The sequence below is a fragment of the Phascolarctos cinereus genome, unplaced genomic scaffold, assembly GCF_003287225.1.
Source record: "Phascolarctos cinereus isolate Bilbo 61053 unplaced genomic scaffold, phaCin_HiC Scaffold_5;HRSCAF=322, whole genome shotgun sequence".
NCBI classification, from domain to species: domain Eukaryota; kingdom Metazoa; phylum Chordata; class Mammalia; order Diprotodontia; family Phascolarctidae; genus Phascolarctos; species Phascolarctos cinereus.
The window spans coordinates 251,569,840-251,687,066 of record NW_027555958.1 but is presented as its reverse complement, the minus strand read 5'-3'; the positions used below and the strand labels follow the sequence as shown (position 1 = coordinate 251,687,066).

The 117,227-nt window shown below is 41.8% G+C and overlaps 3 protein-coding genes and 1 long non-coding RNA gene across 5 annotated transcripts; 2 read left to right on the top strand and 2 right to left on the bottom strand.

The window, feature by feature from the left end:
- Positions 1 to 16,627: 16,627 nt before the first annotated feature.
- Positions 16,628 to 20,725, top strand: VGF (VGF nerve growth factor inducible). The gene is given in 4 exon segments (XM_020966461.2): positions 16,628 to 17,582; positions 18,137 to 19,486; positions 19,489 to 19,695; positions 19,698 to 20,725. Coding segments are annotated over 4 exon segments (2,160 nt in total). The 5' UTR covers positions 16,628 to 17,308; the 3' UTR covers positions 20,027 to 20,725.
- A 684-nt stretch (positions 20,726 to 21,409) lies between these two features.
- Positions 21,410 to 28,086, bottom strand: AP1S1 (adaptor related protein complex 1 subunit sigma 1). The gene is made up of 5 exons (XM_020966464.1): positions 27,984 to 28,086; positions 25,576 to 25,754; positions 24,755 to 24,863; positions 23,700 to 23,837; positions 21,410 to 22,207 (listed from the first exon to the last, which is right to left on the bottom strand). Exons 1-5 carry the CDS (start codon positions 27,984 to 27,986, stop codon positions 22,160 to 22,162), a joined length of 477 nt encoding a protein of 158 aa, XP_020822123.1. The 5' UTR covers positions 27,987 to 28,086; the 3' UTR covers positions 21,410 to 22,159.
- Positions 27,555 to 108,351, top strand: LOC144457647 (uncharacterized). 2 transcript variants are annotated; one of them, XR_013487114.1, is made up of 4 exons: positions 27,555 to 27,680; positions 93,616 to 93,746; positions 104,941 to 105,026; positions 108,144 to 108,351. It is a non-coding gene; the product is annotated as an uncharacterized LOC144457647 (long non-coding RNA). The 2 variants fall into 2 exon arrangements; XR_013487113.1 differs by lacking the exon at positions 27,555 to 27,680 and adding an exon at positions 28,131 to 28,332.
- On the bottom strand, positions 72,928 to 84,409 carry SERPINE1 (serpin family E member 1). Its single transcript, XM_020966462.2, has 9 exons — positions 84,229 to 84,409; positions 83,204 to 83,469; positions 82,413 to 82,646; positions 77,752 to 77,946; positions 77,036 to 77,234; positions 74,886 to 74,986; positions 74,660 to 74,746; positions 73,646 to 73,729; positions 72,928 to 73,283 (listed from the first exon to the last, which is right to left on the bottom strand). The coding sequence occupies exons 2-9, from the start codon at positions 83,466 to 83,468 to the stop codon at positions 73,246 to 73,248; spliced, it is 1,203 nt and encodes a 400-aa protein (XP_020822121.1). The 5' UTR covers position 83,469; positions 84,229 to 84,409; the 3' UTR covers positions 72,928 to 73,245.
- Positions 108,352 to 117,227: the final 8,876 nt, after the last annotated feature.

Sequence of the window (117,227 nt, the reverse complement as noted above, 5' to 3'; positions counted from 1 at the left end):
TTCCTGTTTACCTCTTCATGTTTCACTTGAGTCTTGTATTTGAAAGTCAGATTTTCTCTTCAGCTGTGGTCTTTTCATCAAGAATGCTTGAAAATCTTCTATGAATGAATGTCCATTTTTTCCCCTGAAGGATTATACTCAGCTTTGCTGGGTAGGTGATTCTTGGTTGTAATCCTATCTCCTTTGCCTTCTGGAATATCATATTCCAAGCCCCCCGGTCCCTTAATGTAGGAGCTGCTAAATCTTGTGTTATCCTGATTGCATTTCCACAATACTTGAATTGTTTCTTTCTGGCTGCTTGCAATATTTCCCTCTTTGACCTGGGAACTTTGGAATTTGCCTACAATATTCCTAGGAGTTTTCCTTTGGGCATCTCTTTCAGGAGATGATAGGTGGATTTTTTCCATTTCTGTTTTACCCTCTGGTTCTAGAATATCAGGGCAGTTTTCCTTGATAATTTCTTGAAAGATGATGACTAGGCTCTTTTTTTGATCATGGATTTCAGATAGTCCAATAATTTTTAAATTCTCTCTCCTGGATCTATTTTCCAGGTCAGTTGCTTTTCCAATGAGATATTTCACATTGTCTTCTATTTTTTCATTCTTTTGGTTTTGTTTTATAGTATCTTGATTTTTCATAAAGTCACCGCTCCATTCTCATAAAGTCAATTGCTCCATTCTTATTTTTAAGGAAGTATTTTCTTCATTGAGCTTTTGGACTTCCTTTTCCATTTGGCCAATTCTGCTTTTTAAGGCATTCTTCTCCTCATTGGCTTTTTGGACCTCTTTTGCCATTTGGGTTAGGCTATATTTTAAGGTGTTATTTTCTTCAGTATTTTTTTTGGGTCCCCTTTAGCAAGCTGTTGACTTGTTTTTCATGATTTTCTTGCATCACTATTATTTCTCTTCCCAGTTTTTCCTCTACTTCTCTTACTTACTTCTCAAAATCCTTTTTGAGCTCTTCCATGGCTGGGACTGATTCATATTTTTCTTGGAGGCTTTGGATGTAGGAGCTTTGACTTTGTTTTCTTCTGGTTGTATGTTTTGATCTTCTTTGTCACCAAAGAAAGATTCTGTGTCTGACTTTTTTGGTACTGTTTGCTCATGATCCCAGCCAATTACTTGAGTTATAAACTCTTTGTTATGGCAGGGGTCTGCTTCCAGTGTGGAGATTGTATTGTCCCAAGCTTCAGCGGTTTTGTGCAGCTGTTTTTCAGACATACTTCTAGGGACTTGTAAATTTTCAGTTCTTCCAAGGTGGTATGATCAACGGGCGAGGTGTTTATTCTTTTCCTGGCCTGTGCTCTGGTCTGTGAGTGGCCACAAGGACTCTTTTTTGCCTTGGAACTGTGAGGAGGATTTGCTCTTCATGCCACTACAAGCTCCACCATGCTAGCACTCCTCCTCTCCCCAGGACCACTACCCAGAACTATGACTCAGATCCAAGCATGGGCAAAGCAAGAGAATCCTGCCTTAGCACCAGCAAAGAGACCCCTGCAATCTCTGATCAGCCCCTCGATTCCCCCTCAGTCTGTGGGCGAGAAGCTCTAGAAGCAACTGATGCCCAGGGGCTGTGCTAGGACTGTGACTGGGACCAAGCTTCTTTCTCACTGTTTTCCAATAGACTTTTCCTACTGACCTTCTAAGTTGTCTTTGGTGTTTGTGGGTTGAGAAGTCTGGAAATTGCCATAGCTGCCTGTGATTCAGTCTCCTGAGTCCTGCTCCAGGTTTGTTGAGGCCCTGTCTTTGTTTGTGTGGCCCATGCTAAACTGCACTCCTCTCCCAGCCTGGCACAATGTACCTTTCCCAGCTCAGTTCTTGTTATTACTAAATAGAAACAATTGAGGGAGCAGAGCCAAGATGGCAGAGTAAAAGCAGTGACTTGCTTGAGCTCTCCCCCAAACCCCTCCAAATATCTGTAAAAATGACTCTAAACAAATTCTAGAGCAGCAGAGCCCACAAAAAGACAGGATGAAACAAATTTCCAGCCTAAGACAACCTGGATGGTTGATTGCCCCAATCCCAATTGTATTTTTTTAAGGAATTGTTTTCTACAGTCAATTTTTGTCCTTTCTTTTCCAAGCTCTCTCTTGCATACCTCTCATTTCTTTTCCCAATTTTTCTTCTACTTCTCTTATTTGACTTTTAAAATCCTTCTTGAGCTCTTCCAAGAAGGCTTTTTGTACTCAAGACCAGTTCATATTCTCCTTTGAGGTTTCGGATGTGGGTATATTGACAATGTTGTCCCCTTCTGAATTTGTGTTTTGATCTTCCCTGTCCCCATAGAAACAATCTGTGATCATTGTCCATGTCTGCTTTTTGCTCATGGTGTTTACCTATTTCCTGGCTTTTTTTTCCTTTTCTTTTTTTCCTTCTCCAGCTCATTTTATTTTTTATTTTATTTTTTAATTTTATTAATTTATTTTGATTTATCAACAATGACTTCCATATGCTTTTGAGTTTAAAATTTTTCTGCCTCTTCCTCCCCACCACTGTCCCCAAGATGGTGCACAATCTGATATAGGCTATACATTTACATTCCTATTAAATATATTTTCACATTGGTGGAGTTGTAAGTAAAAATTAAAACCAATAGGAGGAACCATCAGAAAGAGGAAACAAAACTCAACAGAAGAGAAAAAAAGATAGTGATTCAACTTTCACAGTTATGATTACTATCTGTGTCTTTTTCTCCATCCTTTCCCCCCGTTTATGCTTTTCTTTCTCCTCTCTTCCTTCCCCCTCACCAGTACTTTGCTTTTGACCACCACCTCCTTCAGTCTCTCCTCCCTTCTATTATCCCCCTCCCCCTCTTCCCCTTCGCCCCACTGCTTCTTCCCTTCCTTCCATCCCCCCTCCCTTTTCTTTCCCCTTTTCCCTCCTACTGTCCATAGGGCAAGTTAGATTTCCATACCTAACTGATTATGTTATTCCCTTCTTGAGTCAAATCTGATGAGAGCAAGGTTCAAACAATGCTCACCCCCCCTCCCTTCTTTCCCTCTGCTTCAGTAGGATTTTCTGTCTTTTCCTGTAATGTAATTTACCCTTGTCTGCCTCCTCCTTTCTCAGTACATTTTCTAAGATCAGACTAATCCACTTACTTGGATCCATTTAACCCACTTGATTAGATTTTTTTTTATCATTACATCAAAGTCAACTAATATACCCCCTTTATGTATACTCCTTTAACATGGTGTAATAACAATACAGTTCTCAAGAGTTGCAAGTGTCATCTTCCCTTGTAGGGATGTAAACAGTCTGCCCTTATTAACAACATTTTTTATCTTTCTGTCCCATTTACCTTTTTATGTCTTTCTTGAATCTTGTACTTGAAGATCAAATTTTTTGTTGAGCTCTGGTCTTTTTATAAGGAAGGTTTGGAAGTCCCCTATTTCATTGAATATCCATCTCCTCCCTTGCAAAATCATCCTCATTTTTGCAGGGTAGTTGATCCTTGGCTGCAATCCAAGCTCCTTTGCCTTAAGGAATATCATGTTCCACACCCTGCAGTCTTTTAATGTAGAAGCTGCAAGGTCCTGTGTAATCCTGACTGTGGTTCCATGATATTTAAATTGTTTCTTTCTGGCTGCTTGCAGCACCTTCTCTTTCATCTGGTAATTTTGGAATTTTGCTATTATATTCCTTGGTGTTGTCAATTTGGGATCTCTTTCAGGTGGTGAGTGGTGTATTCTTTCTATGGTTATTTTACCTTCTGGTTCTAGGACTTCAGGGCAGTTTTCCTTTATGATTTCCTGAAAGATACTGTCCAGGCTCTTTTTTTCATCATGATTTTCAGGTAGTCCAATGATTTTTAAATTGTCTCTCCTGGATCAATTTTCCAGGTTGGTTGTTTTACCGATGAGGTATTTTATGTTTTCATCTATTTTTTCATTTTTTTGTTTCTGTTTGACTGATTCTTGCTCTCTCATAGAGTCATTGATTTCCATTTGTCCAATTCTAGTTGTTGTTTTTTTTTTGGTGAGGCAATTGGGGTTAAGTGACTTGCCCATGGTCACATAGCTAGCAAGTGTCATGTGTCTGAAACTGGATTTGAACTCATGTCCTCCTGACTTCAAGGCCAGAGCTCTATCCACTGTACCACCTAGCTGCCCCCAATTCTAGTTTTTAACAGATTGTTTTCTTCTGTTAATTTTTGTACTTCCTTCTTCAGTTGGCCAATTGTATTTTTTAGGGACTTGTTTTCTTCAGTGTACTTTTTTTCCAATTGGCCAATCGTATTTTTTAAGGACTCTTCTACCTCTCTCATTAGACTTTTAAAATCCTTCTTGAGCTGTTCTAAGAAGGCTTTTTGGGCTTCAGACCAGTTCATATTCCATTTTGTTGCAGATGTGGGTTTGTTGACAATGTTGTCCTCTTCAGAATTTGTCTTGATCTCTACTCTTCTCATAATATGGATCTATGGTATGTTTCTTTTTACTCATGGTTTCTTTATTCCCTGGCCTTTAAAGAGATTGAGCTGTCCTGCTGGGGAACAGAGGGCACTGATCTAAGCTTCTTGTGTTGGGAGCCTAGGTCTTGGTCACTGGCTTTGTGTGCTGGGGCCTCTTATGTTGGCAATTGGAGGCTGTAGGGTTTTGGCAGCTTACCTGGTGTTGGGTTGGAATCAGCAAGGCTGATTCTAGGTTGCCTGCTTTTCCTTTCCTTTAGCTTTCTTCAATTCCTTTTAGATGGGTGCTGCAGGGTGTTTATCTGCCTGGGGCCCCTTGCAATGCTGCCTCCCTCGTTTCTGCTAACACACTGGGAGATTCCTTTGAACATCTGGTGGTTTTCTGAGCTGGTTTCCACCGGTTACCCCAACCCTCACTGAGGCACTCGGAAGTCCAGGTATTGGTGTTTGCCTGCTCTACCACCTGGGCTTCAGGATCTCCTCCTGGTTGACAGTTGGAGGCTGTAGGGTTCTGACAGCTTTCCTGGTGTTGGGTTGGAATCAGCAAGGCTGAGACTTCAGGAAGACTCTAGGTTGCTTTCTTCAGCTCCTTTCAGATGAATGCTGCAGGGTGCTTATCTGCCTGGGGCCCTTTGTAGTGCTGCTTCCCTTATTTTTGCTGAGGCACCAGGAGACCAGTTTGCTGGGCTGCTGCACTGCTGTTCCCTGTCTTTCTTCTACTTCAGCTGTTCCAGGGTTTAGTTTTTTTTTTCTAGGGTGATATTTTCTGGGTTTTCAGAGGTTGACAGGGGAGGGTGAGAGTGACTACCTTTTTACTCAGCCATCTTGGCTCCCAGAAGCGAAAGTCTATTTCCTGGCTTTTAAAGTTAAGTTCTCCTGCTGGAGCACAGTTGGCACTGTCCCAAGCTTCTTGTGTTGGGGGCCAGGGACCTAGTCACTAGCTTTGTGTGCTGGGGCCTCAGATGCTGGCAGCTGGAGGCTGTTGGGGGTCTGGCAGGTTAGCTGGTGCTGAGCTGGGGTCCTAGTGGTGGTGTCTGGCGCGTGCTAAGTCCACGTGGGTTTTTTTTTTTCATTTCCCTGGGGCTACACTGAAGCTCTCAGGGTGTATATGGAGTTTGTCCCCTGGAGGATGCCTGCTCACCCAGGCTGCTCTGAAACACAGGAAGGTATGGCTGCTGGAAGATGTCTGCCTGCCTGGAGTTGTGCTGAAGCACAGGGAGGTTTGGCTGCTGGAGGATGCCTGACCACCAGCACATGTGGTGGTTTTCCAAGCTGCAGTCTACTGGTTCCCCTGCCTACGCCAAGGCCCTTGTGGGTCCTGGTGTTGGAGCTTGTCTGCTCCACCACCACGGGGCTCAAGATTTCTCACTGGTTTGCTGAGGTGGGGCTTACTAGAATGACTCCCGTCCTGTACTGTTCCCCTTCAACCCAGAGCAAGAGGGACCTTTCCTGTTAATCTCCCAAGCCTCCTGGGCTAAAAGACTGCTGCACCCCATCTTTCTGCTGGCCAAGTTGTTGTAGGATTTTTCCTTGGGTGATATTTTCTGGGTTTTTAGAGGTCAATAAGGGAGAATGAGAGTGACTTACTGCTTACTCTGCCATCTTGGCTCCCAGAAATATAATCCTAATGTTGGTACTTCTTTGGGGACTCTGTCTCTTCCTCCCCTTTTCTGACCCATCTGGTGAATAGTCAACAAACATTAAGTACCTACTAGGTGCCAGGCACTGTACTAAGCACTCAAGATACAAATGAAAAAAAAAAAAGACAGTTCCTGTCCTCAAGGAGCCTACCATCAATAGGAGAAAAGACAAAGCACAAAAGAAAGCTAAAAATCTACCAGAGGTTCCAAAAGTGGGTGAACTGCTCCCTGGAGGGGCACTGAACTAATTGTGGGGAAGGGGGTGGTAGTAGCCTCTGATGCAATTGAATAAAAATAAGGGGCAATGGAAGCATAAAGAAAGAAGAGAAGAGAATTTTGGAAAACCTTTCCTAGATGTTTCATCTGTTGTGTAACACAGTTAAAGTCAGAGTGATTGCATTATTTTCCAAATAAACACACAAAATGCAAGTTACAAGCTATCAGTGGTCAAGTCCACCAACTGGTCTTAATAAGTAAGCGTTGGCAGGCAAGCACATTGTACACTGTTGGGAAGTCCAGAATGCATTGGCAGGAACATATACGATACTATACGGTTACATGGAGCAATATTGCATCATCAAAATTTCAATGCAGAAAAAACCCCATAAATTTACAATAAATTATTAATTTTAAGATGTGTCATTTAAAAATATGTATATTTTTATATATTTTTGAAATGACACAATTTTTTTTAAAAACTGCTAAAGCATTAAAGTAGATTCCCAGGGGGCACTGAATAATTTTTTTGGAAAAGGTGGCAGTAGGCCAAATGAGGGAACCTCTGGTCTAAACTGTCTGTAAAGGGAGTTCTTGGAAGGAGTTCATTGCTTCACTCTTCAGCCCTCCAGTCAGAGAGGAGAAGCCACTTAAGGTGCTGAGGCAATTTGTTCAATGGTGATTCTTCATGATCCCATGTGGAGTTTTCTTGGCAAAGATACTGGAGTGGTTTGCTATTTCCTTCTCCAGCTCATTGAACAGATGAGGAAACTGAGGCAAACAGGGTTAAGTGACTTGCTCAGGGTAACACAGGTAGTAAGTGTCTGAGACCCAGATCTGAAGTTAGGAAGAAGAGTCTTCCTGACTCCAGGCCTGGCACTCTGCTCACTGTGTCCACCATCTAGCTGCTCCAGAGACTGAATAGTCATTTCCCAGAAACTATACAGTGCCTGCCACATAGTAGGTACTTAATAAATCCTTCCTTCCTTCCTTCCATCTTCCTCTTTTTTTCTTCCTGTTGATCTGACTTCTGCTTCTGAATGATTTGGGAGAATGGGGCTAGACAAGATTGTTGGAATTGGGATGATACAGGGAAGGAAGAGTAGGGTAGAGGAAATGGAGATCCAGAGCCTAGGAGAAAGGGCCAGAGTTGTCTGAGGCCCCTCACCATCTCCAAGCTTCCTTGGAGGTAGAGGGATGAATTTTTTTTTAGGCAATTGGGGTTAAGTGACTTGCCCAGGGTCACACAGCTAGTAAGTGTCAAGTGTTTGGTCTGAGGCCGCATTTGAACTCAGGTCCTCCTGACTTCAGAGTCAGTGCTTTATCCACTGTGCCACCTAGCTGCCCAAAACATTTTTTTTGTTGTTGTTATTGTTTTGTGAGGGACCAATTTCTTCTCCTGTTCCCTTTCACCCCATTCAAGTCCCTGATCTCTTGAGAGCTAGACAGGTAGCCCTACTGAGACTTGACCCATGTTTCCTTAAAGTCAGCAGGGGTCTCAGGCACCTTGCAGCCCTCTAGGGTCAGAGCAGCTTACCTAGAAGTTGAGATCTCTTATTTAGCTTGAAGCAGAACTTGAAATGTGTCGCAGCCAAATGAATAGACACTTAGGATCTACTCTGAAGTCAGAGACATTGTGAGAAGTTTCATCTGAATTCTAACCCAACTTCCACTTCTCTACTCTGACCCTTCTTGGAGGATGGTGGTATGAGGTGAGGCAAGCCCTTCCTAGTAATCTAGGTCAGTAGTTCTTAAACTTTTGGTCTCAAGACCTCTTTGTACTCTTAAATATTATTGAACTCCCCCACCTCAGCTAAAAGATGTGGGTTATATCTATTGATATTTACAGTGTTATAAATGAAAATGTCTTAGTGTTATTATGAAAATACTTTGACTTCCTGGATCCTCTGAAAGTCTTGGGTACTCCTAGGAGCGGTGGACCACACTTTGAGAACTGCTGACCTAGATCATTGAAGGGGAAGTGGAAATATCACTGATGATGGCCAGAGTTGGTGTCCTCTGGCCCCCTCTTGCAGCCATTTCACTCCCTAGGGAGCACTGTACCACTGGGTAGGTATCCCACCATCTGGATCCCCTTTCCAGGGAAATAACACTGGGGCAGGAGAGAGGTAGAGGAAGGGCTAGTCCTGGGAAACTCCTCTTCAACTGTGGACATCTCTGATTCAGTCTTTCTAGCTGTCTCTAGTCCTTGCTCAGAACTCTCTTTCTCTACTCCTCCTCCTCTTCCTCCCCCTCCATCTAATTTCTCTACATTTCTCTGTCTCAGACATAGCTCTAGTCTCTCCCTTCTAAGAATGGGGACAGTCACAGTGATTTCTACTTCTAGTTCTCAGGAGAGGAGTAGTGGCCCTTAACTATGGAGTCATGAGATATTGGCACCTGTGGCTTGCTTGGTCTTCTCCTAGTCTGTAGACCAGATTGTGGATCTGAGAAATCTACAATCTGCTTGCTTCTGGGATCTATTCCCCACGTAATCTGGGGACAGAGTTGCTGATCTTGGAGTATATATGTTGTGTGTGTGTGTGTGGTGTGTGGTGATGATGATGATGATGATGATGGAGGAGGAATGAATGAAGTTGGTGTTGGGGGGAATGGTTTGGGAGATGAGATCACTAAAGTCTTAACATTAGTCTAAAATTAGACATTGGTTAGGAAATAAATAAAGGTGAGTGGGGCAGAGGCAGGGTAGAGCTTGTCAGAAAGCTCTAAGTGGAAAGTGGAGGAGTCTCTTTTTTCAGGGTATCCTGTAGGGCAGAGAAGAAGTAGATGTGGGGAGAGAGAAGGAGGCTTTAAGGAAGGATTTAGAGCTCAGTGCCACAGTGAGTGGGAGGAGACATCCACAGTGTTCTTCGTCTTACCTCTCCATGAAGTTAGAAACTCAGGGAGGTGGAGGCAGCTTTGAAAGGCCAGTGCCAGAGATGGAACAAGAGGCAGGGTCAGAAGTGGAACAGTGCCCAGGGGAGGAATAGCAGAGGTGGAGTCTTACTCTAGGTTAAGGTCCAGGCCTGAGACAGGAGCAGAGCTTTTGGACTTTGTCGTGGCCACCTAGCAAGAATCCCTACCATTAAAATATACCATCACTAGGAGCATCTTCAGTTGCCTCCATCACCTTCCCAGTTGCTAGTTCCTCAAGTGCAAAAGAAGTATGATAATTACCTAAATCAGGGCAAAGGAGAAGAGGAGCAGGGTGAACTCATGAGGGTGGGATCTAGTGGATCTACTAGATGGTGAATGATACCAAGGTGGGGGATTGGGGAATGAGGCCAAAAGGAATCTGTAGTGAGTTTCAATAGGGTAGGGTCAAGAAGCTGAAGGTGGAGCCAGAAGGAACCACTAATGGTGTGAACTGTGGGATGGGATTAAAAATATTTGAGGCTAATGAAGAGAGTGGAGAAGGGTAGAGAGAAAGAGAGCTCCAAGCTATAACTTAACCTGTTAGAGGGTATGCCCTGAGAACAGTAAATTGCAACTAGACTCAGAGAGTGCTAGGTGAGAGAAAAGATCGAAGGGCATGGAGGTGGCGGCCAGACTGGGCTAATGGCAGGACCAATCAGAGATGGAATTTTGTTATCTAATCAAACAAGTGCTGGCAGAATGTTGGGTATGGGGCATTGGAAACCAGGCCTGGACAATCTGGGCTGTGGGAAAAGGGCAAGGGCAGATCAGGCCTAGGTCTTGAGGGATGGAAGATAGGAAGGGATGTAGACACAGGACAGACTAATTGGGAGAACACAAGAGAGGAGCAGTGATTGAAGTTGTGTGTGTTTGTTCATGTATGTGTCTATGTGTGTGTGAGATAATCAAGCTCCAGAGGGATGCCTCATCATGGAGGATGAAGATGCCTGGTTCCTGTGGGGGGATCCAGGGGGCTTTTCTCTTGAACATCTCTTCCCAAAAGGGACCATGGAAGTCTTGGGGTCAGGTAGGGGTGGTAGATGATTCTCTAAATGTCAGGGTGAGGGAAAAGAGAGGGACTTACCCAACTTCTTATCTCTGCTCATGGTACTCTCCCTCCAGATGAGTTGTTTCATGAAATCAATACTGGTGAGATTGTCCTAGTATAGGGGTATCATGTGCCAAAATTGTAAGCAAGGTTGGCTGTTGCCACACTTGTTTGCAGCTAGTCAAGTAGCAGCACCCGTGGGTCAAGGTGGCACTGCTCAATGACATGACTAAGTAGGTCCTGAGAAGCTGAAGAAATAACTTACTAGGCAGGTGAGGGGATCTCAAAGAGAGGCCCTGTTCCAGTGTTTCGTATCTCCTGGATCTCAGCTCCTTAGTAAGCCTTCCCTTGCTTTCTGGCTTCAAGAATGCCCAGCCAATCCTTTTTCTTCTTAGTGGCCATCCCCTTTAGGGGTGCAGTCATACAATTCAATAAACGTTTTGTGTTAAGGGAATTATGTGCCCCAAGAAAGACACTGTGCTCTGAATCCATCTGGCCACTTTCTGAGAAAGCCAGATTTCTTTTCTTTCCACTCAACCCTCAATTTAATATGCTGTCTCTGCTCTTTGGGATTCAGGTCAGGTATCCTGACCATCAGCAACCTGGCACTCCCACACTTGTCACTTATTCTTCCTTCTCCCCAGGGTCCAGGTGGCCAACTTTCGGAATGTATTTTAGGCAATCTTCTTCCCTTGTAGGAATAATAGAATTATAGTAGAGCAGAAAGATTTCCCAAACATTATTTAGTCCAACTCCCTTACTTTTTTTTTTTTGGTGAGGCAGTTGGGGTTAAGTGACTTGCCCAGAGTCACACAGCTAGTGAGTGTTACGTGTCTGAGGCTGCACTTGAACTCAGGTCCTCCTGATTCCAGGGCCAGTGCTCAGGGAGGGGTTGTCTTAAAAGGTCATTAGAGTAAAATTGTTGCTGATAGGGAGTTGACTAGAGCAATTGACTTAACACCTTGGAAAAAGAGTAACCAGTCAATAAAATTTTATTAAACGCCTACCATGTGTCAGGCACAGTGCTAAGCACTGGGGATATAAAAAAAATGATAGTCCTTGCCCTCATGGAACTCATTATCAAGAGGGAGATAACATGCAAACAGCGATGTACAAACAAGCTATATACAGGCTAAATAGGAAATAATCAATGGAGGAAGGCACTAGAATTAAAGAGGATTGGGGAAAGGCTTCTTCTAAGAGGTGGGATTTTAGCTGAGATTTGAAAGAAGCAGGAGAACTGGGAAAAATAAACTGTGTAAGAGTGAAGTATAAGAGCCAAACATAGGTTTGAAGAGAGCAATATAGAAAGGGGCTGTTGGGACATGGGAAGGCATGCAAAAAGTTATCCTTAACCTAACTTTGAAGTTTTTCCTGTGACTGCTCAGATCCCAGCAGGTTTTGCTGTTTCATTTGGCCCACAAAGACAAGTTTCCCTTTAACTTTCCTACCCAGCTTATGTGCTCCTTTCCCTCTCTCCAAATGTTTACAATAAGACGAACCAACTCTTCAACCTTTGTGTTAATTTCCATTTGTTATACAGACATAGAATGTCAAAACTAGAAGGTACTTTAGAAGGCTCAGAGAGAAAAGTGAAGAGTCTCAAAATTAAATACCTAGCTAGAAGCAAAACTGAGACCAGAAGCTGATGCTCTGCGTTCCCAGGGCTGCCACAGAATTTTGCTCTCATCTGGATATGAAATGGCAAACTTCTTTCTAAGTAAGTTTAGCTTTTTGGGTGGAGAGGGGCGAAAGGAGCAAACAGTTTGACTTTTTTGTCCAGTCCTTCCTAGTTGGTGTTAGACTAGGCTTCTGGTTTCTAGGCTCTAGGCTTCTTTCAAATTCTTGGTGCTATGTTTCTGATAAATGGAAAAGGAGGGATTTCCCCTGCAGCACTCTCCTCCTCCCCCCTTCAGTCTCAGGTGGCCAAGATTTGAAGGTACAGTTCTAAACTGTGGCATTACTGAAAGTGAGTGGGGGAGTTAAGCCTGGCTCCTTTTTCCTACTTCTAAAGACTCCTTTTGGTCTGGCTACTCATCTGGGACCCAATCTTGGATCCCTATTTTCTTTCCTTTTTTTTTTTTTAAAGGCATTGGGGTTAAGTGACTTGCCCAAGGTCACACAGCTAGTAAGTGTCAAGTGTTTGGTCTGAAGCCAGATTTGAAATCAGGTCCTCCTGACTTCAAGGCCAGTACTCTATCCACTGAGCCTCCCTATTTTCTTTTAAAGAACTAGATGTCTTACTTCCCCTGCCTGCCTCTCAACACTAAAAGTCAAAACTCAGTGGCATAGACTGCAGTACCTAAAGGGAGCACACGAGGGCGTCCAAAACACGTGAAGAAGGATTAGACTGAAGCAAGAGAGAAGGTGGTGTCTTTATGAATGTGTCTATATGTTTATGTCTTTGTGCCCCCTTGTATGAGTGTGTGCATGCATACAGGACCATGTGCATCTCTGTGGGTGTATGTGAGACCGTATGAAGGAACACGGTATTTAATAAATGTTTTTATTTGAATAAATGTTTTCTTGGAATGTTGTGTATGTGTGTGAGTGTGTGTGTGTGTCCAGGATGGTCCTTCTGTGTCCCTGAGCCTGTGTTCGGGAAATATGAAACCATACTATATTGACTCCTCCTTCCCAATGCCATCCACTCCATGTTTTTAGTGTCCCCCTCCCCAAAGCCCCCCCCCCATACTAGGTGAAGGAACTCTGGTCACAAGGGTTAAATTGGCTCTGTCTTAGCCACACTAGCCACACCCTCAGCATGGCCCTGTGAGAGTGCATGAGACTATGCATGTGGAACTCAGAGTCTTGGAAACTGTCAGATTCCGAGTGAAACTGTACGTATATATGGGTGTGCCTGTGCGACTTTGGGTATTTGTGTTTGTGTGTTATATGTGTATGTGTGTGTACTTACACATATGTGAGTGTGTGGAAAACTGCGTATATATGTGTTCTAGTGCTGTGTGTGTGTGTGTGTGTGTGTGTGTGAGAGAGAGAGAGAGAGAGAGAGAGAGGAAGGAAAGAAGGGAGGGGGAGGAGGGGAGATGGAGGGGATTAGAAAACTAGGAAGGCACAAATTCTTGGGTTTCTACCCCCACAGTTTGCTCCTACCTTTCAGTAAGGGTTTTTATGTGTGTTTTCTAGAGGGCTCTCTGTCCCTCTGAGTGTCTCTTTGCATCTCTCTGTCTCTGTGTCTCTCTCAGTATCTCTGTCTTTTTCACTCCCATTCTTGGTGACTCATCTCTGCGGCGGTCTCGCCCTCCCTAGTCTCTCCAGGTCTCCCCTCCCCCTCCAGTGGTGGGGGGGAGACTGAAGGAGCTAGGACCCCAGAGATGGGGACTTGGGAGACAGGTCACCACATCCAGAAGCTTACCCAAAGCCTCTGTTGTCTTAGGATTCCCCCAACCTCTCCCCAAGTCTTCTCAAGACCCCCCACCCAGCCTGAGGCTGGGGCTTCAGATGGGGCAATGGTGGGATTTTCAGGGTGCCCTCCAGCATCCTTCTTCTTTCCTTTCTGAAGTCCAGACCCCTGTCTCTTTCCCCTCAGCAGCCCCCCCTCCGCCCCCCACCCTTTGCTGACGCACTGAGAGGCTGCAGAGGTGAGTCACCGGATGGGGGAGGGGGAGAGGGAAAGGAAGGGGATATGGAGTCACTGGACCAAAACCCCCCTCCTCCTAAACCAAGGGCACAGCTTAGGAATTCATTGGTTTTTTTCTCCCCCAAGCTTTTGCCATATCCTGCCCATTCTACCCCTAGACCCCCACCCTCTCCTTCTACCTTCCTGTAAAGAGAATGAGATTCAGAGAGGAAGTAAAACACACACACACACACACACAAGATATATACTGTTACACAGAGAAAGACTACATCTATACCCTCAGAATGTATCTCTTTTGGTTCATGTCTCTCTATCAGTCTCTTTTTCTCTTTATTTTTGCAGCTTTCTTTCCTTATTTCTTGTTCCCTGCCCCACCTCCCACATCCCCAGGGCTTGCCCCTTCTCACTTTCATCCTAATCTATTTCTCCTCCAATGATTGTTAAAGGCAGCAGGGTGTGAAGGGCACCAGGTGGGATAGAAGGCTTTGTTGGGGGTGGTGGGGGTGAGGGGGAGCTGAACTGAAAAGGGGACAGGGAGAGACAGAGATAGATGCAGAGACATGAAGGATGTATTTCCTTAAGCCTCCTCCCTACCCACCTCCATTCCAGTTACCTATCAAAGAGGAAAAAACAATAAGTAGACCATTTTGCTCCTATTCCTCCTCTTCCCCGAAACCTTACCACTTAGGGACCTCATTTTCCATCATGAAAACAGTATTCTTGGCTAATCTAGGCTAGCTCCCCACCACTTTGGACTGGGTAATGGGAAAGAGGAAGAGAGAGGGAGGAAGGGCAAATTAGATGTGGGGTAAGAAGAAGGGGATCATGGGAAGTAGGAGTAGGGTAGGAGCATAAAAACTTACAGACCAAAGACACAGAGATACCCACAATATAGTTCTACACAGAAGCAGAAAACCAGGAAAGCAGACATTCATTCATTCATTCATTCATTCATTCATTCACTCATCACTCATTCAGCTCATTCATATGTTCATTCAATACACATTGATTTAGTATCTACTGTGGATGACACTGTTAGGCATGCAGACAAAGGGCACAAATACATACATGTAGCAAACCAAATGGTTATTCATATACAGTATATGAATTGCCATTGACAGACATACCAAAACCCAGATGCCCAGAAATGGGCAAACATAGAATCAGAGACACACACAGATATCTGGAAACATAGATACACATCTGAATGTAGAGACACAGAAATGGAAGCATAATACCAATACACACAGCTTTGAAGAGATGCTCTCACAACAGAACTCCACACACCTAGAATCACGGCAACATCTAGCCAGCCTTCTAACGCTGGGAACAGAAACACACTGGGTTTTTTCTCTCTCTTTGTCAGCCCTTTATATGTGTCTTTCTGCTTCTTTTCATTCTCTATTTTTATAGAAGTCTATCTGTCTCTCTATGTTCTTCCTACTAACCCCACCCATTTACCATCCCCCTCCATAAAGGTCTTTGCCATATCTGATTCATTCTCCTTAGGAAGGTAATGTGATTCTTTCCCCACCCTCACTCCACCAACCCAATTACCAGGTCAGTAAGAGGAGGAGAATAGGGGTAGGTAAGGAGGTCCTGGACAGAGGAAAGTGGGTTGAAGGAAGAAGTTGAGAAGTGGGTAGAGGGTCATCTTTTCTGTTCCTTCTCCAAGCTCTCTCTCTTGTCCCTTCACACATTTCCACTCTTCATATCATAATATCTTTCCCATTCACTTGTCTTTAGCTTCAGTCTCAGTCTCTCTCTCTCTCTCTCTCTCTCTCTCTCTCTCTCTCTCTCTCTCTCTCTCTCTCTCTCTCTCTCTCTTCTTTCCCTCCCCCTCCCTCCCCCTCCCTCCCCCTGCTAAGCTGATGGGCATTTCTTTCTGGGAAAATAAAGCTGATGGAGCTGAGAAGCCACTGGTGGCTTTGGAGGGAAAGCACGTGAGTATGTGTGTGAAGGAGTGGGGGTGGGGGTGGTAGGGGGGGCAGAAGAATCGGGGGGAGGAAGTGAAATAATATGAAAAAGAGGAAAGAAGATGAGAATGGAAGGAGAAAAATACTATGAAAGTGTATTTGAGAGCGTTCGAGAGACAGGCACAGAAACAGAGAGCGATCACAGAGACACGCTTTGTGTATACATGTATCCCTGTGTCTCTGCATCTCATAGCGTGTCTAAGTCTAGTCACTCTCCTCTTGCTGTCCAAGCCCCCATCTCTCTTTACCCTCGAAGCAACGCCCTCTACCCTACCTCAGCATCATTCCTGTAGACGCAGCACACCTCCCTCCGTCTCCCCCTTCCCCTATACCCTGCTTCCGTTCCCCCCACCCCCCACCCCCCACCCCCTCCGCCCACGGCCGGTCTCCCTTCACCGGACCTGGCTTGCTGATGGATTCTCTTTGCGCAATGTGTGCGTCATCGCCCCCCTCCCCTCCCCAGCCGGAACCTCCAGCCGCCCTGAGCCCCCCAAGCTCAAACCCCTGGCGCAGGACAAGGACTGAGGGTAAAGGGAGGAAGCAATGGGGAAGGGACGATCTTTGTCATTTAGGGGTTCACTCTGAAGTCAAACCGCTTTCAAGAATCTGGAAAAGCAAGAATTGAATTCCCTAGTCTATCTTCACAACCCCCTCCCCTTTTGGATTCGCCCTCCAAACGTCCTTCCCTTCCTGCAAAGAAGGAATGGGGGGGGGTGTTGGATGGAAGAGAAGCATAGAGGAGGGGGCATTAGGACGATGGGGGCAGCAGCGCGATGGGCCATTGGGGGCGGGGGTTGTGAATGGGAGAGGCAAAAGGACTAACTTTCCCTAGCCATAGGCAAGAACAAATAGAACCACAAGGTCCACTCTCTCAAATGTACCCACTCAGTCCCCTTCCTCTTTCTTTTAACACACACGCACATACACGGGTCTCTCCCACCCTACCCCACCAGTCACCAACCACACACCCAGGCACACGCACCTAGTTACCCATTCACACTCAGACACGAATCCACAAACACGCACAGAAATCTGCCTGTCTTTCTTTCATTCATAATGTGTTGCACAAGCAAGTGGGAGCTTTGGGTAAGCATCCTTCCTGCCCTGATTTTTGTGTCCTACCGCTTTCCCCTTCTTCCCTCAAGCCCCACTCCAGTTTAATCCACAGATTGACCGCTTGCGGCAGCTATGGGTTACGTTCACCCTCTGGGCTTATATTTAACTCTCTGCCCCTCCCCATTTTCCTTCCTTCCTCCCTTCCTTCCTTCCTTCTTTCCTTTCTCTCCTTCTCTTCGCATTCTCCTTCATTCATTCACTGTCCTCCTCCCCCAACCCCGTGTTAGCTTCATTTATTCATTCATTCATTTCTCCGGCGTTCGGCTTTAGCGTGCCAGTTAGACCTCACTCTTCAAGTGCGCAGGCTCAGAATAGGGAGGAGGAGAAGAATCTTCCAATCACCGGCCGCAATTAGGGCCCCTCCACCACTCACCCCGCTTCCCCATGAATGAACATTGACGTCAATCGGGCGGAGAAGACCCCCCCACGTGATCTACTGGCTCCCCTTTATAAAGAGGCGGGGCGGGCGCTGTCCAGCGTGCTGAAGCTCGGGGAGAGAGCTAGCGAGAGAAACGGAGAGTCGACCACGCGAAGAGAGACCAGCCGGAAACTGACAGAGGCGACTGAACGCAGGACAGGGACCGAAACTCGGAGCATCCGCTCTCTCCTACCTCGAAACCCTGACCCTCATCCCCCCCTCCCCATTCCTCGAACTCCAGCTGGTAAATACTATTCTGTCAGTCTGTCCACCCCCCCCCCGAGAATTTGGCTGTGTACGGGAGGGATGTCTCCCCTGGTTTGGGGGGAAGGGATAACGGCCAAGGGAACCTTAAAAAGATAGAAGGGGGGATGATATCCCCCTTTTTCCCAGATAAAGCCTCCCACGCTCGATCTGGAGAGTCCCGTGGGGAGCAGATATTTTTTCTCAGCCTCGAAGCAACGTGGGCGGTGACAGGAAGATAGCTCCGAGAAGGAGCGGGGGCGAGGTGGAGGTGGGGGAACACAGACGTGAGTGCTGCCAGGCGTTCCCCTCCCAGTTTTAGGACTCCATAGATTAGCACAGTCCCATTTTCCCTTAGGGTCCCTGTCTTGACACTTCTGGATTTGAGAGAAGTCGGGAAAATTGGGGTAGGTAGCGCGTCAAGGGTGGCTCCCAGAGGAACGTCAGATTTTGAGATCGTGAAGGGAATTTAAGGAGCAGAGAAGACACCCTGAAATCCTGACAGCCCCTCTTGTTTCATTCGCCTTTTCCCCACTTTATTTTTCTTTTCTATAGCCCCTGGAAACCATCAGTCTCTCAGTCCCAGCCATGAGGTTCTCACAGCTGCCCGCTGCCCCCTCTTCTGCCTCTTGCTACAGATGAACGGTCTTCAAGCAGCGCCCCCGGGGCGCCCAGATCAGTCGCCGTCGCCTCCCATATCTGAACACGAAAACTTGGCAGCTGGAGGGGGTACGCTAGGGGAAAGAGAAAGCCTAGATCCAGAGGTAAGGGAGGAGAGAAGCCCAGAACGCGAGCCTGAGGAAGATGAAGATCTATTCCAGGGGGTAGATCCACGGGCGCTGGCTGCGGTCCTGTTACAGGCGCTAGATCATCCTGCCTCGCCCCCGGCTCCAGGGGTCTTGCAGCAGCAGCAGCAGCAGCAGCAGCAACCGCCGCCGCAGCAGCAGCAGAAAGGAGAGGCTTTGCTAACAGAAACTGTGCGTAGCCAGACCCACAGCCGCCCGGCCCCAGAGATAGGGGCACCCCCGACGCTTTCCCGTATCCCAGAGGAGCGCAGCTCGGAGGGTTCTGATCCTTCCGAGGAACTAGAGGCACTTGAATCCCTGCTCCAGGAATTACGCGCTTTCAGTCCAGCGAATGCTAAGAGAGAACCAGAGGCTGCTGCGGCTGAGGCGGAAACGCATACCCATACGCTGACCCGGGTCAACTTGGAGAGTCCCGGGCCTGAGCGCGTATGGAGGGCCTCCTGGGGAGAGTTCCAGGCGCGTGTCCCTCCCCCACCCCCATTTCCTCGGCGGTTCCAGGAGCAATTGCCTGAGGGCGTGCCCCTTCCTGAGGTGCACAAGGGTGAGAGCGAGCCTGCTCTAAAAACACACCAGGGCGAGAGCATCGCACCTCTCTACAAGGCGCGCCAGATCGAGAGTGCACCTTTCTCCAAAACGCACCGCCCAGAAAGCGCAGCCATGAGTAGGCTTGCAGCTGGAGGGCGCCTCCTGCAGCGGGGGCTGGCCCAGGTAGAGGCAGGTAGGCGGCAGGCTGAGGCTACGAGGCAGGCGGCAGCCCAAGAGGAAAGATTGGCTGATCTCGCCTCTGACTTGCTGCTCCAATACCTGCTACAAGGCGGCGGCGGCCTGGAGCGAGGTGTAGGGGATCGGGGACTTCAGGGGGAAGGGGAGGAGGACAGAGAAAGAGAGAGGGAGGAGGAGGAAGAGGGAGTGATCCGAGGTGGGGAGGAGGAGGGCGAGCAAGGGGATGAGGAAGACGCTGAGGCAGAGGCTGAGGAGGTTGAGAGGGGGCGGCAGAATGCATTGCTATTCGCAGAAGAGGAGGATGGGGAAGCTGGGGCTGAGGACAAGCGCTCCCAAGAGGAGACACCAGGTCAAAAGCGAAAGGGACAGGTGGAAGGAGAAGGGAAGAAGATGAGGAAGAGATGGACCCGCAGACTATCGACAGCCTAATTGAGCTGTCCACTAAACTGCACCTGCCAGCCGACGACGTAGTCAGCATCATTGAGGAGGTGGAGGAGAAGCGTAAGCGGAAGAAGAACGCCCCTCCTGAGCCCCTACCTCCCCCTCGGGCCCCCCCTGCGCCTACTCACTTTCGCTCCCCAAAGCCTCCCCCCCACCATCTTTCCCTGCCCAAGATGAGCTGCAGGATTGGAATGAGGTGCTCCCACCCTGGGATAGGGATGAAGTGTTCCCCCCAGAGCCCAATTACCCCTTTTCTAACTACATCCAGCCCCGGACACTCCTCCCACCTCTCTCTTCCCCGACCCGCCGCCACCACTACCACGCACAGCCCTCAGAGGGGTCGCAGTACCACTTCGGCCTTAGCCCACAAGGGCGGCGGGGCGAGGAGGAAGAAGAGAGGCAGCAGCAGGAGGAGGAGGAGCTGGAGAATTATATTGAGCACGTGCTGCTCAGACGCCCCAGCCTGTTCCCGTGACTCCACTTTCCCATTCGTGACGGTCCCTTCTCTCTTCCCCTGTGTAAACTTCCTTAAGCCTCTTTCTGTGTTGCTCTTTAGTGTGCTGCATGCGGTCCCCGACCTTCTTTGCCGGGTGGGTTTAGTCCCACCCCTCTTGTCTCAGCCAGCCTGGCCCCACCCACTACTCTAAGTCCCGCCCCCTTCCCTTTAACCATCTTCTGTGAGAAACCGGTACCCCAGACTCGTGGTACGGTATCCGATCGGTGGGGGTGGAAGTTGAGGAGAAAATCCAATATGTCTTAAGCGGAAAGGAAGGAGCACGACTGCTGAAACTCGAGAGGACAGAAAACTCCCGTGTCCTACTAACTCCACCCACAAGTGATGCAGCGAAGGAGCAGCTGAAACCGGACTGTACAGATTTGCTCCACACTCGTCTCCCCAACGGTGCCCCGTTCCCTTGCCCTAAGCCACCCTACCCTCTTCCGATTTCCCCATCGATGAACAATAATAATAAAAAGCAAAACAAACGAACGAACAAAAACCATACCAGTTGTGTAGAAGCCGCCTGTGAATCGAAGCCCTCCCCAACCCCAGGGTTTTCCTAGGACCCTGATCACTCTCCCCAAACTGAGACAACTCAACCCCTTTCCCTTCTGTTGTAAATACCCCTCACGGGGAAAATAGTTTTGCTAAGAAATAAAAGTGACTATTTTATTAGGACTTTTTCTCTTTTATTTACCCCTCCTCCCACTTCCCCTCAAGAGAATATGGGAATATGAGCCACCTAGCTTCCTACTCTCCTCTCATTGAGCACTTCTTTCCTCTATTTCCTACCGTAGGCAAAATGCATGATATGTATGATGAGGCAGAGGAAGCAATCCCATCAAGGGTCAATCGAATTATACTTTGGGGCCTTACCCCAACCTTAATCTTCCCTGGGTGTAGTTAAGAGTTAATTTTCCTTTTCTACTCCCACCAGGGCAGAGGCCACATAGATGGGAGGGGAATTCTCTGTGTGATGGGGAAGGGGGCAAAAAAAGTATTTGCTTAAGGCTTTGGTACCTACAACCCTCCAAATCTGAGCTAAAGTGGCAAGTGTGAACTCTTTAACTTTCTTCCCACAAGACGAGACTCTTGGGATAAGGAAACTGTTTCCAGAGGTCTTCCCCCTCCCCAAAAGGAAGCTGGTGGAGGGGACAGGAAAATGGATAAGGAGAGGGGTGCTAAACCTCGACTAGAGATCTGGGTTCCAACGCCATTCAATTTCTGCATGACCTTAGGCAAGTTCTTAGTTATAAGATGTAGATATTGATACCTACACTATTCCCTTACGAAGAAAGTCTTTTTGTGAACCTTAGAAGTGTTACAGCATTGTGAGCTACTAATATCATAAGCAGAAAATCCAGAAATGATAGTCCTTTTATTTCAGGAAGAAAGGAAACAGAGACAAATAAACACCCTTCTTCCCTCCCTCCCCCTAAATTAGAGCATCTGGGGTTCCACTGAGTTCCCAACAGGCCCAAGCCTTCCTGTATCCGTTCTCTCAAAGTCGTAACATTTTAAAAATTAGCTGTGTTCTTCCCTATGATTCAAACCCACCCTGAGAGGGGGGCAGGGGTGAGAGATATAAGGAAAGAGACACCCCTCCTTAATAAACTAGAGATACCTTTCCCTAGGAAAGGATGAAGGCCTGGCTGATTGGCGTAGGGAGGGGGAGGAAATGGAGGTCTGTTATTTTTCTTTGGGGAGGTGGAGGGCTGAAAACAATTTCCATTTAACCTGACATATTTATATATTTACAGTGTATGGGAGAATGAAGTAAGTTTTGGGTGAAGTCAGTGCTCAGGATGGGGAAAGAGAGAGAGAAACATACATCATCACCCCTCTCTTTTTGGTCATAGTCTTTCTCTACCCATCCAATTTCTCAAACACAAACTGGAAAAAGTGAAGGAACATGAAGTGATGGGAGTCAGAGAAAGAAGGAATGTTTGAAGGATTCCAGTCCACAGCTCTCTCCAAGAGAAACTGAGAGAACAGGGAAAGGGTATTCCACAGGGAAAAGGGATCTGAACGTGTGTGGACTTTGAAGCAACCAGCCATGTCTGCCAAGGCATGGCAACCCTGCAATGTATCTCCCATTGGGGTGGGAAGCTATGCCAAACCCATCTCCTCCAGGACACTTCGAGGTGACTCATCTTCCTAAAGCAGTCAGACACCAGGTGAGAAAGACATGGAGTGACAAAGAGAAGGGGGATAGAAATGGGAGTGGGGGGAAGATGCACCAAAAGAAGGACAAAGGAGGAGGAAAACAGTGAAAGGCAGAGAAAGATTGGGCAGAAAGACAAATAAGAGGAAAGGGGGGAGGGGGAGGGAGAAAGGAAGAGAGGGGGAGGGGGGAGAGGGAGAGAGAAGGGGGGAGAGGGAGAGAGAAGGGGGAGAGGGAGAGAGAAGGGGGGAGAGGGAGAGAGAAGGGGGGAGAGGGGGAGAGAGGGAGGGAGGGAGAGAGAGAGTAATGTGAGGCCAAAGCTGGGACAGCTGAGAGCTCCCCATAAGGAAGCTCCCCTGTCCCCATTAACACTCCCCCCCCACAGCACAAACTCAAGAGTGTACCAGTCAGCCCATCATCTAAAAAACCCAAAGCCACGAGCATAAAAAACTAAGCACAAGCCTGGATGCCACAGATATTAGGGAAGTAGAGTTATACTAGCACTGGAATCAGGATCAGTGCTCAAATCTTGCCTCTTGTGCTTTCTACCTGGATGACCTTGGGCCCACTGCTTAACCTCCCTGTGACCCAGTTTCTCCATCCTTAAAATGTGGGAATTATACTAGATGGCCTTTCAGATCCCCTGGCTTCAGGTTTATGATACTATAAAATTTAGGGGCTAAGTGGCAGGACAACCAAATTTCAGAAGGGAGTGGTGGTTAGATGAGATAGTTAAAGGCTAGTAGGGTGTGGGTAAAGCAGAAGGCTACACTCCCAGGTCCCTGAAGGGGAGGAGCTACACTGGAGGTAAGGGGAGTTCAAAGGGGAGTGTAATGGAGACTGGGTAGGGGGCAGCTGAGCAGAAAAACTGGACACTCACTGTGTGAGGCAGTTTAGTTCTTGCCTTTCCTTCCACCAAAGAGCTAACACCACCCCCCCTCCCATTTCCCCTATCCCCTCCCTCCGAGTCAGCTTTGCTCATCACTGCGGATTCTGGTGACTCATCTTACTGCACCAGAAGGCTGTGGCACAGAGGGGGCTGGTGGCCTCAGTAAATAGAAAAGCCAATAATTAATCTCCTTTGACCCCAGCCTACAAACTCTCATTATTGTTCACAAATTTAACATCCTGGGGGGGCCAGAAGCTGCACTGAGGGCATATGGGAAAGATAAAAGGAGAGAACCAGGGTCACACTCCCTCTTCCCTTTATATTACTTTTGAGGAGTTAGATACCTTAGTCCTAAAGGAGAGAAGGGGCAAAAATTGGAAATATAAGAATCTGGGATCTCTGTATCCTCCTAGGACCTTGCTTTTTGTCTTCAGGGCCTAAGATTGATCTGGGTAGCTATTTGAGGTATGGGACAAATGTCATAAGGTGGCTTTTCTTTTCTCCAACTCCTGGAGAACCCCTACACAAAGTGGCAGGTGGGTGCAGAAAAGGCAATCTACCCCACTATTTTCCTCCTCACTGACTCCACTCCATACCTCCTGTAATAGGTCTGCTTGTTCTATGGCCTTTAGCACACTTTTCTTAGATGTATCCTGGACATCACCACCCATCAGAAATTCATCCAAGATGAAGTAGGCCTTCTCAAAGTTGAAGATGATGTCGAGTTCACATACCTGAAACATAGGAACATAGATTTAGGGCCAGAAGGGGCTTTTAGAGGTAATCTCATCCAATCTCTTCTGGATAACTGTGACCCAGAGAATTTAAGTCATTTGCCCATGGTTAGGAAAGTGGTAGGCAGAGCTGAGATTCAATCTAAGGTCTTCTGACTCCAAATTCAGCAGTTTTCCCATAACACCAGCCTAGGATGGGGAACAGGAATGAGCCATCAGAGGACAGATCCTCCCAATCCTGCCTCTCTCCCCTAACTCCCTTCTTTATATTCTTAGTTTATGACTCTTCTATCCTATACTCCTCATCACACTTCTCCTTCATTCAGCTAACTTCCCCCTATCCCACAACAAATCCTGTGCCTTCTCTTTACTGAACTTTTGCCACATTCCTCATCACCAATCTCTTCATGTCCCTGTCCAAGTTCTGAGTTTCTGCCCTTAACCTTTGTCTGACATTCATAGGATCCAGAACTTGAATGGATATTTCAGATCTTGTCTCATTTTCTCATTTAACAGATGATGAAACTGAATCACAGAAAGGCAAGATGACTTGCCTAAGGTCACAGAGACATGATGTGGCAGAGACAGCATTCAAACGCAGGTCTTTAACCCCCCAAATCAGCTCTTTTTCCACAAATGCCATACTCTTCTAAACCATTTCCTGAAATCTGAGATCTGAGCTGTCTTTCCTAATTCTGAAGTCTGATACCCATATCTTGGGGATTAAAGTAAATTTCTACTTTTTTTTCCACTCCCACCATTAGAAGGCATGGCTAATAGGCTTAAATCTTTATAAAAAGGGATTACTGTTCTCATTGCCCTTAATTCATCTCCCTATGCTTTGGGGGGGAAGCCTAAAAGGTTCCCTGGTTTTGGCAGAGGGAGAAGGTAGGTGGTAAAACTGGGGAGAAACTTACGCTGCCAAAATATTTGTCCAGGAGCTCCACATATCGGTGGATCAGTTCCAGTGTGATGAGCTCATTATCCTGGCCCTCAATGGCGCAGCAGAAGTAGAGGCTGGCATATCTGGGGAAAGGGGCACATTGTACAACTGGGGGAATAGGATGGTGGGGTCAGGGGTTTTAACCCTCCAGTTCCAGGCACTTGTTTTAGTATTTGGTTCCAGGCAACTGATCCCCAAGATTCCAGTTCCCTTCCCACTCTACCCCCTCCCTCCAAACCCCACCCACTACTTCCTGAGGCAGCTTGTAGGCCCAAGGTAAGGTTAGAAGAGTGGTTCTGCCACACAAACCTCCCCAGGTCTCTTTCCTTGCCCCTTTGATCTTAGGAACAGACACATGGAAAAATATAAACTTTCCTTTTTGTCCTCTGACCTACTGTGTCTCACTCGGCAAAAACCTGAATCATTTACCTACTTGGAGGAGGAACTAGAACATGTGCAATGGAGGGTTAGAGGCAATATACATAGGGCTTCTAAATAAGATTGGAAGAGGGGGAAGAACCTGCTGCTCAGGGACAGGATATTGTGGCAAAAGGCAGGTTTTAGAGCTATGGGGAAGAAAAGTTTGTTAATGAGGGTGTGGTCATGAAAGGAGATTGGAGTCAGAGATTGATTCCTCCCTTATTCTCAGACCCCACCTCTTCCCCATGTCTAATTTTAGGAGCTGAAGCAGGCCCTCCTCTCTCAGACATACTGTTCAACATCTCCAAATGCCCATTCAGCAGAACCCAGGCAAATGTGAATTGAGAATAGGGGCTTTCAAGAATTGGTTATCACCTCTTATAGACAACTTTGAGGTCTCTCCACTCCAGGAAGCTGCACATCTTGGGCTTTCTGGCCAGGACGACCTGCATAAGCTCTCGAACCATCTTTTTCCTCTCCTTGTCTGACATAGCCAGGTACCATTTCTGCAGCCGCAGCTTCCCCTGCCGGCTGAACAGCAGCATGAACCGCATCTAGGGGTAGGGTGGAGGGGGTAGTAGTGTTTGCAGATATGGATATCTGATACACAGCACTGACACCATGTATACTAGCCTTCAAATCTGCTACTCCTAACCCATGAAATCCTGTTTCTTCCCCTCTTTCGCCTTTCCAACTCCCCCCACTCCCACTATACAGATTTCTAGTACTTAACCCTCTTTCTGGAAGTAATATTAGGGTAAATGAGTGGAAATTTCAGGGAGGTAGATTTTGGCTTAAGATCATGAAAAAAAATCCTAACAAAAAGTTTTCCAACAGTGGAATGGTCTGCTTCAGCAGATGGTTCCCTAATGGAAGTCATCACCATAAGTCAGATAACCACTTGAAATCATAGGATTTCAGACAGAAAGAGATTACATATCAGAAAGGGATCTTTGAGATCATCTGGTCCAGGGGTTCTTAACCTTTTTTTGTGTCATGGACTCCTCTTGTGATCTGCGGAAAGCCTAGGGATCCCTTCTCAGAACAATATTTTTAAATTCAAAAAAATAAAATACATAGGATTGAAAAGGAAACCAATTATATGGAAATAGTCTTCAAAACATATATTTTTTAAAACAAGTTCATGGACCTCAGGTTAAGTACCTCTAAGTTGATTCAACCCATCAATTCACAGAAGAAGGAAACTGAGGCACAAGGTAAAAAAGGGTAGCAAGTAGCAGAATAGAAACTTGAACCCAGATCTTCTGACTCCAATTCAAGGCTTCTAGAGTTCACAATACCAAAAGTCCTTGAAGAAGGGGTTTGTTTCAGGTGAGGGTTGAATTAGATGAACTCTGAGGTTCCTTACAACTTCGGGATTCTTAGACCCTAAACATCCTACTCCTAGATTCAGGTTCTTCCCTCTCCTCCCACAAAGCTTTCATTCCCCTCAGGTATTTAACCCTCATATTTTCTTACCCTTTTCTATCCAACCCCCTTTCCCTTTGAGAACCCACATATACATCTCTATAATTTCCCTTTTCTAATACCATCCCCTTGGTTGCCACCCTCCTGACCCCCTAGTCATTCAAGATACAGGAATCAAGTTGTCTAGAAACTTGAACAGAATTACTTCTTCATTGGGAAACAAAGGGCAATGTTAAGACATATTTAATTTTCTGGGTTGGATCTTGACTGAAATTTGGGGAGGATGAGGGAGGGAAAGTGGAGAAAAAGAAGAGGACATTGTCTTTCCTACTCTAAGGAGCCCAGTACTACCAAAGATACCACCTGTATGATTGGTCAGTTGTTTCTTTCAAAGGGTTCCTCGGTGTGGGCTATGGAGTATGCTATTATGGTGGCACAAGAAGGAAATGGGTGGGGGTGAAAGGTACAGCAGGAAGAGAATGGTGGAGAGTGTGTTATGTATGTGGGCAAACTACACAACAGACTTAGGGGAAAAGAAGCAGGTGGGGAATGGCTCTTGGGGTTTAAAGAAAGAAGCAGGGTGCCCGGTTGGGAAGAAAGAGTATAGGAGTTTGGTGCTGGTGGGGAAGTGGGAAGGTGAATGGGGCACTGAAGTGGGGGTGGTTGAACAGCAGAGGAGGACAGCAGGGCCTGAAAATTACGGGGGGGTGGGGAGGTAGTGAAAAAGGGGAGCCTATGTACACGTGGGAGAGCTGAGAGTACAAAAGGGAAGGGTCTGACTTGGAGAAAGGGAAAGGGCAGGGTGGGACGTGGAGAGTTGGACGCCTGGGTTTCCGAGAGCGTAGTGCCTACTGAGACCTAGAAACTTCCTCCCGAAGAAGCCGCCCCCTTCAGCCTCCAGCGGGCCGGTGGGCGGGGGGCAAAGGCATCTCCCCCGGGACTGATCTTTATCCTCTGCCCTGTGCCAGTCCCCATGGACAGGCGCCCGCAGCTCAGGCCGGTTCCCTTCTGTGCCTCCTATTGGAACCCCCACGCCCACGCCTGGCCCGACGGTAAGGCGCTCCGGGCCCCCCCGCTTGCTGATCCGGGGGCTCCCGCGGCTCGAGACGCCCCCTCCCTGCAGTCCCTACGGACAGGGGCTGGGGAGGAGGAGGGAGTTCCACCAGGGGCGGCGGCGCTTCTTCCTCGATTTCCTCTCCTCCCCGCTTTCCCCTGGCAGGCCCGCCCGACCTGGGGGAGGGCACCTCTGGGGTGGAAGAGGCGTGTGCCGCCCTTACGGGCTTTGGCCCCCAAGATGTCCCAGCGGTTGTAGCCCACGCCCCTCACTTCCCCTCCCCCAGCTTCGCGCTCCCTACCATCCTGCAGCCTCTGGCACAGCGCGTCCCTCTTCGGCCACCGTACGGGCCGGCTCCGCTTCCTCTCTTTCCCTTTTCTTACCCCCCCTCTCCCGCCCCCTGCCCTCCCCCTCCCCCTCAGCCACAGGACCCCAGCCCCACCCCTTTTCCGCCAGGTGGAGCCTGGCTTCCACCCTAGCGTATTGCGTAGGCGCGGGCGCCGAGGGTGCGGAGGCGGGGCGGTGCCTAAGGTGGAGGGGAAAGAGGAGGAGCGGAAACCATGACAACTCCCTTCTGGGCCTTGCTGTTCCCGGCCCCGCGTTGCCCCTAGCAACCGAGAGACTTTGGCCGGCACTTACACAGAGATTGGGTAATGGGGGCTGCGGGGCCTCAGGCTTTCTAGAGTTGGGAGGGGGGAAATGGCGGGAAAACGGGTTCGGCTTAGAGACAGTTGGGGGGCGGGGTGGAGGCTGTGAGGGAGGGGAATGGACAGAAATAGAAGGTGATTGAGGAGAAGAGTTGAGAGACTGTGTGTGTCAGCAAAGCACATTAGCAGATACTGACTGAGCACTTACTACGTGCAAGGTCCCGAGCAGTAATTGTCGGGGGATGGAAGAAGAGGGGCTTCACTGGGGAACCAGGCGAGGGGCTGCTGCCCTCCTCTGGGAAGACCAAGATCCCCATCAGTTATTCTACATTATTAGATGTCCCATAACTGTTTCTGGGGTCCCTTTAGTACATTTCCACTTCTGGAGAGCTTAAGATCCTTGAGGGCAGGGATTGCTTTGTTTTTGTCTTTTTCATTGCTTAGCCAAATCCATGGCATACAAGTGCCTAATCAATACTTAAATGAATACCATGATTTTATCTGTATAATACTATACATATATAGATACTGCATCCACCTAGATTATAGCTTCCTCCATATCTTGGTAGAGTTTCATGAAGTGCTTTGGTCAGAGAAATTCATCAACAAGTGGTCAGCCTTCTGGCCATGTTTTATTTGCCTAGGCTAGTGCTCAGGTGACAGAGTCAGTTACCAGCTTGTAGGAGCCTTTCCACCCCGTTGGGCATGTTGGAGTTTGTGCACCAATGGCATGGCCTTCAGTAATTCCATATTCATGCCATGATGAAGGATTTTACTGGAGGATTTTGTACTAAGTGTGTAAATACTGATGTAGATCCAAGGCTGTCCATTTGTTATCCCCTGGTCTTTACATGACAGGCTCACTACCTTTACTGATCATACATTTCTTTTCTTTTTAATTTTTAGGCGATTGGGGTTAAGTGATTTGCCCAGGGTCACACAGCTAGTGTCAAGTGTGTGGTCTGAGGCTGGATTTGAACTCAGGTCCTCCTGACTTCAAGGCTGGTGCTCTATGCACTGCACCCTCTGGCTACTCCCATACGTTTATTTTCTGGACAGCATCCTTTATACTACTTCTGGTGCTTTTCTTTGTTTGTAATATGTTGCAGCCTAATTATGGCCACCATATTTTTCCATTGCATTTTTGACCAATTACAATTTTGAAACTTTGGGGATTAGGATGTGTTGTAGTTCATAGTCATATAACAACATGTTTGAAAATTGGTGATAAAAAGATGAATTTTTGTGTCAAGGAGTAGCTTACATAAACATAATGCATAATTATTGAAAAGCAATTCAGTTTATTCTCTTCCTTTTTTTTTTTTTAAATTCTGGGACCAGGTCATTGTGCAGTCCTTGTCCAAGGTACTCATAGACCACCTGGGTGGGTTACCTATTTAGCTACTTGTCATAATCTGGACCTTCTGATTTACCTGTGCTAAGTAATTGGAAATTATAGTATTATTGCCGGTTTGTACTATATGCATTTGTGATTTCATCAATGTGAATACTGCTAGAGACTGTAAATCATTCTTACTTTCTTATACAGTAGGGATTTAAAAAATTTATAATATTGTATTTTATATTTATATTATATAATATAACATTTTTAGATAAAATAAAACAATACAATATAATATTATTTATATTGGCCTGACTGGCCATTTTGGTGGTTCAGGTTCCATATTGTAGTGAAATGAGACACTTGTAGATGTTCTGACATTGAACAAAACAGAAGCTTGCTTAATAGTAGCATGGAAAGGATGTTTATCAATTGGGTCATTGTAAGGTGACTGGTAAGAAGGGTATAGCAAACCTGAGGAGTTTGGAGTGAATACAAATGAGGAGAAATGTTTGTTTCCAGTAACATCCCTGAGGAGGAGTCACTTGGGAGGAGGGAGGTGAGGAGAACATCTTGGCTTTGGCCTTGGCTAGGTTTCCTTCTGCGCAGTCTTGGTCCAGCAGTCGTGATATACCCGGGCCATAAAAAAAGACAATTTTTGGATTGTCTAAGAACTGTGTTAAATAGAACTCTTTATATGAAGTCATGAAGATCTGTGTCATATGAAGTCTGTGGAAACTGTTTAGTGTAAGGACAATGTCTGAGCCTCCCTAGGTACACAGAGAACTTTCCAGAACTGGGAATGTGGAGAACTGTGTCAAATACACCCTGGCTGATATCATGGGAAAAGGAAATATTTAAATGGGCATAGAGTATAATGGAGATAATAAAGTATCATGCAAATTTGGGGCAGAGTTTTAGTGAGTGGTATGCAATGTGGATGGTTGGAATGGTTTTTTGATACTTAGCCAACTAGCTCAGGAGGTAGAGATAGAGGGTCATTCCCACAGGTCAGCATGCTGAGTGGTAGCCTAAATCAGTGGTGTGATGTGTTTTCCCATCAAAGGCTGAGAGCCCTTTGGAACCTGGGTTTTCATAGAGTTTTCAGATAAAGGGGTTGGTCATGGTATCTTGGTCACTGACATATCACTAGTGAGGCAATGGGGTCAGGGAGGATGGATCAGTAATAAAAGGTAGGGGGTTTCTAAAAATTAACCAGGACAAGGAAGGTGGAATTATAACTATACTGCATCAGCAAGCTTGCTGGAGAGTATCAGCAGTCAGTTTTAACTACAACTAGGTACAATTTAAACCATAAGCGTACCAGAACTGTGTAACAGGAGACAATACTGAGATAATGGAACCATAGTTTCCTCTGACTATTCATAAGAGAACTCTCTCTCATTTACTATATTATGTCTTAGAGGAGCTATTCCTCAAGGTACTTTGTTTCCAGGCTCATATTTTTTTTTCTTTTTTCAGGAATCTTCAGTATTGCCCTTCATGATTTCTACACCTTTGTCTTTAAAAATATTGAAAATACTTTATCTTGAACCTAGAGCTGTACTTTTCTCCTGTTATACACATTGGTTTGCTACCACTGCATCCATTTCCTTTTTAAGCTCCTGATATGTGCATTTTGTCTTATCATTCTGTGTGTAAGGTATGCTGCCCAAGGAAGATATGTGTATTCACAGAGAATGTCTGAAAATAAAGACAGACAGCTCAAGGAGAGGCAATCTCTGAAATCTTACCTACTCTTCTCTAAGGGAAAATGTGATTCTTGCCTTTTAGGAAATGGGAGAAAGGGCATGAGACTGGCCTCTTTGTTCTCCTCTGAGAGACAGTGGTAGCAGCCTAGAATTATATCTATCCACTCTATTAAATTTTGCTAATCTAGGGGCACAGTTTTTAGGTTTAAAAGTCACTACCTTCCCTAGCCACTGGGCACCCTAAGCTTATGCCCAGCAGTTTGCTCTTTTCTGACTCATTTATTCTGAACCATTTATTAAAGTAAATAGCAAGCATAAATTGGAGAAGTTATACAGATTAGAATATACCAGAAAAGGAGTAAATGAGCTCTTTAGATGGGAGCAAGATAAGATCTGTGCTAAATCAAGAGAGGGGCCCCAATTTTGACCTAAAGAGAAATTCCTCCAAGTCCAGAGAGGCAAGCTGGAAATCCAGGACATGGTGAGGGGCCAGCTTTGCTTCTAAGTCTGCCTTCCAAATTTTGTCTCTCTCGCTTTCCATGTTTCTTGAGTTGGTCCCCAGTAGAGGCTGGAACCTCATTGTATCTGTTCTTGAAGCCAGAATGAAGAACATTTGCCCTGTCCAGGGTTGTCTCACCAACTCTGTCCTCACCTGTGCATGCAGTCTTGTGTCAGTGGTCTTTCCACCAATTCAGTTATAGCTGAACAATAGCACCAAAAACACCCTTGACTTAGGAACAGGGGTTACCTTTGAAACTGAACAGAGTGGTTCCTGTTGTGAAGTAGTGTGAAACAAAAGTTGAGTGTGCAGAATGGGGCCAAATTATGGAGACCTAAGTAAAAAAAAGGTCTTTGGCCTTTATATATTTGGTTTTTGTTTTTAGCTTTTCAAGTTAAACAAGTTTTATTTTTTATTAGTCTCCCCTCCCATTCTCATATTCGTTAAGCAAATTTAAAAACCTAAAACAAACCCTCAATGTATATCTACATAGTTCAGTAAAACAAATTCTACACTAGCTATGTCTGAAAATGTATATTTCTGCATTTTAGGTTTATTACCTTTCTGTTAGATGATAAGTGGTATGTTTCACAGTCATTCTTTTGAACTCAGTTTTTCATTCTGTTGATCAGTGTTCTAAAGTCTTTCAAAGTTTTTTTTTCTAAAATGCTATCATTTTATAAATTGTTTGAGTTTTGCTTACTTCAGTCTTAATTAATTCATAAAAGTTTTCCCAAGACATATATGAACAAAGTGAAGTGAGAATGAGGAGCACATTGTAACCAAGAGTAGCAGCAATATTAATATGTACAGTATTGGAAAGATTACTGTAAAATACTGTGAAAGACTTAGTAACTGATCAATAGAATTATCTACCACAATTCCAAAAAACTCTTGATCAAAAATGCTATTCACTTCCACAGAACTGCCAGACTCAGAGTAGAGATTTTTTTTTTTGGCGAGGCAATTGGGGTTAAGTGACTTACCCAGAGTCACACAGCTAGTAAGTGTTATGTGTCTGAGGCCAGATTTGAACTCAAGTCCTCCTGATTTCAGGGCTGGTGCTCTCTATTCACTTCACCACCTAGCTGCCCCCAGAATACAGATTGAATCATTTTTTCCTTTATTTTTCTTGTGGTTTTATTTTGAGTATTTCTAATATAGAAATGTTTTGCATGACTTCATACATATAATAGGTATTGCATTTCTTTTCTCTTCAATGGGTGAAGGAAGGAGAGAATTTGGAATTGAAAGTAAAAATCAAAGTTAAAAAAATGGAAAGTCCTCCCAGTTTCCTCTGAAAGTCTGTTTCACCCAGGGCAGCTAGATGGCACAGTGGATAGATTACCAGCCCTGGATTCGGGAAGACCTGAATTCAAGTTTGGCCTCAGACATTTGACAATTACTAGCTGTGTGACCCTGGGCAAGTCACTTCACTCCATTGCCTCGCAAGAAAAGAAAAAAAATTCTATTTTATCTTTTTTAAGGTACAATAATATTCTATTACAGTCATATACCACAATTTGTTTACATTCTCCAACAGGAGGAAAGCCTCTTATATTTATGATTTTTGATTACCATGAAACAATATGCTATAAATATTTTTATACATATAGCTCTTTTTCCTCTTTTATTTTTTTGGCATATAGGTCTAGTAGTGATATAGTTTGAGTCACAGTTTGGTAACTTTCTGAACAGAGTTTCAAACTGCTTTCCAGAATGGCTGGACCAATTCACAGCTCCACTGATAATGCTTGTTGTATTGTTTTCCCACAGCGTCTTCACTATCAGTCATTTTCTTTTGTCATCTTTGCCAGTCTGATGGATATGAGATAAAACCTCAAAGGTGGTTCAATTTGCATTTCTCTCATTATTAATTAGAGATTCTTTTTCTTAAGATTGTTTATAGTTTGGATTTCTTCCTTCAGAAAATACATGTTCATAACCTTTGACCATTTATCTATAGGGGGATGCCAAAGTGTATAAATTTGAATCAGTTCCTTATCTATGTAGGAAATGAGACCTTTATCAGGGAAACTTATTGCAAAGATTTTTCACCTCCCCCATTACCTATCTTCCTTATGTTTTTTACTACTTATGTAGTAAAAGTTTGTGCAAAATCTTTTTAAATTTTATATAATCAAATCCAAAATTGTCCATTTTATCTTGTGTGATCCTAGCTGTTGGTTAGTCATGAACTCTTCTCCTTATTTGTAGATCTGAAAGATAATTTCTTCTTTGCACTTCTAATTTACTTACGATGTTACCTTTTATATCTAAGTCACGTGTCCATTTAGAGCTTATCTTGTGTCGTGTGAAGTAACCTAATTTCTTCTAGTCACTCAGTCTATAAACATTTATTAAATGCCTCCTATGTGCCAGGCATTGTGCTGAACCCTGGTTATACAAAGGAAGGCAAAATACAGTCCCTGCTCTCAAGGAATTCACATTCTGATGGAGGCAATAATGTGCAAACAACTCTGTAGAAACAAGTCATATTTAGAATAAGCTAGAAATAATCAACAGAGGGAAGGCACTAAAATTAAGGGAGTTTGGAGCAGGCTTCCTGTGGAAGGTAGGGTTTTAGCTGGGACTTCAGGGAAAGTAGGAGGCAGAGATGAGGAGGGAAAGCAATCCAGGCATGGGAGACCACCAGTGAAGAAGGCGTGTCTTGTTCAAGGATCAAAGAGTATGTGGGTGTAAGAGTTAAGAGGATTAGAAAGGTGGTGGTAGGTGGAAGCTACACATGGTGCTATAAATAGGGTACTGGGTGTGTAATCAGGAAGATGCGAGTTAAATTCAGTGTTAGACACTTACTAACTGTTTGACACTCCACAATTATAGAGGGAGAAATGAAGGGGGTCCAGGAGAGAGCCTTGTGGGAATACCCATCATCAGCAGGCATCACCTGGATGAAGATTCAGCAAAGAAGACTGAGAAAGTCAGATAGGACAATCAGGAGAGTGCGGTGTCCTGAAAACCTGGAGAGGAGTATCCAGGAGAAGAGGGTGATCAATACGCAAAGACTGCAAAATGTCAAGAAGCATGAGGATGGAGAAAAGGTCATTAGATTTGGCAACTAAAATATCATTGGTAACTTTGGAGAGAGCAGTTTTGGTGGAATGATGAGGTTGGAAGCTGAATTAAGGGGCTAAGAAGTGAATCAGAGAAAAGAAAGTAGAGGCACCTATTGTAGATGGCCTTTTCAAGGAGGCCACAAAGGACAGAAGATATATAGGTTAACTGTTATCAGGGATGGAAGAATCAATTGATGGTATTTTGACAATGGGAAGACTGGACACTCTTTTAAAAGATATTTTCGACATCGTTTTCTTTTTAAATTTTGAGTTCCAGATTGTCTCTCCTTCTTACCCTTCCACCACCCACTGAGAAGGCAGACAGTATGTCAGTTACAGATGTGAAATCATGCAAAACATTCTTCCATATTAGCCATATTGCAAAAGAAAAGCAACATAAAATAAAGCAGAAAATATATAGTTCAGTTTGCACTCAGAGTTCATCAGTTCTCTTCTGTGGAGGTGGATAGCATTTTTTTCATCATGAGTCCTTTGGAATTGTCTTGGATCATTGTATTGATCAGAGTAGCCACATCTTTCACAGTTGATCATTGTGACAACATTATCGTTACTGTGCACGAGGCTCTCCAAGTTCTTCTCACTTCACTCTGCATCATTTCATATAGGTCTTGCTATGTTTTTTGTCTGAAACCACCTCCCCCATAATTTCTCATAGCACAACCATATGCCACAACTTGTTCAGCTAGTCTTCAATTAATAAACATCCCCTAATTTCCAATTCTTTGCCACCACAAACAGAGCTGCAATATATATATATATATATTTTTTTTTTACGTAGAGGTCCTTTTTCTTTTTCTTTGACCTTTTTGGGGTATAGACCTAGTAGAGGTATTGCTGGATCAAAGGGTATGCACAGTTTTATAGCCCCCTGAATGGCTAGACCAGTTCACCATTACCAATTCATTTTAAAAATGTTTTTTTTTAAAACAGCACCATAATTTTCTTATATCCTTCTTTCCTCTCCCAGGAAGCCATCTCATATAACAAAGAACATTTTTTTTAAAGACAAAAGAAGAGAAGACAAAAAAGCAACATAGCATATCAATACAGAGAAAAAGCATGAAAATATGTGTAATGTATGACACTTGTAGACCTCCTGCCTTTGCAAAAGGATGGGATGGACATGTCTTCTCATAACTCTTCTTTTGAGTAACTTTATAATTTTGGAACATCGCTTTTGATTTTTTTCATGATTCTTTCTGTTTGCATTGTTGTAGTCATTGCATAGATTGTGTTCTTGGCTCTCCTTACTTCTCTCTATATCAGTTCATGTAGATTTTTCCAAGCTTCTCTGTATTCACATTGTTAATTTCTTATAGAACAGTAATATTCCGTAATTTATTTAGCCTTTCCCCAATCAGTGGATATCTTTATGGGGTCTTTCTTATCAGTGGCCTCCTTGGAGTATAAGCTTACTAATGAAAACTCTCAAAGGATGGACATTTTAGTTAATGTAATTTATATAATTCCAAATTTCTTTCCAAAATGGTTGCATTAGCTATGCCAACAATGTATTAGTGTGCCTGTCTTCCTACAACCCTTTAAACATTGACTATTCTCTTCTTTTGTTATTGTTGCCAATTTACAGAGTTCAATTCAGATTTTTGAAAGACGTATACCAAAGAGGAGAAAAAGACTAGGTAATGGAGGATGAAGCAAAAGCATGACGTAGTTATGCAAGAAATATTACCTTGAAATCTTGTGGCGATGGACACGTGAGAGTACTATAACATTTTGAACATCTCTCTCTCTAGGTTAGAAATGCTTGGATATATTAGATTAATATTAAATTGTTTCTGTCAGATTTATGCCTCAAACTCAGAATTACAATATTAATGTTTTTTCTTTTGCCCATCCTATTTTTTTAGAGTTATAAAAATGTTTATAAATGAAATCACCTTGGTTCAGGAGAACTGTCAGATGAGGAAAGCCAGAAATTTAAAATTTCCTTCTTTATCTGTAGCTAATTATAATCTCCTCAAAACACCCTTGAGTAAATGGAATATACATAGGCCAATAATACATTAGATTAGCTACTACTTTATCTTAACATTGGTTTTAAAAAAGTTATTGATGTTTTTTTTTTTCTGTGACCTACAGCACATTACAATGTAACAATGAGAAAAAGATGTGGCTTTATAACAATGTATTAAATCAGTTACATTATGTGACATCATTATGTCAACTGAATAGTAGTGAAAAAAGGTATGGCATACAAGTAAGACAATTTAACCTTGAATTTAAACAAGATTTGAAAATAAAAAGGAAATGAACAACAGAAATTGCATTGATATTGATTATAATAATTTTGGCAGTAGACAGTGTAATGGATAGAAAATTAGACTTGAAATCAGGAAAACTCATCTTCATGAGTTCAAATCCAGTCTTAGACTACTAACTATGTAACCCTGGGCAAGTCACTTGACCCTGTTTGCCTCAGTTTCCTCATCTGTAAAATGAGGTGGAGAAGGAAACGTCAAACCACTCCAGTATCTCTGCCAAGAAATCCCCAAATGGGGTCACAAAGAGTTGGACATGACTGAAACAATTCAACAATAACAACAAAATAATAATAATTTAATCCAGAAGTTACACCAATGTAAATTAATTAACTGCTACAGGAAAACAAGAGTGTGGAAAGTGTCTTAATTAATGAACTTTTGACTTCCTTGCCAAATGGAGCGAAATGGCTGTCAAAGGCAACCCTGTCACTTGGGTGCTTTGGGGCTAACAAAACAAACCTCTTTTTGTCTACTGAAAAAAAAAATTTCTGACTCAGTGGACTCTTAGTCATTGTCTTCTCATCCTAGCCACGGATAGTGTTAGGACTACTGTATTGATATCTTTTATTTTTACATCTATTTCATTTATGAATAGATCCTTCACCCCCTCCTTCCTAGACAGTCATACCTTGTAATTTGAAAAAAAGAAAAGAGGGGATTGCTAGGTGGTGCAGTGGATAGAGCAACAGCCCTGGAGTTAGGAGGACCTTAGTTCAAATCCAGACTCAGGCACTTGACACTTACTAGCTGTGTGCCCCTGGGCAAGTCACTTAACTCCGATTGCCTAGCTGGACAAGAGCAGTTCAGCAGCCACCCCATAAACTGAATTTAATAACATATACAATATTCCATACCCGTAATTCCCCCACCTCACCAATGAAGGGAGGAAGTTGAATTTTGTCATCTCTTTAGAGATAAGCTTGAGTGTTATAGTCACTCAGCATTGACTTTTGTTTCTTGTTTTTGTCATTTACATCATTGTCATTATATTTATTGTTTTTCTAGTTCTACTTACTTCACTCTGTATCAGTTTATATAAGGCTTACCTGAATTCTTTCTATTTATTTCTTACTGAATAGTTATATTCTATTGTATTCATATTTGCTTAGCTATTCAATACCTACTTTGTTTCAAATTCTTCCTCTCAGCTAATTCTGTAGTTAGTTATTGAAAGGAAGGGTAGTCCCAATTCAGATCCTTGGAAGCATTTTTGTTCTAGGTTCTAGAACAACCTAGATTCTAGGTTGTTCAAAACTAACCTCTATCTGCAGCTGACCAGAGAGGTTGATAGCCCTGGATCTTATGCTGGTTCTCATGGACTAAGTGTTTTGGGAGCTGTAATGACCAAGGCCTTGCAATGTAGTATGATATGAGTGTATACCGAGATGTGATACCTGGGCTGCTGAAGTTGTCAGGCTGCCCACATCAGTTCATGTGCTGCTTTCCTCAAATCCACAGCTTTGTTACAATTAACCAGTGATGGAATGTAATAGACAATGTGTCCACCAGGTGGCAATCTATTCCAACTGGTACAGACCACCGAGTGGTCCCTGCAGAGCCCTCTTTGGCACATGTGGCCTCCCACGCTCAGGGCTTTGTGGCTCTAGGTGGCAGTGCTGAGTAGTTAAAAAAAAAAAGGGCTGGCTAAATTCAGATAATAATTTATGTTAGAGGATAAAAAATGAAAATATTTCTCAGAAATGTATTTTTAAAATAGAGAAAAGCTATGACTCACCTCACCACTTCATCTATGACCCTACTTTGCATCTAGAATTTCTTCTTCTAGTTTAAACAGTTCTTGTCTTTTAGAGTACACAAGTAGTTATTTCTCTGTGAATAGTTTATTTAACATACCAACAACCAAAAAAAGGTTTTAAACTCTGTACGTGGTTGATGACTACATCCCTAAATACTCTCTTGCACTCACAAATAATGGAAAGGGAATAAGGGAGGCAGTGTTACTGTTTAGGGCCCAGCTCTAGGTGCTAGACTATAACAATAAAGGCAAAGGAAAAATAGGAAATGAATGAATGAATGAAGAATTATTAAGCACTTACTATGTGCAATACACTGTCCTGAGTGCTGGGGATACAAATGGAAGAATAAAGACAGTCCCAGTTCTCAAAGAGCTCACATTTGAATGGGGAAAAGAACACATGCAGAAGGTTTCAGCTGCAAGTCACACAGAAAAATCTTGTGGTCCTTAGAGTACAGCAGCAAAGCTGATATTAATACTTTTCTTTGATGTCATTTCCATTGATAAAATCACAACAGCTTCTGACATCGAAGCATTTGACAGGCTCAGAGACTTGGGTAGCAAGAACTTTCTTTTTTTGGGTCTTCCAGTACCTGTAGGAACAGTTTCCAGGGCATGTTCCCCAGGATGATGGCTGAAGGCATTGGGCTGGAAGCATTGTTATTCCCTAGGTTTTGGGGTTCACCATCTTGGGCTAGCCTTCTCTGGGTGTGAGGGGTCAAAGTGGTGGTGGTGAAGGAAATGCTGCAAGAAGCATCAGTCTATAAATGAGGTAATACTTGTAAAGTGCCTTGCACATAGTAAGCCTTTAACAAATGCTTTTTCCTTTCCCCCCAAATCTGTTAGCCCTAGCTGTGGGTTTGGTTTCTCCTCTGCTTTATGGCCCACGACCGTCCGATCTGCCTTTGAGCTGGGACTGCCCCTGGCATTGGTTCTTGCTCCTGTTCCTAGGCTGTTCTCCATTCTCTGGACATGTTGGCCTCAGGCAGTTTCTATTGCCAGCATATAGTGCAGTGATAATAGCTTCTGTGGCTGTGTTGGGGGAATCAGTTCATGTCCGGTGGCTGCCTGTTTCCTTACTCCAGGTTGGTCTTCTGCTGAGGAAGATGGTTTTCAGGGGCAAGGGCAAAAGACAAAAAGGGGTGAAAGCAAACCTTTGCATAAATACACAAAACACTTGCTAAACCCCTTCATCCTTTTGTGAAGCTTTATCTTGTCCCATTGCCCCAGGCCATGGACAGTTAATAATTTAAATGACATAAGAAGGATGGGGTATAATGATTCATTATAATATTTAGCTCATTTTAAATATAAACCACAGCAACAGCTACAACTACAAAGTCTGCTTTGTTTCTTTCTCTTTGGTTTTAGGGAATTCATTCATTCATTTATTTATCTATCTATCTATCTATCTATCTATCTATCTATCTATCTATCTAGATATCTATTTATTTATTTATTTATTTATTTATTTGCTTATTTTTAGGCAGATGGGGTTAAGTGATTTGCCCAGGGTCACATAGCTAGTAAGTGTCAAGTGTTTGGTCTGAGGCCGGATTTGAACTCAGATCCTCCTGACTTCAGGGCCAGTGCTCTATCCACTGTGCCACCTAGCCGCCCTCAGGAATTTATTTTAGATGAAAAGTCCTGGGTTCAGTTCATAATCACTTTGTGCTCCCAGTTAGGAAACTTCCTGACACCTAGGCAGAGGCTGGGCTTTCTCCCTTTCTTTACATAATATTTGTCTCTAGTTAAACGCTGGCCTTTTTGTGGTTGAGGCAAGATTTAGTTTACTGGAAACATTCGGGTAATGAAAAAGCAGGTTACCATATAGTGTCTATGATTGGGAGGAAAGTTGGGAAAAGAGCAGACCTTTTCTTGGAATTTCCCTCAGCCTGCTTTCTCTACTCCAAGCTTCATGCAGAGAAAATGACTGTCCTTGATATCTTCCATCTCTCCTACAGCTCAGTCTTCCCTCTGGAATGCAAATGCTCAGAATCTTTTCCCTCTGATTCTGAGATAGCTTGCTCCTTTTATACAAATCACTTATGGCATGACCTAGCCTCTCACACAATGGCTTTGCTTGATTCAAGAAGGTGTGAAGGCCTTGTTGACACTCAGTTCTGATTTTTTGATTCATTCAAAAAGTGTAACTAGTCAAGGTACCATAGCCAAATTGGGGGGCATACCCTTTCATAGGACTTATAAACTCAGTATCTAAGACATGTTGATCCTTATTGTACCACTAGCTCTTTCTGCATTCTATGACCAGGGGTTGGGGGAATCTCTGTTTACAGTATCACATTATCTACCTCCATGCCATATTTCTTAATTAAATGAATTTCTTAACACAGAAAGGCAATATCCTAAAAGATAGAGATTGATTTATTATGATATCTGATTGCAGGCCAGAGTCAAGGAGAGCCTTTATCAAAAAATGTGGCATGAAAACTGGGTTCTGAACCATGGTTCCTCATGGGGGGACATTGATTGCTCTGAACAGTTTGAGTAATAGCAATTATACACTGGACAAATAGAAGCAATTAACTGAGTTTAGTTAGACTTGAAGCGTCCTTTGTTTGTGATGCTAAAATTGAATGAGGGTCTACCAGCTTGTACTCTTTTTCCAGGTTACTGGTTTTGGATTATATCTCCTCTAAGGTATGTTAAATTGTAATCTGCATAAGAATCTCCCAACCTTAATCTGTTGCTGTCTTCCTAGTTTTGGGTTGGGAAGTACCCCTAGGTCCTAAAATGAGAGCTCTCTGCAGTGATTGACTTAGACTTTATAATGACTGAGAGTTTGGAGGTCTAATGAATTCTTACTTTAATCATAGGATCATAGATTTAGAGGTAGAAGGGATCCTGGAAGCCATAAAGTCCATCCTACTCATTTTACAGATGAAGATACTTAGGACAAGAGAGATTAAATGACTTGATCAAGGTCACACAGCTAGTAAATTAGGCTGGATCTGAACTCAGATCTTAACTCAGAGTCCACTTTTCTCTCTATGGTGCCTCTCCTGCTTTTTGAGAGTATAGTATATGTATGTGCATGAAGTGAGGGTGCGGTAGGGCAAGAGAGGAAGAATGGCCTTTTCCATATGTGGATCCTTATCCATTTTCAGTTTATTGCAGCCATCTTTAAATCTACCCACTTCTCTCTTAATCTAGAAATTGGTGGGGCAGATAGGTGGCGCAGTGGATAGAACTCTGGCCTTGGAGTCAGGAGGAGTTCAAATTTGGCCTCAGACACTTGACACTTATTAACTGTGTGACCCTGGGCAAGTCACTTAACCCCAATTGCCTCACCAAAAAAAGCAGAAAAAAAAAGAAATTTAGAAATTGGTACAGCATTCTTAAACACTTTTCATATAGTACTTACAAGGTTCATAGCTCAAGAGAAATGTAATATAAATCAAACAATTTCATTTAGAGAATTCTTTATTTCTTTGAGCCTATAGCTACAGGAGAAGAAAAGAGTAAATGTAAAAGGGGGAAAAACAAAAAATATATAGTGGGTAATAAAAATACATGGTAGTACTGTAGCCTTCTCTGGCCTAGAGAGAGAGCATAGGATGAAGGGGGAGCAAAGGGAAGCCGACTGTGGCTAGATCTGATTAATTTCCATTCTGATGCTCCTCTTTCCTTATTGTTGTTCTTGTGCCAGCTAGTATCTCCCTGAGGGGTTCAATATTAGGGGTAGTAGTGGTGGTAATACTTGTTTTTCTCCCCCATATTCAATGTTTCCTTCATGGAGTCTATGATTCTTGGGAATATTGTCCCTCAAAGAGAAGCATGTGAACTCCCGAAGATGCCATGCCCACTGAGTCAGAATGCCAGTGCTTTAGCCCATAACACAGTCCTGAGTATTTTCTTTCTTAGCCCCTTGCTCTGGTTTACTTTATTGACCTTATGGACAATTTACAGCTGGAATACACCTATAGTGAAACCTTGGAATGGAAGATTGTATCATCAGCTTACCTATGATATCAGTACAAGTGTTTTTAGAACCGCTTGGCTCTAAAACATTTTCTAAAGGTGAGGTGGTATAATGCAGTTCCTTATTACGGAGAGAGACCAAGGTCAAGAGAGTTAAGTGATCGTATTTTACTTTTTTTTCGTCATGATATTCAGGTAGACCAATAATTTTTAAATTGTCTCTCCTGGATCTGTTTTCCAGGTCAGTTGTTTTACCAATGAAGTATTTTACATTTTCATCCATTTTTTCATTCTTTTGTTTCTATCTGACTGATTCTCACTCTCATAGAGTCATTAGCTTCCATTTGCCCAATTCTAATTTTTAACAAATTATTTCCTTCTATTAGATTTTGTACCTCCTTTTCCATTTGGCCCTTTTTATTTTTTAAGGAATTTTTCTCCTCAGTTTTTGTGTCTCCTTTTCTGTTTGGCCAATTCTGCTTTTTAAGGAGTTGTTTTCTTCAGTTAATTTTTGTCCTTCCTTTTCCAAGCTATTGACTCTCTCTTGCATACCTCTCATTTCTTTTCCCAGTTTTTCTTCTGCCTCTGTTAAAATCCTTCTTGAGCTCTTCTGAGAAGGCTTTTTGGGCTTCAGACCAGTTCATGTTCTCTTTTGAGGTTCTAGGTGGGGGTTTGTTGACAATGTCCTCTTCAGAATTTCTGCCTTGATCTTCACTGTTCCCATAATAAAAATCTATGGCACATTTCTTTTTGCTCATGGTGTTTGCTTATTTCCTGGCCTTTAAAAAGATTGAGCTGTCCTGCTGGAGAGTAGGGGGCACTGATCCAAGTTTCTTGTGCTGGCAGCCTGGGGCCTGGTCACTGGTTTTGTGTGCTGTGGCCTCCGATGGTGGCAGTTGGAGGCTGTAGGGTTCTGGCACCTTACCTAGTGTTGGGCTGGAATCAGCAACACCGGAACTCTAGGGGTAGGATTGGGTAGTCTAGTCCCTGGAGGTGCCTGCTTACCGGCACCTTTCCTTTCGCTTCCTTTGGCTCCTTGCAGATGCATGTTTCGCTCCTGCAAGATGTTTCTCCACACTTGGGAGTCTGGATGTTGGTGCTTGCCTGCTTTACCACCTGGGGTTCAGGATCTCTCCCTGGTATGCTGAGGTAGGGCTTTCTGGGCTTTTGCTGGGACATATCCCGTTCTGTACTGCTCCAGCTCCCCTAGGGCAAGAGGAGCCTTTTCTATTAATCCCTCAAACTTCCTGGGCTACACGACTACTGCACCCTGTTTTTCTGCTGGTTCAGCTGTTCCAGGGGTTTTCCTGGGGTGATATTTTCTGGGCTTTCAGAGGTTAATAAGGGAAGGTGAGAGCTACTTACTTCTTACTCTGCCATCTTGGCTTCTGGAAGTGGAACCCATATTTTCCTAAGGTAAGGGAGTTCCCAGTCAATGTGATGAAATTATAGACTTGGTTTGGAGCCATGTGAGAGTTACCTCATCTTCAAGGTAAGCAGTTTCATGGGTCCCCAGCTGAGAGGCAGGCAACTCCTGTGACTGTAGCTGCCTCCAAGGGGGATTGGCTGTTTGGAGGTGACACAGTAGAAAAAGTGCTAGCCTTAGAGTCAGGAATAGCTGAGTTCAAATCCTGCCTCAAATCCTTACTAGCTGTTTGATCCTGGGTAAGTCACCTAACTTCTCCCAGCCTTGCATCTATAAAATGGGCATAATAATAGTTCCTGTCTCACAGGATTGTTGTGAAAATAAAATGGAAAGGCCTATAAAGGCCTTGAGTCCAAGCTTTTCACTTTACAGATTGGGAAACTAAGGCTGAAAGAGATTAGGTGACTTGTTCAGGATCACCCAGCTAATGTCCAATAACATGTATAACACTTTGTAAATGCTGAACTACTATATAAATATTATTACTATTTCTGAATACACCCTTCTCCTTTCCCTACCCACTGAGCCTTCCCCTGTAAAACAATTATGAGAAACCATTTAGCAAAACCAACACATTGCATGTGCACACACACACACACACACACACACACACACACACACACGATAGCATATTTTGCCAACTCTCTTTCTCGCCATAAAATATCACACACCCATAGCCCCTTGCCTCTCCAGTGAGGGGAGGTAGGTACATTTCCTTAACTCTTTTCCAGGGCAGAGCTTAGTCATTATAATTACCTAAGTATTCAGTTTTATTTCATTGATCTTTTAATTTATATTATTGTATCCATCAAAGTCTTCCTGAAGTTCTATGAAGCAGTAATATTCCTTCATATTAATGCCCACAATTTGTTTAGCCACCAATGGGTGGGAGCTTTTTTTTTCCCCCTAGTTTTTTGCCACTACAAAAAGTGCTGCATTGAATATTTTGATGCACATGGGATTTAGCTTTCTGTCTTTGTCTTTCTTGGGTGTATATCTAGCAGTGGTAGCTTTGAGTGAAGGTGTATTTCTTTTTTAATACTACAACCAATCTCCCTTTAACGTTTCCTGTTTCCATTTAGTTTGAGGTGAAACCCAAGAGCTGTTTTAATTTTCATTTTTCTTTTAATTAATAATTTAGAGCAGTCTTTCATATGATTGTTAATAGTTTGTAATTCTTTTGAGAACTGTTTGTTTGTATCCTTCTACCACTTTCATCTAGTGTGGAATTGCTCTTCATAGAACCTAGTATAATTCTTGGCTTAAAGGTTCATTTGCATAAGATTTTTCTTATTGGTGGAGAGTGATTTTTTCAGTGCTCAAGTTGGTGAGAGCTAGAGAAAAAAAAAGGAATCTTGGTTTTCTGGTTTCCAGCTTTAAAGAGAAAAGTCATGCAATTCCAGATTCATGTACCTAAAGAGAGAAGGATTCGAGGAAGAAGCCAGCAAATAAAAGAGCTGGCACTTCAATCATGTCCCTATTCCCAGCTTGCTACCCTAGAAACTATGCGAGATTTCCCCTTGGTTGAGAGCTCTCTCCTGGTTGAGCTGAGTTATCTCATTCCCTTTGTGTGTTGTCTGGTACATATTCTCCTGTGTATACTTTATCAGATTTCTGTTTTGCTATCCATTTGGATAAATGATTTTATTTACTACATGTGTTCATTGTGGAACTGGCATTTGGTAGGAAAGGAGTCAAGCCTTAGATATATAGCTTAGGGTTCTCCTTTCTTGTTAAGGGTGAACAATCATGAGTGTAGCTTGAACTAAAGGTTACTTCCTCTAGACTAACAATATTTAAGGAAACAGACATATTATAATTCTAGCCTGGTAACCCCTCTCTCTGAGGAGAGCAGAGTGGTAGCCTCTGGCCTCAACCTTCTGATTCCCCTCCTGGCAAGAATCAAGGTCTCCCTTGGAGGGGAGGGAGGAAGACTCTAGAGACATCTAGACAGATTCATGTGGGCACATCTAACCTGCATGGGCAAAGCAGAAGAGTCACACACACACACACACACACACACACACACACACACACACACACACACACATCCCTTTACATTGGCTGTCTTTACAAATTAGCCCAAGGTGTTTTTGGCCGTAGGCCTAGAGCAAGGAGACTGTTAACCAAGTACCATCATTCATTTAGTCTCCCAGGCTAAGAATCATCTTTGACCCCTCTTTCATATCCAGACAGTCACCAAACTCCAACAAGTTCAAGTAGAAACTTCCCAAATGTCTCTGGTATTTCTCCCTTCCTGTCAGTCCTTGTTGCCACCATCACCCTTGTCCAGGTTCTTCTCACTTTATTCTTAGATTATTTTAATAGTTTTGAAATTGTTCTGCTTATTTCTATTTGTGTCCCTCCTCTAGTCCATTCACACATTCTAACAGATTAGTTTTCCTAAAACATTGCTTTAGTATTGACTCTTTCTTGCTTCAGAACCATCTATTATTATTCCCCGTTACCATCAATATTAAGTATAGTATTTGGAGTCAAAGGATCTGTTTTCAGATCCCAAATCTGTGCCCATCTGTGAAATCTTGGTTAAGTCACTTAACCTTTTGGGCCTTTAGCTTTCATATCTGTAAAATGATTACAATAGATCAGTGCTTCTTAAACAGTAGATTGGGATCCCATATGGGGTTGTGAAAAATCTGGCAACAATAAAAGGTTTTTGAACACACAATGGCCAAAAATTAATTAAAAATCAAACGTGTAAGGAATCCTATGTGTTTTTGGCAGTTCTTGCCCATGTTGCATTGAACAACTTCACTGCAGCCTTGGTTCTGAACACAAGCATACACACTTTGTGCTATGCATGTCCTCAGGCCGTGCAACGCCAATGTACACTGCTGAAACAGGAAAAGGGGTTGCAAGTGGAAAAAGTTTAAGAAGTTTTGCATTAGATAATCTGTAAGGAACTGTCTAACTCTATGCCCTATGATCGCACTATGATTGACTTAGGTCCTCTATAACCTGATTCAAACAGCCTATCTAAATTTTTTTCCTTTTTTTTATTAATTTGTTTTGACTTATCAACAATTATTTCCATAAGCTTTTGAGTTTTACATTTTTCTCCTCCTCCCTCCTCACCTCCTTCCCCAATACAGCATGCAATCTAATACAGGCTGTACATATACATTCCTATTAAACATATTTTCACATTAGTCATGTTGGAAGGAAAAATTAGAACCAATAGAAGAAACTACAAGAAAGAGGAAATAAAACAAAACAGAAGAAAAAAAGAGCAAATAGTATGCTTCGATCTGCATTCAAACTCCATAGTTCTTTCTTTGGATCTGGGTAGCATTTTCCATTATGAGACTTTTGGAGCTGTCCTAGATCCTTGCGTTGCTGAGAAGGGCTAAGTCTATCAAAGTTAGTCATTGCACAACGTGGTTGTTACTGTATACAGTGCTCTTCTGGTTCTGCTCACTTCATTCAGCATCAGTCCATACAAGTCTTTCCAGGCTTTTCTGAAGTCTGCTTACTCATCATTTCTTATAGCACAATAGTATTCCATTACATTCATATACCGCAACTTGTTCAGCCATTCCCCAATTGATAGGCATCCCCTCAGTTTCCAATTCTTGGCCATCAGAAAAAGAGCTACTATAAATATTTTTGTACATGTGGGTCCTTTTCCCATTTTTATGATCTCTTTGGGTTACAGTCCTAGAAGTGCTATTTCTGGGTCAAAGAGTATGCACATTTTTATAGCCCTTTGAGCATCTATCTAAATTTATTGCTTACTTTTTCCTTCTTTTCTGGGCCAGGCCTTACTCATGCCAGTCCATTGATTCAGGATTGGGATTAGAATGAAATGAGATACATGTAGAGCACCTGACATTTGTTGTTGCTGTTCAGTTGATTTTTTCAATTATGTCCTCATGACCCCATTTGGGGTTTTCTTGGCAAAGATACTGGAGTATTTTGCCATTTTTTCTCCAGCTCATTTTCCAGATGAGGCAACTGATACAAATAGGGTTAAGTGACTTGCCCAGAGTCACACAGCTAATAAGTGTCTGAGGTCAGTTTTTGACTTCAGGTCCCATGCTCTATTCACTACACCATCTACCTGACTGTATCTGACATTTGACAAGAGGGAAATTTACTTAACAATGGTATGGGAGAAATGTTAAACAAAAATACAGTATTAGTTTAGGTAGGCACAGCCACCCAGAAACACATCTAATCGAAAGGGTGTATTGGCTTCACATGACAGTGTAACTTCTGTCTGGTATGAGGGGCTTCATGGACCAAGCTTTTTATGCCTTGAGTAATTGGAAAGTCACTTCAGCAGCTTTAGCTCTGGTCCATTGGACCAATCAAATCTCTGAGATGGGCTTTTAGGAAAAACATGGCAGGAACCCCAGTAGAAGTTTCTTGACAAGTATCCTCATTACCCTCCAAATACATGATGCTCATTCTTATTCTTGTGCTTTCTCTCATGCTGTTCCTTGTTGCTGCAAAATCTAGCTGCATATCTCCTACCCTTTTGAAGTATTTATATTTATTATCTTTAGCATCCATTTTGGCACTTACTAAAAAATTGACTTGTATGTTAATTTATTTCATAAGTAAACATATTATCTCCTCAGTGAGATTGAGTTTTTTTGAAGGCAGGAGCTATCTTATACTTTTTGGGTATCCTTTCCTTTTTGTCCTAAAGTGCTTTACTTAGTACTAGGCACATAGTATGTGATCAAATCAAGTCGGCAAGCATTTATTAAGTGCCAGGCACTGTGCTAAGTGCTGGGGGTGCAACTTGTTAAATTAAATAAAGTTGGAATTTTATAAGCTACTACCCATACCTGCTTTGCTCTAGCGAAGGTTTTTCCATTGGAGTCAAAGTGACATCTGGTGGCCAGATAACAAAAATAGTCAGCTCAGTTACGCAACTTAGAAGGCTTATTCAAGCTTATGGGGCAAAGGTGAAAACTAGAACATGTTGATAATTGGCACAAATGTGTCTCCTTAGAATTGGTCACACACACAGATATAATCTCTTTATTGTATGGGAGAATTATTTTCAAGGATATAGTGAAATTGGTTTTTGGGTCTGCTTTTGTCAAATGACCAAAAAAAGTTGTTAATTTTTTGACAGATGGCTTTACAATAGAAATGGTCTCCTAGATAGATTCCAACTTGTTTGGACTTTCCTTAGTGCTTGAGGTCTTTCAAAAAGTTTCACATAGATGACACCATCTCCATTGGGTAAATGTTTCTTTGACTATGGTTCCAAAGAAATTAGGTAACTAGGCCAAGTAAAAGTTAGTCTTGGATATTGGTGATAACTGAAGGTAGATTCTGGTATGTGTATTTGTATTTTTCTCTCTTCTCTTTTTCATTTGTGAGCCAAAAAAAGATCCTAAGCATCTTTTGTAAGTACACTTGTTTCAAAGGAAATAAATGCCATTAAGATCTGAAGAGAAATTAGACATAATAAAGTAGTGATATCAGTATTTTACGCCCTTGAAAGTACCTAGAAGTTCCTTTAAGAATCTCTACAAAAATTCTCATCTACCTCCTCTAATTAAGCCTGTTTTTTTTAATCTAAGCACCAGCATTAAATTAAAAAAAAACAATTCTCCATTCTCTTTCATATTAAATTTTTATGGTTGTATTTGTTCAATTATTAGTAAGCCATTCCCCAATTGATACATGGTCAGGATATGAACAGGCAGTTTTCAGATGAAGAAATTAAAACTATCTATAGTCATATAAAAAAATTCTCTAAATCTTTATTGATGAGAGAAATGCAAATTAAAACAATTCTGAGGTACCACCTCACGCTTATGAGATTAGCTAATATGACCGAGAAGGAAAATCATAGATGTTGGGGAAGATGTGGGAAAATTGGAACACTAATGCATTGTTGGTGGAGTTGTGATTCATCCATTCTGGAGAGCAATTTGGAACTATGCCCAAAAGGCTATAAAACTGTGCATACTCTTTGATCCAGCAATATTACTATCAGGTCTATATCCCAAATAGATCATAAAAAAAGAGAAAAGGATCCACATGTACAAAAATATTTATAGTAGCCCTTTTTGTGGTGGCCAAGAATTGGAAATTGAGGGGATGACCATCAATTGGAGAATGGCTAAACAAGTTGTGGTATATGAATGTAATGGAATACTATAATGCTATAAGAAATGATGAGCAGGCAGATTTCAGAAAAAACCTGGAAGGACTTACATGAACTGATGCTGAGTGAAGTGAGCAGAACCAAGAGAACAGGTACAAAATAACAACATTGTGCCATGATCAACTATGATAGATTTAGCTCTTCTCAGCAACAGAGTGATCCAAAACATCCCTAAAAAGACTCATGATGGAAAATGCTATCCACATCTAGAGAAAGAATTATGGAGTCTGAATGCAGATGGAAGCATACTATTTTCACTTTTTTTGTTTGTTTTTTCTTTGTTGTGGTGTTTCCCTTTTGTTCTGATTCTTCTTTTACAACACGACTATGTGGAAGTATGATTAATATGATGGTACGTGTGTAACTTGTATCATATTGTTGTCTTGGAGAGGGAGGGGGTAGGGAGAGACGGAAAAACATTTGGAACTCAAAATCTTATAAAAGTGAATGTTGAAAACTATCTTCACATGTAATTGGAAAACAAATAAAATACTATTAAGTGGAAAAAACCCCCAGGAAAATAAAAAAAAAACCAATAAAAAAAAACCAAACCAAACCTTCCCCCCAAATCATGGGAGACGAATACGATTTATCAGATTTTTTTCACTGTATTAAATGTGTTGTTTAAAGCCTTGTTTTTTCAAAGATTCCTTATCACAAACAAAAATTAAAAATTATTAGTAAGGCAATAATATGTTTTCTTTTAGGACTAGGGAATAGGTAGCAGACATGTGATTTCATTGATAGTGATGTGGTGAGGGGCTGGGTCTAAGCTGTGTTCCATAGGAGACTTCCAAACTTCCTGTACAAATGCAAGTTGGCACCTTCCCTGTAATTTATACTCTTAGACAGTTGACTAGAGCACTGAGGGATTAAGTGACTTGCCCAGGATTGGGCAGCCAATATATGTCAGGCAAGACTTCAACCCAGGCCTTCCTACCCTCTCAAGTCTCTAACCACTATGCCATTTTGCCTCTCCACGTTTTTTATTTTTATTATTTTCATTAAAATATTAAGTATTTTGTGTATATTAATTCAACAGATATTTGTTAAATGGCTACTATGTGCTAGGCACTGGGGATACAAAAAATAAAAATCACTTAAATACTCTCTGTCTGTGAAAAACTTGTATTTTATTGGAGGATAGGGAAGGATATGACATGTGAGGAAACATAATAGGAGCAACATCTACTGCTAATTTGGTTAGGGCCACTGGTGGCAGTAAGAGTACCTACCACATAGTCCAGTTTTCCTCCTAAAAAGTCAATGAAACCATCAGCAAGATTTAATTGGTCCTGAGGACTAAGGCTCCAACTACTGACATGGATTCCTAGTTGTGTAAGACATTAAAATCCCAGCACACAATTAGTCAATGTCTTTTAGGTTTGAAACACTGGGCAGTAAATACAAAAGTTAGGAGAACTGTGCTCAAGTGAATCAATGCTGAATATCCTTTCCATGCTATTGTTGTATAAACTAATTTTGTTAAATGTTATATGGTCTATGAATGTATTCCAATCCCAAGCTTGAGACACACCTGGCCCATGTTATGACATATAGCCTGGTTAATACAATACAAGGTGTGGAGGTTTGGGAGTAAAGGAGAAATCTATGCTAAAGTACTCGAAGAATCTTTGAAAAGGGAAAGGACATTTAGAGAATCATCAGAGTGGACATTTGAGCTGAACCTTGAAAGAGGGAGGACAAGGTATCTAAGGGAGGCAATGTGATTCAGTGGAGAGTACTGGATTTGGAGACAGAGGATGTAAGTTCAAATCCTGGCTCTGCTAATTACTGCTTGTCTGACCATGGCAGTTCATTTCATCCCTCTAGGCCTCAGTTCTTTATTTGTAAAATCTGGATTTTTAAATTTTTTTAATCTATTTATTTTTAGTTTTCAACATTCACTTCCGTAAGATTTTGAGTTTTAAATTTTCTCTCCCTCCCACTTCTCTCCCCCTGCCCAAGACAGTGTGCAATCCGATATAGGCTCAAAATATACATTCATGTTAAGCATATTTTCCCATTAATCATGATGCAAAGAACAATTAGAACTAATGGGAAGAACCACGAGAATGAATCAATAAAACAAAATGAGAAATGGAGAGCAAATAATATGCTTCCATCTGCATTCAGATTCTATATTTCTTTCTCTGGGTCTGGATAGCAATTTCCGTCATGAATCTTTTCAAGTTGTCTTAGATTCTTGCGTTGCTGTGAAGAGCCAAGTCTATCAATATTAGTCATCCCATAATGTGGCTGTTATGTGTACAACGTTCTCTGGTTCTGTTCATTTCACTTTGTATCAGTTCATGTCTTTCCAAGTTTTTTCATCATAATAATACAATTGTATTCCATTACATTCATGTACCACAGCTTGTTCAGCCATTCCCCCATTGATGGGCATCCCCTCAATTTCCAGTTCTTTGCCACCACAAAAAGAATTGCTATAAATATTTTTGTACATGTGAGTCCTTTTCCCATTTTTATGATCTCTTTGGGATACAGACCTAGAAGTGGTATTGTTGGGTCAAAGGATATATACAATTTTATAGCCCTTTGGGCATAGTTCCAAATTGTTCTCCAGAATAATTGGATTATTTTACAACTCCACCCATAATGTATTAGTGTTCCAATTTTCTCATATCTTTCCAGCATTTATCATTGTCCTGTTTTGTCATATTAGTCAATCTGATAGTTGTGATGTGGTACCTCAGAGTCGTTTTGATTTGCATTTCTCTAATCAAATTTTTTTATGACTTTCTGGTCTCTTCTAATACAGATACCCCCAAAATCCAATGTTCAACAAAAGACACTGAGGCAGATCTTGGAGCATATATCAGTTTATTAGAGACACTGGTGGTCCCTAATCAATTGGATCCAACTCTCTCTGCAGCCAAGGACCCCTTTGCTCACTGTCTGTAAGGTTTTATTGATTTTTAAAGGTCCCTAATGGGTGTTACAAATCCATGATTGCTTAGTTCCAGAAGTGGGGAAATCTTGTGGTTGGCTAAGGGAAATATCCATCAATTGCCAGAGTTTAGTCAGTGTTTAGTCAGCTTGACTCTGGGACTTTCCACAAGCAGTTCTGAACATTAGGCATAAATGAACAGAGAGACATAAGGAAACAATTTTTGGGAGTACAGCTCTTAGTACATTCGAGGTTAGTGTTAATATAAGAGCTCTCTATCTCTGAGATGGTTACATAGATCTAACAGTATAAATCTGGAAGAAAATATAAATCTGTCCTTATAAATTATATACAAATAATATAACCATCAATATATAGTGGGTATTAACTAATTATAGTTCTAACAAATAATTCATATTCTGACTATTAACTAACTCAAACTCAATTCTAACCATACTTAACTCACCTCAAAGCCACATGTGGCCCTCTAGGTCCTCAAGTGTGGCCTTTTGACTAAGTTCAAGTTTTATAGGATAAATTCTTTTATTAAGGGGATTTGTTCTGTGAAGTTTGGATTCAGTCAAGGGCCTCACTCGAGGGACCACATGTGGCCTCCAGGCCACTGGTTCCTCACCCCTGGGCTATTCTTATCCTTATTTTATAGATGAGGAAACTGAGGCTGAGCAAGGTTAAAAACTTGACCAAGATCATACAGTTAGTAAGTGTTTGAGGAAGGAGTCAAACTCAAGTCTTCTTACTCCAACTTCAACACTCCATATATCCACCACCTTTTATTTGATAATCATTTAAGATCAGTTGAGCCCCAATAAGGGCCAAAACCCTGAATTAATCTTTTTCTCTCTGAGTGAACTAAAAACACCCCTTCCTGTGTCAGCAAATTCCAGGACCAGATGGAACTGACCAGCATTCCTGCTGTTTGTTATCACTGGGCCCAGGATGTCTGGGACCAGATACTCTCTTGAATAATGGGACTTTTTTTATCTTGAGTTTCTATTGACACTTTGGCATTCTTCTGTTAAACAAACATATGGAGGCTGTATTTTTTTTTTTTTGGTAACACAGACATCCTGAGTCTGATCACTCTAAACTGTATAAAACCTCTCTCGTTTTGCTTAATCTCCGAGTCAGAATCACATCTGGCTCCCATGTTAACATGATTCGCTAGCTAAAAGGGAATAAACTATATAATCGTGTATTACCTAACTTGGTTGCCTTCTTTAACCAAACTTTCAGGTTAACATATTTGAAATATCATTATTGTTTGAAACTTATAGATACATTTTATTTTGGTATAACAAATGCTTCCCAGTAAATTCCTTTATAAAGTTCCCCCCAATAGATTATTACTTTGAATTTTAAAATTTTTTGTTGTCAGCTTAATAATCAACAAAACAAACATTTTAAGCTACAAAGAATGGTGAAGCAGATTGTTTAAGAAACTGAACTTGTTACGTAGTTTTTAAAAAAACTCTGCATATGTGGTGAATATGAATGAAATTTAAAAAGGTAGTAGCAAAGTTGCTCTGTGTCCCCTTCTGTGCTTTTTAAAAAATTCTGTTCATTTAAAATGTTTTATAAATGTTCCCCCCCCCATGTTCTGATTAGATACATTATCTATTGCAGTTTCTCCACACTCTATTTGAGATAGGCCACTTTTTCCATTGAAATATAGCAAAGCTGTCTCTAGGACTTAATTGGCTCAGGGGCCTAAGGTTCAAGCTACACCTTCATGGGGGCCTCTTGCAGTATTGATGTGGCTTCCTGGTTGCCTATGTGCATAAAAAGTCCCACTCTGGTGGAGTCTGGCTTTGTTGATGTCCCAAGACCAGGGAAATCGCCACAGGTAGACCTGCTGATAAGACTTAAGGGAGAGCCCACACCTGTCCAAATTAAGTGAGGCATTGTCCTTGTTGAATATCCTTTCTATGCTATAGCTAAGTAAACATATTTTTGTTAACTGTTGGGTGTTTCATTTTGTTCTAACACTGCAAGGCCTACATTACATTTGGAATGGTTGATAATTGGGATGAGATGGCAGACCACAGATAAGAACTGATGGGCTTCTGTCGGGAAGTACTTTTCCTGCAGGGGTTTTATTGTAATGTGTTGTGCTGAGGTCCGAGCCATAACACTTGAGATCAGGGGTAGGAGTGTGGAAGGGGTTTAGGAACTGAAGGTAAGAAATCCTGGGGATTATCTTGTATTTCCCGTGGAAGGTGATTTCTTCCACAGAGATGTAGCCAAGGCAGGGTACACTTTCACTATCAAAGAATTGCAGAGGTTGTAAGAGAAAATCAAACAACCACCCAATGAGTCACCAGAGCAGTGGCTGCTAAAGGGCATGGTCCAGTAGAGCCAATGAGGAGATATGCTTTAGAGTAGCCATTCTCTAGGCTTGGGGAGCTCTCCAAGGACTTTGCAGAGCCAGTTGAATGAATCAGTTACCAGATGTTCAGGGAGAATGCCCTTTGTCTTTTTCAGGTGGCTAAGATGGGAACTATAGACCTTTTGCTCCATGAGATGAATTGTTGTTGCACCTGGCTCCCCAGTAGAGATCTGCAAGGGAGGAAGCATAGTTCCTAAAGGAAACTGTTTTGATAGATTGGATCTATGCAGCACCCCTAAGTTGTACTACACTCCAAAATCAGCTTGTCTCAGAGGCAATTAGATTCTACCTTCTGTGCCTGAAGGCTTCAGGCTTATCTAACTGGTTTCCTTTGTCATAGAACTATACAGGTGTGGGCTGATTGATGAAATGAGATCAGGAAATGGGCAAATACTATCAGTGGAAAAAGTGTTCTGGGAATGGGATAAAGAGATACAGAGCTTGCCACCTTTCTTTGTGGGCCAAGGGAAATGACAGCCTCTTCTGGAGGGAGCTTTGGTTGTGGCTTCTAAAACATGGGGTTGATGAGAAAGCATTTGATGTCCAGCCTGTGGGGGTACTAGTAAAATTTTATCATGAAATCTAGCACCTGGGCAGTTCAGACCCTTTAACCCTATCCAAACCTTAAGTCATGCTCTAAAACCTCTGCCTCATTTGGATCATGGAGAGGGGTAGGTTTGGGTGAGAGGGTTACAGACCATGGAGGGAAGAGGTGTCATAAGTTCTTGGGAGTCAGTATGTGTATGGGTCCTTTCAGCAACCTGTATACAGGCTATTGTGAGTAAGGCCAAATGGAAACCCTTGGATTTACCCTGAACCATCCTATCCCATGTAGTTAAAACAGTATCAGATTCCTAAGGGTATGCACGATACTTCTTTTCAAGTAATGGATATGAAAGACACCAGAATACTTTACTGTATCAGTTCCTTTTATAACAGTCCTATGTAGACTGTAAGGAAGGTAGATGGCACCTGGCAGCTTACACTGGACCACAGGAAGATGAACAGGGTCACCATGACTGTATAGTAGATCAGATAGCCCAGGACCAGAATGAATGGTATGCAAATTACTGACCACATAGTTTTTTTCTATTCTTGCTGCTGAGGCCATTCAGGAGCAATTTGCTTTCACCTGGGAAAGAGTCCAGTATACCTTTAATCTTTCACCAGAGCTATCTGAACATTTCCCTCACACTGCCACATCTCTTCCTCTGGTGGGCAGAGATCTGAAAGAGATTTCTGTCTGAGAGCATTGACATACCTCACTACATTGATGACATCTTGCTGAATAGTCTGGATGAGGCCATGGCAGCAGTGGACCTAGACTAGTAAAATCAATCAAGTTTGGGAGAAGATAACCGGGTGGTCAAAACCCAAAAGATTTTGGGCATAGTCAGGAATAAACTACTGACCCATGTCTGGAGGCTTATTGGACTGTTTAGGTCTTTGAGAACCCACATTTCCTACCAATTGGTACCCATTTACTGAGTCATCTACTTTTTCAAGGAGGGCTAGAATAGGTTGCAGCGTTGGAAGAAATAAAGCAGGCCATCCAGCAGTCTGTCTCCCTTAGGTCCTTAAGACTGTAGGTTCCATTTTTTGGAAGCGATTTATGTATCCATAAAGACCAGGTAAGTAGAACTTTGGAGAGGCACCAAGGGATAGTCAGAATAAGTGACTGTTAGGTTTCTGGAACTTCAAGTTTTCCAAAGTGATTACTCATTATACCACTTCTAAAAAGCAGTAGTTCACCTGTTACTGGGCTCTGGTTGTTACTGAACAGATGACAGTCATTCAATCACCCTTTGTCCAAAGTTGCTTGTTTTGAGTTGGGTGACACAAGATGGTCCCTCTAATAAGATGGGTAAGGTACAGATGACTTCTATCATTAAATGTTACATTCAGAACTGTGCTTCCATTGTTTGTGCTCTTCACAAACAAGTGGTGACTTTGTTAGAGACTGTGGCTTCTAGTCCAGGCTTGCTTCTTCTGCCAGCCAAATGGATTTCCACCTATAAGGACCTGGATCCTGAGAAATGCCACTTTTCCTGGTTTACCAAAGGCTTGATATGTAACTGGATTTAGCCTCTAATCCAGCAACAAGGGATAGCCTATGGAATGGGGATCCTGGTCTTCCCCTTGGGCTGGACTGCAACCTGCATGGCTGGCATGTGAGAAAGCCTTGAAGAATGGAGTGGAGAAGATCTTCATTTACAGTAATACCTGGGCAGTGGCCGTGGGTATGGCCAAGTGGTCTGGGTTCTAGAGAGCATAGCACTGGACAGTCAAAGATTCTCCCCTTGGGGTCAGAAATTTTACCCAATGCTTCTCACTAGATATAGTTTTTTTTGTGGGACATGTCAGCACCCATCAGACTTCATATACATTAGAAACTTTCACTGAACTGAACAACCAGGCTGAAGTTATAATAAGAATGGCAGAAATTGGGGGAGTGAATTGATTTCCAGGTTGTGATACCTTATTGTGCCAGGTATAGGACCATATGATACCCCTTACTAAGGATGAGGCAACTATTATTACCCAGCTGGGCATCTTGTACCAGTTAGATCACCCACATAATTTAATGTAAGTGGTCCTCAACCTAGCCCCAACTGGCAAATTGACCCTCATATACCCTCATCTCAGAGCAAGAGGTTTGCATTTGCTAATCAATAGCTGGGCAGCTAGGTGGTACAGTGAATAGAGTGCTGAAGTCATTAAGACTCTCTGAATTCAAATCTGGCCTCAGACACTAGCTGTATGACCCTGGTCAAGTCACCTCTGTTTGCCTCAGTTCCTTATCTGTAAAATAAGCTAGAGAAGGAAATGGCAAATCACTCCAGTATCCTTGCCAAGAAAACCCCAAATGGGTGAGACACAACTGAAATGACTAAACAGCAACAAAAATCAGTAGCTGCATCATTATGCCCCTGACTGTTCTTGTTAGATGTCCTACCTCTAAGAAGCCATGCTGGGCCTCCCTAGGAAGGAGAAGGGCTTTCTGGTATAGAGGTTTTGGGAATTCAGTCTGTAGGAAGACTTACCTGATAAGAACATACTGCTTTCAGACATAGTTTTGGCTCTTTCCTTTTCCTTCTCCAGCACATCTAGGCCTCCAATCAAACACTTTTTTAAAAGTTTAATAATATAATTGAATTATGGGCTGTTATTTTCACATCAACCAAGAAGCTTGCAAGGAGGTAAGTTTACTAAGGAAAGTCTGCCTCTCTCTCTTTCTTTGCCTTTGTTTCTTCCTCTCTGGCTGTTTCTTGCTCTGTCTTTCTGACATGCACACAAACACTCACAGCCACACCCACACAACCTTAAAATGCTCCCTCATATGCTAAAGCATCTGCTTTAATATTTTTTAAAATTTCCTTTTTATTACCATGAACTTGACTAATATCAACTAATATAAACATTTCCATATACAAAAAAAGAAGAGAAAAAGAATACTGCTTATGAAACCACAAATCTCCACTAAGCTTTTTATTTGTATATTTCAAATTTAACATTGTAGTTCCAAAAATGTGCAGGATGTCTTCTTCTTTTCCCTTCTATTTATTTTTAGATGATTTATTTATGCTTTTTCCTTCCATTTAAAAAATTATCATAATTTATTCCCTACTTTCCCTCTTTCCTGTACCCAAAACAAGTCCTGCTTGTAACAAGTATAGTACAAATCTACGTAATGTCCATATCTGAAATGTACAAGACGTTCTGTACCTTTAGTCCGTCATGGTTGCCAAGAAAAGGAAGCATGATTGATCATTGTTTTTCTTGGAGTCCTAATTAGACATTTCATTGATCAGAGTTCTTAAGTTATTTTTTTTCCTTTTAAAAAATTATATTTTTTTTAGTTAGCAAAAATATGCCTTCTGTTCCTCTCATTTCCTCCTCCTCCAAATTGAGAATGAAAGAAAAACAAAACCTCTGTTACAAATACGTACATACGTATAGTCAAGCAAAACAAATTTCTTAATTGGCCATGTTAAAAAAAATGTCTCTTGCATTCTGAGTTTATAACCTCTCTGTCAGAAGGTGAAAAGCATGTTTTGTCATTAGTTCTCTGGGATTATGGTTAGTCATTACATTGATCAGAATTCCTAATTTTTTTCCAAGTTATTTGTCTTTATCATATTGTTGACATTGTTTAAATTGTTTTCCTGATTCTATTCACTCTGTATCAATTCATATAAGTCTTCCCAGGTTTTTCTGAAATAATATCACATTTATACACCATAACTTGTTTATCCATTTCCCAGTTGATAGACAACCCCTCAAATTCCCATTCATTGCTACCTCAAAAAGAGCTATAAATATTTTTTTTGATATGTTGAGTTTGTTTTGCCTAGGACTAATCCCTCCCTTAATCCAATCTCCCTCTAATTCTCCCCTTTCCCTTCTATTTCTCTGTTGAATGAAATGTTTTTCTGTACCCAAGTCTCTGTGTGTATGTGTGTATGTGTGTGTTTGCCTTGCTAGACCAGTTTAGATGAGAATGAGGTTCAAGTATCAGCCACTTCCCCGCTCTGTATAGATGTTTATTTTTGTAACCTGATTATATGAGATAATTTTCTGTAACCTTCCTTTCCCTTCTCCCCTAGGGCATTCCTTTCTTCCTCTCCATTCTTTTAAGATCATCAAGACACAAAACCACTCCCTGTGTCTTAATTAGACTTGCTCTATGACTCTTGATGATAAGAGTTCCAAGGGTATATGTATCAATCATCTCTTCATGTTAAAATGTAAGCTGTTTATCCTTGTTTGATCCCTTCTGATTCCTCACTCAATTTTACCTTTTTGTGTTTCTCTTCACTGTTGTATTCATACTTCAAAATTTCTATACAACTCTGGTCTTTTCATCAGGAATGGTTGAAAATCTTCTATTTCATTAAACGTTGGTTCCCTCTTCTTTTGTATTATACTTAGTTTTCCTGGGTAAGTTATTCCTGGCTGCAAGCTGTATCCTTTGCCTTCTAGAATACTATATTACAAGCTCTCTGCTTGTATGGAAGTGATTGCTAAATCAGATATGATCCTGATTGCAGCTCCATGGTGATTGAATTCTTTCTTTTTGTCTGGTTATAGTATTTTTTCTTTGCCCTGGAAGCTCTGGATTTGGCCTATTAGGAACATTTTCCTAAGAGTTTTCATTTTAGGGTTTCTCTTAGGAATTGACTGATTGATTCCTTTTCTTTCTACTTTGCCCTCTGGTTCTAAGAGATTTGAGCAGTTTTCTTTTAAGATTTCTTGAAATATCATATCTTGGCTCTTTACTGGTCTTGGTATTCAGGGTAGTCCAATGATTCTTACTCTTTTTTCTCCTCAATATGTTTTCCAGGTCAGTTGTTTTTGCTGTGAGCTACCTTATTTTTCTTCTATATTTTTAGTCTTTTGACTTTGTTAAATTCTTTTTTTAAACTCTTATTTCATCTCTTCCAGGAATTCTAGTTGAACTTGTTCTGAAGCCATATTTTTTTCATTCTCTTCCTCTGAATTTGTGTCTTTAGCGCCTCATCCCTACAGTAGATTTTTTATATGGGATGCTTTTTTTGTTCCTTTGTTTGCTTATTCTTCCAGGCTCCTTTCTGACTCTGGGCTTGATGTTAAAGCTGGGCTCTGTCTTGGACTCTTTGTTTGCAACTGAGGTGATCAAGCCTCCTATCCTTTCTAAAAGGGTAGGGAATGTCTATTTTTTTTTTTTAGCCCCTGAAGATCTTCGGCTTTTGTTAAAGTTCTACTAGGACATCCCTTTTTACACAAAGAATAGAAAAAGAGGATAGTATGTAAAATTGAGAATTTCATTTGTTTTTTAAAAAAGTATTTAATATACTTGTCGAAAGCTGTGCTGCTAGTTTGTATCTCCTTTCTAATTGTGTTCTCTTCTGTGCATAAAAAAAAATCCCAAAAGGGGCAGCTAGGTGGCACAGTGGATAGAGCACCAGTCCTGGAGTCAGAAGGACCAGAGTTCAAATTTGGTCTCAGACCAGACACTTGACACCAGCTTTGTGACCTTGGGCAAGTCACTTAACCCCAATTGCCTGAAAAAAAAATTTAAAAAAAGAAATTTAAAAAAAACAAAAAATGTTTCATTGATGCTCTTTTCTTTTTTCTTTTTTTTAAAAATCAGTGTCATTAGCCTCTATCTGATCTTCAAACCCCCCATCTCCTCTCCACCCCAAAGCCATCCTGTTTGCAAATAAACAGTTAAGCAAAACATAGATATGCATTGGCTATGGCTGAAAATGTTTCATTATGTATCTGGACCTGTGATTAGTCATTGTATTGACCTTAAGTCATATAAAGTTATAATCAGGGATATGTTTGTAAATGTTTAATACCTGGTTCTCCAAAAAGCAAAAAAAGTATGTAAGACACACTTTTAAGTTTAATCTGAATTATTAACATTTTCTCCATCACTATCTTCACATTCAATACAATAACAATTCTGTGGTAGAAATGCTCATACTGAAAGTTTAATAACGGAGAGTCAATTGAATTAGTTCAACTTGGCACACCCCTGGTTGTAATCATGGTATAAATTTTTCTCCTAGTCCTATGTTAGTTGATACAAGTTTTCCTCAGATTTCTCTGAATTCATTTGTTCATTTCTTACAGTGTAATTTTATTTCATTATATTCATCTTTCATAAGTCAACTATTCTCAAATTGAATAAACACCCCCGTAATTTCCATTTCTTTGCTACAACAAACAGTGTGGCTATGAGTATTTTTGTATACATGGATCCTTTCCCTCTTTGATCTCTTCTGGGCATATACCTAGTGATGGTACCCTTAATTTTGGAGCAGAATTCACATTGCTTTCCAGAATGGCAAGACTACTTCACAGCTCCTCAGTAGTACATTTCACATTTCCTTTAGCAGTTGTCATTTCCTCCTTTTTGTTATCTTTGATAATCTGATAGGGTATGAGATGGAACTGCAGAGTTATTTTAATTTGCATTTTCGTTTTTATTAGTTACTTCGAGCATTTTTTCACATGGTTGTTGCTAGTTTGTATTTCTTTTTTTGAGAACTACCTGTTTATATCCTTTGACCATTTGCTGATTGGATAATTGCTCTTGTTCTTATATATTTGAATCAGTTTTCTATATAGCTTAGATATCAGATCCATGTCAGAGAAGTTTTGGTACAAAGTAACACTTTCCCTTCAAATTTTAACTTCCTTGATTTTGTTTGTGTCAAAACTTTTCAATTTTATGCAACCAAAATTGCGTATTTTACCTGCTGTTAATCTTTCTAACCCATTATATTTGGCCAAAACCTCTTCTCCTATCTGTAGTTGTAAAAGATATCTCCTTCCCTGTTCCCAGATAATCTTTCTTGTGGGTCTCTGTAGATGCATAGGGCATGTAAATATATCTTAGATGAAGTCTTCATAGTAGTGTCCTCTCTGAGCTACTTCTGTCAACTTGGCATTTTCTGATTTTCAAGTTGTATCCTTGGGGGGTGGGGGATGATTACTCTGATTCTAAGGGTAGTCTGTAGGTTTAGGCTTCTAGAACTATAGCTCACAAGACCCTAGCAATGGACATCCCATTAGCAATTAACCAGTAGACACAATTAGCTAAAAGTAAAGTCATAGTAAGAACAGTAGCAAAGGGGCAGCTAGTGGCACAGTGGACAGAGCACTGGCCCTGGAGTTAAGAGGATCTGTGTTCAAGTGCGGCTTCAGACACTTGACACTTATGAGCTGCAAGACCCTGGGCAAGTCACTTAACTGCCAAATGCTGCTCCAAAAAACCAAAACAAACCAACCCCCCCCAAAAACCCCAGTATCAACAAAAGGGCATAAACCTAGGGCATGCCCTCCCACAAATACACATGTCTCCATGGGAAGAATGGGTACAAACAGAACACAGTAGTAGTAAGCCCTGGGCTTAGGGAACATATGTGACTAAGGGTACCCATTCCTCTGATATTTCAGGGTCTTAATATTCTTTCAGCATTCTCCCACTGTTACGTCTTGGGTGCCTCATTTCCCTCTCTACTGGTTGGGTCACTCAGATGGGTCTGTCCCTCCCTGTGGTTCGTCGGGGCAATTCTTGGCTGCCAAAGATCCTGCTCCTTGAAGTTTCTTCCTTGCTGATTTTCTCTGTCTTCATCTATCTGGAGATTGTGGTTCTCTGCTCCCTTAACTGTGGCTCAGATTCTCTTGAATTGATGAATAGCTCCACAGGTAGCTTTCATGTCAGTTAGAGAAAAGAGAGTACCTTCGTCCCCTGCTTCCCTTTAAGGGTAGGCAGAGCAGTCACACTCCATGAAGCTGTTCCTGACCTGATTCCTTGAACTTTCAAACTGACTAACTCCAGGGATCAGTTATTTAAAGGCCTCTAGGATATGGCCAATTTTGACCCATCCAAAGCCAAGTTTCCCTTTCAGTTCATTCAGTGAATTTGTTCTCACTTCAAGGCATCATTGGGTATGGCCACATTTTTACAATTAATTTGTTACCAACAACTTGGTAACATATTAATAGCCAAAGAGGCCACAAGCATTCATTAAATACTTATGATGTGTTAGGTTTTGTGTGAAGTATGGGGAACATAAAGAAAGACAAAAACAGCTTCTGCCCTCAAAATTTACAAGGGGAAACAACATGTAAACAACTACGTAAGTTGTTGCTGTTTTGATACATGTATGGAGGAGAAGGCACTAGCAATGTAGGGGACTGCTAAAGGTTTCCTACAGATGAGGATTTAAGCTGAATCTTGAAGGGAATCTAAGAAGTATAGCACAAAGGGCAGAGCATTTGAGGCATGGGGGGAATGAAGCATCAGATGATTTCTTGTACCAGGCCAGTGGAACTAGATCATAAAGTGTGTAGAGGGGAGTAAGCATAAGACTGGGAGGATATGAAGGTACCAGGTTATGAATGTCTTTTATGGCCAAACAGAGGAATTTATATTTGATCTTGAAGGAAATAGGGAGCCCCTGGAATTCATTGATCAAGGGAGTGTCATGCTTAGATCTATACATTAGGAAAATCACTTTGTCAGCTGAGTGGAAGATAGATTAGAGTGGGAAAGACTACAGACCAGTTAGAAGATTATTGTAATAGACCAAGTGACAGGTGATAAGGACCTGAACTAGGTTTGTGGCTGTGTATTAGAGAGAAACGGATGTATAGGAGAAATATTATGAAAGTAGAAATGACAAGATTTAGCAGTGGGTTGGATATGCGAATTGAGTGAGAGTAAAAAGGTAAGGATAACACTGAAGTTGTGAGCCTAAGTTAGTTGAAGGATGGTGGTGCCTTGACAGCAGTAGGGAAATTTGGAAGGAGGGAGGTATTCTGGGTAGGCCTGACTCAGGCCAGTCCCCTGCTAGCTTAAGTTCAATAATAGTATTAAATGAGACTCTTTATAAGCCATCCAACAGTCAACAGAAGGAATTGGCCATATCAAGGTAAAGTTATTCAACAAGGATATGTAATGAGTTCACTGTGAATTGATTTAGCTGAGCAAAGTTCATCTGCCCCTCAGTTGTCCATCTTGGTCTACCAGCCAAGTGACTGAGAGGCTAGAGTTCTTCATGCTTGTTTTGTAATCAGGTAACCAGGAATTCATGTCAACAGCCTTTGCCTTTAGTCCCCTGAGCCAGTCAAATCTTAAGGACAGTTTCACTATCTTTTAAGGGAAAACAAGCTTAATTTACATGAGGGCTAAGGAGGTTAGGATGTTGATCCCAACGTAAGCAGATTCAGGGAGAAAGATAATTCCTGTTTTTCATGTGATGAGCTTGAGATGCTGATGGGACATCCAGTTTATGATGCATGTCTATAGCTCAGGAGAGGAACTGGGACTGGATATATACCTGGATTACCTGGATAAAGATGATAATTGAACACATGAAAGCTGATGAGATCACCCAGTGAGAAATTCCATAATCTGATATTCCATAATCTGGTTGTAACCTACCCATTCAGCATTATTTGACACTAGTCCACAACAGGCACTTTTATCTATTAAAGCTGGCAATCTTTGAGGTTGCCTCAAAGAATGGAAGAACCTAGTCCATATGAACTCAAATATAAGTTATTATATGTTATGACCAGTCACATCTTATACTTAGACCCCAAATCACTCTTTCTTTGGCTCATGCTTCCACTGGCAGTTTACACTGGGAAAATTTGCAAATGTAGCATGTATCTAGGTCTCCACATAAGTGGGAAACAAGGTTTCCCCATATCCAATACAATTGCTCAAGAAAATAATGAATTTAATGGGTATCAGACTGCCTTTATTCTACTTTATAGAAAGTGAAAAACATATCAAAAGACTCACAATAGCACATAAACAATGAATATACCTACCCTTTCTTTTTAGTGAGTCCTACTTTCCATCAGAGTCCTAAAGACCTTTATATATATGTACCAACCTGTGATTGGGGATTGATGAGTCCACTTTCAATGAATAGAGACTCATTTAGTCTTGTATGACTGTAACAACTTGGGTACACCTAGAAGGGAAACACACTTGCGGCTGTGACCTTCTTTCACATAAGACCCACAGCTCTCTCAATAATTCAGTGTTTGTGGATTGCACAGTTTAGGTCTCATGCTCTTTCACATCATGATTTTAGTCTCTTGCTGTTGTTCCTCACAGCAATGAGGACCATTTATAGAATCTTCTCTATCATCAAGAAGTGCATTGCTTACAAAATTCTCCTCTCAACAAAAGGCTGGTTCTGCAAACCCTTGTGCTTGGGAAACCTCAGGTCAGCACTAGCCAAAAAATTTTCCCTTTTTTGGATAGAAGCCTGGATTCTAGGATCATGCTGCCTTAGCTAATCCCTCTTCTCTAGCCAAAAAGTCATATTCCAGGATTCTTTGACTTGGAGCAGAAGCAAATGGGAGAAGTAGACATGCTCTTGCCCACCAGCCTGAGAGGAGGATTTCCAGGTAATGTTGAGCTCCAGATCCCAGCCTTTAAGTAGCATAACCCTCTCAAATACATGGCAGCCATGGAAAAGGGAGCCACATGGCCAAATGCTAAAAGCTCTTGAGGATTACTTGCAAGAGCAGGCCAAAGATTGCTGTGGTAAGAGATTGGCCATTGTTGGAGAGAGTAGTCAGCCCTGTTGAGAACAAGAGCTTACCAACCAATGCTTCATTGAGGTTGGACGGAGGCGAAAGTTTCTTTCCCTTCCCTAGCCCCTTTGCCTTCCATTGCTGTGTACACTATCCTTGAAGTATAAAAAGGCTTGGTCTGAGGGGAAATAGAGGATTTTCATCTTAGATATTCTCTTTGGAAGAATGCCTTTCTGTTCCAGATGACTGTTTGCTGCAAAGAATATGGAGATAAAATTTTGCATCCTTTTAAAGCTGTAATCATGTTTTTTTTTTTTAAACCTGTCTTAGTACTATAATGAGGAAAACTGGCTAATAAGGGCCCAGGCCTTAGAGCATGCATAGATATTCTCTGTCTCTTTTCGATCCAACAGTACGGACACTTCTGGCAATGAGCAGCTAAACGGCTTTGGAGCCTGTAAAACTAATGAATCAACATGTTCTGAGCTGGAACTGAGTGTGTGTCCTGGGGAGAAAAAAGACCTCACCTCCCTGACACTTCTTCCTCATCTCATGTCCTCATATCATATCTTTCCTTGGCATCTTTAAGTAGCAGGACTGACTTGAGCTGTTGGGTAAGGAAAGGTCCACTAGCCAAATTCCTGTTTTACAAATGAGGAAACTGAGGTAGAGATCAAATGATATGTCCAGGGTCTGGCCACCAGATGTCCATGGCACCTCTGTTTCTTTTATATTTATTCTTTCCTGATATTAGGCAAACAAACATTCTCAAATGAATTTGTCCAGGCAACAACCTTGTGAATTTTGGAGATCCAGAGGTCCAGCCAACAACAAGAGTTGGTACAAGAGTTTGCTGGACATAGTATCAGTAGGCATGAGAGTTGGGATGCTACTAAGTATCAACTTTGAGGTGAATAAGCCCAGGTATTGATCTTGTGGGCATTATGACATCTGGCCTTTAAAGAGATTGAGCTCTCCTGCTGGGGAACAGAGGGCACTGATCCAAGCTTCTTGTGTTGGAAGCCTAGGTCTTGGTCACTGGCTTTGTGTGCTGGGGCCTCTTATGTTGGCAATTGGAGGCTGTAGGGTTCTGGCAGCTTACCTCATCTTGGTCTAGAATCAGCAAGGCTTGAACTTTCAGGCAATTCTAGGTTGTCTGCTTTTCCTTTCCTTTAGCTTTCTTCAGCTCCTTTTAGATGGGTGCTGCAGGGTGTTTATCTGCCAGGGGCGCCCTGCAGTGTTGTCTCCCTCGTTTCTGCTAATGCACTGGGAGATTCCTTTGCGGTAGATTGCCGAGGCACCTGGTGGTTTTCTGAGCTGGTTTCCACTGGTTCCCCACCCTCACTGAGGCACTCAGAGGTCCAGGTGTTGGTGTTTGCCTGTTCTACCACCTGGGTTTCAGGATTTCTTCGCAATTGGAGGCTGCAGGGCTCTTACAGCTCACCTGGTGTTGGACTGGAACCAGTAAGGCCCAGGCTTTAGGAAGACTTTAGGTTGCTTTCTTCACCTCCTTTCAAGTGAATGCTGCAGGGTTCTTATCCACCTGGGGCCCCTTGTAGTTCTGCCTCCCTTATTTTTGCTGAGGCACTGGGAGACCCGTTTGCTGGGCTGCTGCACTGCTGCTCCAGGGTTTTTTTCTGGGATGATATTTTCTGGGTTTTCAGAGGTTGATAGGGGAGAATGAGAGCGACTACCTTTTCACTCCGCCATCTTGGTTTCTGGAAGTGGAAGTCCATTATGACATCTGGAGAGATTGCAGAGTTATAGGTAAGCAGTTGAGCCCAGCAGCAGCCTAGTACAGCACATCACAGTTAGGTGACAGCTAGCATTTCCTTCTTCCCTGGCACTTGAAGTAGCAGAAGTAGCCTGGCCTAGCAGTGGATAAACCACCCCACAGAGAGCTAGGTGATAGAGCTTTGGGTCTGGAGTCAGGAAGACCTGAGTTCCAATCTAGCCATAGATACTTACTAGCTGTGTGACCCTGGACAAATCATTTGATCTCTGCCTCAGTTTCCTCATTTGTAAAATAGGAATAATAATAATAGTGTCTCCCTGTTGCTTGGCACAATGCCTGGCATGTAGTAGGCACCATATAAATGTTAGCTTTTTGTTATTGTTGTTATTATACCTAAAGGAACTTCATGAAGACTACTCAAAGTCAGAAAAGAAATTCCAGGATCAGAAGCAGTTGAAAAAAACCTTGGCCACACATGTTCTCTACACGTGTATCTCACTACCATTGTACTTTCAATTTGGACCTGTTCTTCCTAGGGACTTTGTGTGGGCAAGAGAAAAGTGTTTTTCCTGTTTGGGAGGAATGTTTTGTACCAGTTTTGTTTGCTATCCCTTCTCATTAAATCCCTTTACTAAAGAACTAACTGAATCTACTGATTGTTAAGGAAAACCACTCTGGTGGAAGCTCATGAGCTAGTTTTAGGAGGACAGGTGTCACAAGGTTATCCATAGAACCCTGAGAGTGTAACAGCTGCCTCTCTGGGGATGGCAACTTCCTAGTGCTGGTGTGGATTTGAAGAGTGAGTTTTAATTATATTTTACGCCCCACAAATGCTTATTGTATTGAAAACTTGAATCTACTTTTTATGCTTGGCCTACACTAGCAGCAGATCCTGGGGAATCTCCCTCTGGCTGAGTGGGATTGAATAGCCATCATGGGCCTTTCCCATAAACCAGCCCTTAGTGTTGAGAAAACTTCACCTACTACATTATGAGAATCTCTGGAAGAAAAGTGGAAAAGGAGTGAGCAGATATGTCATTTCCCTTTTATAAGCCAGCACAAAGGGGTGACTGCTCTTATCTACCCTCCCAACTAATTCATCTTTGGAGGCCAATTAGTGAAAGCCATTTTTGAGTAGGTGACTAGAAACATGTCTCCCCCTTCTGAAGGGAGATAAACTCCAAAAGTCCCTGTAAGCATGTTAAGTCGGTTAGGAAACTGTTGATTAGTCCCTTGTACTTATAAATTACATTATGAATTTAACCATTTTTATGAAGCCCAGTAGTATTGCTTCAGCTTTGGTATTCACACCTCATCAGTAGTCTCAGCTGTCTCGTCCCTCTGATTAGAAGGCTGGAAAGTGGAGCAAAAAAACTTCCCACAGCCTGCTGATGGCTCAGATGCACAATTCTTCATTTCCCACCAGATGCACTGCTTGGTTTCTACACCACCATGATTGTGCCCCCATGCTGAGTACCCTCTACTCTCCCCACCCTGTTTTCATCTTTCTTTTGTGTGTTGTCTTACCCTATTTGATTGTAAATTCTTGGAGGGCAGGGACTATCTTTATTTGTATCCCCTGTGTTTAGTGCCTGACATATAGTAGGCACTTAATAAATGAGTTGTACTGCATTGCATTAAACATGTAAATTGGGAAGTATTATAATTTTTGTTACATTGATTGAACCCAGTCATGAAAATGGAATCTTTCCAATTATTTACAGTTTCCTTTATATCAGCCATTGTGATTTTTATAGTTATCTAAATACAGACAATGTATATTTCTAGGTAGGTTAATTCCTGAGTATTTTGTAGTTTCTTGTCGTTCATTGTAAATGGGATTTTGTTCATTCAGACAACAAACATTTATTAAAAGCTTACCATGTGCACTATACTGAGTGCTAGAGATACAAGGAAAGACAAAAATAGAACCTGCCCTAAAAGAGCTCATCTTCTAATGGGAAAAACAATAAATAAATAAATAGGTTTATATAAAATACATGCATAGTATATGGAAGGTGGGGGGCTAGATTGGGAGGGAATAGCCATTGTAAAGGCAGCAAGATGGGTGATGAAGTTTTTTGTTTGAGGAACAGTAAGTAGGTCAATATAGCTGGATGTGCATGGAGTAGGAGTAAAATGTAGGGTATAAAAAAGGTCAGGCTGTGAAGAGATTTAAATGCCAAAAAGGACTTGATGTTTGATCCTGTAGGTAACTTCATTTTAAAAATGCTTAGTCTTTATTACTAGCATATAAAAATGTACTTGGCTTTTGAGGGTGAGGAGTTTCTTTCAATTAAAAAATAGTTATGGAAACACAAATGTGAGTTACTGTTGAAGGGAGCCTGACTTCTGGCTAGGCCAAAGCTGATAGTTTACTGAAGAGCTGGAATTTTTAAAGGAAATATTTGTAAAGTTTGAGGGAGTTACAAAGAAGTTTATATTCTAGTTAGGGGGACGAAACATAAACACATAAAAATTAAGTAACAATGCAAGAGCTAAAGGCTAAAGACTACTAGAAGTATATGAGATGTGATGAAACCACAAAGAAGTAATACCGACAATAAATAATACTGCAGAGTCTAGAAAGGTAACTGAATTGGAAGGGTGTAGAAATGATTCATGGACTTGATTTGGACCTTAAAGAATGAGTAGGAAAGGGGGAATGGATTCAAAGATGGTGTGGACTAACCATTCTGAACAAAAATAGGAGGTTAGGCTGTCCATGGCATATTTTGGGGAATAAGAAGTAAACTATTCTGGTGAGAGGTAGCATGTTTCAGGATATATCTCTGCTTTGTTGAAGCTGACACACAGGACAATTGTGTCTACCCATAAAATGTCACTGGGTGCTAACATCTGAAATAGAGGCCTGGCTAGTTCTCTGTGCTTATGTTCTTGCCCCTTAATAGGCCAGAATTTCTAAATTTGTGCATTTCTCTGAGATTTCTTCCAGATGTAGCAGCTTGTTAGCCTTTGGTCCAACCCCTGGCACCAAATGTAATAAAAGGCAAAGGTACTGTTTTGACATGTTTTATTATTTTTTAAAAAATTATTTTATTTACATATCAAAAATGGGTAAAAAGGTTATATAATTATATCCAAACTGCTTCAAGAAATTTGGATCAACATTTTGATATCACATTGTGGGTGCTATATGTAGCTCTCACCATCCAGTGCATAATGAAATTTCGTAGGAAGGATAATGGAGGACTCTTTACTTAATGGAACTTGCTATGGAACTCATACATAATGAGGTGATTAAACTTCTACTATGTAATGTCCATATTCCATCTCATGTAATTAGGAAGTATGCAATTTAAAAAATACTTATTTCTCCTCACTTGACCTCTATGACATACCTCCAGGAGACTATGAAATGGATTTCCAGACAGGACCTAACCACTTTTTTGTAATAGGTGGTGGGTCGGCATGTGTAAGGACCTGACCTGTATACTCCTCTGAGTCAAACTATAAATGAAAGCATCTGAAGGCTTTTCTAACCTGGCCTGAAATGAGAAATTACATGTGTTTATGTGGCCACAAGGTGGCACTGCAGGCCTCATTACACAGTAGGCAGTAGAGTTTTGTTTTGTTTTTTTTTCCTAATGAGCTCATTAAATTATGCCAGGGCTATGGAGCCTCATTGATATTCTCTCCTACATAGAAGCAGAATAAGTGCAAAATAACAATAATAATACATGAATATATTAAATCTCCCTTGATATCTCACTCTGTCACACACACACACACACACACACACACACACACACACACACGGTTTAAGTAAACATAACAATATTCACACATGCTATGTTAATGCTTCTCCTGTTCCCAGCAAATAAAATTGGAGAAAATCCACTCATATTTAGCTGGCTCTTCTTTCTCTCCTTCCCCAAAACAAAAAGGGTGAGAGGAGCAAAAGATTGGCTTCTCTGAGTAAGCACATCGCTTAGGGTCCAAAATAATCTTTGCATCCTGTTTTCTAGGGAAGGTGCTGTGCCAAAGTGAGTCCTGGTGCCACTAGGGAGTTTTTTGCCCATCCTTAGAAGTCCTCTTTTTGAAGGGGATGACAGTCAATATCCAGTTAGAACAGGATTAAAGGATGTTCTTTCTACCTGCTCTGGTCTGGTGCCAGCCTCTTCAGCAGTGGCAGACAGTACAAGAATGAAGGCAACATGACTGGGAAGCAGATAGCTTCTACCAAGTACACTAAAGCTCCCAGCAGTCTTATTTTTTTCCTTCTCAGGGTCTTAGGGGAAACCGGGGGGGGGGCAGGGGGTTGACCAAACAGAAGCAGGTATCTGAATGATCCTGCAAGTCTTAACAATCTGGCTTCGGGCCCTCTTGGAAACCGCCTCACTGTCTGTCTCCCCCATTATGGGAGGAAAGGATACTCATAGAGCCTGGGTGTGAGAGGCCAAGACCTGAGGGTGAGATTTTAAAAGGGAAAAGTGGTTGTTTTGTTTTGTTTGGTCTTTTTCTAGAAAGAGAAATGCAAAAAAAAATTATTTCTTCAGGGGGTCTTTCTTGTGTATGTCACTTTTTAGTTTGTTCCAAATGAGCACTCCTTTTCCCAAAGGGAAGATTTGATCTCTTAGGGTTCCATCACTTGTCCCATGAAAAGGATTGTTCCTAGAGGAGATAAAAAGAATTGTAGAATTTTAGAACTAAAAGGGACTGTACAGGTCATTTAGTCCAACTTTGTGCTTTAATTGATGAATAAAATAAAGCTTAGAATGAATAACTTGTCTGTTGGCTGATAATTAGTTGGTGGCAGAACTGCGAGCAGAGCTCAGACCCCGATTACCAATCTAGCACTCTTCTACTTCATCATAATGCCTCACCTAGTAGGAAGTTAAATGTAAAAGAGTGGTAACTAAGAATGACTTTCCTTAGAAACTCCCTAAGAACAGAGGTGGTCTTTTTGAGTCTGTCCTGCCCAAGGCAGGATGGAACAACCTTCAGAGTGTTGCAATATTTTTTTAATCCCTCACCTGTGGGATTGTGCCTGACCACAAAGAGGAAGGGCCTGTCCATGATGATCTCCTGGGGAGCCATTCGAGCAGAGACAACAATGGCTGGAAGAGAAAAACAAAAACAAAAACAAACCTCTTAAAGTATAAGAACATAAGAGTTGCAACCATACCAGGTAATTGGTCTGTCTGGCATATTACTCTGCCTTGATAATAGGATTGAAGAATGGTTTGGGAGAAGGTCTAGGTTTTCCTCCCTCCCAAAAAACCCCAAACCCAATAACCTTGAACAATTAGGTATATCCCCTGAAATATCCTGGTTTCTCTTAACCTATTATTATCTGTGACTTTATCTAAAAGACTCTTTTTGAAATTATATATATTATCAGTCTGTACCACGTCTTGGGGTTCATAGGATCGTAGATCTAGAGCGAGAAGGTATATTAGAGATTATCTAGTCCAACTCTTTCATTTTGTAGGTGAGAGAACTAAGGGTGAGTAAGTGACTTGCCCAGGGTCACACAGGCCATAAGCATCTGAAGTGGGATTTGAATCCAGGTCTTCTGACTAAAAAACTGGTTTTATTTTCCTTTTTTTCCTTTGTTTCCCAACTTCTACATGTTTACTACCCACTGTTTAAAAGCTAGTCTTTTGGAGACTTTTCAATAACCAGGGTCCTACAGGAGTTAGAGAGGTAACAAGTCAGGTTCTGGGGAAAGCAGGACCTTCTCTTTTAGACAGAGAAATGTGATTGAAGAAAGTCTTGGTAAATGTATGAATGAGAGCTGTTTCCTTCCTTGATCAGAGAAGGAACTGATTTGTGAAGAGAGGACTGTTTTGAACTGGGAAGTAAGTTTAGTCCACACTGAGATGGACTTGGGAGAGAGTAGGCCACACCCTGACATCCTAAGGGTATAAGGGATTGGTTAACTGTTTCCTATATCTTTGGAGTGAACCTTCTCCTCAGTGCCTGGAGTTTATTTCAAGAACTGCCCCACTTCTCCCTGCCCTCATTTCTGGCAGAGCCAGACTTACCAGTGGTTGAGGATGCCACAGTACCACTCTCATTCACCTCAATCTTCACCTTTTGTAAGGCCTGGGACACATAGAGTATTTCTTGGTCTGAGACAGAAATAGTACAAGGGCCCGTCAGCCCGTTTTCTGGATGATGCTTTCCCCCACCTCCTCTTCATGTTCACAGATGATTTAAGTTCCCAGAGACAGGGAGAAGAACCAAGACAAGGCATAGAGCATTCCTTACCAGAAAGTCTTGTGAAATCTGCTAGGCCTGGCCTGAACATGTCCTTCATCCCCAAGTTCTCCAGAGGCCTTTTCAGGTCAGCTTCACTCTCCAGAGAAAACCTGCAAAATCAGAGGACTTAGCTCAAGTTCAGGACACACATCATTAGCAGAACCCAAGGTTCTAAGTTGGTACTCTTTCCAAAAGCCTTGTTCTTAAACAATCTATTGTCCTCATTGCCGAGAGATAATATTGAACTTGTTGAAAGATTGGAGAGTGAGATATTTATTTGTTTGCAGGGTCTGTTCATCCAAGTTAGAGGTGGATTTCTGGTATTGATGAGTCTCTTAACTCAATAAGCATTTTTAAAGCAAGTCACAGTGCTAGGTACTGGGAACATGAGGACAAAAACAAAACAGTCCTTGCCTTCAAGGAACCTATATTTCACTAGGAGGGACATATTATATTGTATTATAGAAGTAAAGGGACATGGGACATATTATATTGTATTATAGAAGTAAAGCTTAAAGGAGGCAATGGAGAGATGATAAAAAGTGTTGTAAGAAAAGTTTGAGGTAGGAGAGGGCACCAACAATTATATGAGCTAAATCTTGAAGGAAGATATAGTCTGAAAGGTAGAGATGAGGAAGGAATGCATTTCAGATATAATGGATAGCTTGTAGGAATGCACAGATACTGGAAGGAGATAGACTGTTGAGTTTGGGGAACAGCTGGTAGACCCATTTGGTTGGAATAAAAAAGCATGAAGAGGAGCAATGTGAGACAAAGATGGAAAGCCGGATTATGGAAGGGTACCACTGAAAATTTTTTATCAGGAAGGTGACATGTTCATACCAGTGCTTTCGTTATATTATTTTGGCATCTGTGTGAAGGATTGAGAATTGAAATTGGGGAGACAGATTAATTAGGAGACTATGACAATAGGCTTGAAGGGTTGATGAAAGCCTTGGTGGTGGGGTGGTATATGTGGGAGATGCTGTGGAGGTAGAATTAATGTGACTTTGTGACTAGAGTGAGGGAAAGGTAAGTCAGAAATCTCCCAAGTTTAAATATATGGATAAGGTTTAACACCAAGATACCTCCATTAGATACCTGTTGGTGCCCTGAACTCGAACAAGAGTTTGGAGGAGGGATAAGTTTAGAGGACATGAGAATTAGATCTGGTTTGTATATGTTGAATTTGAGATGCTAATTGGGCATCCAAGTAGAAGATGTCTAGCAGGCATTCGGAAAAAATAGGACTAGAGTTCTGGAGATGATTTAGGGATAAATATATAGGTTTGGAAATCATGGCCAGTGTTTGATCCCTTTCCTTAAATAAGCCAGAAATGTTGGCATTGTTTTACCCAGTCTGGTTGGGAGTCAAGGGCAAATTCTTGTGAAAGGACATCTCAGAAAAAAGTTTCATTTGTAGATTTTGTTTTCTAGAGTCAGTCATGAAGAGAGCTCATGCAGGGAGGCTTTTGAGCTCTTCAGTTCTCACCAGGACATGGCTGATTGCCACAATTTTTGTTTTTTTAAAAAAAGAAGGAAAAAAGAAAAGCACAGAAAAGTCTGTCAGCTATTGAAAGCATCGGAAAAAGTGGGACAGACACAGGGAGAGGTTTCTGATTACCTAACTTCAGCCTTAATAACCGCCTCTTCCCTCTTTAGAAGGGTTTTTATAAATTTGCTTTATTAACTGAGGCTTTACCTAAGAACTGCAGGTTAGGTTTACTAATTCGATAGAAGAGATGATATTTCACACACACATACATACACACACACACACCCTTTTCTTTTAAAATTTTCAAGAGTTGGAGAAATATTAAAAAAAAAATTGATGGCCCAGACTTACCCCACCCTCAGTCTCCCACTAATGATTTCTCTTTTCTTGTGACTGGCTCTTACTTTGTGTGTTAGGGGGCAAGAAACCAGAGGCAGGCTCTAATAGCCTCTTTTCTCTCTATGCCTCACCAAAAGCAAAGGGAAGGGACTGTTTTTAATCCATTCCAGACCACCTTAAATTTTTATTGGAGTCTCAGAGCCTGGGGAAGCACTAGTAGATTAGGAAGTCACGAGAGAATCCTGAATTTATATCGGGTGCAAGGAGCATTTACCATCTGATGCAGATGGTAAAGATGTAGGGGGCTGAGGTTGGTAGCACTTACTTGGGCAGAACCAGGAGACGGGGTAGTTTGGTCATATTGCCCTTCCATTGACTGATGAGCTGGGCATCTAAGATGCTGGTGAGGGCAGAGAGGGGTACCTCTTTTTCATAGGGGGCAGCAATGAACATACTGAGGGTGTCACCATGATAGGGCAGTTCCACAATGTCATAGTAGTGCCCACTGGGGGTCAAGAACTCAGCTAGAAAGAATAAGAAAATTACATGGGAAAAAGGTCTACTGATGATGAAAATAGTCATTACAACTCAGCCCCACCCTAGGGGAGGATCTCTCCACTTTTCCCATCCTTAAAATTTCTCACATACATTCCTGGAATTCACTTTTAAGTTTCTTTCATTTTCCGTTCCCTTCCTCCCTCTTATTCTTTCATCTATCACCAGGGTGTCTTAGTACCATCACAGTATCTTTAGATTTCAGCACTCTCTTAGCCTTTTTATTTTTCCCTCCCTTCCCACCTCCCCACCTAATTATAATCTGAGAATCTACTCCTTCAGTACTGTCTATCCAGACTTTCCCACCCTCCATCACCATTGCAGCAAGATTTTCTGGGCACAAAAAAACTCCTTTTGAGCTAGAGAGAGAGTGGAGAAAGCTCTGATTGAGAGCTCAGAACTTCTGAGTTTAAGTCAGATTAGATCCCAGTTCTGAATAATGGAATTATTCAGTCCTGGAGAACAAAGAGGAGCACTTGCACTTACTGCAACTGAACTTGTTGGTCTGGGCCATCATGAGCACGGAGGCAGTACTTCCATCAGATTTGTGGAAGAGGCGATGGTGGGTGCCCTTGCTTGGAAAAGGTAGCTTCCACTGGCCTTTGAAGTAGAGTGCATTGACCAATACCATTTTGGTCAATTGGTCCACAGCTCCCTCTCCCAGCAGGTTGCTGATCATGCCTAAGTGGAAAGGTGAGAGAAAATTCGATAGTCAGGAGGCTAAGATTTCATTTCTCTGTATGTATTTGGAGAGGTACCAGAACTATAGAAACTCAGAGTTGGAAGGCCTCTCAGAGGTTATCCAGGCCAACCTGCACCTATCCAAGGATCCTCTTTATAACCTCCTCCACAAGTGGTCTTCCAGACTTTTGCTGAGCACTGCTAATGAAGGAGAACTCACTGCCTCCAGCACAGATGATGACATTTTTGGCAAACTCTAATAATTAGCAAGTTTTTCTTTTCAATAAACCTAATAAAATTCATACAGTCCTACTCATCGTTACTCTTGTAATTCTACACTCTGGGGCCAAGTAGTACAGGTCTAATCTACCTTCTACATTTGAAGACAGTTTTCATTTTCCTCCTGTATCTTTTCTTCTCCAGGAACATCCTAAATTCCTTCAGTGGATCCTCATATGGCATGATGTTGAGGCCTTTTGCCATCCTTTTTACCTTCTTTTGGACATGGATCTTCAAAGTCTTTCCTCAAATTGGCCCCCAGAACTGAATATGATACCTCAGATGTAGTCTTATCAAGGCAGAGTACAAGGGGACCATCACCTCTCTCATTTTGAATATGTTGATTAAAAACATTTTTAAAAAGTACTCCGTTTTAGTCTGCCAGAAACAATTTTATTTAATATAAAATTAATCTATGCCTAAACCATCATAGGCTGCATGAAGTCTATTTAGAGCAATATTTCAGAAGAATAGCCTAAGGCCATCCTGGAAACAGCCAGGCAATATAGAAAAAGGAGATCTATGCAAACTCCTTAGTCAAGATCTGTAGCCTTTTTCACCCCTTAGGCAGAACAATTAAGACTTAATTTTACTTCTTTACAGCCTCTATTAGACATTTTAGAAGATCTTGATCTTCTATAACGCTTGTTTTTTGTCACTAATTCTTCCTTACCTGGCCCCAGTGTTTGGTATAATATGATTGAGAAAAGGGGAAAATTAGTGTTAATTGGTGCAGTTGCAATGCAAAAATTTGGTTGAAAATTTGTCTTTAATAAGCCAACAGTAACACTGTATTTCACTATTATTGTACCTACCTCATCCATCAAGCAAGCATATAAAAAGGAGAAACCAGGCCAAGACAAAGTTTAACTAATTGGCTCAGTGAATAGAAGAGTGGCCTTGGAGTCAAAGAAATCTGATTTTAGATTCTGCCAGACACACTAGCTGTGTGACCCTGTCCAAGTTCTCTGATTGCTTTTGGCCTTGATTATCTTATCTGTGAAATATGTATAATGATAGTACTTACTTTATAAGCTTATAATGAATGTCAGGTGCTTTATTAATTTTCATGCTATATAATTGCTAGCTATTAAAATAAAGAGCACAGCATACCTGTTGGATCTTTTTTTTTCTTTTGTTATCTTACAAGTTGATTCATTCCAAGTAACTAAGTACTGTAATGATGAACATATTCTTGTTATTGTATGTGTGTATGTGTGTGTGTGTGTGTGTGTGTGTGTGTGTGTGTGTGTTTACCATGAATGAAAGTTTACTCTGCCAATAAAGTAGCCTTCAAAGCAGTCATATGGGGAACTGCTGAAAGACTTTTGTAACCAAATTACTGTTAATACCAAACCGCTGAAAGCTAGTCTTCAATACTGAGTTAATATATTCCAGTCTAAATGAACCTTTGCTTCTAAGACAGCTTGAGGCAAAAAGTAGCAAAAGACTGTGCTAGGAACTTCTCTTGTGTCCAGAGTCCAGTGTTATAGTGTACGTATCATCTCCAGGACAAATTACAATGAATGCCTTTCTGGAAAGAATTGTCAAAGGTTTAACTGAAGATGTGAGCTGTATTGCCATATTAGGGCAGCCAGCTGCATTTATTGTTATGAACCTTATCTTTATTTATTGTTATGAACCTTCTTACCTTGCTGGCTATAAATGAATTCTTTAAGAAAGTATTATTAAGTATCCATTGTGTGTGCAAAATTTCTATAAAATGTTATGAATAAATTGTTACCCTTGGTGACCATATACATTCGTTCTTGGTATTGATGATCTGAGAATAGGAGAATATTACTAGCTACAGGATCTAAAATCAGGAAAGAAAATTATCTTTTTTAAAACATGCTGTTTCTCAGTACTTTCATTGCTCTAAGACTACAGCTGTCTTACACAACTTAACTAGACCTGACTAGTACTTGAGCATCCTTTCTGCTTAGGAGATGTAAGCAAGTTTTAACTGGATACTTCTGGATAAAGCTAACCCTTCAATTTCAGTCTGAAATGTACATAAAGACCTAGAAAGAGACCACTAGAAAAGCCTTTTTTTTTTTTTGAGAGGAGCCTGTCGAATCAGTTCTAGGTGACTTAGGGTATGCTCTGCGTCATTTCTGTACTAGGCAAACCACATGAATGCTATCCTTTCCTCACTGAGTGAATAAATGTAAGGGGCTGAGATACTCTAATGAGATAGAGCAGTGCTCCGAGGTTCTGGATTTTTTGGATGATCAACTGCAGGGCCATATGTAGTGATTTCACTCATCAAGGTTAGCTGGACAGTTCAAAGATCAAGGATGCTTACTGATCTCTCACCAGGAAGTTATGTGTGGACACTGTCAGGCTAAGAGTGCAGTGCAGTGCAGCCACTCACATGCTTATGGCCCCATGAAGGGAGTGAGGGCCCTGACTCAGGAATCCTGGAAAGGATGCATTATGGGACTGAATAGTCTGTTGTGATGTGTGAGAGCTGAAACTCCTCTCAGGGTATCCTAGTATAAATAAGAGCTCCTGCCAGGTATTTGTTATCGAACAGGGAATTAGGTGGACTTCCTGACCTTTACAACCAGTATGCAGTATGCAGAAAATTTTGAGATGAGGATATAATTGTAATATTTGATAATATTTGTTGGGCTCAACAGATACACTTTCCAAATGAAGTTAGTTGCTCTATTGGAAGAATGAGTTTTGGATTTAGAATATTTATTCTATGATAGCTGTGGCAAAGGGAATCAGACTATCTACTTGCCAACTGACCAGTAGAATAAAGTTCTACTTGCCTTTAAATTTGGAATACTTACATCCCAGATAGCATTGTTAATCTGCATTTCTTTCTGGCTACTGTTTGGCTAATTAAAGAGATGGCTGGAGACTCAAGGATGTTAAAACACTAGGTTTTATCTCTACTCACATTGTTTTCTGTAGCCTGTTTCAAGGTGGAGCTAGTTGGCATACTATTATATGTCAGTTGGCATACTATTATAGCATTGAGGAAAGTCTTTGTTGTATTACTTTTATGCTGAATTTGAAAAAAAATAGCAAAACAGAGAACATAATTTGGACAACTAAAGCATGTGTTTTGTTATTGATTAGCGTGTTCAAAATTGAGACCCTAGAATTAGCAAATCTAGGATAATTTGAAGCATCAAATTATACATATTAAAAACCTCCTTTTTAGTTTCTCTAGGAATATTAGTAAATGATCTTTCTCTAGCTAGCCTATGCCCTTTCCAGACTTTTCCCTTTAGCAAAGTAGAAAAAACAAAAGCTTGGCTTTCCTAGGAAGTGGAAGAAGGATGATAATCAAATTTAATTTTTGTCTTTCTCACAACTTGATGTGCTTGTCTCAATGATCCACCTAAGGACAGTGTTCTCTTTTTCATTCAAGGTGAATATACTGACCTCAGGAATCAAGGTTAAGATATTGACTTCTTTTCAATCTTTAAGGGGAATGGTCTAGGTTGGAACTGAGTTGTGACTATTCCGAAATGTTAACTCCAAACTTGATTTTAATATGTGATTTTCCTTGTTCAAGATTTCTATATATGTTACTTCAGATCATCTTGGGGCAGACAGTCATGTCTGTACCATTTTGGATATATTTTTTTCCAAGCTAGAAATGACTTGGATAAAGATTAATGTTAAATTAAATAAAAATTATTTCCAGCAGATTTGACTTTAAACTGCATTCTTAGTATTATTTTTTCTTTGAAAAATGCTATTCCTCTTATAATGTAGTTTCAAAATACATTAGCCTTTTTATTTGTCAGACTAGATTGCAGTTGTCTGTCTGAGAGCCTGAAGTGGATCAATTTATCCTCCACCTCTGTCTTCTACTATGTAATATTTTATCTTCAGCATTACAAAAAATAGTGGGAAAAACTCTCAAACCCATCATTCATTTCTATTCTTCTGCTCTTGTAAAAATCAGGCTTTTTCAAAAGGGTTACTGCCATTGGGTAGACCTCAAGACTACTGGCTTGTATGCTGTTTTGTGTTTTGTCATACTTAATTCTGATTTTTGTTTTGTTCATTTGTTCATTCATCCAGCAAGCATTCATTAAGCACTTATTTTATGTTCTGTGCTGGGGCTATATCAGACACCATTTTGTAGCTGTTCTTAGAGTCAGTGCATGAGGACACAAAGTTTTAAATGAGACTTCTACTTTTCCTGGTCTTCTTACCTTTTGTGTGCTTCTGTACCCAGTCATTCACAATGAACCGGGCCCTCTCTCCCTCAGTGAAGTCCACCTGTTTGACCATGCTGCGGAATACTTTGAAGAAGTAGGGCATAAAGCCCTGGACAAGTTCCAAATCACGCTGGATGAAGATGGCATTGGCTGTACTGAATTCATCTTTGTTCCAAGGTGCCATTAGCTCCTTGTAGAGCTTTCGGAGAGCAGGGGCCAGACCTTTCTCTAGACAGTGGTAGGAAAGAGAAGACACATCAAGCTTATAGAATCAGAGGTTCCTTAGGATGGTTGGATCCTGCCACAGATAGAATGACCCCCAACCCATTTCAAATCAAGCATCTCCCTTCTCTTATATCTCCATGGAAGGAGATTTCATACCCTCCCTTAATCCCTTCTTCATCACTATCCCTGCCTCACTTCATCAGATGGCCTCTGGATCTTCTTCTGAGGTTTTTTTTTTTTTCCTGCTTATGTTGGGAAGCCCCAAACTTGCCCTGAAACTAATTAAAGTTTAAGTTCTGGTGGATGTTGTCAGAGAAACATGCTGTAGTCCCTGTATCTTAGCAACACATGAGTTTATCCTGGCCAGCTGATGTGTGAGCCTTCTCAGTATAGGTGAATAATATTATGTAATAGCATCCAGGGTAACTTATGCATTGCCTGATTCAGCCAGATCATTTTATTGATGAGAAAATAGAAGTTTAGAGGCATTAAGTCACTTGCTCAAGGACACACAGGTCACCCCCTTTTCCCCCCCATTCCCTCCCAGGAAGGTCTCCCACCTTCAATGCTGTATTCCATTGCAGCTTGGATCTGCTCCCTGGTGTTCCCTCCACTTGTCAGTTGCAGCATAGTCAGCACTGAAGCTACTCCATAGGGTGAGAAGACCACATTGCCATCCCCGGAGGTTTGGACTACTTCCCGAAATACCTTCATCCCGAAGTCTGTGACCATTTGGGCTACCTGGGGGTTGTGTTGAGGCGAAGAATCCCCTACACCAAGTATAAGGACCAAGGAGAGGCAGGCAAAAGCCCTGGAGAACAGCATCCTAGAACAGGGAGAAGACAAGATGAAAAATCTAATGACCTCTCTGGAGAGGGAGAAGAGACTTGGCAGAATTGTAGATCACTGAGACCAGAGATGGGGAAAGGAAAAGCGTCTTTTCTTTGTTGCTAGCATAAGGGCAGAGGGTAGGGTGATGGTCTAGGTAGACCCAGAGAGCCTGAGCCATCTGAGAAATTCAAGGGATGGGCGCCTAAACACTTCTTCCTCTGACTGATTCTTGATCCCGTCTAAGGTCCGAAGTTGCTCCCAGTTCTACTGTTCTCGGTGGGCCTTGATTTTTTGAGAAACTTGGAGAAGGGCTTCTGCTCCCAACACTTCTCCCCTCTGTTCTATATACCCAGAGAATAAATTACAGGAGTATCTTTTTTATAGTGAATTTCACTTTTTCAAAGTAACTTTCATGAGAAATTGGGAAAAAAGACTTTTTTTCCGCCTTCTCTTTGACCAAGGGAGAAAATAAACATTCGAGGGAAGTAGTAGGGAGCTCAGGAGGTGGGTGGCAGAAAGGATTGGCTCGCATGGTTCAGTGCCTGGCTCCCTGCTCCAGATTCTGGCCACCAATCCTTTCTTCCCCATCAGTACTGCCCAGGTCATTTTACTGGATGATGTTATTTGCTCCTCAGTGCATAAAGCTAAGGGGGAAAACAGCTAATGATGTTAGTGCCTGGGACAAGGAGACAGGAAGGGCAGTTTCTACTCTGGCTTAGAAAAGGGAAATGGAAGGACATGGACTCTCCCTTACCTGAAAGTTTTCAGAAATCTCTTAGAGGAGTTGGTGGTGGTTGCCGTTGTTGACTCCCTTGTCTTCTTATCCAGCTGTGGCGTTGTAAGCCTGTGTAGAACAGGAGCTGGAGTGAAGCTCTGAGGGGAGCGGTTGTTCAGGAGATGTGGCTGCTCTCCTCTGACTTGTGGACTCTTCTCTTTATAACCCCTCCAGGCAGGAAGTCTGATGAACTCATCCAAGGGCCTCCCCACCCACTTTCCAAAGGTTCTGGAAATCTGCCCAGACACCAAGAGGCACTTCACCACTCCAGACTTAGGGGGGAGTGTGCGTGCGTGCGTGCATGTGAGTTTGCATGCTTTTATGCACATGTGTATCTCAGTCTATGTGTAAGTTCATGTGTTTGTGAGGCTATAAAGAGGAAATGCTCTCTCTAGCTTAATAGAATGCCACCTCCAGACCTAAACCCCACATTTTATCTCTTCTTTTCAGTCCTCTCTTCTTTGGCCCCATGCCACTCTGCCCCCAACAGTTCAGCTAGTTAGAGATGCCTGGCATTCTTGGTGACCTTACTCAGTATCCAGTATCCACTTCAGCCTTTTTTGCTTTTCCCTAGTCAGAGATAGCTGGCAGTGAAGCTGCAAAAGAAGGTCGGGTTATTGGACTATAGATTTAGAGTTGGAAGGTCATTTGGTCCAACTCCCTCATTTTACAGATGATGAAATAGGGTCAGAGAGACTTGCCCTGCACAGGGGAAATAAGTGGTAGAGAGCTAAGAAATGATTATAGGTCTCCTGACTCCAAATCCTAAAGGTTTTCCACTATAATTGGAGGCCCTGATATATTCCAACTACTCTCCCCCTCAATCAGCCTTCAGGGAAGGCTTTCATCCTTTGTACTTGTGGGCAGCTAGGTGATACAGTATATAGAATGCCAGGCCTGGAGTCAGGAAGATTTGAGTTCAAATCCAGCCTCAGATACTTACTTACTAGCTATGTGACACTGGGCAAGTTACTTAACTCTGCCTCAGTTTCCTTATCTGTAAAATGAACTGGAGAAAAAAATGGCAAACCACTCTAGTATCTGCCAAGAAAACCCCAGATAGGGTCACAAAGAGTCAGACTTGACTAAACAACACTTGTGCCTTAAAGGTATCCCCACTGTCAGAGGGCTTGTAGGATGCCATATAGTCAGATGGTCATCAACATTTTCTCAGGGCAGGGTGGAGAACCTGCAGCCTTGAGGCCACATATCCTCTAGGAGGCCCTCTAAGTCCTCAAGTGTGGCCCTTTGACTGAATCCAAACTTCACAGAACAGATACCCTTAATAAAAGGATTTGTTCTGTAAAACTTAGACTCAGTCAAAAGGCCGCACCCAAGGACCTAGAAGGCCACATGTGGCCTCAAGGCCCCACTTCTGTTTAGGGGCAATGGTTTTTGAAACCCTGGAAGTCTCTGAAAGCCTTTCATGGGGTCCTTTATGACAAAACTATTTTCATAATGCTGATATATCATTTGTTTATTTAAATACTCCTACCTTTTCCAACTACATATCTGTGTGAGACTAGATCTCTTTCATATACTTCAACCAAAACAACATGACACAATAAGTTGAATATAGAAGCAGATGTGAGAATCCAGCTGTCTCTTATTAAGCCAGACATGACAGAACTTTGTAAAAATATATAAAACAATGCCACTTTATCCCACGGATTTTTTTTTTGGGGGAAATATTTTTCATAAAAATGTTATTTATGTTAATATATAACAGATTTATTATTTAAAATGAATTAATAAATATTTTAAAAAGTTAATTAGTTTTAGTTTCTTATGTGGTACATATTGATAGATATGTCATAACTCACATAAACAAAAGCTTTTTGGGGTCCTCAGGAATTTTTAAGAGTCTATAGGAGTCCTGAAACCAAAAGGTCTGTGAACCACTGCTCTAGAGAAGTAGTGCTGGTAGCAGTTTTCCCACTAACCTCTGCTACTCTCTCTTTTGCTCGTCTGTCTGCCCATCTGCCAGTCCTTGATGACACAGGGGTGACTCCTCTGCCCTCCAGGGGCCCATTCTCAGAAAGCTGGTATGTTCAGACTTTGGTGGGGCCCTTTCAGGCTTGGTCTTGTGTCAGCAGCTCTGTCTGGCCAGGACTTGAGGTGTGCCATTTAGGGAGGTAAAGTCTTAAAAGTTTCTAGCTACATAGTGCCCCTGGTATCACCTCTAGGCAAGATAGGCCTGGTCATGGTAGTGGTTCATTATGAGTAGAGATTGTTTCATTCTTTGTAATTGTATCCCTAGCACCTAGCACATAGTAGGAGATGGATAAATGTTTGTTGATTGAGTATAGGAACCCAGACCTCTAGGAATATAATAATAGTATGTTATTATCTATAACAGTATATTTAGAATGTAGTAGTATAGTATATAATATAATAAATAATAGTAACTTACATAATATATAAGTATAATATTTGTGTAACAATAGAATTAGAATATATTGATATAACAATATATTAACATAATAAAAATAATACACGTTTTAAAACAATTAGAGGCAGTTAGGTGGTACAGTAGACAGAATGCTAAGCCTAGAATCAAGAAGATGAGTTGAAATCTGGCCTCAGACATTTACTAGCTGTGTGATCCTGGGCAAGTCACTTAACCTCTGCCTGCCTAGGTTTTGTCAGCTGTAAAACAGATAATAGCACCTATCTCTCAGGATTATTATAAGGATTAAATGAGATAATATTTGTAAAGCACAGTGCCTGACACAAAGTAGGCACTTAATAAAATGCTTGTTTCCTTCCTTTCCTTCAACAGAATATTTAGATAAGACATGGTTCCTGGTTTTTAAAAGATGAAAATAAGTAGGGCAGGCATCAAGGAATCTATCTGAGGAGATGCATGACAGTTGTAAGATCTCAGAGTGTATTGGAGACAGGGGAGGTTCAGTTTGACTGAAACATGGAAGAGAATAAAATGAGATTAAGACTGGAAAGAGAATAGGAGAAACTCCACAGAACTCTGGCCTTCTTTTTGACCCCTTACTTTGGTGTCACCCTCACAAAAAGGTAGGGAGCCCAGGAAGGTTGCGAGTTATATGGGTAGGAGGTATTAGGAATTGAGGCCAAAGGGAGGTGCTTAACTGAGGGCTGATGGCTGAGGTCATTGACTTTGCCTTTTATCACCTAGTGACATGAGACAGTAGAGGTCACCCAGAATCTGGATCCTATAGTTTTTCTTTCCTCCCCTATTCTTCTCTGTGGCCCTGATGTCTTCTCTTCTCTTTCCCCATAGCAGAAACCTTTCCATAAATCATTGGGCTATCTGGAGGTATGGGACCTTTGTTACTCAACACAGCCTCTCATTGGTCCCCAGTAGGGGAACACTTCAGCATCCCTTCTCAGAAATCAGGCTCTGACTCAAGGGTCTGTGTCACTGATTTCTCCCTTTCAGCCATATAGAAAATGACCTCTTAAGCCCTCTCACCTCCGCAAGGGGTCAGTGGGAGGGGAAAGAAAAAGACCCACTTGTTGAAATCTTGTTGTTTCACAGAGTACAGGAGATAAGAAGATGGGTTACAGAGACTAGCTTTCTGGGGGAATTTCCAGATTCAGCCAACCAGGAAAAGTCTCCATAAGGCCCCTTGGAAGGTGATGTGTAATGGTGCCACCAACTGGTCTCATCTCACCCCTTCCTCACCCCTACCCATTAAGCAGGGGCTAGTGAATAAGCACTCATCTTCCCTAGCTCCTGCTGTCCTTTCACTTTCAGCCCTCAAGTTCCCCTCATGTTCCTTCTGAACTTTTCCTCTTTCCTATTTCTTCTTGTCATTTTCCTGCTCCTCATCGCTCTCTTTCTAGATGGCCTTATGTTGCTGTATACAACTCTCTGATTCTCCCCATTTGTGGCCCACTCTTACCACTAGCCTCCCTTCCCAGCTTTCTCCCTCTTTCTAGTGAGATTCTTTTCCCTCTAATCACTTTCTCATAACTCTCACTTCAGTCTGAATCCCATTCTTTCTCGTCTCCTCTTCCCATAATTCTTCCACCTCCCTTTTACAGTCAAAATGTAAAAGCATTCCAGCCCTCCAGATGAGAGATCTGAGACCTCCAGCCTGTTACATAGCTTCTGAAGAATGTTGGGAAAGACCTCCAGATTTCTAGTGATTTCACTTCACTCTGACAGGGGGTGGAGGAGGAGGGTGCCCTAACAACTCAGTGGATCTATTTTTGTCCTTGGTTACTCTCCAAACTACATATCACCCAAAATAGACCCTGTTTTGGTTTTTCTTTTCCTCTGTTCAGAGGAAGGGGGGAAAAGCTGTCTTTCTGGCCTTAGTTCCTTCCATTCAGCCTCATGAGCCTGGGTCACCTCTGTAAAGGGAAGATCCAACAGTTGCCTCCCAATGACCCCCACCTGAGTGACTTTTTTCCTGCCTTTTTTCTTTGTCCTTAACACCTTCCCTGAACACTTCTAGGAGGCTTCTTCTTTCACTTCAATTCCTGCAATAGAGCCTGCACCATAATGTACCAATTGAAAATAGACTGTCATGTTTCTTCGATAATTAGCATCACAGATTCATAGGAGATTTGAGCTGGAAGGGACCTAAAAGATCACCTCAAAGAGCTTGGATGGAAGATTCTTTGCTCTTCTCTGACACTCCTGGTGCCCTTGATTTCCCTTTCATTAGATTATAAGTTCTTTGAAACCAGGATCTGTGTCCTCTGTCTCTGTATCTCCAGCAGCCAGAAGAGGAAACTGAAGCTTGCCTGAGGTCATGCTGATAGTGAGTGGCGGAACTGGTACTCAAGCCCAAGCTCCCTGACTCCAGCCCAGTTGTCTTTGTACCATTCACATTGGCATTTTCACAAGACCCATCAGGTTGCTAAGAAATACTAGTTGAAAGTATGGCTGGAAGGAAGAGATAGAAGATATTCCCAACCCACACTTTTGCAGAGGTGGAAGGACTACAAGTGTTATATGTTGTATATATTTTTGATGAATTGATCAGTTTTGCTGATTTTTTCTTTTTGTCTTTAAAAAAATACTATGTGTTATATGAGATGGCTTTCTGGAAAGGGTAGGGAAAGGAATACTATGGTGATGTTAAAAAAAAAAAGACATAGGGGTGGCTGGGTGGTGCAGTGGATAGAGCACCGGCCCTGAAGTCAGGAGGATCTGAGTTCAAATCCTGCCTCAGACCAAGAACTTGACACTTACTAGCTGTATGACCCTAGGCAAATCACTTAACCCCAATTGCCTTAAAAAAAAAGAAAGGACATAAATGAAAGCCTTTTTTAAAGAGCAAAATAAAAAGTTAAATAAAATTGAATTCTTCCCCCACCCTCCACTAATGTACTGTATACCCACCCCAGCTTATCCTGTCATCCTGCTCTCTCCTCTGTTCTTATTCTCCTTTCCCTTTTCTGCAGTCCTCTTTTGTCAACTCTGCTTCTGTTATGGTGAATTTCCATTTTTATTATGTTTGTAGTTACAACTGTGATTTTTATCCAGAGAATGTAATCTTCAGAAACTACCGCTAGTCAGATCTCTCATTTTATAGATAAACCAAGGTATAGAAATGTTCAGTGGTACATCCAAGGTCACTGGTAGCCATACACTTAGATTGTCAGTTCCTTGAAGAAATGGGAGTGAGGAGTGGGGAGAGAGACTGGGTCTAATACATAGTCTTCCAATTGAGTGTAAGGGCTTGAGGGCAGGGGTCTTTTTCATTTTTATCTTTGTATCCTCAGTGCCCAAGGCAGTGTTATAAATTAGGTCCTTGATAAATGCTTGTTGATTATGTTTCTATTAGATCCCCGTGGACATTTATCACCACCTTCAGGGTGAGAAATCCTGTGTGATGGATATTTTTAAGAGAAAAGTCCTAAGGAGTTGCCTGAGATAAATAGAGCTTAAGTGACTTGCCCTGGGTCACATAGCTTGTTAGTGTCAGAGGTGGGTTTTGAACCCAAGTCTTCCAGACTCCAAACTCCTATCATTATGATAGGCTGCCTCTTTAAGCAGAAAGTAAATGTCAATAAGTAATCCTCTTAGGGGCAGCTAGGTGGCGCAGTGGATGGAGCTCCAGCCTTGGAGTCAGGAGGACCTGAGTTCAAATGCCGCTTCAGACACACAACACACTACACTTACTAGCTGTGTGACCCTGGACAAGTCACTTAACCCCGATTGCCAAGCAAAAAAATAAATCAATAATCCTCTTAAGGCACAGGTCTAAGCATGCCTGTGCTTACCTTGCTCAAAAATCTTGTTGGCTCCCTATTACCTCTGGGATAAAGTATATAATCATACTCCTTATACTCAGCATTTAAGGCTTTCTACAGGCTGTCTCCAAGCTACTTTTCCATCCTTACTTCATATTATTTTCCTTCATACAGTTTGGATTACACTGAAACTGAATGTTCCCCGAACTTGGTGCTTTCTGAACACACACACACATACACATACACGCACACACACACACACACACACACACAATGACACTATGTCTAAAATGCACTGTATTCTCATCTGTGTCTATCAGAATTTTTATCTTCCATAAAGGAAGACTCTTTTCAGATAAGAGAATATTTTCTCCCAGAAGTCCTCTTCCCCTAATTGTTAGCGTTTTTATTGTTTTCTTCCTATTCAGCTTGCCAGTGTGGAGTAGTAGAGGGCTGGCTTTGGCAGGGAGAATGACATTCAAGTCTTTTCCCTTCACGCATACTAGCTATAAGATTAGGGGCAAGTCACAACTCCTCAATGTTGTAGGTAACTATTTAAAGACAATATGTAAGTTGTAGATGAGTTGCATCTGTATCAGCAAAGGGAATTTCCACCCTGGGAGTTCACACTGAAGAAATTATAGCTCTAGTTCAAAATATTTATTTGTGTATCTGTTGTCAGAGAGGCCCAAGTTCATTTCTGGCTGTGTGAACCAGGGTTGTTGTGAGGATCAAAAGAGATAATACATGAAAAACCCTTTGCAGCCTTAGACCTCTATATAAATGCTAGCTGCTATTATTATTGTTATTGTTACTATTATTGTAACCCCCCAACTCCTGGAAAGCATTTTGTTTTTGTCTTTGTAACCCAAGCACCCAGTACATGCCTTAGCAAATCCCTAAGGAGTAAAGTGTAGACCTTTCAATTTAGTGTTTTGCAAAAAGAGATACAGAGGCAGAGAACTGGATTCTGAACACTTTTCCAGGTCTAGGTTTTCTTGATCTGTCTCCTCCTTCCAAAAGCCTCAAGCATATACACATATATACTGCTTCTTTGTATGGATGGTAACTTAGGCCTTATTTTTTAGAAGAAAGAGGAAGGAAAAGTAAGCACAAGTAGAGATATTTGACCCCACGTATCCTAGCTGGCCACAGAGAAGAAATCCTGTGAGAAAGGACTGTGTTGTCCTACCACTGTGGGACAAAGTCTGGGAGTGCAATACTTGAGAGACTTTTTAGGGACCTCTGACATTATTTAGGCTTCCTCACCTCCTCCAGTCTCTCTCACTATTAGTTGGTTATCTATCTATTTGATGCTGTCCTTGGCACATAGTGAATGCTTAATAAATCCTTGTTCATCCATCCATTCATTCATCTTACTCTGACTTTTTCATCTCTTCTAAAACAAATCGCTCATCTTCTACACATAGAAATGGCTCCTGAATCTGATTTTTTAACCATCCAGGACATTTCTCAATTTTTGTCCCCAAACACCTTGGCTGCCAAGTGAATCCGAGATCTGTGTTATGGTCAAGTATTTTTGGATTATTTAATTCCAAAAGAATTGTGGTCCCTGCCCTCTAGGACCTTGTGTGAAATAAGATTAACACCCAAGAAGCAATAAGATGTTCTTATAAGATAGTCTATAATCAAACCTCAGACTGTGGCTCTGTTGTTGTAACCACATTGATGCCAGACAGTGATGCCAGACCTGATCCACTTTAGCCTTATTGAAGCTCAGAACTCCTGAGCTACTAGCCTCAGCCCCTCTCCCTTCTGATCCCCTCCCTCCCATGCCAGGGTGGGCTGGATGGCTTTCTTGGGGAGGTCATTTAATAAGAGACAATTAATAAAATTCAACAGAACTTTGTTGAACACCTAACTAGGCTTTCACAGACACAGAACATAGTTGCCATCCTTGTAGAATTTGTAATCTAGTAGAATCTTAAATTCATCTGCCTTCCTCTCGCTCCCAGGCTCTGAAGCAGTCCATTTTTGTCACCTCTTCATGGGTCTGTTTTGCCCTTTTTGGCTCCCCTGAGCCAGTTCATTAAAATACTGCATTCTCATTTCAGTCCAGAACCTAGATCTAGGGCTTAGGTCTGTACCTAATTATATTACTGAGATACCACTGAGTTGGATAGACAGACACATGGGCCCTGAGCCCAGAGTCAGTGGGGGAGGTGTAAGGTAGCTGCAAGTCAGTCCTTGGATCCAAACGCCAGAGGGTGAGCTAGCACAAATGGAATTTTCCAGTCCATCTTCCCCTTCCCATATAAGAAAAATTTCTTCAGTAGCTGTACTTTCCCCCTTTAGCCTGTCTTGGGAAGGCTGCTGTCATTAGTCAGACTCTACTCAATTTGATAAGCAGCCCAGGAGGCCAAGCAGCCAGAGGAGCTGACTGTACGGTGGTGGTGAGGGACCAGGGAGTAGAAGGGACCTCAAACTGACTTTGTTCACATTCCATTGCCTAAGGGGAGGAGATACTTTAGTTAACTGCTCACTCTCCTCCTTGGCTTCCTAGAGCTTTGACCTCATTCTTCTTAGTCAATTAGTGAACATGTTTGATGTGATATGGTGCTGGATATTGTAGGAGACACAGCAAAAATGTAAATTGTAAACCTTGCCCTCAAGAAGCTTGCAGTTTATTTGTTCTTTGCAAATAGCCCATTACCACCAACTCGGGACTCAACAGAAAGAATTTCTGGATGTCCATCAGACTCAGCCTCTCCCCAGCTTCCTAAAGTACAATGAATTCCATTGACCCCATGACACCTTGTATTGTCTTCTCTGGTCCCTCCCTTTGTTCCTTAGCATTCCTCAACCCTGACCAGTACCTATACTCCTCTCCCTCATCTACATCATTCCCAATTTTCTCCAGAGTCTACCTCTTTCAGGAAGCTGCCCTGAGACAGCTATGGATATTATGTATAAGTATTATGGATAGAGCTCTGGACCTGGAGTCAGGAAGACTTGAATTCAGATCCAACTTCAGACCCTTACCAGCTGTATGACCTTGTGCAAGTCACTTAATCTCTGCCTGTTTCCTTAACTGTAAAAGAGGACCATAATAGCACCTACCTCCCAAGGTTGTGGTGAGGATCGAATAAGATAGTATTTGTAATGTGCCTGGCACATAATAGGTGCTTAATAAATGCTTGTTTCCTTTCTAACTAGATAATATGGGTAGAAGAGACCCCATCAACCATTTAAAGGCAGAATGGTACAGTGAAAAGACTGCTGGATTTCAAGACAAAGGACCTGCATTTGAATCCCATTTCTGACTCATATTACTTGTGTGTCCTTGGGTAAGTTACTTAACCTTGCTCTGTCTCAGTTATCTTATGTGTCAAATGAGGGACTTAGATGGCCTCTAAGGTGATTTCTAGCTCCAAATCTATGATCTTCTGATACTCCTTCTTCTCTTACACCAATAGTACCACTAAAGATTATTGTTCTGTCTGTAATCGGCATTTAACATACTTTATTTATTTATTTATTTTAGACATGAATACTAAAATTTAAATACACAATAAGAAAGGAAAAAGAAACATTATAAGCTTAAATATTAAATCTTAAATAGAAAATAGGAAAAGGGAAAAAAGCATTGCCATGTGTACAGCAGAATGTAAGAGTATTCAAAATATACAACAATAAATTTGCATTTCAGGAAAGCCTGTATATAATAAATACTACTTATTGTGTTCAGAACCATCCATCTTTGAGATTTTTTAAATTTTCTTTTGTTCTCTGCTGTGCACTTTTTACTTTGTTCTTTTTTTCCCCCTCTGCCCCAAGAAGGCTAGGATTAAGTGCAGAGGTGCACACACATACACATACACATGCACATACATGCACATACATGCACACACAAGCATACATATATAATGCACATATACACACAAAGATATATATATGCACCTATACATATATACACATACTTACATACACCTACATATACTTGGATTTCTATAATTGTACTCGTGTATAGATACTCATATGCATACATTCGTATGCATCTATGTAAGACTACTATTCTTATTTGTCCTCTGTTTCTCTGAGGGTGGATAACCTCTTCTTTCATAAGTCTGAGTCTTTCCATATTTTTCTAAGTCCACCAACTTATCATTTCCTACACCACAACAATATTCTAACCTTAAAACAATATTGATTAATATGGCTGACATATAGTGTAGTTTTCCTATTTTTCTCTATTGATTAGATCTATTTTAGCTTTAACTTTGTCTAAGATCATGATTACCACCCCTGCCTTTTTCCCTGATAAATTCTACTCCTGATCTTTATTTTATGTTTATGTCTATTTCTCTTATTTCCTATCTCTACTCCACCTCAAGCTGCTACCCTGCCCTCCTATTTCTTAACCTACCCCTCCTCTAAGGATCCCTCCCTTATCTAGCCATTCCTGTTAATCTAAATACCCTTCTATTAACTACTCCCCCCCATTCTTATCCTATTCCTTCACCCTCCCCTCTAAAAATCCCTCCCTTATCCTCTCTCCTCACCTATCCCCTTAGCCTTTTATTTCTTTCTGAATTTAGAAGACTTTTATACACTTCTAGGTATATATATGTATTGTTCTCTCTTAAACCCATTCCTGGTGAAAGTAGGGTTCTAGAACTATCAGTCCTCCTCTCCCATCTGATTCCTCTGTGTCAGTTCTTCTTTTCCCACCTCATTTGTATAAAATAATTACTCTTTTTACCTGTTCCTAAATGGTTTTACATTTTAAAATCACATCATACTCAGGTCTACCCCAGTCTTCCTTATGAATTACCCAATTACTAATAACAATCTTAGACATACGTTTTATATTTCCTCATATAAAGAGTAATTAGTTTTTAATATATACCTTATATTTCTTTTGGATCTTTTATGTCAAATCTTCTAGTAAGTTCAGGTTTTTTTAAAAACAAAATCCTGAAAGTCCTACAATTTATTAAATATCCACTTTTTTTCCATTCAAGATTATGTTGAACTTTGCTGAATATGATATTTTCAATTGCAACTCCAGTTATTTTGCTCTTTGATATATAGTGTTCCAAGACCTGTGGTCTTTTAGTGTTACCACTGCTAGGTCTTGTGTGATTCTAATTATGGCACCGCCATATGTAAAGTGTTTTTTTCTTGTTGCCTGTATTATTTTATCTGTGAGCTGGAGGGTTTCAGAATTTGACTATAGTATTTCTGTAGGTTTTCCTCATGGAATCTCTTTCAGGTGGTATTGTTGGATTTTTTCTATTTCTACTTTCCTCTCTTGTTCTAACATTTCAAGATAATTTTCTTCAATTATTTCTTGTATTATTGTATCAAGATTCTTTTTTTTTTTGATCGCAGCTTTCATGTAGTCTGATTATTCTTATGTTTTCTTTTCTTGATCTGTTCTTTAGGTCAGTTGTTTTTCTTATGAGATGTTTTATATTCTCTATTTTTAAATTCTTTACATTTTATTTTATTATTATAACTTCACTGGCTTCTCCTTGCCCATTTCTAACTTTCTTTTTTTTTTTTTGCTTTTAGGCAGTTGGGATTAAGTGACTTGCCCAGGGTCACACAGCTAGTAAGTGTCAAGTGTTTGGTCTGAGGTCAGATTTGAACTCAGGTCCTCCTGACTTTAGGGCCTCTGCTCTATCCACTGCGCCACCTAGCTGCCCCTCCATTTCTAACTTTCAAGAAGTTTTTTTTTCCTTAAGATTCTGGATCTCCTTTTCTAATTGGTTGACTTTCTTTTCATAATCTTATTTTTCTTGAATTATCCTTATTTTAAAATAATTTCCTCAATCTCTCTCATTTGATTTTTAAAGTTTTTTTTTTAAGTTCTTCTGTGAATTCTTTTTAGGCAGGTGACTCTTTGACGTGACTCTTTGGGATAGGAGAGGCTTTTTTTGTTTGTTTCATTATACTCTTCTGAAGATGAACCCTGGTCTTCTGTATTCCCATAGTAACTTTCTATGGTTGGATTCTTTCTCCTTTGCCTGTTCTTCTTTTTTTAATTTATAGGAGCTTATTTTTTGTAATCACTTCTAGCCCTGGGGTGTGGGGGAATGGTGCCTTTGGCCTCAGATCCTCCTTCAATTCTTCCTGTTGGCTTAGAACCGAAACCAAGAACTCTGTCCTCCTGTAAGTGCTCATAGAAATCGGTGACCCCACCCCACTGCTTCTAGTTCCTTCTTGCCCAGGGTGCAGCACCACTGAATCTGGTGTCCTTATTAACAGAGGTTTCCTCAGTCTTCCTGGGCTCAGATGCTGGGCTCCCTTACACTGTCTGAAAGGTGAAAGTTCTTGTGGCTGGAGCAGAGGTTACCTCTCAAGCCAGCTAGCCCCAGGGCTAGCTGCTTGTGGTTTCAGTGGAATTAGCCTGGAGGTGTTTACTCTTTACTGGGACCAAACTTCGGTCCTAGGATTTTTCTTTGATATTCTACAATTGTCCCAGTAGGACCACTGTTGTACCCCAACTCTTGTTTATTTTTACTGCTCCATGTTCACCCTGGGGCACAATTTTACCTTGTTTGTGGGAGAAATCTGGAGAGCTTGGAATTATCTGACCTATTTCCCTATCTTCCTTCTCTAAACATAATGTTTAAGGGGAAAAAAATCCCAACCTATTCACTAAATCAAATCTGTGAATAGATGAATGCTAATTGTGTGGCTCCCAACATAGAGTAATGCAAAGAAGAGAGAGTCAGGAGAAACTGGCTCTAATCCTGACTGGCTTTACCTCTAGTTATCTGTGTGGTTGTAGACAAATCACTTCCCTTCTCTGGTCCATGTTTTTATCTCTTCCCTGTAAAATGAAGGGGTTGGATTGTATCAGAGGTGCTAACCTAGAGTCCATAGATTCCCCAAGGGTTCTATGGATTGATTTCAGAGGGCCCATGAACTTGGACAGAAAAGAAAATCACTTCCATTTCAATATAATTATTTTATTTTATGCATTTAAAAACTTTATTCTTAGCAGAGGTTTCTGGGCTTTAGCAGACTGGCAAAGGAGTCCAGGATACAAAAAAAAGATTAAGTAGCCTTAGACTAGATGACCTTGAGGATATCTTGTATATATAAAAATCTTCATTTTTATTATCTCTTGAGTTTCTTGACTCCCCGAAGGAAGATATGTTGTAAGAGAGAGTTTAGCACAGGTGCTAGAGTACTGGATTTAGTGAGAGGAAGACTTGGGTTTGAATTCTTCCATTTATTAGCTATGTGACCCTGGGCAGTAATTCTATGACTTGTGATTCTTGGCTATGAGTACTGAGTAGTGTCCAGGGGAGGATAAGTTCAAATCAATAGAAAAGCTTTGCAGATTTCTAAATAAGGAAAAGTGAGAGCCTGGAGGGTGGAGTAAGCTAAGTGCCACAGAATTTTAGTGTTAGAAGAGACCTCATTGTCATCAAGTTCACTCCATACTGAAAGGACAATGTACCCCAACAAATAATAGCTATTTACTGCTTGAAGAGGTCTTCCCCTCTCAAAACAATCTGTTCTACTTTGGGGGCAGTTAGGTGGTACAGTGGGTAGAGTACTGGGCCTGGAGTCAGAAAGACCTGAGTTAAAATCCAGCCTCAGACCCTAGCTGTGTGACCCTGGGCTTAACCTCTCAATTACTTAACCTCTATCTGCCTCAGTCTCCTCATCTGTAAAATGGAGGTCATTATAGCACCTGCTAGCCAGAGTTGTTATGAGGATCATATGCGATAATAATTATAAAGCACTTAGCACAGTGCCTGACACATAGTAAGTGCTATATAGATAGATATTAGCTATTGTTATTATTATTAGCTATAATTGTTAGAACATCAATTTTAAAACTGTTTCTTTGCAGCTCTTACGCAAAGCTCCTAGTGCTGCTCTTTGGGGCCAAACAGAACTAGTCTAATCCCTCTTTCTGTGTGGCAGCCCTAAACTATTTGAATGTCCTCCTAGAGCCTTCTCTTCTCTGTCTTCATTTATTTATTTATTTATTTTTAGAATTTTAGGCAATTGGGGTTAAGTGACTTGCCCAGGGTCACATAGCTAGTGTCAAGTGTTTGGTCTGAGACTGGATTTGAACTCAGGTCCTCCTGACTTCAGGGCCAGTGCTCTCTTCTCTGTCTTCAACACCCCTTGTTCTCTTAACCTGTCCTCTTGTGACATGGACTTAAGGCTCTACACCATTTTAGTTATCCTCCTGTGGATTCTCTTCAGATTATCAGCACGCTGCTTACACTGTGGCACCTAGGACTACCAGATGTAATCTAACTAGGGCAAAGTATGACAGGACTGTTACTTTTTTTATTCCTGAAAACTATGTCTTTCTTAATGTGTTCTAAGATCACATTAGCTCTTTTGGCTGCCACATCCCACTGCTAACCTATTGATTTTGCAGTGTGCTAAAACCCCCAGATCTTTTTCAGAAAAAAACTGCTGTCTAGCCATGCCTTCCACATCCCGTATTTGTGAAGTTCATTTTTTTAAACCCAACTATAAGGCTTTTTACCCCTATTGAATAGTGTCTTATTAGGTTCAGCCTAATGTGACGTATCTTTGATAAATCATGCTGGCTCTTTGTCATCACTTACTGCTTTTTTTGCTAGATATTCACTAATCATCTCTTTAAAGATTCTGTTCTTCTTTTTTTTTTAAATTGGAGCATTTATTCTCCTCTAGTCCTGCGGTACCTCCCCAATTTTCCATAATTATTCAGTCATCACTGACGGTATAGATTAACAATCACACCTGCTGCTTCTTTGTTCTATTAAGTAGAAACAGGAGCTGCTGTTGGCACTGCTGCATCTTTCCCAGAGAGAGCCATTCAGGATCTTTGGTTATCATTATGATGCAAGCTGTGTAGGTGGAGCAGGGAGGAGAAAGAACATCACTGTCACGTCAAAAGTAAGGATCTAAAGCAGATGCTTGTGACTAGGAATCTCAGCCACTCTGTAGGCAGGAGTCCCATTGGGGGGGGATCATAATCCTTCATACCCCTGATCTTCTTCACTCATGCCTCACATTGGGGTTGGGGGCTCTCCCCCAGAGGACCTCTCAGTGAGAGAGCATCTCTTACCCCAAGGTTCTGGGGGCATGCTTTCCCTCTCCTCTTCCTACTCATTTGTCTTGTATAAGTCACCAAAGGGGCTGGATGAGTCAGAGCTGACACAGAGATTGGGTAACTTATTCATACCCAGCAGCATCCTGTCTGTGGAGGGGCTGGGATGCAGAGGTGGCTGAGAAGAGATTGCACAGCCAGTAAAGGTCTCCATAGGTCTTTCTGCCCCATGGCTAGATGGTCATGCAGACCTGGGGTCTCAACCCAAAAAGGAGGTGAAAGAGGTGGTATTAGAGAATCTTCTGGAAGGCTTGGGGAGAAAAAGATGCTTGAATGATCTAAGACCAGGGGCAGGGATATATATGGCCATGATGTTTGTTTCTTCCCAGGCTTGTGTGTATGTGTGTGTGATAGGGGGGTAGTTAGGACATGGGATGAGTTTTCATCCACTTCCACTCTTTTCCTCTGGTTTAAAAAAATTCTTGGGTTTATAAAATATTAGTTCTAGGTCCCTTTCCTACATATCTTATTCTGTCTACCCTGCCTGCCTGCAGAACCTAGAAGGGCTAGGATCATACAGATGGAATAATGGAGGTCTAGAGTTGGGGAGGGAGTTGTCCAAGGTCATGCAGGTTCTGGTCAGAATTTACACGACCTCATTTTTAGCTCTCGTCCCATCTTAAAGCAACAGGCTTGTCTGACTTAAGGAAGGGCTGCCATCTGCCCCTGTTAGAGGGATCCTGGTGGCTCTGGGAATTCTTTGATGAAGGGAAGTCCTGGGCTTTCCCCTTTCTGTTTCCATATATGGGTGTCCTTAGACACCGTTGCCTTTTCCTAGGATTAGAAGTCTTGGCAGCTAAAAGTGGTGGAACAGGAAGAAACCATGGATGTCAAAGACTTTAGGGAAGCTCCAAAACATTAAGCTGTCAAGGCCAAAAATAACACTACTATGGTAGTGATAGTAGTGGTGATAGTGATGGGAGAGCACTGTTATTACTGCAGGGAAATGAAGAATGGGAAAGGAAAGAAATACGCATGCACTAGGCACCATAAACAAAGTCCAAACAATGGAGGCCAGATGTGTTCCCTTGACAGGAAGCAGCCTTGGAAGGGACATTCCCCCAGCAGATCACTCCAGAAAGTTCTTTCCACTCAGGCACCCTTTCCAGGCATAGGTGGTGTTCACACAAAAGGTAGGTAATCCACGAGGGCCTGATTCCTCTGCTGGTCTGTTTGTTATGTTGAGAGAGGAACTGACTGCAAGGAAATGAGTGATTCCCTTGGGTATTGTTAGAGCTGGAACTTTCCAACCTGGCCTTCAGAGGCCTTCTACAACCTGGTATCACCTATTATACTCTCACCCAACACATTTTAGTACCTCACATCACACTCCTCACCAAGTATACTACAGTCCGTCCAAACTAGACTGTTTTCTATGGAACAAGATCCTCTCCTTCTGTCCCTAAAGCAAGAAGACAGCTAATAGCAACAAGTAACCTATTGCATGCCTATTTTTTCCCCTTCATTTAAGCTCTGCCAAATTAGATAAGATACACTTTTGTGACAATGATGGGTCTTTGGGCAAGATTCATCTACGTTTCAAAGGAATTCTCTGATGGGAGAGGGGTTGAGTATGCTGCCTATGAAAGCTATGGAGCTAGGGGAAGAGCAGTGGCTGGGGAGGATTCAGAAGCTATGGGGATTTAATTGGGGGTAGATTTGAGTTGATACTGGTCCTTCCCCCTCTTCCCTCTAGATGGGGATGCTAATCGTCTACCACAGACCCTACCTTGGGTAGGAACTAGGATGAGGTGAAAAGCAGGGGTCAGGATTGGGGATGAGGGGAGACATACTAGGCAGCAGTAGGGTCTGCATTTATAAGGTGGGAGGAAGGGAAAGGGTACAGGGCTGGGGAAATCTTAAGCAATGGTAGCTGGGAGGGATTGGAAGTTCCCATGGCTCTCTGGTTAAAGTGAGTGTTTCTGGCTAGCCATTGTCAATGTAAGGCAATGTGGTGCGGAGGAGAGAATGTTGGCCTTGGTAACAGCAGTATTTGGGTATGAATCTTGCCTCTGAGGCCTTCTTATCTGTGTGATCCAAGGTAAGTCCTCTAACCTTTCTCAGCCATACTTTATCTATAAAATAGGGCTAATAATAGTATCTACCTTCAGAGGTTGCTGTGGGTTTGAGGATTGAATAAGATAATGTATGTAAATTGCTTTGCAAAGCTTAAAGCACTATGTAAATATCAGCTATTAATGTAATAAGTCAAGGACTTGAAGCAGATTCTGGGATCAGATGAGGATTCCATCAGACATGACAGTATGTGAAGCCAAATAACAATAAATAATACTTATATAATATTGTTGAGGTTTAGGGGTGCTGAGACCCCAAGATCACAACACGCCGGTCCTGTCTGAAAGAATTCGACCCAAACCTTCTGTCAGCCAAAGACAAGGTTTATTAGACCATCCATCATATTGGGCAGACTCTTAAGGAGTCTGAACATTAGTAAGCTATTGGCTAGATTTTAAGAATCAGAGCATCTTAATGGAGACAAGATGGACCTTATATACAGAAAGACTATGGGAGAGATCTAGGAGTGGCCAAGTCGTCTATGAAGTAATAGAACTCCAGGGGTGGCCTAGGGAGAATGGAGGATTAAGGGTGGGAAGTGGCCAGGGGACATAGGGAGGTCTAGGGTAGGTTAAGGGTACAGAGAATTGGGAGATTGGGTGTAGCCACAAAGAAAGGCCAGTTGATTATAGCCTCAAGGGAACTCCAGAGATTTGGCCACATGGGGAAGTCCAGGGTTTTTCCTTTTTGGGTTCTAGATCCCTTCCTTATCAGTATAATGTTTTAAGGGTTACAGCATCTCATTTAATCCTCACAGCAACACTGTGTAGTAGATGCTATCCTCATTTTACAAATGAGGAAATCTCATTTGAGTTTGACCGAGGTTAAGTGATTTGCCCTGGATGACACATAAAACCAGTAAGTGTCTGAGGCAGAAATTGAACTCAGGTCCTCTTATTACCAAGTCCATCACTCTCTACTACACCAGAGTAGTTTGAGTAATAATGGAATCCCAGAATAAGTAGTCCAACCTAGACCCAGAGAGGAACCCCGTCTTCCACATCTCCAGTAAATGGCCATTCAGCCTCTATTCAAAGAACTCTACTACCCAGAGCAGCCTATTCCACTTTTGGACAGCTCTCATCTAATTTGCACAGTTTAGGAGGTTTTATTTTATATACAGCTCAAAGTTTCTTCTGCAATTTATACTCATCACCAGCTCCTAGTTTTACTTTTTGGGACAAGGATAGCAATAGTTGGTAACTCTCATTTATATAAATGAAGTTCATAGTGTTTTTCTCCTAATCACCCTATGAAGTAGGCAGAGCAAGCATCACCTACATTTAATAGAAGAAAAAATCAAGGCTCATCAAGGTCAAGAGACTTGCCCAGAACCACGTAGATATCACATATTATCAAAATCAAATTCAGGTCAGAAAGCGTCAAAATGTGTTGAAGGCCAGAGATCTTTCCACTTTACCATACTGACTGTTGTGGTTAGTCAGATATCAAATATATACCAGTATCAGGTGAGGAAAATGTACTAGGTTTGCATGGACGTGACAGTTAAGTCAATAAATTAAGCTAAAAAAAATCCATGCTCTGAAAATGTGGCTATATCTGTGTTTTTATAGTTTGTTTTCTTTTCTCTCTCACTTTTTTTAGACAATTGGGGTTAAGTGACTTGTCCAGAGTCACATAGCCAGTAAGTGTCTGAGGTCACATTTGAATTTAGGGCTTCCTGACTCCAGGGCTGGTGCTCTATCCACTGTGCCACCTAGATGCCCCTGTTTTCTTTTTTCTTGGTATTTCAATCAATCAATCAATATTTATTAAGCACTTACTATGTGCAGGCACTATACTAAGCACTTAATAAATAGTAAATGCTCCTTTTGAAAAATTCTAACCTTTTTTTTAAAAAAAAATCTGAATTAAAGGGGGAAAGAGATTTGTGTGCTACCAAGACAAGATAGCTGAAAGGATCAGAATAACCTCAGGGGCTAGGGTGATAGTTGACAACTCATGTCCCAGCCCTGTTCTTAGAAAGAGAGCCAGAGTGTCCAGAGTTGAAGGAGAAGTGAAAATGCTAAAGGGGTCCATTCTGATTTCTGAAGACTGTTGATAAAGCATGTCTCTTGTATCTTGTCAGAGACTTGGTCAGTGTGCTGATTTGTTTTGCTTTGTATGCTTATGTGTGACAAAAGGGTAAGGGTAAGTCAGTATGTAGAAAGAAAGGAAGAAAGAAAGAAAAAAAGAAGGAAAGAAGGAAAGAAAGAGAACAGGGAAGAAAGAAAGAAAGAAAGAAAGAAAGAAAGAAAGAAAGAAAGAAAGAAAGAAAGAAAGAAAGAAAGAAAGAAAGAAAGAAAGAAGGAAAGAAAGGAAGGAAGGAAGAAAGAAAGAAAAGAGAGAAGGAAGGAAGGACCAAAGTGTTTCAAGGGTAGGTTAGAGGACTTACAGAACTGGGCATGGTATTTTCTGTTGGATATATTTTATTCCACACTTGCTACATAAACATTTAAAAAGTACATAGAAGAAACAAAAAATAAATTCCTAAGGAGGCATGAAGGTGTAGGGCAATTGTATTATTATCTTGTTACATTTACTTTCATTTACAAATAAATTAAACTATGTAACAAATTCACAGGTGCACTTATAATCTTTTTTGTTATTTAAATATTGAAATTGTGTTTGTTATTGTTTATTAAGTTTATAATGAAAAGGTATCATTTTAAACAATATTGGAGAGTGAGAAACTGGGAACAAATAGAAGAGGAAGTTCCAGGCTAAAGTTTACCCTCTTACTGACATAGAATTGAGGGATTTAAACCCTGCTACGATCATAGAAGAGAAATTCGCATGCATGATGGAACACTTTACTCTCTGCATGTCTTGTTTACTGGGCTGGGCACTTTCTTTTGAGCTACTGCAATTCTGCTTTACTCATAGAGCACAGCATCTTCTTTGATTGTGGCATTCCATGCTGGGTGGTCCTGGGCCAGTGTCTCCCACTTCACACAGTCAATTCTAAAGTTCTTCAGAGAGACCTTGAGAGTGTCCTTTCATTGCTTCTTCTGACCTCCATGTGAGCATTTGTCTTCTGTGAGTTCTCCATAAGGTAGTATTTTAGGCAAAGGTATACTTGACATTTGAATAACATGGCCAGCCCATCAGAGTTGCCCTCTCTATAGTAAGAGTTTGAATGCTTGGCAGTGATCTTTAGAATCTTCCTAAGACAATTTAAATGGAAACAATTCAGTTTCCTGTCATGGCACTGGTATACTGTCCAGGTTTCACAGGCGTACAGCGATGAGGTCAGCACAATGACTCTGTAGACCTTTAGTTTGGTAGTCAGTCTAATATCTCTTCTCTCTCATACTTTCTTTCAGAGCCTCCCAAAGACTGAGCTAGCACCGGCAATGTGTAAGTCAACCTCATCATCTATGTGCACCTCCCTGAAAAGTATACTGCCAAGGTAAATGAACTTATTCACAGCATTCAAAATCTCTCCATTTTCTGTAACTGATGGTTTTACAAATGGATGGTATGGTGCTGGCTGGTGGAGAACCTTTGTTTTCTTGGTGTTAATTGTCAGGCCAAAATCAGTACAAGTAGCAGAGAATTGATCCATACTTTGTTGCATCTGCATTGAGTGACAATGAGGCTGCATTGAGTGCCCAATCATTTGTGAACAAAAAATCACGTACCAACTCTCCCTCCACTTTAGTATTGGCTTGTAGCTTTTTCAAGTTAAATAATTTACCATCAGTGTGGTAACTGACCTTGATGCTGTTTTCATCCTTATTGAAGGAGTCTAACAACATTGCTGAAAATATCATGCCAGAAAGCATGGGAGCAAGCTCACAGTCCTGTTTCATGTCACTGGTAACTGGGAAAGTTCGAGAGCATTGTCCATTATCCAGAACCTGTGCAAGCACGCCATCATGGAACTGACATACAGTACTGATGAACTTCTCTGGGCACCTAGATTTTGCTACAAGTTTCCACAAGCCCTCACTACTGACAGTATCAAAGGCCTTAGTCAGATTGACAAACATTGTATACAGACCTCTGTTCTGGTCCTGCCATTTCTCCTGGAGTTGCAAACACCATATTGACTATTCCTCAGCCCTTTCTGAAGCCACGCTGGCTCTCAGGTAGATAGATGACTATCTTCCAGGTGAAGGATCAGCCTATTAAGGAGGACTCTGGCAAGAATCTTGGTGGCAATGACTAAGAGAGAGAGACACTCCACCCCCCTGCCACCCCCTACCCCCGGCCATGATTGTCATGGAACAACAATCTATTTCCTTTACCTTTATAGAGATGGACAATGGAAGCATCCTTGAACTCCTTAGGGATAACCACCTTTTGCCATATAACCTGGAAAATTTCTGTCAGCTTTTGTATGAGCAGTGGACCCCCTGCCCTGTAAAATCTCAGCTGGAATAGCATCAGCACCAGGCACTTTGCCACATGAGAGGAACCTAATGGAATTCAATTGGAAGTTCAGCTAGAGAGAGACTGACTTCAACTTGAGGTATACAGTCAGTGTCTTCGGCGTTGGTTGATTATGGTCTGTTGAGAACACTATGGAAGTGTTCACCCTATCTCTACAGGATCATGTCCTTATTACTAATCAATTTGTCTCCATCAGCGCTGAGTAGCTGAGATGCATCATAGGTTTTTGGCCCACAAATACCCTTCATGGCATCATAAAAGTGCTTTAGATTGTTACTCTCAGTGTAAAATTGAATTTTACCTGTCTTCTTACTGAGCCAAGAATCCTGCATCTCTGTGAGCTTTGCTTGCACTTTACTTTTGATGGAGTTAATTGCCCTGGTTATGGGCAAGATAAGGTGAAAGGTCACCTATTAGAGTCTTGCACCACTCTGAGGATGATTTTGCCCCTGTTTCTCTTCTACTTTTTTTGTGACAAGTAATGTTAATCTTAGAGCCCAGCTTGCTAAGAAGAGGAAACCTTTTTTTTTTACAACAAAAATTGTTTATTTGTGATCCTTGCTTTATACTCTATACATCTGTCACAAATATAATTTTACATAATATGAGACTTCATTTAAGTGTCTAGTTTTTCCCTTAGAACAGAAGGACTTAGAGGCAGATGAACCATCCTTCTGGTAAACCCTGTGGAATTCTCGTTTTTCACCTAGCAGCTGCTGAATTTCCCCATGACAGACTTGATGTTTGTGAGTGTTCTGGCCTAGATGAGTAAATGCAGTGCTATACACCAAATCTCTGAAAGCTGTCCACTCCTTTTCTGCTGCACTATTGACAACTGTGTGTTGGCCCAGCTTTCCTTTCAAGTTAGCAACAAGCTGTTTGTGCTAGGAAAAGCACTCTAACCTGTTGACATTAAGTCTTCTGGTAGTCCTCTTGCCTTGGGGTCACTGCTTTTGTTGAATGTGAATATTTAGCTTGGAGAGGATAAGTCTGTGATAGATCTAGTACTCGCACTACACATTGCCTTAATCATTCTCACATCCTGTCCATCTCTTCATGTTTACTGTGACGGTATATCCATGAAGTTTTATTGTGTTTAGGTAAACAGAGGACAGTGTTGGCAATGAGAAGGTCATGAAATGCACAAGTCTTCAGTAGTAAATGACCATTGCTGCTGCTATTTCTGAGTCCATTCCTCCCAAGGACCCCTTGCCATGTCTGGTAGTTTCTATATACTCTTGCATTAAAGTTACCCAGAATTATAAGCTTGTCCTCTTTCAGGACATTGATGATGAGGGTCTCCAGGTCTTCACAAAATTTTTTTTTTTTATCTCATGGGGGTTCATCATGGTAGGAATATATACACTGAATGATGGTGGCATGGTGCTTTCTTACAAGTGGCAATCACATTGTCATGAGCCTGTCATTTATTCCTTTTGGAAGAGATACAAACTTGTTGACTAGATTGGTTTTGATTGTGAAACCCATGCCAGCTTCACAGTGCTCCCCATCACTGCAGCCACTACAGAAAAAATGTGTGTCTAGCTCTGATTTCAGTAATCTGGCCTTCATTTTCCAGCCATATTTCACTCAGGGCTGCTATACCCTGAGTGCTGAGTTCATTTTTTCATATACCTGCTGAGTTCTTTTTTAGGTCTTGTGTTGTCCATAAGTGTGCACACATTCCATGTGCTGATGGTGAGTGGAATCATCTTTGCAAAAGTTTTTGTACATTTTTTGCGAGTTTTGACCACAGGATAGGATCTCTGCCTGCTATAGTAAGCAGACCAGGGTTGCATGAAGCAGGCAATTTTTAGGGCACCTTCCTCGTGCCAGGGGATGAACAGTTCGGTCCTCCAAAAAGGCTGCTTAGACATAGGGGGTGACCAAATCCCACTGCTGCTTCAGTCTAGTGAGATGACCCTATGGCTTGGGCCACCTATGTGCAGGGTTGTGACTTAGCTCCTACCATTATCCACACCTGTTGCTTCATCACTTGCCAATTGCCACAGGGCTTTTGAAGTAGGTAAAAATGGTAAAATGGTATGGGTGATGTCTTTTGATTTGCATGTAATTTGCATTTAAGTGAGGCATAGTTGCTTGAAGTCCTCAGCCTCACTCTCTCTTTCAGGGTCCTCAAAGTCCTGTGGCAAGACAGAAGTCAAGATGATTGGTGATGGCTTGGGATGCAGTAGCCTCTTTGATGTCCAGCTAAGATCCAAGCACTCCTCAGTTACTTGCTTCAGCCACCTTCATGGCCGTTGGAACAAATTGTTCTAATCCGCCTGTTTCACCTGGCGAATTCTTCACATGTTTGAGGTAGACACCACCCCCCACCCCCAACCCCAACTCACCTAAGGGTTTGAGACTCTTTGGTTACCCTCAACCTGGTTTAGCCTCTCTGCTGAAATGGTTTACTGGAGTGTGGCTACTACACATGCTGTAGTTTCTTGGAGCCATAGGTGAGAGTTGGGTGAATCAGGTGGTCACCAAAGGTGCAAAGCATCCCTGAAAAGGGCTCAGGAGCCCTCACATCAGGTGGTATTCCCTGAAAACACTCTATGCCCTCTGGCTTGAGATCCTGTGCCCTAGATGTTTTGAGCTCCCATGAGGGACCTGACTTTGCTAATGAAGGAAGACCATGTAGCAGATGAGTTGTTATTGTTGTATCTAGTCTGGGAAGCCCCCAAAAAGGAGAGTTCCTGTTCACCTTTAGGCTTCAAAGATTTCATATAGTTGAGTTTCTTAAACCTGGAAGTTGGGAGGCCAGTGTGAAAGAGTTTGGGCTTATGAGTTAGATGATGTAACATGACTACTTGATAGACCTGGCTTCAGGTGAAGTTTTGTGCTATGTGTAGTTGTTTCTAACACAACCACCTCTCCTCCTTACCCCCTGACCTTTTAGTGTCCCTGTCTGTCATTCTAGAGACTATTCTGAGTTTTATTCCCACATGGCATTGCTCATAACTGTCCATTAATCTCCTCTAAGGTACTGATCGATATAATTGTAGGTATCACATTTGGGACTATTTGTAAGGCCACTTCTGTCTCCTGATGTTATCCTAACCCATTTTCTGTCTTTAGGTCAAGCAACATCTTTCCTAACCAATTCAGGCAGGGCTCTCTTTTACCAAAACATTTCCAGGAGAAGAAACCTCATCTTTCTTAATTTCTCCATTCTAGAATCTAATTCTGAGCTGCTAATTTTCCCTAAAACCTACATTTATTCACAAAGAAACCCAAATGTCATCACCATTGGCAAGCATATCTTGAGTACTTACTATACAAAAGGTATGTCCTAAATACTGTGGAAGATACAAAGAGGTGTAGCATAAATCTTTGCCCTTGAAAGGATTATAGTCTAATTGTAGATGTAGAACCCATACAAAAATGGTTGCTGAATGAGTAAGGGAGGGATTGGAGTCTAAGTGGAAAGAGCCTTGGACTCGGAGTCGGATGACCTGGGCTCCAAACCTGATTTTAATACTTATGAGATAATGTAACTCTGGGCCACTCTGGAACTCATTATTTTCCCCCTCCCCAGACCCTTTCAGCTTCTAAATTTATTCCTGTTCAGGGCACTGGCATCCTTTCAGTCACCCCATTCACAACCTTGGTATTGTCTTCACTCACCCTACATATTCAATCTGTTGACAAATCTTGTCATTTGTACATTCACGACATCTCTTATATACATCCCTTTCTTTCCACTCATGCAGTCATAGCCTTGGTTAAGGCCCTCATCATCATTTGCCTGGATTATTGCAGTAGCTTTCCACCTCATCTCCCTACCTTAAGTCTATCCCCTTTTCCAAATTTTTCTCTACTGAGCTACAAAGGGACTTTTCTAAAGTCTGAACTCCCCGCCCCCCCTACACACCCCCTATCTCCTGCTTCATGAATTCTAATTAACTTCCCTATTAACTTCAGGATCAAATGTTAACTCCTCTGCTTGTCACTTAAAGCTCTTTATAACTTGGACTCTTTTTAGTTTTCCAGGCATCTCACACTTTACTCCCTTCTGTGATCTAGCTACCCAGGCTTACTTGTAGTTCCTTAAACAGCACACCCCATCTCCTGTCTCAGTGCCTTTGTACTGGCTATCCTCCCACATCTGGAATATTCTACCTTTTCACCTTCACTTTTTGATTTCCATGTCTTCCAAAGACTTCAAGAAGCAGTTCAAATCTCACCTTCTAAAGGCATATAGTAGATGCATAATAAATTGTGTTGATTGATGGAGGAACAGTTGGTATATGGATAACATCAGTTTTAATAACAGCCTAGGGTCAAGGATCAAGAGAGACTCATAAGTAAAGCAAGAGAGATGAAGCATTTTTAGGTGGAGATAGGACTAAATTTCCCTGGAAGCAATAAGCCTCCGTGTTGAGATCATGGCTTCCATGCTTTAACCTTGCTAACTTAGTCATTTTGCTTTATTGTGGGCTTTTCCCTTAGATGTTGATAAAGTCTTTTTTGAAAAGTTCTGCCTTTTTTGGGAGGAAGGTAAGGGGTTGAAGGATATATGTTCAGTAGATCTAGGATTTTCCTAGAGGCCTGATTAGGACTCAGAAATATTACCCTAACTGGTTGGGGATATGAGTCTGTTAGAAAGGAAAGCTTTGATGAGTAAGTAGTCCTGGGGTCCATCTGTCAATATTGTCCCTTTTTTTGCCTGGGGCATTTTTAAAAGAGGCTATTCCAGGAGGGGAAAACAGAAAAGTGGATGGGAATGGAAATACGCATGATAGGCATAGTGAGGAAGTCAGACCATATTTTCTAGCTCAGTGCTTGAATGATTTGAGGATGACAAAACCCCTGGCTGCTTCCAACTGGCCAAGTATGACTCAGAGGCCTGTGGGCTTAGAGTATGATGAAGCAATACCCTTATTGGCTACTGAACAGAAATATCTAGTGACTCATAGATAGATAAAGAAAGAGAGATAAAGCATTTTTAATGCTTACACATTTTTCATGTGTGAAGCACAGACTAAGCTGGGATTATAAGTGCAGCATAAAACAGTTCTTGCCCTTGAGGAGTTTATATTCTAATGGAGGAAGATAAAGGGGAACTGGAAATGGGAGGGAACATGGTGTGGAAATGGCCAGGAAGTGGCAGGGAAGCCTGGTTATGGGCAAGATAAGGTGAAAGGTCACCTATCAGAGTCTTGAACCACTCTGAGGATGATTTTGCCCCTGTTTCTCTTCTACTGTCTTTGTGACAAGTAATATTAATATAAAGGGTGGAAAGAGGTACCACAATGCTTGCCCCAGGAGAAATACCAGACTGTGAGCACATGGCAGCCAGAGCACATGTCTAGGGAAGGTTGAACCTGGATTCAGGACTGACTCTTCTGTGTTTGTTCTTTCCAGAGTGTTGGTTACTGAATAGTGACCCTGAGACAGGCATCTCCAAGTCTTGGAGGCAACCTCATGAATTCGAGGAGCTGAAAATTCTGAGTTCATTGGTCAGAATGGCTGCTGGCAAGCAGAGTCACTCCACCTTTAAAGGTCCACAGGGTCACTGGTTTTCCCTTTTTAGTGGCCAATAAGAAGATTGCTTTGTCACCCCAAAGTGACAGGAAGCAAGCAGAGCATGTTGCTCTATTACAGAGGCCACTTTGTCTGGAGTATAAGGTTCATGTTGATGAGCAGAGGAAGCTAAAGGCCAGAAGATGTTGGAAACAAATTGTGGGGAGCTCTAAATGTCAGGGTTAGGAGCCTGAACTTACTCCTGTGGGCAGTGGGAAGCTGCTCTCTTCTGTGCTAAGCCTTTCCCACTTAGACCTGTTCCCTTAGTCATCACCTTCTCTTCTTCCTTGCCTTTCTTGGGCCCCTGGAGTGAGTTATGAGGTGTTCATGAATACACAGCTGCTCGTTTTCTCTTTTTGTCCTATTCCTCTGATGCAGCCCGACTGTCAACTCACTACCCTAAGGGGGTTCTGGCTCCAGATCCAGACAGTTCCAACTCTGTTAGAGATTTCAAGAGCTGTATTACCTCAAGATGTGGAGGGGCTCCTTTCTTTGAGAACGTGTGAACAGCTTGGTTTGGCATACCTTGTGAAAATAGTGGACTACCCTTTATGTTGAGGTGAAAAGTCTCCCAGCTGGGGAATGTGATAAAATCACCTCTTGTGGGTAGAAATCATGCCATTATGATTGTCTAAGCTAATTATTCTTGGTGTTAAATAGTTAAGTAAGCTTCTAGAAAGGGCTCACAAACATTTTAAGGGTAAAGAGAGAGGAGGAGGAGGTATCTGAGAACTTAGGGAAGTAGACAGAACTGGTAACCTGGGGACCAGGAAAGGTAGGCATGGTGTCTAGCACCAGTGAGTAGCTCCAATCAAGGTTCTGTCAACAAATGGGAACTACCTCCTCCTTTGAAGCTGGAACTTTGTGGAAGGTACACAATAGGAGGCTTGAGCCTTGAGGCTGGAAAATAAAGAGATATGTTTGGAGAAAGGTGGTTTTGTTAGCTAGAACAAGAAGTGATAGAGCAATGCTTACCCAAAGGGTCATCAGGGTAGTAAAAATGATCGAGATCAGGGTGAAAAGGCAGCTACAAGGGGCACCACTAGGACAATGTCAGTGGGTTGGAGACAGAGACAGTCACTTGATTTTTCTCTGGAGGCAGCGTGGCTGGCCGTGGTCAGGGAGGCCAGGCCTAGTGAATCTCTAGCTTCTTTTAAGACTCAGCTCAGGTACAAATTCCCCCCAAAACCTTTCCTAGTCCTTCCAGTTGTTGACTAATTGATTGATCCTATGATCTTCAGGTTCTTTTTTTTTCACTGCTCATGTATGTTTCTTTACATGTGGAAGGAGCTGTGGGATGTAGCAATGAGAGCTGGTCCTCTTCCTTTCTGAGGTAGGTTTTTTTTGTTTTTTTGTTGTTGTTTTGTTTTTACATTTCCAAGTTTTGTGGATGGCAGCTCTGAAGAGAGGGATCAATTGAGGCTTCTTTCCTTGGGAAACTCGGAGGGTTACCTATCTCCTATTTCACTGATGGAATAAGTGCTTTGTATTTGTTCTCTGCCCAAAGCACCGTCCAAGCATCCACTCCTTGTCCTCCCCAGCCATTTTTGAGAGAATGTGTTGGGGACAGTGAAACTAAGGTGTCTGGGGTAGGAATGGCCTAGTTCATGGCAAAGCAGCCAGTAAGACCATCTCTCAGATACAGAACCCCAGAGTTGCTAGTCTTTCAAACCAAATGCTCTAGCTCTCACAAAAGTCTGAAACTAGCCAGAGTATGCCAAGGATGTCTTATTCTCCACCCTGCCCGTTTCCCAACTCTTGCAGTCTCTTGTCTATCTCTTCTTCAAACAAGATTCCCATAGATTCTACCTCCCAGCTTCTGACTGGTGCTGTTGTTCCTCCAAGTCTTCTCCAAACTGGGTTTTTGAGTCTGGGCCGAGGGGGACAAGGGAGTGTTAAGGGTATGTGTCTATTGTTGCTGTGGGGGTTCAGCTGAAATGGAAAGCCCCCGACTTGGGAATTCCCGATGTATTCTGAGAATCCCAAGGGGAGTATGAGGCACAGGGGTGAGGGAAAGAAGGGTCATGTTGTGTCTAGGAAGCTTAGCTAGGTTTCCGGGCTGAATCAAGGATAACTTCGTGTCACCTGTTCCTGACATAGGTTCAGGAACAGAGAATCCAACATGCTTCCTCTCTTACTCCCTCTTGATCCAAAACTGGGAGATATCATTTCCTGCCCCATCTTAATGTGGACTTCCTGACAGGATAGGTCTCTGATTGCCAGCTAGATGGGAGAGTATGTCTGTGTGTACGTGGTTACAGGGAGAGTAGCATAACATTTGTCATATGTATCTCACAGATGGAGACTCTCAGAGTCCAGAGGTTCTGATTATGCAAGGTAGATAAGACTTTCAAAACTATCTAAGCCGATATCAAGTTCTCAATTCTCTGAATTACTATGGTGCCCACAGATAACTGACATAGTTAAACACTTAATTGTTTCATGTATATTTTGTTTCATGACTAGAATGTAAGCTCATTAAGGGCAGGGATTATATTTTATATTTGATTTTGTTCAGCACTTAGCACATTTCTAGACACATCAAAGGAGTTCAAGAAATAATTGGGAAAACTTCTACTTCCCCTGCTATATATAATGCTAGCTTTTGGTTTTAGATATATACTTTTTTGTCATATTAAAAAATGACTCTTCTATGCCTATAGTTTGTAGGGTGGGTTGTTGGTTTTGAGTTTTTTTTTAGCATAAATAAGTGTTGTAATTTTTGAAAGGATTTTTCTGCATCTACTGATATAATTGTGTGGTTTTTGATGTTTGTATTCTGAATATAACTGATTAGGTTAGTTTTGTCCCTAAAATTGAATTATTCTTGTTTATAACAAGCCAACTGGATCACAGTGAGTAATTTATTGGATCCATTGCTGTAGTCTTCAAGAAATAATTAAAATTCCTGAACTATTAGAGATAAAAGGGATAGGACCTTAGAAATCAAACTCTTTATTTGGCGCACAAGAAAAGTGAAACTCAAGGAACTTAAGTGACTGACCTGCTTAAGGTCACATAGTTTAATGGCATAGTGAGAACTAGAATCCAGGACTTTCAGTTCCCAGTCAAGTAGTATTCTTTTCAACACAGCATGGCTTCTGACTTACTGATTGGTGAACAGGGTAGATAGAAAAGAGTTGGGTTTCTGCAGAACACAAGAAGGATGACCCAGAGCAGTTGGTTCTCACTTAGGAAAATGAGAGGAGAAGGCAAGAATTTGGTGCAAGTTCCAGGAAGCTCCCTAATGGATGAAGGGATGAAAAGGCTGGGAGCCTTAGCTTGGAAACTGGGACCAATTCTGCTTCTAGGGAAATTTCCTGAAGCCCGTGTAAGTGGTAGCTGAAGACAGAGGGACTGACTACCTTCTGTATCTCTCAAGGCTGTTCCTCAGCTTTAACTCCTGAGGTTGAAATGGTGGTATTAGGAGGAGTGGGAACAGGGTTTATGGGGAGAGAGGGAAGTAACTGCATTTCCTCATCTCTCTTCTTACTGCAGATCTTCACCTCATGGGGAATTTGATTGTATTAGTATTGTTGGAAGCTGTCTGCCATCTATCAGGGCCAGAGAGTAGGGCATATGGAGCTTCTCTAAATTATAGTTAAGGAGATTGACAGCCGTGGATAAAATCCCCATTTGAGGATTAAACATAGGAAATGAGCTTTGGGGAAATTCCAGTCCTAGGTTGGCTAGCTGCCTGAGCACACCCTCTGACCAACACTCCCCTCTTCTCACTCTTCCTCCACCACCCCCACTTAACAACACACACAAATAAACATATTCTATTCTCACATAAATACACACAGATGTCTCTTTCCCCAGCTACATGCAGAGACATATAATTCTCCTCTCCACAAACTCACTGACTATTTATACACTTCCCCACTTCAACTCCCCCACACTTAACAACACAGTCAAATAAACGTACTCTGTTCTCACACATAGACACAGACACATGTCTCTCCTCGGCTACCTTCAGAGACATTCATAACTTTCCTTTCCATGTACCCTCTGCCCATATACACACTTAGATTTGCTGCACTGTCACACATATGTCCCATCTCAAACATACATGGCCACCCCCCAACCCCCACCCCACCCCATTGTGTCCTGTGCTACTATCTAGATAAAGGCACATTATTCAAATATGTACACCAGCCTTCACCTGCTATCACGCTGACTTAGACACATATCTTGCCCTCCTCTTTTCCTGACAGGCAGACATATGGGCTTCTGCTTTTTCTGTCACCATTCTCATTTCTTGTTGACCTGTGAACAATAAATATTTGTACCCTCTCCCTATTTGTGGAAGAGGGAGGGTAGCATCCTCACTCAGTGACCCTTGGGTCATGAGATGACCCTTCTACAGTCTTGAGGTCCTGCTCTGTTCCTTAGCACAATTGGAAGAATCCCAGAGCCAAAGCCTTAACAAGCCAGCTCCTTAAGGATAGGAACTTCCTACATAGCAGATTGTTTAAAACATTTCAAAATTTATAACAGTCCCTCTAGGCTTACTCTCCCAACTTAACTGGCAGGTCAGGTTTCCAGAGGGGAGAATAATCTTCTCCTTCTTCTGGTTTAGTGTTACAACTTCAGAATTTAGTTCAAAGGCCACCTTCTTCTGCATGAAGCCTTTCTTGATACCTTCAGCTACTAGTACCATCCCCTGTCCCCCTTTAAATGACTTTGCATTTATTTTGTGTGTATGTATGTATGTATGTACACACACATATGTGTGTGTATGCACATATACACACATATACATATGTATGTATTTCTATATGTATGCATGTTGTATACCCAGATAGAATACAAGCTTTTTGAGGAGAGAAATTTTTTCCTCTTGTATTCCCTTTATTTTCCTATATTTTTGTTCCCTCAGCTCAGTTTCTGATGCATAGTAGGTGCTTAATATAAATGCTTGTTGATTGAATCTTGAATTGGCCTCCTGCATAGCCCTCCTTTCCTTCCCTGCTCCCTGGAGTCTTTTGCTAGCTGGCTGATGTCCCTGGGAAGCTAGTCTGTCTTAGACATGAGGGTGTGAGACATACTAGGCCCTACAGCTTCAGGCTATTTTGAGCAGTCTCATGCAGCCCCTTCCTGACTCATTGACTCCTTTCCCTGGCCCCATCTTCTTCTCTGGTCTCCTCAATTTCCTGACTTCTCTAAGAAAACTTCCTAGGAAACTCTGTCCAGCCTTGGAGAGGCTAAGGGCTCAGAGCAGAATGGAATGGAAAGGAGTATGATGGGAGAGGGAAACAGTGCCTCAGGAAGGAAATTCAAATCCATTGGCAGGGCCCAAGAATACATTCTTGAGGGAGACTGTTCTCTGGGCCACAAAGTTCTGCTAGCTCTTCTTGATCTTTTCATCTAAGGACAAGAGATAAACTCTACTGTTCCCTCCCCTCCCCCCCAATAAAATGGCACTCCTCCAGCCATATTCCCAATAAGACATGTCACCTTTTAGCCATTGTACATTATAGATTGGACATTCAGGCCCTACCCTGCCAGTGGTACAGACACCTTGATGGGTAGCCTCCTTTTCATATTCTCCCTAGCTCTCATGATATCTTCTATATTCTGGAGATACAAAGAGAGCCTGGTGCTTACCAGCTTTTTCCTGTATGGGGCATTCTGCTAGGCTGTATCAAGCTAGTATAGGGGAAAGTGATAAATACTAACA

Coding starts and splice junctions, on each gene's coding strand:
- AP1S1 (XM_020966464.1), bottom strand. Junction 24,864..25,575: donor CTCAAAGTTGTCTATAAGAG/GTGATAACCAAT, acceptor CCCTTTCCCCAG/ATATGCCAGCCTCTACTTCT. Junction 22,208..23,699: donor AAGCAGACCTATTACAGGAG/GTATGGAGTGGA, acceptor TGACTGCTTTAG/GAAGATGAGTCACCTCGAAG.
- SERPINE1 (XM_020966462.2), bottom strand. CDS start 83,468: ATGCTGTTCTCCAGGGCTTTTGCCTGCCTCTCCTTGGTCCTTATACTT. Junction 82,647..83,203: donor AATGGAATACAGCATTGAAG/GTGGGAGACCTT, acceptor ACCACTGTCTAG/AGAAAGGTCTGGCCCCTGCT. Junction 73,284..73,645: donor GGTCAGGCACAATCCCACAG/GTGAGGGATTAA, acceptor TATCTCCTCTAG/GAACAATCCTTTTCATGGGA.